Source organism: Corylus avellana, chromosome ca5 (genome assembly GCF_901000735.1).
Source record: "Corylus avellana chromosome ca5, CavTom2PMs-1.0".
NCBI lineage: Eukaryota > Viridiplantae > Streptophyta > Magnoliopsida > Fagales > Betulaceae > Corylus > Corylus avellana.
The window spans coordinates 4,092,609-4,208,774 of NC_081545.1; the positions used below are offsets into that span (position 1 = coordinate 4,092,609).

Sequence of the window (116,166 nt, forward strand, 5' to 3'; positions counted from 1 at the left end):
CAGAGTCAAGGTCTTGCAAAGGGTTGTAAGTGTTCCTAGTGTCTGTAATCTCTAGATAATCTTTTGATAGTGATTTCCTGGGTTTGGCTGCCCCAGAGAGGTTTTACTTTTAGAACATTTTCTAAAAGGTTTCCTCTTCGTAACCAAAATATCTGTGTCTGCTTTATTGCTTTATATATTTTGGGTGATTGAATTGTTTATTGCTTCATAATATTAATTCCGCATAAATTGTGATAAACAAGTTTTTGGAGTCGGTTAAGCGTTTTTCAATTGGTATCAGAGCGGGTTCACTCTGTTTGGATTAAATTCTTGAGTGAGATCTGTTGACTCCTGTTTGCTATGAATACTTCTCAAGGGGAATATGATCTTATAAATTCCTTCAACAATTTGTTGGAAAAATTCACTCTTTTGAGACATCAATACACAAATTGTTTGGGAGATTTTCAAGATCTTAAACATGTGAATGAATCTATTGTTAATGAATTGTCTGAATCACATGTCCTAATTGATTCTTTGAAATCTGATAAAGAATCTTTGGCGAATGATTTGTCTAAATCACATATCTTGATTGATTCTTTGAAATCTGAGATTTCTATGCTTGTTGAAAAGTCTTTATCACTTGAGAATGAATTGAATGTTTCTAAGGAACTCTCACGAAATTTCTCTAATGATAATTTGAAAAGTTTTCTTTGTACTAAAGAATTTGTTCCTAACAAGCCTAGTATGATTGTTGATAATGTTGGTGCATCTACTTCACATGTTTCTAATGAGTCCTTGAATGTTGAGCCTGTGAATGTTAAAGAAACCAAGACTAATTTTTCTAAGACTCCTTCAGTTAAACAAACTCAAGGTAAGTTTTTTCCTACATGCCATCATTGTGGGATTGTTGGTCACATTAGACCAAACTGTTGGAAATTCAAAGCTGCTCCAAAGAAAGAAAATCATACAGCTGTTCCGACTCTCCATGGTAAGAAAGGTAAGAAAATTTATGTTAAGCATCATGCATCTTACCCTAAGCTTAGAGTCATGCATCCTCATAGAAAATTACCTTCTAAAAGGTTTGTGCTCACTTGTCATCATTGTGGAAAGGTTGGTCATATTCGACCAAAGTGTTTTGATTTGAAATCCCATAAGCATAAAAGTGAAAATTCCTATTCTAGGAAAGAAAGTGAGGGTTTGGTCATAATGATTAGAGAAGTGTTATCTAGGCTAGATAAGTTTGAGCAAAGTCATAAGTCTAGACCTAAGATTTCTCAAGTGTGGGTTAGGAAGAATGATACCATTCACCCATTGAGGGGGAGTGGTAGTGATCTCACCTAAAGTTAGGTGAGTCAATAACATGCCTAGGATTGATTGTTTTGCTTATTTTGTAATATCCTAGAGCATGTTGTTTTTTTTTTTTTCATTGCATTTTTTTTTTTTTTTTTGCTTTATTGTTTATGCACTGCATTGTTTTTGTTGTTACACTTTCTGTATGAAGAGTATATACATGATTGTTTTGAGATTCATATTTTGAGGCATATTCATAAAGGATTTTTCAAGAAATTCATATATCATGATCTTTGAAAAGCTTATAGATGAGATGTTGTGTGCGGACCACCAAGATTTTTGTCTACTTGCTAATCAAATGTTCAGGAATGTGTAATGTCTTGTGAAGACCTAAAAGTAGTTATTAAACCAAATCATTATTTTGTAGTGGGACCTATAAGATGTGATGAAAGTTTAATGCTAAAGGACATTCATGTCTTGCCTGTTGTAATCTCAATTCAAGCATGTTGTTTTGTTTTGCATTGCATTTTTCTTTGTTTTGCATTTGTTTTCTTTTGTGTGCATTTCTTTTGTGAAAAATTTCAAAAAGACAAAAATATGTTACTTTGATTGTTTCCTTTTCTTTCTTTTGTCTTATGCACCTAGATAGTCCATTAATTTCTCATGTTGCTTTTTATGGATTTAATTCCTTACATCTTGGAATGTTCTTAATATGCATGAGATGAAAATTTGTGTCAATGGACTTGTTTTTGTGGTTACCTAAAGCCTGAGCTTATGTGGTACATTTTGCCTATACTTTATCTTTTGTGCACATTTAAGCTTAAATTGAGGCTTTGTTTCACTTTATTTATGAGGTCTGTTAGGTAACCATATGAGGTTTTTGACTAGTCATATTTTTCAAATTGACCATATGCTAGTTGAACCTAGGGCTTAAAAATTCATGCTTTCTCTGTTGTGATAAGCACCAAAAGTTTAATGACACTTTCTCAAAGAAAAAAATAAACAAAATAGTGAAACAAATAAAATCAAAAGATCATATTCCAAAAGGAATTTATTTCACTGTGTCAAACTTGTGCAAAATATTTTACAAAGAGAATTGTATAGGATGAGAGTGGCTAGGCCCTAGTATGATAAGGTTTGACTTTTGATTTGATATACTTGTCAAAACCTCATAGTGGTGAAACTTTCTCCTCATTTTGTAAATTGAAATTTTTTCTCTTTGGATGGCTTACCCACACACCACACAAGCATAGGTTGAATGAAACATTTTCTTGGCTTGGGTTAAGCAATATGAGTTTCTAGCCATTTCTAGTATCATGTATGTTTTGCATATTTTGAGTATGTTTGGGATATTCATTGTGCAATACATGAGTCATTAATGTGTTATCATTTGTGTTCATTTGACTTTTGAGGGGGAGAAACATGTTTCGCATTTTTTAGCTTCTTGTTGATTATTGAGTCATATGTTGAGGGGGAGTTTTTGGTGATGTGTGTTCATGATCTTGCATTCTACGTCACTTTTTTTGTGATCATGAGTTTTATTTCTGTATTCCTGTTCCACATATGCCTTAATATATTTTGTGAAGTGTTTCAGGAAATATGAAGACCTTTTGTCATTCTGTGACAAAAAGGGGGAGTAAATATGGGGAGATGATGGGATTGGCTCGGCATTTTGGTTTTGTCACTGAATTGCCAAAGGGGGGGTTTGTTAGTTCTTGTGTTGGCTTAATTCAGTTCCAAAATGCAGAGGCTACTGTTCACGAGCTCAAACACTGATATAGAATGCTCAGAATCCAATCTCCACCGTTCATAATGTAGATTCATGTGTTATGAACGTCCCTGCAAAATTTCAGCTTAATCGGACCACAAACGCCCATCGATCGGGGCTGTTGATCAAGACTGGACAGCATTTCCAGAATGCTGTTTCACCCATGTCCGGACATGCCTTCCCCGGGTCCGGACCTCATTTCCAGAAACTCAAATGTTGCTCCGCAAAGCCGTGTCCGGACAGCCCATTAACATGTCCGGACACCCCGTAAGTTTGAGGCCCAAAAACGTGATTTTAAGTGGTTTAAGTCTAGGGTTTTGTCGGGGGTATATATACATCATTATAGAAGATAGAAGTACGAATTTTTCACCCCCAGAGAGTTCGTCGGAGGCTGTGCTAAGAGAGATCATATGTGGTGAGCGTTAAAGTGAATCTCTTAGAGTTTTAATTATTCCCTTGATAAATCTACGGTTGAGAAGTCTATCGGAAGGGTCCGGTAAAGGAGAATCACGTTGAAGAAGATTGTGAGCGCGGAGACGAGTTGTAGGCTTGTCGATCTTACAGAGTCAAGGTCTTGCAAAGGGTTGTAAGTGTTCCTAGTGTCTGTAATCTCTAGATAATCTTTTGATAGTGATTTCCTGGGTTTGGCTGCCCCGGAGAGGTTTTACTTTTAAAACGTTTTCTAAAAGGTTTCCTCTTCGTAACCAAAATATATGTGTCTGCCTTTTTATTGCTTTATATATTTTGGGTGATTGAATTGTTTATTGCTTCATAATATTAATTCCGCATAAATTGTGATAAACAAGTTTTTGGAGTCGGCATAGCGTTTTTCAATTCAAATAAGCAGGAACTAGGCCTCTACGATGAGTTTGGACGAGGACATTTGTTCTGCAACTTCTAGTTTCTGATCATCTAAAATATCATCTAAAATAAGACATAAAAAATTATAAGAAAAATAATATCCAAGTCAACTGCTCTTACATGTAGTTAACTTGTTGATTCATTAATTAGAGTTGATCATGACTGGTTTTGAATTTTGATCTCATGTGAAGCTACGAATGAAAGCCCAAGCATAGAACTGAATTCCTTGCGAGTAGGTCCTGTTTCTTCTGATGCTGTTGACGAGGTAATTGAATATAATTTTCATCTATAATTAAATGTACTTACTTCAACGGAAGATATGGCAGTACGTATAGGTATGGCTGCGTTGACAAAGGCCTTTTGCTTTTTAAGTGTAGCAGAAATTAATTGATGTGAAAAAAATATATATATTTGGTATAAAAAAGTGAAAAAAAAAATGTTGTAATTTTGTTATTTAAATAGTAATAAAAAATTATTGATGTGATATAAAAATTAAGAATGTTAGGAAGTTGAATTTTTTAGGAAAAATTATACTTTACCCCCCTCAAAGTTTGTGGCGATTTTCAATTCGACTACCAGTGTTTCAATTTTTGCAATGTACCCCTCCAAACTTGCAAATTTTTGTTAATTCGACCAATTTCATCCAAAAATTTCCATATTGCCCCTAATTTTTTTACTTTTTTATTTTTAATAAAAAAAAAAATTGGGGGTTGCAAAAATGGCTAGATGGCCAAAGCGGTGGCTACGGCCACCCCGAATATTTTTTTTAAAATTTTTTTATAAATTTTTTTTATAAAAAATAAAAATAAATAAATTAGGGGCAATATGAGAATTTTTTGATGAAATTGGTCGAATTGAAAAAAATTTGCAAGTTTGGGGGTGCATTACAAAAATTGAAATATTGGTGGTCGAAATGAAAATCGCCCCAAACTTTGGCGGGGTAAAGTGTACTTTTCCCAATTTTTTAATACCAAGTATCAATGATGATTATTTTAGGAGATATATATGTTATTTAGTATACTCTCATGCTACTGCTATACAATTTATATGATGATGTAATAGTAAAAATCAGTCATTGATTTTTTCTTGTTATAAGCCCTTCGTTAATTCAAAGGCTGATTTTCATGGCAACATTATCATAGTTATATAAAATTAGTATAAGAGTTTATTAAATAACTTTATTCTTATTTTAGAGTTCGGTATTTTGATGAGAAATTCTTCAAAAAATTGTAGGCGAGAGGAATATTAGCAATAAGGCATGACTGCTCACTAGCTAATTGAGAATTTTGAGGGTATTAGCGACTAGTGTTTTTGGTTGCTAATATTAACTGATTTTTGTTTGATTGTTTCTATACAAAGAGTACTTGTTTCATAAATTGCCAATCCACCATTAACAGATAAACATTTGCTATGAAATCACACATGTCACTTTATTAGATGAGTTTGTATGAATTAGCTTTTAGTAAATTTTTTACCACCATTAGCAGTGTCATGTCAATATTGTGATATATAACATTTTTTCAATGAGAAATGGTTGAAAATTTTATCCATTTATCAATAAGACAGTATATCAAAACTTATAATAATTATAAAATAAATTTACATTACCGATAATTAATTCAATAAATCATGTTATTTTTGCATTGTTTTTCTTGGTGAAGTAGTCATTAACATTGTAATATTTTTCTGTAGGATAAGCCTAACCGAAATGCTTCAAATAAGAACAAGTTGATCAAGAAGGTAAGTCACATATTTTTCTGTAGTATGTCATGAATTTTAATTGTGGTTAAAATGATATCGAGGTACACTCAGATTAGGATGACGCTCAATTCCTTGTATAAATCACGCAAGAAGAAAGATGAATCTTTTGTCAGTACTCTCATTAATGAAGAAATTAACGAGGTAAGCAATTTATTCAATTTCTGCACAGCAATAATTTGTTAAATCGTTATTTACTTCTTGAATTTTACTATACAACTTATGCCACGAACTTTCACTTTATTTAATTGTGAAAATGAAGATCCAACGGCCTATACCTCATCCTATGCCTGAGAGTGACGATGATGCTGTGATTCCATCCTCATCCACTGGCGAGTTGGAGTATAAGCTGAAGTATGAGGAGGCAGAGAGAAAGCTCAACAGACAGGCAGAGAAAATAAGCTCATTGCGTAAAGAGATGCAGGAGGAAGTGAACTCCATGAAGAGACAACAAACACAGCAGCAGCAAGAGATGGAAGCCAAGCAGAGAGAGATGGAGCAGCAAATTGAGTTTCTCCGCTCGCAACTCCAACTCCATAGAGACGTCCCTTCTACGTAGTTATTTTTTCTTTAGTGAAAAAACATTTTGGGTTAACATATAAATTCAGTATTTCATGTAAAGCTAATTACCAATTTATTTTAATAATACACAAATTTATTATTTTGTTCAGTAAGATGCATTATACTGTTCAATAGAAAAAATAAAAACCCATTAGTTTATAAGAAAATTAGTAACACTTTTAGGAGCAAACTCTTGATCATCGCCATTAATCCAACTCTTTGAGTGAGAAAATTTCAACTCGTCCTCGCTAATAGTACTGTACGTACTGTTAACCATCGGAACAAGTTGTTGCTAATTAATAATAATGTACCAATTAATACTATAGAGAATATATTCTCAACCAGCTAGCCAAAATAATTTTTGGGTTATTTGGCTAGCTAGTCACAATTCTAAAATAGAATCAAAATGAACTGCATCTAGCTTAGCAAATTGGAAAAATATTTGGGGATTGAGCTCCGTTAACTCAACAAATGTATAAAAATTAAAAATTAAAACAAAAAATCTCTATCGTTCTCTCTTTTAAAGAGAAATATTATTTTATTTTTTTAAAAAATAATATTTAAATAGAATAGTAAAAATAGATAGCTAAAATAGAGAGCCTTAATTACGTAAGTACTTTAAAAAAAATAAGTTGCTCAAATAAAAAAAAGAAAAAGAAGTGATTTTTTAACTACAATAAAGAATAAATTTGTTGAGCCACGCTAGTGACCATCTAAATTCGTCCTACTAAACACTTTTAGTGACGAAAATACTTCATTATTAATGATGATACCAAAATATTCTTGTGCTATTTCCTATTAATTATTAAATATATTCGAATACATACGCATAGAAAATCTGGAAATGGATTGAATTAGCATTAATAATTTAATACACAATTATAAAAAACAGACTAGCTAGCTAGCACACAAGGGAAAGGAAGGCCGGGTCTAATGACACAAATTTTGCTACGTGGGTTGATGCCTATTTAACCAGACCTTCATCCTTACACAAGTGAGGTGGGATTTCATTGAGGGAGTCTTAAAGGTGGTTGGGTAATTAATTTTTAAATTGATATTTAAATACATGAATATTCTACTATATATAGTAGGTATTCAAGAACAGTACACGAAATATTAATGAATTTGAAAGAAACAATTAAGAATGCGGTTTTGCCTAAAAAAAATTTAGGAATCGTGGCTTGTCGTCTACCACTTTTGTCTCGATCAAACCGCGTGCATGCATGATGAAAAATCAGATCGTTATTTAAAGCATGCATGAAAAACCCCAGTCCTTAGTCAATTATGTAGAAATATTTAAGTATCTAAAGTTGGTAATTTCTTCTTTTAGATAATCATAAATAATAAAAATTATTCTCTTAATTATTTTTATATAGGTGAATGAGTGAATTTATTATTGAAGTTATGTGAGACCTAATGAATTCAAAAATTTAATAATAAATTTATTAAATAAAAAAAAAAATTGAGATAATGATATATAACATACCTCATAAACAAATAATTTGTTAGGTTTACGTGGTTTAAGATAGAACTCACATATTTAAAAACTACTAATATTTTTTGAAGCTAAAATAGAGCAGGTAATTAAATAAGAGTGTTGAAATGTTAAACTACTTTGGGACATGGTTCTGTAGTCTGTACCATGTAGTATATTAAATTCGTTGTTCCTGTTTGTATGCAGCTACAACGACTATTTTGTAGTCGATAAAACAAAATCTATTTGATCACAATATTGTCCTTTATAATCTACCTCCCTGCAACTGCTCCAGGTCTACCTCCCCAGTCCCCACCGGAAAGGAGTCATTTAGGCAAAAATGTGGAACAAGTCGAAACAATATTATTCCCATCTTTTAAGATAAGGACAATTATGTCTCACATTTTTCCTAAATGGCTCATCTCTATTTCATTTGAAATAGGGAGGATCCCTTTCCATCCCCACCAACCTTGCCCCTCATTCTTGTGCATCCGAATGTTTTCTCTCTCTAACTTTATTGAAAAAGGAAAATTTTCTCTAGTTTTCAGGGAGAAGTTGGAGGGAAACTAGAGGTTTAGGTTTTTTTTTTTTTTTGGGTTGACATGTCCGCATAAGAGAGGGAATGAGAATTTGAACTAGTGACCTCCGCTTTATTAAGCGTGGTCCCAACTAATTGAACTACCTCTTGGAGACAAGTAGAGGTTTAGTTGGTACTGGATACAAAGGGGACAAAAATGTGTGGTTAATTTCCTTAAATTATTAAAACTTGTCAACGTTCTCTAATGGCAAAAATATCCTCCACAAAAATAAAAAAAATAAAAAGAGGTTTCATTATTCCTTGGCTCGTGTAATTTAAGGCCATGGCACAAGCTAGTCGGACGTCTCCGACTCTTACAAAAGCGCAGCTAGCGTCATAGAGGCAGATCATGGTGGCAATGATATGATGAAAGAGCTTGGTGGAAGGTTGAATCAACTGCGGAGGCTAGTTATTGTAATTTGTAAAGCTCAGAAGATAAAATGGGGGCCTGCTCTTTGCGCTTCCATTAATATGATAAATGATGGGGAATTAGGTCCATATGTCCGTCTAATTAACAAATTTGGAAACCGAATATTTTCACTCTTCTAATTAATAATACGTGTGGATACTGCTTTTTGGAATACATCTTCTCCAGTTTAAATGAACTGGATAATATTCAGTTAGTTGTAGTGAAGGAGTATTTTTGTCTTTATCCAGTTTAAATAAAATGAAAGGAAGTTTCACGTACGGTGGGATGGAACAGGATTTTCTCCAGTTCAAATGAACTGGATAATATTCAGTTAGTTATAATTGAGGAGTATTTTTGTCTTTTCATTTTTGAGACAAAAATACCCCTCCATTAAAACTAACTAGATGTTACCCAATTCAAATGAAATAGAGAGAATCCTAATTCCGGTGGGACATCTAATTAGCACTAATCTGCATGTCATTAAGAGGAAAACACATACTAATTAAATTGTAAACATGCATTTACACAAACAATTAAGAATGCGCGTTTGCGCACAAAGACAGTAACATGTCCATGGACTTCGTGAGCTTGTCCTCTACAACTTGTGTCTCGATCAAACCGCGTGCATAACTAATACTCTACCACTCAGTCAATGTAGAAATATTCATTTTTTTTTTTTTTTATAAGTACATTGCAAGAAACCAAACAACAAAACAACAAACTACAAGAGACAAACAGAGAGGGGAGGATCCTTCCAACTAGCTCGAGGAGAAGAAATATTTAAGTATGTAATTAGATAAGGTTGAATGTTTGAATTCAACATTAGATTTTTCAATTCGAAAATGCACCAACACAAACCTAAAAGTCAGCCCACTACCTCACCGCCTCACCCTTCTCAATAAAAAGCCTCTTATATTAATTTTCAAGGCCTAAACGTTGCCATTTTACGCACTACGCAATGGTTTCCTCTAGGTTAGTTTTCTTCCTCTCTGCCATTTTCATATTCACTGCTCAAGCAGTCGCGCAGCCTGCCATTTTCATATTCACTACTCAGTCAGTCGCGCAGCCAGCCTTACTTTATCAGTTATGTTCAAACGACAAGGGAAACTACACTGCTGACAGTACCTATGAGGCAAACCTCAATCGCCTCCTCTCCTCTCTCTACACCAACACAGAAATTGACTACGGGTTCTACAATTCCTCTTATGGCCAAAACTCTGACCAAGCATATGCAATTGGACTTTGTAGAGGAGATATTAACCCAGATGTTTGCCGTGGTTGCCTCAATAACGCTACGTCTCTTCTCAGGCAGCGCTGTCCCAATCAGAAGGAGGCAATTGTATGGTACGACTACTGTATGTTACGCTACTCAAACCGCTCCATTTTGGGCGTCGAGGAAACTAGTCCAAGTTTATATATGTGGAACGTGAACAACGTATCGGCCAATTACGTGAATCAATTTAACGATGATCTTAGCAGCTTGTTGGAAAGCCTAAGAAGTCAAGCTGTAGCAGGTGATTCTCTTCGTAAGTTTGCAACAGGAGATGGAACCGCACCAGAATCTATAACATTATACGGACTTGTGCAGTGCACACCTGATTTGTGTTAAGGAACCAATAGAGTCTGTTTTATAGTTGTTCTTATCTTTTAGTATTATCCTTATAGTTGTTCTTATCTCTTCTCTTTAGTGTTCTAGTTGTATTTGTTTTACTTATTTGTATTGAATTAGGTCTCCTAGTTTGTATCAAGTTTGGGTTTGTCAAACTTGATTACAATTGTAACTCTTTGCCTATATATACAATGAGAACGAAGCTGAGACTTCATTCCGCCAAAAGCAATTTTCTTTGCTTTCTTTCATGGTATCAGAGCCTTACGGTTCATACCCCTCTCAATAAGATCCTTGACCCTCTCAAATTTTTGGGCCTTCTTCAACGGAATCAGCTTCTTCTCCAGGCAAATTCGCAGCTCTTCTTGCTGCCCTCAGATCACCTTTTCTCTTGCCGCACCTGCTGTACTGCACCAACATTGCCGCACTGCACCAGATTGCCGCACCTACTTTCTTTCTTCTTGCTGCACCAAATTACAGCCTCATTGCTGTTCTTCTCCTTGCCGCACCAGACCATAGCCGCATCTCCTTGCCGTGTCCTTGATACTGCACTCATGACGCAATCCAGCGACGCTGCTCTATCCTTCACAATGCCAAACATTGCGCATCTCTGTCAATCCAAGCTCGATGACAGCAACTATCTCGGATGGGTATTTCAATTTAAGCCCATCCTCAAAACTAACGGCTTGATGGGCATTGTTGATGGCTCTGAGCCATGCCCACCAAAGCTTATTCCATCTTCTCCGGACAAAACTACTCCTGATGTCCCAAATCCAGAATATATTCTCTGGGAAAAGAAAGACCAATGTATTCTCAGTTGGTTCATTGCAACCTTAACTGCTCCACTTGTGCCTACTATTTATGGGTGTAAAACCTCCAATCAAGTATGGAAAACCCTTGCCACTCGTTATGCTTCTCCATCAAGGTCTCACGTCACTCAATTGAGACGCCAACTTCAGACTCTCAGACAAGGTAATAATCCATGTGTTACCTTTATTCGAAGTGCAAAATCCTTGGCTGACCAGCTAGCTATCGCCGGCAGCCCCATCACCGATGATGACCTTGTATCCTACATCATTGGTGGATTAAGCTCCACCTACAATTCTTTTGTCATGACCTACTCCATGATAACAAAGAATACCACTATGTCTCTTGAAGAATTTCAGTCTGAATTACTTGGACACGAGCAACTCATTGAACATCAGGCTGCCATTGATGAACCACAATCCTTTGCCATGACTGCTCAGAAGCCAGGTTACAAACAAAGATTCAACAACCAAAGGAAACATTTCTCCAATTACAGAAATTCCTATCCCTCAAAGAAGACTTTCAACGGATCTCCTGGTATACTCCCAACCCCTGCTTTCTCCCAAGGAAAAACTATTACTGGAAGCACTAGCAACTACACTCCAAGAAGCAATTCTCCCAACAACTACACTCCAAGGAGAAATAACTACACTACAAGGAGAAATTCTCAACCTGGCATCCTCTCATCCAACAAACCTCTTTGTCAGATATGTGGCCGCTCCAATCATCAAGCATTGGACTGCTTTCATCGCATGGATTATTCATTCCAAGGACGACATCCACCATCTGAACTTGCTGCAATGGTTTCCCAATCCAACGATCTACAAGATGAAGATGAATGGCTTGCTGACAGTGGAGCCAATACTCACATCACTAATGACTTGGAAAATCTAACTCTGCAGCAACCATATCAGGGTAATGAGACAGTAGCAGTAGGTAATGGTAATGGACTTGGTATCTCCCACACTGGCTCTTCCTCTTTTCTTCGCTCAAATCAACTCCTACATCTTAAAAATATCTTACATTGTCCTGATGCTACAACAAATTTACTTTCAATAAATAAATTTTGTCGTGACAATAATTGCCATTTTAAACTAACTGATACCTATTTCTTGATTAAGGACAACCTCACAGGGAAGATCCTCCTACAAGGGGCAAGTGAAGATGGTCTCTACCCATTAAGGCTACAACACTTCACCAAAAATAAAGTCAGAGCATTTACTGCGCAAATTGGGATCAGGGTGTCTTCTTCAGTTTGGCACAACCGCTTAGGGCATCCAAGTCATCAAATCTTGCAGCATCTGCTTCACAACTACTACCTTCCTGTGTCTTCAGTTAAGTCGAGTCAATCTATTTGTGTTTCATGTCAATTAGGAAAGAGCAAAAAATTACCCTTTATTGAGTCAAGTCGTATTACCACTGCTCCATTGGAGCTTATTCATAGTGATGTATGGATTTCTCCTTTATCTTCAATCAATGGAAGCAAATGTTATGTTATCTTTATTGATGATTTCTCTAGATACACCTGGCTATTTCCTCTAAAACTCAAATCATATGTTTTTAAAACCTTTGTTAAATTCAAGTGTTTGATAGAAAATTTATTTTCCCTTAAAATTAAACAACTTCAAACAGATGGGGGTGGTGAATACACCTCTCATAACTTTACTAAGTTTTTGTCAACACATGGTGTTCTTCATCGAGTCACATGTCCACATACATCTCAACAAAATGGAGTTTCAGAAAGAAAACATAGGCATATCATTGAATCTGGTCTTAGTCTCCTAGCTCAATCCCACCTTTCTTCCAAATACTGGGTTGAAGCTGTCAGTACTGCTGTGTATCTCATTAATAGATTGCCTACCCCTACTCTAAAAAAATCAAGTCCTTTCACCAAACTCTACAATAAGGAGCCAGACTACACCTTTTTAAAAACTTTTGGTTGTGCTTGTTATCCTCTCTTAAGACCCTATGCCAAACACAAATTGGAATTCAGAAGCAAACAATGTATCTTCCTTGGATATTGTACCCACCAAAAGGGTTACAAGTGCCTTGATCCCATCTCCAATCGTGTATATGTCTCTAGACATGTTATTTTTGATGAATTGGTGTTCCCTGCACAGAATAAAGCAGCATCTTCATCCCCTAACGGATCAGATCCTTCCCCTATAGGTATTGTTCTTGATCCTTCTCATTTTTACTCTATGAATAATTCTAACTCTATTACTGTTCACACCTCAACCCCAATCACCTTGCCTTCCCCAGCACAAGTACCTATTCTAAACACTCCCCTGACTACCCCTAATGCCGAATTACTACCACCTACCCCTGATCCTATCCCCCACCTAGATCAATCCTTACTTCAGCTTTTGCCTGCACCTACTGAACCAGCCTCTCCTTTTATTGTCACAAGATCTATGACTGGAAACTCCAAACCTAAGTCTTTTCCCAACTATCAGCTATTCATATCCTTAAAATCAACCAAGCATCCACTAAAATCCTTTCATACTACACCCTTGCCTTCTATCCCTACCACATTTGCTCAGGCTGTTTGTAACCCTAAATGGTTTGCTACAATGGAAAGTGAACTTCAAGCTTTAGTTGACAATGGTACTTGGTCTCTCTGCCCTAGACCTTCACATTGAAACATCATAAAAAATAAGTGGGTTTTTTGGCTAAAGGAAAAATTACATGGCACTATTGAAAGATACAAGGCAAGACTAGTGGCTAAGGGTTTCCAGCAAAGAGATGGTATTGACTACACTGAAACCTTCAGTCCAGTTATCAAACCAGACACTATACGGATCCTGCTATCCTTAGCAATCCACTACAATTGGCCCCTCAAGCAATTGGATGTCTCTAATGCTTTCCTTCATGGTTACTTGAATGAAGAAGTCCTCATGGAGCAACCTATTGGTTTTGTTGATGCAGCTTTTCCAGATCATGTTTGTAAGCTCAAAAAGGCCCTCTATGGTCTAAAGCAAGCCCCACGAGCCTGGTTTCATAGATTGTCACAAGCTCTTCTCCATCTTGGTTTTGTTGGATCCTTAGTAGATACATCTCTTTTTATGCTTCATCAAGGCTCTGTTCATATTTACATAATGATATATGTTGATGATATTATAGTAACAGGTACAGATTCATCTATCATGGAGACTCTAATCCACGGCCTTCAAATGGAATTTAAGCTTAAAGATCTTGGTTGCCTTTCATACTTCCTAGGCATCCATGTCCTTCGTGACAAAAATGGCTTACATCTAAATCAAGGTAAATACATTATTGATTTACTTGATGATGTGCAAATGCTTGGAGCAAAGCCCTATGCTGCACCCTACACTTCGGGCAAGAAGCTCACCAAGCTTGATGGTAATACTCTACCAAATCCCACAACCGATCGTCATATCATTGGAGCTCTACAATACTGCACACTCACAAGACCTGACATAGCCTACACTGTCAATCAACTGTGTCAATTTCTCCATTGTCCAACTACAAAACATATGAAGGCTGCTAAAAGAGTTCTAAGGTATCTCAAAGGCACACCAGATCATGGCCTTCACTTCACTCTAGGTCCTCTTCAACTTCAGGCATACTGTGACTTTGACTGGGCAGGGGATCCTCTTGATCGCAGATCCACTATAGGGTACTGTGTTTTCTTCGGCTCCAACTTAGTATCTTGGCATGCCAAGAAGCAGCCTGTTGTCTCGAGATCTAGCACCGAGGCTGAATATCGTGCAATGGCCATTACAGCTGTTGAACTCTCATGGCTTCGAATGCTACTCAAAGAATTGCAAGTTTCTCTCCATGATCCTCTTGTACTCTGGTGTGATAACATAGGAGCTATTGCTTTAGCTTCTAATCCCATCTACCATGCTCGTACCAAGCATATAGAAGTTGACTATCACTTCATCCGTGAGAAAATTCTTCACAAAGATCTTTGTGCTAGCTACTTCCTAACTCAAGATCAATGTGCTGATATCTTTACAATGGGCCTTACCTCCTCTCGATTTCTTTTCCTCATAGACAAACTCATGGTCACTCCCCCTCCCATTCGTTTGAGGGGGGCTGTTAAGGAAGCAATAAAGTCTGTTTTATAGTTGTTCTTATCTTTTAGCGTTATCCTTATAATTGTTCTTATCTCTTCTCTTTAGTGTTCTAGTTGTATTTGTTCTACTTGTTTGTATTGAATTAGGTCTCCTAGTTTGTATCAAGTTTGGGTTTGTCAAACTTGATTACAATTGTAACTCTTTGCCTATATATACAATGAGCACGAAGCTGAGGCTTCACTAATTCCGTCAAAAGCAAGTTTCTTTGCTTTCTTTCAGGAACCACTTTCATGAACTAAAACAAGATCTTGATTTGTACGTGCAGCCTCAACACGGTCGGCCGGCCGTATAGCCAGATGAACGCCGTTTTACTAAAATTATATATATCTTGTAGCTCTAGCTAGGCAGGGCTCCCACAAAGTAAACTAAATTTTTTGGGATCCTTTTCTATTAGATTACAAGTGCTATTGCACAATTTTTATTTTTATTTTTTCTATTTTTATTATACCCATTTGGCGAAAAATCTAACAAAGGTCTCGATCGAATTCATGTCTTAAATTAATTTATCAAATTAAAAACTCATGTCCTAAACTCAAAATGATGAAAAAATAAAATAAAAAATTGAAGATTGGTGACTTGATTTCCCCTTTTCTTTCTCTGGGATGGCATTTTCTATGTCTTTATATATATATATATATATATATATATATATATATTATGTCAATCTTTCCTTAAATTTGAGTGTAATTAATTAATAGATAGCTTAGAGCATTGACAATATTGGAGGAGCCAAATTTTTATGCAAAATGACTCCTCAAAACTCACTTTTATCTAGTTTAGCTAATGAATTTTTAAATGCCTCTACATCCGATTAGTTAAATTTTTATCTATATCATTTAAATATTATTAAAAGTAAGAAAAGTTTTGGGAAAAAGAGAATATGTGAGGAAAAATGGAAAAATTTTGGGGAAAAAGAGAACATGCAGAGAAAAAGTAGGAAAAGATTTGGGAAAAAGAGAAAACAGGTGAGAAAAACAATGAAAAATAAAATAGTTCCCTTGAAAAGTGTTGCTACATTTAGCCATTTTTTTTAGCTTTTCCAATAAAATATCTATTTTACTTTTTCTTTTTTTTTTGGCTAATCCAATGTAGAGTTTTTTAAACATTTGAAGAGTCATTTTATATAAAAGTAATATTTAGCTCTTCCATTAGGAATGCTCTTATGTGTGAAAAGACCGTACTGTTTCATTTTCAAATTATTCAAGAATTAAATTGATTCTTTTATCCAAATCAATCCAAATTGAAGGGATCAAAGCTATATTTTAGCCAAAAATTTATCCTAATCCTAATTGGTTGAGTAAGCCATGATATCGTCAATGAACACAACTACGAACCAATCCAAGTAGTTACTAAATGGGGCATGTTAGGTGTTCTTCTAGTGTTGTACGTCTTAGTGTCATTCTCGTTCTAAGTAGATTATATTTTCTAAAAAAACAAAAATGAAAGTGGCCCTTATTTCGTAGGTGAATATTATTTTCTAAAAACTAAGTGAACGAAATAAGGGCCACTTTCATTTTTTTTTTTTAGAAAATATAATCTACTTAGAACAAGAATGACACTAAGACGTACAACACTAGAAGAACACCTAACATGCCCCATTTAGTAACTACTTGGATTGGTTCGTAGTTGTGTTCATTGACGATATCATGGCTTACTCAACCAACTAGGATTAGGATAAATTTTTGGCTAAAATATAGCTTTGATCCCTTCAATTTGGATTGATTTGGATAAAAGAATCAATTTAATTCTTGAATAATTTGAAAATGAAACGGCATGACTACGAACTCCTGGTGGCCGTACTAGGCACTTAAGGTGGTCTTATGCACGTCTTCACCTCTTATCTTCAGCTAATTAACGACCGTAGCCTAGTCAAATATCTATTTCAGAGGAACACGCTAGCTCCTTGCAGCTGATCAAATATGACTATCACTATCTTCAATTCCCAGTAATCTACATCCACATAATGCGCGCCATCATATCTCTCTTCCTCTCAGCAAATATCCAGGCAAGGCTTCGCAAAATACAAGCCAATTAAGTGGATAAGCTCTTACATGAAGAAAAGTTCAATGAAGAATCTATAAGAGGAAATTGCATTAGGTCAATTTTTCTTGGTAAATTGACAGAAAAGTTTTAAAGAAAACCCAAAAAACCAGTTCGTCAATTATTGTCCAAAATATTGACAGTAAGAAAAATGACAAAGAAAATTGGTGTGTTAAAATGTGGTGTAGAATGATTTAGTCCCTTCACATCCTTCTCTCTCATTCATAAATTTATGCTAACATGTTTAACATATTGTGGATCCCAATTTTCCATAATTTTTTTAAAATAATAGATTCTTAAATTACGTAATTTAGGTATCGAAACGTTTGAAAAATGCTACATATTAAAAAATTTTGGATCAAAGCTTTGTTTATCATAGTACAAAGTTTTGCAACATATTGTGAATTTAGGATGGAGATTTTTTAGCAATTTTGCTGCCATAATTATTAGTAATTCAGACAGTAAATGTGAGAGAATTTTTATGGGGTCCATTTAATTTGTCCAAATAAATCTCAGACAGTCCGTCGCTGTTCCGATAGATGAATCCTATAAAAATTCTCTCATATTTATTATTTGAATTGCTAAATAAGAGACCCTAATGTTGCCCACTTAATTACCCCAGCAGGTGTAGGAGCAAGTGAGTGTGAGTCCATCAAAAGCTCCTCACAATTGCAATTGAGCAGCCTACCATCCAAACAAAAAATTACAACCAATCCTAATCCATACAACAATAGGCAACCAAAAAGATTGCGATGTTGATTTGATTGGTGTCAAATCCATATATCTGAGAAAAATATTTTATAATTATAAGCAATGCTCAACAACAGGTCCTGCCTACAAAAAATTGTGTATTTATCATTTCTTTATATATATATATATATATATATATATATATGAGAGGGCATTTCTTTATTGTTTATATGAAATGAAATTTTATATTAAACTGCAGGTGGAAGAAGCTACCAAAAGGTTGAACAAGTGGCCGGGAGTAAAAGAAGGAACCACTTTCATGAACTGAAACAAGATCTTGATTTGTACGTGCAGCCTTGCTCAACACGGCCGGCCGGATAGCCTGATCATGATGAACGGCGTTTTACTAAAATTATAATAAAATAAAATAAAAAATTGCGCAGGCGTGCTAAGCACGCCGTGTGCTGTTTTACTTATTATACCCATGCCATTGGGCGAAAAATCTAACAAAGGTCTCGAATTCATGTCTTAAATTAATTTATCAAATTAGAAACTGAGGTCCTAAACTCAAAATGATGAATTTTTTTAAAAAAAAATAATAAAAAAAAAATTGAATATTTGGTGACTTGATTTTCCCTTTTCTTTCACTGGCCGGGATGGCGTTTTCTATTTCTTTATATATATATATATATATATATATGTTGGAATATTTTATATTTTCTAAATTATATTTATTAATATTTTTCTTAACAAGGTATTTCTCTTTATGATAGAATATTTTTATTCTCGATTATTATATTTCATTGTAAACTTTATTCTCTTCCTTAATTAGTTTAGGTCTATTTTAGGGTTTCTTGGTCACTTCTCATTTTCTCTCTATAAATAGAGAGTTAAGTAATATTATTTTATTTAGTAAAGATACAAGATGTAGCCCATACATTTCCCTCCGCTTTCGCTCTCTCTCTTCTTTCTCTTTCTTATTTAAGTATTTTTTATATTTTATAGATATTTCAACATGGTATCAGAACTACTTTCTTGTGGCCTTCAACGTCCTTGATGTTTCATCACGTTCCGTCTTACAATTTTGGTGATCAAGTCCTCCTCCATGCTCCACCAAGCTCTCTACCCACTCAGCCACGTGCCGCTAAAGTTTCCTGATCACGGAGGTGGACACACCATTCGATAGATTGGCCGCCGAACATCTCACATTCCACCTGTACATGCACCACACCGGATCGAAGCCATGAGGTCCTATTCTTCTCCTTTATGCACTCAGCCACAGCAAATCATGCCCTTCAGCCAAGCTCACAGACCTATAGTGGAGCTGCTCACACCAGATCCGGATCAGGAAAAAAAAAAACAAAAAAAAAGGTCCAAGTCGACCACATCACGCGCGCCACGCACAGATCAAGTTCGGTACGCCAATCTGATAAACGCCCAAGTTGGCTCATTTTCTTTTTATTTTTGGCTCATTGTTAACCTTGGCCCGTCGTCGGACCATTTTGAAGTTTGGCTCATTACGAGCCCTGGCCCGTTGTCAGCCCCTTTTTGGATTTTGGCCCGTCTTTGGAGTTTGGGCCCGTTGTCGGCCCTTTTGAATCTACATTCACCAGCCACCTGCCGCCGTCGCTGGCCACCCGCCAGCCTCTATCTCCTCCGGCAGTCGCCACCATCTACGGCTTGTTCCCGGCCTCTACCACCACCATCATCATTGTTTCAGATTTCAAACTCAAGGTTCCAAAATATTCCACCTTGAGTTTGAAGGGGATGTTAGAATATATGAAAAATATATTATTTTTTTTCTTATATTCCATAATTAGGTTAATATTGAAATATTCTTTATTTATGGGTTGATTGTAATCATATATTGGGATCGTAATCAAATCAAGAAGATTTGATTACTATACTTGTATTTAGACACTACCCTATAAATATGGACCTTTGTATTGTAGAAAAATCAAGTTAATGAGTACAATGTAGCCTTTAGGGGTATTCCGAGTGGTGGACGTAAGTGTCTAAAACCGAACCACCCGTAAAGTTATTTGTGTTTATTTTCTATATTGCTTCCGTTCAATATTCCCACATCATCATTATTTCAACATGGTATCAGAGCTACGTTTCTGTTTCTGTGGCTTTCAATAAAAGCCTTATGATGCTTCTGTGGTGTTATCTAGCATTCTCTTATGACGATCTCCCAAATTTGTTGTGATCCACGGCTTTCTTCATTGGCGAATCTTGGCACAATGTGGTTTGGCCCTTCACAAGATTTTTAACGACTAGTTTTCGTTCTCCAGCCTCATTGTCAGTTACGGCTTGGCCCTTCACCGGATTCTTTTAGCGGCTTGTCTCCATTCTCCGGTATTTCGCCGGCTGTCACTTTCAGCCTTTCTCATCTTTCTTGTCGGTGAATCTTGACACAATACGGTTTGGCCGTTCACAGGATTTTTAATGGCTAGTTTCTCTTCTTTAGCCTCATTGTCAGTTGCGGCTTGGCCTTTCACCGTATTCTTTTAGCGACTTGTCTCTGTTCTCCGGTATTTCTCCAACCGTCACTTTCAACCTTTCTCTCTGACATTGCCTTGATCCAACCATCGGTTTTGGATGCCTTTAATTTCTTCTATTTTCCAAACTCAAGCTTACACCTTGAGTTTGAGGGTGATGTTAGAATATTTTATATTTTCTAAATTAGGTTTATTAATATTTTCCTTAACAAGGTATTTCTCTTTATGTTAGAATATTTTTATTCTCGGTTATTATATTTCCCTGTAAGGTTTATTTTCTTCCTTAATTAGTTTAGGTCTATTTTAGGGTTTCTTAGTCACTACTCATTGTCTCTCTATAAATAGAAAGTTATGTAATATTGTTTTATATAGTGAAGATACAAGATGTAGCCCATACTTCTCCCTCCACTTCCACTCTCTCACTTCTTTCCCTTTCTTATTTTAGTATTTTTATATTTTATAGATATTTCAACAATATATATCATGCATGCCAATCTTTCCTTAATTTTGTGTGCAATTTAATTGATAGCTTATGGGTGAAAAGACTGTACTGTTTCATTTCAAATTATTCAAGAATTAAATTGAATCTTTTTTAAATTTTAAAGAAAAAAATATTGATCCAAATCAATCCAAATTGAAGGGATCAGAGCTATATTTTAGCCAAAAGTATATCCTAATCCTAGTTGGTCCTTTTGTTCCTGACAATTGGTTGAGTAAACCATGATGTCGCCAATGAACACAACTACGAGCTAATCCAAGTAGTTATGAGAAATCAATGTCCTTTTCGTTTTAAGTGAATATCATTTTCTAAAAAGCAAAAAAGAAAGTAGTCTTCATTTTTTTTACTTGATTTAAAAAAAATAATAATAATATCCACGTAAGATTATCCAATAGAGTACCTAACATTTTTCTTACGAAATACCTATAAAGACAATTGGTGCATTTAGTCAACTTAAACGGCACGATTACAAACTCGTAGTGGCCGTACTAGGCACTTATGGCCGTCTTCTAGACGTCTTCACCTCTTATCTTTGGCTAATGATCGTAGCCAAATCAAAGATCTATTTCGGAGAATACGCGGGCTCACCACGGTTGAAATAAATTGTTGACTATCACTATCTTTAATTCCCAGTAATCTATGCAACTCCACATATTGCCATCATATCGCTCTCTCAGCAAATAATCCTGGCAAGTCCTTGTAAAATACGTAAGGATATTCCCATATGTTCGGAAAATTCTAGCTGTGTGAATATCATATAAGCTCTTACATGTCAACTACACGTATTTAAACTTGAAGACCTTTGAGGCACATACTGTTGGCATTTGAAATCTTAAGAAATTATATATATTGACTGATTAAACTTCCTTCTTCAAAAAAACAAAAAACTGGTTAAGCTTCCACGCTAAGCAAGAGAACAAAACCCCACTAATGGCGAGAGATTTTGGCGTTCTAGTTGGTGCCCATGTCGATGATGCAGGTATTGCGTTGGAGAGCTCGGGTGGCCTACTTTTGCTCGGCATGATCATCATGTCCCTCTCAATTATATCGATGCTCATCTTTGCTTGTGGTGATGATAACTCTGGAAAACCTCCAAAAGGCGGCGGCGTTGGTACTTATGGCCATGGCGGCGGCAGCCACCACGGCCACCATGGCGGCAGGGCCGGCTCAGGCCCTAGGCGAGTTAGGCCCTCGCCTAGGGCCTCCAATTTAATAAGGCCTAAAAAAAATTTTTTGAGATAAAAAAAAAAAAAAAAAAAATTATTTTTGACCAAAAAAAAAATTGAAGGCCCAAATGTTATTTAATAGGGCCTAAAATTTTTTTTTATCCAAATTTAATGTCTCAATTTAATAAGACCCCAATTAATAAGCTCACTATAAATTTTAAAAATAATTCAAAAAATAAATTAAAAAAGGACAAAGCATTAAAGCCTTATACATCATTACGCCAATTCCCTAAAGCTCCTGACGCTACAGTACACGCCTGACACTACAGTACACGCCTACATCATTCATTCATCCTCTTGCCCTCTTTATAGAAATTTTTTGTTTTTGATGAGAAAATATAAACGTTAGAAATAAAATATTACCATTTATTTTCTATTTATTATTTAGCCATCTAGGGAAAGCCAAGAGCCAAAAATATAAACTGCTGTCAATCATGGGCATTTTAAATATCAGTCTCTATATTTGCCACTTTACTTCTTCTCTTTACTTGCTCTTTTTTGAGTTTTTCTTCTTTGCCTATCTCATCATTTTCTCTTCCTCTCCGACTCCGAGTGACTGAATCTCTTGTCCTATCTCCAAGAACTGCTTCATAATTTCTTTGCCAAATCAGGTTTTATTGTTCTATTTTTGTCATTTATTTTATTATAGTCATAATTTTTTTTTGATAAATCATGTTTGTTTAATTTGTTAGTATTTTTAATTAAACATGTCTACTAGAAAATATGCATCTAGATATGAAAAACTTAAAAAAAAAAAATAAGACAAATTGATTGAATCTAAAAAATGAGCTCTAAATAAATTTGTTATTAGCAATAAACAAAATATGGAGGATAATTTAGGTGAAAAACTCATAAATGAACAAGAAACTCATCAAAAAGAATTAGAAGATAATGAAAATGTTATATATATATATATATATATGTGTGTGTGTGTGTGTGTGTGTGTGTGTGTTACTTTAAAAAAGAAAAAATTGAATTAAAAATAAATAAATAAATAAAAAAATTTAGGCCCAATTTCAAAGTTTTGCCTAAGGCCCTAAAATATATTGAGCCGGCCTTGCATGGCGGTGGTGGCTGTGGTGGTGCCTGCGGAGGTGGTGGCTGCGGCGGTGGTTGAAAAAAATGAGATAACAGCGGCGATAGCGGTGGTGGTACCGATGGCGATGGTGGTGGTGGTTGTGACATCAGTGGTAGCTGCAACGGTGGTGGTGGTGGTGGTGGTGGTGGCAGCGGTAGCAGTGGTTGTTGAAAAAAATTAGATAATTCATTAGTATTCTCCATCCTTTGTGACGAACATTGTATAAGTTCTCCCACTGCTACTTGCTAGGAATGTCTGCTGAGTTTTATCTTTTTGGTTTTTTTTTATGAGCATGTTCTTTTGTATTTGCCATTTGTAGCATAAAAAATAAGGTTTTGAACTTTTGATGGTGCCATATGCTCATATCTCTGATATGGATCATGGTATGTGATACATGGAAGGAAACTTTGGACTTTGACATCTCTGTTCCCCTGCAATAAAATGTTGGCAAATTTTGACTTTTACTCGTTCGTATATATTCTGTCTAGACTATTCTTTCATCTAAATTTAAATTTAAAAAATAATTGATGAGATTTGATCATATCTGTATTATTTATTCTCATGTATACTTTTACCAATTTAATATTTATCACCTTGATATTTATTATGTTTTTTAATTTTTAATTTCATAAAATTTTATATGTCAAATGATTAATTGACCAATGTGATTGATAACATTCATTAATGATTCTTTAAAATTTAATAGTAATTTTAAAAGTCAAGTTACATTTAGGATGATACAAAAAAGACGCTAATTCTCTTTTTAACATTATTCAATGTAATATTATAAAACTCAAATGTATTGATTTCAAATACATGTGAATATGCATGTGATATCTCAAGATCTCACCTGAAGACTTATAAAGATGTGACCGCTAACCCTACAAAACAAAATTGTTGAGATTAAACCTATTAAGTTGAACTTTTACAACATTGACCCAGAAAAAGAGAAGTTTTTTTCTCTAGCAAGAACTTCTCTTGCAAGTCTTCTGCTTTAATTTCCTCCATTTGGGAGGAGGGAAGTCTCATCTCCTCTCTCATGAAGTCACTTTCTTTTGTTTTTATTTGTCTAGAGTTCTCTTTAGACCCTTCCGTCTCTCATGAGACTTTATTCATCAGCTTCAGTAATCTATTTCTAATCCTCCCAAAATCGTAGCCTTAATCCCTCTACCTTCGATTGACAGCCTCTTCTGGCCCACTACATCACCTCCGATCCTTCTCCTGGACCAGCCTTGGATTTCATATTTGATTAATTCAAAGCTCGATCTATCATCATCCATCAGCTTCACCCAAAAACGCATTCCACCACTGTCTTTATTGGCCTCCCTGCTCCTAGTTGCTTTCTCACGCTCCTCCGCCTGACCTTATCACACTAGCTTGTGCATAGTTTTCACACTACTGCGAGTCCCTACCATCTCCTCCGTTGGTGCTGCAAATTTATAGGTTTGGTATTTTATTTATGATTTTTTTTTTTTCTATTGTTGCTGTTTTCTCATATCTAAATCATATCTAAGTCTCTCCCGGCCTATTCGAATTTTGTTGGGCTTCAAACTCATTGTCCTTGAAGGAGATCTCGCATCTATTGTGTTCTCTTAATTGAGATGGTTTTATTCATTATTTTGGGCCACATCCTTCCCTCATTGCATTCCCATTAAGTTACATGGGCTTCTCTTACTTCCGAAAGTTGTATCCATCATATTGGGTCACATTCTTTCCTAATTGCATTCTCACTCAACTTTCATCTACTTGATTTCTCTTCGGCGTAGTGAGTTGCTAGTTGTTTTTCTAGATTAGGTGAAACGGTTGAGTTGCTTATATTTGGTTATGTTCTTTTTTTTCTTTTTTCTTCTTGTTGTTACTGTTTATAATTTCTTCTGTTGTACTAAAAAAAAAAAAACTTTTACAACATTGCATAGTACCAGTGGCTTTCATATAAAGTAAGAAGACTCTCTCATGTAGACCCTAAATTGAATTGAATCTTTTGTTTAAAAAAAAAAAAAATTAAAAAATCAGAAAAAATCGATCCTAACCCAAATTGAAGGGATCAAATTAAGCTATACTTTAGCCAAAAAAAATCCTCGAAACATTTAATTAAGAGGAAATTGCATTAGGTCAATTTTTCTTGGTATAATGTGCGTTGTATATATCTTCTTCTTTTTTTAATTAAAATTGTTATATTTTTTTGTAATAAATTGTTTATTTGTTTTGTTTATTAAAAACGCATACCCTTTATAAACTTCATTTACGTTAAGACAGAATAAGTAAGAATGATTTGGCATATGTGCTGGACGTACGAAAAACTACACTTTGGGATAGCCGGTAGATAAATATAATGACACCGTTTAAAATGAACTACTGACGCGTAAACAAATTTTATGGGTAAATTGGCGGAATTGTAGAAGAAGTCACCGCAGAGGAGCCACCCCCCGGTCACGCCCTTTGCACGCACCGAGCCTCTAAACGGTTTCACACGGTAGCGAGTGCCCAAAACTGCCTCTACACAGACCAAAACATACGCATACTTGCAGAGATTCACAAACGCGTCCAAACTAAGAGACGATATTCCCTCCCGCGACACGTGTCAACCCATATCACGGAGGTTTTCTTATTTCTACAGCCGTGCGAGTATCGTTGTTTATCCCTTCCCGCTAAAATACCAAATTCGAATCTGAATTTGACATTCATTTCATGTACATTTCCATTTCATTTCAACACCACTCGCTATAAATACCTTTCTCCTTGTTTTCACTCACACACCGTGAAAGTCTGTTTCAGTTTCCCAAAAAAGCACACCATGAGAGCTCCTAAAACTGCTGCGATTGCTCACAAGAAGCCTAACGCCGAGTTAGCTCTTAACTTCTTTCTCTGCTGCGTAACTCTACGTTATGGTTTAGCTCTCTGTGTTTTCGTTTCTGGATATCTTTGTAACTGTGTGTTTGCTGTGTTTCTATGATTTTTGGCTTTGTGAATTTCTTTTCGCCTTTGTAACTTCGTGAATTGCTCCGTTTTCCTTTTGAAATTCGTGTTGTGCTGTGTGTGTGTGTGTGTGTGTCTGTGTTTTTATGCTTCGAGAGAATGCGTTTTTGCTCCGATTATGCTTCGCTGCTGTGAATGTGCTTCTGCTTTGTATCTCTACGCTCCGATTAAGCTTTTTGTCTCAGTGTTTTCTCTTTAGATTTTAAATTCTCGCATTATGTTCGTCCGCTTCGTTGTTAGAATACTCATAAAACTCTGACTCTTCTCTGCTTCGTCAAATCGTTTTGTTTAAGCTTTTTGTGTTCGTGTTTAAATCTGCCTTTTCCATCAATTATTTTTGTTATGATTCAACCTTGTCTTTTCTTGTCATTTTCTTTGCGAATTGCGATTGCTCTCTCTGCTTTCTTATTATCATTGTGCTTCTATTTTGCTTTCTTAGTTTTCGATCTCACATTTGCTTTCTGTGCCTCGTGTACTTCTTAAGGATACTGAAGAAAGGCAAGGCTGAGACGAAGACGAAGAAGGACAAGGCGAGGAGTAAGAAGGACCCCGATGCTCCGAAGCGTCCCTCCAGTGCGTTCTTTATCTTCATGTGAGTTCGTTTTCTAAAACTTCTCATTTATTGTGCTTCATACAGCGACGTTTCTGCTATTTCACTGTTTTCATTGCTTTTTTGTTCTCTTCGTTTTTTGAAAAAGTTTCTGAGATGTGTGTTCTGGCTTTGAATGAATGACAGGGAGGATTTCAGAAAGTCCTTCAAGGAGAACAATCCGGATCAGAAGTCTTGTTCAGCTGTGAGACCAAAACTTCATTCGCTTACCTTCCTATAACTCTTTTTTTTTTTTTTTTTTTTTTAATTACAATATATTCTCTCCTTCTGTTTGGATCCTGAGAAAACGGAGGAAAATAGAAGGAAGACATCTATAATTACAAAGAATAAACTGGAAGCCTTGAAGTCAATCAGTTTGAGTTGAGCTGTTAGTTCTTTTAGTAGAAATTTGAATAACTAAGACTCAAAATTTTAATTTCTCTTCTTTTCCTTCAGTTTCCTAGCAACCAAACAGGAACTTACTGTTTCGTTATGGAAAAATTTTAATTCTGAGATATGCTAATGTGCAGGTTGGAAAAGCCGGAGGTGAGAAATGGAAATCAATGACTGATGCTGTAAGATCTCCAATCTCTTTGCCGAAAGTCCTATATAATTTCAAAGCAATTAGAAAAAAAGCGCGAATGGCATTAGATCTCTGAGATCATATTTTTTGACATTACTGTATATATCTCACTTTTTAAATTGCAACGGAAAGCATAAAATGTGGTTTGTCTAAGTTATTTAGGAAACCATTAAATCTATTTTTTCCTTTTGAAATCAGTGGCTGAGAAACTGCTTAGATTTAATTGTATTGTTGTATTTGTAATTTCTTCATAGGAGAAAGCTCCCTATGCTGAGAAAGCCGTGACGAGGAAGGTGGAATATGAAAAAGTCGTCCAAGCATATAAGATTAAGCTCGTAATTTTGCTTTCTCATTCAGATTTTTTCCTTTTCATTAACTGAATTTTAGAAATTATAAATTCCCAACTAGTTTCTTCTCTCTGTTGCTTACATTGATTCTCTCTCTTTTTCCGTTTTCCTTCTTATTTTTGGGATTGTCAGACTCAGAATAACCATGGATGCAATGAACTGCCAGAGGAATCTACGACATCGACTTCTGAGGTCCATGACGAGGCAGACCAGGAAGCCAGCTCTTAGGTATACTACACCTTTCCCAGCTAAAGCTATTTCTAGAGAAAGTGAACACAAGTTGAATGAGTGCTCTGAGTCATTGAATTGAAACTAGCGCCTGGTTTTTCATGTTTAATTACTACCATCTTCTAGACTTCTAGTTCAGATTTAAGTTATAGAAGTGAAATACTGGTTGAAAAGAGATTGACATTGATTGTTTGGTATAATCCTTGCAGAGAAATGGGAGCTGGGAATGTGTACAGAGCTGGGAAAAAGTTTGGAGGTTCTCGTTTGTTTCTTAGCTTTTATGTACTACCACTACTTTTACTACTACTTCAGAGTAGGAATTGGTAACCCCACCCTATTGGGTGCTGGATTGAGATCCCTGCCTTCCTTGGGTGCAATGCCTCATTGTCATTGAGTGTTATGTTCGTGGTTTTCTAAGTACCTATGGCCTTAGTTGTCAATAACCGATATAGCTTTTACGTTGCTTCTGTTCTCACTATTGCCTTTGTTTCTGTGGTGCTTTCTTTCTTTTTATCCTTTTTTGGTAATGAAGGAACTTAGGGACAACTTTAGTAAAAGAGATGCTAAAACTTTGGTGCACCGTTTTGGCTGAGGTGTTTTGAATTGAAGTGGCTTTCGGTGCCAATGTTGCTTGGGCTTTTTACAATTAAAGAGAGATAGGCTGGACCCTGGTGACCGCTATTGCGCTTAAGCCTTATCAATTTGAGATATAGTTCTCTCTAAAATTAGATGTGACGTGAACTGTTATGGTGATATTGGGCCTTATATGGCATTTATTCAAGGGATTGGGTATGACATGACTAGGAACTAAACTAAAACGTGTAACCTTTTAAAAGAGATTGCGCTTAAGCCTTATCAATTTGAAATATAGCTTCAGGTTTTTACATGTTCGAAAACTTAGTCAGAATTCTCTAGTTGAGATACTTGGCTTTAACTTGACAACCTGTAAAGCAAGTTTCAAGGCTACGTCTAAGTGTTGGACACGTCAATCTCTGTGATTGAAAGCGTGCAAAACATGGAACCTCAGAATCTTATCCACGCGGTTCCATCAACCTTGTCTCGAGTTTTCAATTTTTCATGGTCCGTTCAATTTGCTGAGGGCCGAAGAAGATTAGACACCCACTATGACCAGGATGGAATTTTTGGTTTTAAGTGCAGGGCGTTTAGCTTTACTTCCATTTATGGTAAAAGCCCACAGCATTTGAAGTTTGGAAAAGATGAAAAGGTCATGGCATCCAACGATTAAAACCTAGAGAGTATAGATGCTCTTTCTTTAATGGGCTTCCATAATAATGATGACCAAATTTTACACAAAATAGGAAAGGAGGAGAAAATTTACACAAATAGGAAATTTACACAAGCATTTTCCTTGTTAATGTAGCAAAAACTTGTTAATTGGAATGAATTGCTTTACTGTAACTACATCCACAATTGCCAAATGCACATTTGAAAAGAACAATGAGATAACAAGAAAGAAACAAACAAGTAAGCCAAAAACCTCTATTACTCTCACTTCTTCTTTCCTGCTTTCCCTTCCTTTCGTCTAACAATTTCATCAGCATATTTCACACCCTTACCTTTATACGGTTCCGGGGGTCTCCATCGCCTAACAGAAGCAGCAAACTGACCGATGGCGCATTTGTCGTATCCACTAACAGTAATTCTGGTGTTGTCATCCACCTTCACTTTTATGCCATCAGGGATTGCCATTCTAACTGGATGAGAGAACCCCAGGTTTAGTACCAAGTCTTTTCCTTCTACTGTTGCACGATACCCAACACCGATCAATTGAAGTTTCTTCTCAAAACCTTTAGATACTCCCACCACCATATTGTCGGTAAGTGTCCTAAGCAAATGTTTTGTTAAGAATCCAAAGATTAGAACAGTCATTCAACACAAAACATTTTCATAACTATTCCAAATATCATAACATATTTACTTTTTCCAAGAATGGTTTAACTGGTAATTTTTTATAACATTAACTTTTACCTCATAAATCCAGCAAATTCCATTTCCACATGCAAACATTGTGCCGATAGATGAGTAGATGTTAATAAGATAAGTGATTACAGTAGCTTTATGGTCAACAAGCCAAATCATAATTGGTACAATAAGCCTGTTTCCAAAGTGGAGAACTACACAAGCACTCGAGTGTAGCTGAGTGCATGTGTGCGTGTTTATGTGCGAATGTTTTAAAATCAAACGCTTTAAATATTTAATCTCGGGTCAAAATATATATGGTGAAATTTCCACAATGATTAACAGTAGAAGTAGAAGTGCTCAATGAGACTAAGAAAGTTAAGTACTAAAAACAACTCATAGAGATGATCTGCACCCAACCAAAGAGAGCATCAAATAATGGTTCTCAGTCATATGTTACAGCATCCCTTCTTCAAACATAACTTTAAACTTTTGATCATTCCCAAGAGTTTTTAAGCATTGAATGATGATCTTCAAATTCTCAAATTAAATGGTATTCTAGATGTCTATCCGTTAGGTTTTATGTTGTTGGCAGATTCCATGTCAAAACCAGTTGGAATGCAACTCTAGGCTTAGTGGTTGAGTTGGTTTTAAATTTGAGGTTCAAAACAGTGTTAAAATATAATGACAAAATGCTCCGATTGCAAGTCCGTTCAATAGCCATTCAAAAGCGTCCTTCAAGTACTTCAAGAATTGAGATCTAACAACTTCGATTGCAAGACGCTCGAACAAAGGTCTTCAAGCTTTTAAAATTCAAGCTCATGAGAGGCTCGATTGGAAGGGGGATCGCACAAAGTTCCGAAGCGGCTGAATCAAAGTGGTTTACAAGCTACCACCGAAAGCTCTGTTCGCAAGCACACCGAACGTAGGTGTTTCACAAGGAGCCAAAGAAGTCCAATCGCAAGTCTGTTCAAAGGAGATTCAAAAGTGAAGGCTTTCGAGCTAGATCCGAGACACCCAATTGCAACGATGTTTAAACACCAACGATAAAACTGTGAAACCCTAGCATGCGTCCAAACACGTCATTAACCCGTTCAAATGTCGTAGCCTCAGACAGAGCTTTTCTAAATCAACTTACACCTTAAATCCAAGTTTTCTCAAGGTCTATATAAGCATCATAACGTACAATTTTCAGAAAACTCTGAGGCTATGATTTTTTGTTTCTTGGAGAGAGCTGTTGTGTCCCTATGCCTTCATTCTCTAACCTTTCCTAGAGTTCGCTAAACCACACAAACCAAACCTTTGGCCACCAAAGTTCTGGATTGCTGAGAAAGCTTGATAGAAGATTAGTCAAAGTTCTAGAGCTACTATGATAGGAAACAAACGAGTTGTTTGTTGGGTACAATTCAGGTTTACTCCAAAGGTCTTGTAAGTATAATTGATTGTAATTTGAATCTTCTATAGTGGATAAGTTTCACGGGGTTGGCTGCCCCTGAAGTGTTTTACTTTTGAAAAATTCTTCAAAAGATTTCCACTTTGTCACCAAAATTCTTGTGTTTGCTTTATTTTATGCTTTGGTTAATTTTGGTGATATTGTTTATGGTTGTTAATTTTAAATTGATTGTGATTATTGAGATTGTTAAGAAACCACCTATTTGTCCCCTCTAGGTGTTATTTTGGGGTCATTGGACGAATTTCAAAATCCATATGATTTGATGGCAAAGAAGGAACACAATAAAGTAATCATCATGATCAAATACTTTTACCCCTGGCAAGAAGATAGCACCAAACAATCAAGTAGAAAGTAAAAAATAATTGCTAATGGTACAATTATAACCAAAATACTTTTGGAACACTTTTATTAATTTTTGTTCAGGCAAATTATCTTTCCTTCTCTCCCAACAAATACAGACACATTAAGAAAAAAGCCAAGAAAATATTAAAATATAAAAGTGAATAAGTATTCAAGGAAGGGATCAAATGAAATCATCTTAAGTTACTAAAAAATAAATTAATTAAAAAAAAAAAAAAAAGTGTTAGTGCCAAAGGATAGAAGAATTTACCTAAAAAGCCCATGCATTTGGTTGGCCCTTCTAGTTTCCATCGCCTTGCTGACCCTTAGAATGCCAGACTCATCCCTCTCAACCTTCACTTCTCGTGGATAGCTTTGTGAAAGTTCCCCAAGAGGACCCTTTACTTTTAAGCCTTGGCCGTCCAAAGTGATTGTCACATTGGATGGCACTTCAATTGGCTGTTTTCCTATCCGTGATTCCTTACACACCACAGTTTTCCTCAAGAAACCAACACGATCTGCATGAACACTGGAAATACAAATTCTATTTCTCTCGCCCAAAAATAGAGACCTCAAATTGCTGAAACATGAAAGGAAAGTTGTCTCAAAATATCAGACTATTCAGTGCTCAAGTAACAAGTTTACCATCAAGTCAAATAATGCCACTACTACAAAAATCATCTTCTTCTTTTTGTCCAGGATTACTAAAGATTCCCAAACACACCATTGTGCTCATACACGAATGCATAACTCTCTGTTTGGTTGCTGATAAAACGTAGGAAGGAAATGAATGTCAATTGAAATCTTGAATTGACAACAAGGAAAACCAATATCTTCACTCCGTTAAGTCTAAAGACTGCTATTTGGAGTAGTTGAATTGAGTTTCTCAATATGTTTTGGAAACAGAACAACAGAAACATAAGATTCACAGTTACCTTCTCCTTTTCCTACATTCTTTCCGCAAGGATCACAACAATGAAAGGGAAACAACTAGCAATCATACCCCTGAATCATATTAACTATACGTCTTCTAAAATCATGTAGACAGGAAAATTGTTACACATCCTCTTATTATTAATCCACTGACTTTTGGTCCAATAGCGTCACATTTTAGGAAAAAAAAAAAAAATCAAGAAGTAATACAGCTTGAGAAAGAGCAAAAAGTAGCCACTAGAGTTGGGGATACTGCATGAAACAAGATATCAAATCCAAAAGTTAAATAATTCAAGTTTTAGCATAAAATTCATAAAATTTGCTTGCAATGACTAATGCACATGAGGGTACTGTGGTTGAACCAGGAAAAAAACCCATGTAAGAAATCATACTACCTGAAGTTTAGAGCCACTATTAGTACTTTTGAAAGGGATAGTTCTCCTTAACACTTGCACACAAATCGCAAGGAATATGCTTCCAAAGAGAACCATAGCGATTCAACTATACAATTCCCAGATATAATGAGAGAAAAAAAAAAAAAAATCTATCATATCAAGCACTCAAATTTGAATCAAGAAGACCCATCTGAGACACCTAATATTCAAACTCAAATAATTCAAGTACATTATAAGAAGAAAAAAAAAATCGATGCAATCTTGAGGTAGCTGAAACCCATTTCATGATTAAAAAAAAAAAAAGATTATAATTTTACAATAAAATTCAAGCTACCCAGAAGCCTATAGTGGAATTTAAGCGTACCCACATATACTTTTATATATTTTAACTGCACCCACACACATATATATATCCCACAAATTTTATTTAAAAAAAAAAAAAAAAAAAACCCATTAAAGTACAAGTATATGATATAGAAAGAGACGCATTAGTGTTAAGAGTTAGGGTTCTGACCTTGTTTGAAAAGAGGAGGTGAGGGAGGAAGCCATTGTTAAGAGCTTGTGAGCATCAGCTTTTAGAATGTGAAAGCACTTCGGTGGATTTCATGAAGAGGAAGAAGAGGCCGTCCAAATAGACAAGGTTATCCACTGTGAGCAGTCGATTAAATGACGTAAATATCCCTTGTAAGAGAAGGAAACCTCGAAGTTACCCTTGCATTTAAGCCCAATAGAGGAGGACTAGGCCCGGCCAGTACCTCCCATAAGCCCAGTCAAAAGTAACCAAATAGAGAAAAAGGACCTGTGGTTTTGAAGCACATTTCTCACACAGTACAAAAGTAGCTATCTGCCTTATTCATTCTTATCCGCAAAGATGCTCCCCTATTGGACAAAAGGAATTGATGCTCGTTGGACCTGGATATGCTTTTTTAACTGTGTCGCGTTCATATATACCATGCTTTACATTATGACTCCATTGGCATTGGTGGTTTAGACTTTTTATCATGTATGAGTATGAAAAAAGACAACTTTTTTCTGTTTGTGTGCCATTAAGAGGTGTACCATGTGATATTGTCTTCTTCGAGCACCTTCTGGGTGGTTAAATTTCAGGCGGGACATATTTAATAACGCTAAAAATTACATTTTTATTTTATTATTGTATCACCGTGAAAGTGATGATTAGTTTCTATTTTTTATTTTTTAATAAGGCTAATTCAATAGTTTATTGGCATTGACAATTCAATTAGTAAAATAAATATGTGACTTTTAGCATTGCTTGGGTGTATTCTTGGGACAACTTAGCCTTGCTTTCAACAATTGTTTCATTTTTTGTGTTTTTTTTTTTTTTTTTTTTTTTGGCTTACAAGAATTTCTAAGAGCATTCTCAGCAGTCATTTTCCTTACATTTAAAGAATCCAAACTACGTTTTGTTTCCCTATGTGAAAATAAACCCCAATAACTTCCCTTAATTATTTCATATATCATTAAATATTTGTAATTTTAATTATATTATATATATATGAAGAGAATTGTGAGACATAAGAGGAGAGGGGAGAGAGAAGAGAGAAAATTATTTTTTATTTATTTTAATAATCATAAAGATTACAATAGTAAAACTCAAAATATTAGGTTTCACTGTAACAATCTTAATGTTTAAAGTTCATTTAAAGAGTATGCTATAGAATTTTTTTTACGATTTTTTAATATATTTTTTAAATTTAGGGACAAACTCTTTATAGGGAAACAGAATTAAAAAATAAATAAAAAGAAAAAGAAAAGGGGAAAATTGTTAAATTGGAAGTCAAAATGAGTTATTTCCAAATGATCATAAGGATGGGAAACCGTATTTTAAATTCTCACTTTTATTAAGATAAACGTGTGTAAAGACGGCGGGTTTTGGCATAAGAAGAACAGGAGGGAAGATAGGCTATTAGGCTCCATGTATTGTACGGTGGTCGCTCGTCTTGCCTGTCGCCATTGGTGCTCTTTGATTATAATTTAGAATAATGTGGTATATGGGCAACCTCATCAGAAGACGTCCAGTGCTGAAAAGTCGTCCGTCAACGGGACACCATCTAAGAACTCAGTGGATTGGTGGCACAGATGTCTTTCTTTCTCTTCAACTTTGCATTCGTGCAATGAAAGGCAAACTAGCAATTCCTTTTGAATACCCTTTGATTCCATCATAAATAATTCTATCTCTCCCCCAGAATGTGATTCACATTTTTTCTTTGTGGGACATGTCTCCACAGAAAATCAAATTCAACGTTACTATCCCTACTTGCTCTTCCCTTCATTTTCCTTACCAAACACATGCTCCAGAGTTTGTTTTCCCAGTCTTTTCCAGTCTTTTCCTTCTACTCCTTTTGGGTTTTTCCACTTGAGCTTATCAGACAAGAACTGGGTTGTTCTCTGACCATGAAGTAGGGGGTCAGGGACGTGCTCGTTAGTTTCTGGGGATACCCTTTCATTTCTAGGCCACCATATTTGTACTTAAACAGTTAAACCCATCTGGGTATCCGGATTTTTGAAGCCTGTGCAAGCTTAGTTTGAGAACAGTTTGAGTCTTTAATGTGAAGAATTGGTGCGGTGGCTTAGTTTTGTTTCAAGTATGAAACACTTTGTGGTTCTGCCACTTATAATTTTGATATGGGTATTCCGTACTGCTTCTGTGTGCTGCCAAACTCCTGCGGTTGTGAACATTGGTGCCGTTTTTACTTTCAATTCGGTTATTGGTAGAGCCGCCAGGGTGGCGATGGACGCAGCAGTCTCTGATGTCAATAGGGATCCAAGAATTCTCAACGGGACAAAGCTGAAGTTGATCGTCAAGGACTCAAATTGTAGTGTCTTCATGGGGTCCGTTGGAGGTACCATGGAATTGTCCATTTTATATTCTCTTTGAAATATAATATAGTTCCTTCTGTGATATAAGCAGTGTAGAGCTCTTGAATGGAATAGCAATCCCTTTATGGTTCACTGGGATTTTAATAAATGATTATGATGATGCAAAGGTTACATACTAAATTGTTTAGAATTCCTTTTTGAGTGTGCAAAGCAAAATTTACTAAATGGTTCACAGGGATTTTTTATTTTCATTTCGTCATAATTTTAAGTTGTGAATTGATCTTCCACCAAAATTTACACTTTTTTTTTTCTTAAACTGCTAAGGTTTGAGTTTCAGTATTCTCTTCTATTATAAGTTTTTGCTTTTTTGTTTTTTGCTTCTTCTTTTTTTAACCAATCTCCAGTTTTGATATGCAAAGATTTACATTTTCATTCCACATTTATCTGATAATGGAATTCCCCTCAATGTAAGCCCTTCATGAGCTCTTGTGTGTCTTTCCTGTCTATTCTGATTACAGCCCTTAAGTTCTAAACTCTGAAATAGAGTTCTTGATACCTAGTTCATCTTGATTTCAACTTTTTCTTGGGCAGCTTTTCAGGTACTTGAGGAAGGGGTAGTGGCCATAATTGGTCCACAGTCCTCTGCTATAGCTCGTATGATTTCTGAGATTGCTAATGGTCTCAAAGTGCCACTTATCTCATATGCTGCCACTGATCCAACTCTTTCTGCTCTCCAATTCCCATTCTTTTTTCGGACTGCGCAAAGTGAGTCCTATCAAATGGCTGCTATGGCTGATTTAATTGACTTTTATGGATGGACAGAGGTCATTGCCATCTATTTGGATGATGATTACGGGAGGAATGGGATAGCTGCTTTAGATGATGAACTTGATAAGAAAAAATTGAAGATTGCTTATAAATTTCCTTTGCCTAACCAGTTTGATCTAAACAACATCACTGATATGCTCAATAAATCTAAATTACTTGGTCCTCGTGTTTATGTTGTTCATGTTGATCCTGATCCCAAACTGAGAATATTCACCATAGCTCAGAAATTACAAATGATGACCAGCAACTTTGTGTGGCTTGCAACGGATTGGCTTTCTACTACCATAGATTCATTCTCTCTGATGAATCAAACTTCACTCCATATCCTCCAAGGGGTAGTTGCGCTTCGTCAACATACTCCAGAATCCAGTCGGAAGAGGGCTTTTGTATCACGATGGAGACAAATGCTAGAAAAGGGTTTAGTAAGTTCTGAGTTGAATACCTATGGACTCAATGCTTATGATACAGTATGGGCAGTAGCACGTTCAATTGATGAGTTTGTAAAAGAACACAGAAATATCACATTCTCTTTCAATGATAAGTTACTCCGAATGAAATCAGCTGAATTTCAACTGGGGAAGCTCAAAGTCTTTGATGGTGGACTTCTTCTGCTTGAGAAATTATCGCATACAAACTTCACTGGTTTAAGTGGTAAAATCCAATTTAATCAAGATCGGAACATTGTGAATGGTGGTTATGATGTCATCAATATTGACCAGATGGCTGTTCATCCAGTTGGTTATTGGTCTAACACTTCAGGCTTTTCAGTTTTACCCCCAGAAAATCTTAAAAGGGAAGAAGATAGCTATTCCCGCCTAGATCAGAAGCTTAACAGCATTACTTGGCCCGGCGGAAAGAAAGAAACGCCACGAGGTTGGGTGATTGCAGATGATGCGAGACCACTGAGGATTGGGGTGCCAAATAGAGCAAGTTTTGTTGAATTTGCCACTGAACTGCACAACAGCCATAAAATGCATGGGTACTGTATTGATGTCTTCCTTGAAGCAAGGAAGTTAGTCCCATATGATATTCCTTACAGATTTGAACCTTTTGGGAATGGCAGCTCTAATCCCAGTTACGACGGGCTTGTACAGATGGTTAAAGACGATGTAAGTAAATCATTTTGTTTTTCAAGTGCTAAGAACAAAAGAAATATAAAATTTAATCGTCTTTTTTGTTGGGTAAGTATGACCTATGAATACAAGGTAAACATGCTGATGCATCATCCTTACAGAGGCTTGCCTTGAAGATCCTAATTGCCAAATTTAAGTAATGAATTCAAAATGATGACATTAACCATTTCACTAATACCTTGTGAAATAGAGTAGGAAAGTATGACCAGTTACATGCTTATGATACTCGTTTTTCTTTTAGCTATTTACAGGCGAAATCCATATACTGGTGGTTCTCACTCAACCTTGCTTTATTGGAAGTTTGTTAGGCACGTCTAGTTTATTACTTTACTTTTGGTGTCAGGTGTTCGATGCTGCTGTAGGGGACATTGCAATTGTGACAAACAGGACAAAGATTGTGGATTTTTCACAGCCTTATGCTACTACCGGTCTTGTCATAGTGGCTCCAGTCCAGGATTCAAAATCAAGTGCTTGGGTGTTTCTTCAACCATTTACAGTAGAGATGTGGTGTGCTACTGGAGCTTCTTTTGTAATGATTGCAGTAGTTATTTGGATTCTTGAGCATCGAGTCAACAATGATTTCCGCGGTCCCCCTAAGAGGCAGCTTGTTACAATGTTTCTGTAAGCTTTTTTGATGTTTAAATGTAGTACATTACTAGTTTTCCCGCAAATTTGTCCTTTGAAGTGGTGGTATTATTACAGCATTTCTGTTTTTATACTTGTTTTTAGTAATGAATTTGATATTGCATTACACGAACCCATTATACACCTTAATACCTAAAATATTAGCCTCTACTCATTTAATTCTTTTATGTTGCAGGTTCAGTTTCTCGACATTGTTTAAGACAAATCGTAAGGAAACTGCTAGCTTTTACTTATTACTTTCTGTATTTTTCATTCTTTCTTAAAGCCACATATCTACCATTAAAAATGGTGGTGGGCTTAAGGGAACCTTTGTGCTTGATGCATCATGTTACTAAAGCCTTTAGCTGGAATTTTACCTCAATTAGATGAATATAGAAAAACCTTCTGGCATACGAAACAGTGAAGCATATCGACTTGTGCAGTTGCAATTGGAAGCTGTTATATTCCAAGCAAAGATCTGAACTCACTAGTAGTTTGTCCTCATTGTTACATGCTCTTGAATAATTCAGTAAAATTTTGTATGTTATCCGTTTCTAATAAATATTTCAAGAAATAAAAGAAACGAGCTCTTACTATGTTTGTTCTATTTTCACTTTGATTATGGAACTGAAACTTTGGCAAAATTGAGACAAACATAATATTTGAATTTGATTAGTTTTTTACTTTGTTATTAAATAACAGAGGAAAGTACAGTAAGCCCACTTGGACGGATGGTGATGGTTGTATGGCTTTTCCTGTTAATGGTGATCACAGCAAGCTATACAGCAAGCTTGACTTCAATCCTCACAGTTCAGCAGCTTTCATCACCCATCACAGGAATCGATAGCTTGATTAGAAGTAACTGGCCTATTGGATACCAAGAAGGTTCATTTGCTTATAGCTATCTGGCAGACGGTCTTTACATACCTAGGTCAAGACTCAAGTCTCTAGGCTCCCCAGAAGCGTACGAGAGAGCACTTCGACAAGGGCCGACTAATGGAGGGGTGGCAGCTATCATAGATGAGCTTACATATGTGGAGTTATTTCTGTCAAAGCGAACTGAATTTGGGATTATTGGGCAACCATTTACCAAGAGTGGATGGGGATTTGTGAGTAGAATTTGTCTACAAGAAATTGCATTCATTCATACATATGGACATCTGTGCATGACACATTCAAGACTGCTGGCAACTCAGCAGCAAACTGTGGATGAACATGCTGTTTTTTTTATGCCTTATGTTTTTTTCTTTCTTCATTTCCTTCTCAGATGTACAATCTGAAACATATCATTGTTCTAATGATCTTTATTTGTTCACTGCTATAATCTAGGCTTTCAAGAGAGGTTCCCCACTTGCAGTTGACATCTCAACGGCAATCTTGAAACTTTCTGAGAGTGGAAAGCTTCAGAAGATCCACGAGAGGTGGTTTTGTAAGATGGGTTGTCCTGGAGAGAACAAACAGAAAGATGAGCCTAACCGACTCCACTTGATCAGCTTTTGGGGTCTATATTTATTATGTGGAATCGTCACCCTTGGCTCCCTTCTGTTTTTTTTTCTACGAACGGTTCGCGATTTTGTGCATTACAAACGACAGCAGAGGAAGTCTTCTCATCCATCTTCAATTTCATCGGAGGCCCGCTGCTCTCACGTCATTTACAGCTTTTTTGACTTCATTGATGAGAAGGAAGAAGCGATTAAGAAGATATTTACTCCGAGTGACAATCCTCAAGGTCAGAATAGCTAATCGATATGTCTTTATGTTCTGAGAGGATTTCAAAAGCTACACACATTATTATTAGTTCAAGTTGAATGTTCTGATGTAGAAGAAGAACAAGTTTTTGTAGTCGATTCACTTACTACATTGCAACCAAACTTCATTAGAGCATGTATATATCACTTTCCCTTGTATAAGAATAAATATATGGTATTGATTTTGTAAATGCCTAAAATGGCACTATGAACAGTGTCTTGATTCAGTTGCATTGTCAATATGAAGTCTTGTTGAAGCAGTGGAAGGTTTAGGGTAACAAGGAACTATACACAATAACTCACAAGAGTTTGGAATCTCCCAGGGGGAATTGGAATCAACTAATAAGGTAGAAAAATTATCAAAAAAGGAAAACTGATATTTTATTGAGTAAACAATGATTGACAACAATGAAAACAAAGTACATAGCATGCTTATTTATAGGCTGCAAGCAAAAATGAAACCCTAGTACTAAATTATGACCAAAATACTCTTAAAAATATCCTAAACTGACTTAAAACTCGTAAAAAAGCGGTAAGTTCTTGTCCGCCACTACCGTTGGAGCTGAGAATCTTCCTGTTCGAATGAGCTACGCTTCTATTTTCCTGAATTGCAGGGGATTACTTGTTCTAGGCCGTTCGAACAGTACGGAAGTCCGTTTGAACGAGGTCATTGCTGAGTCAATTTCTCTTCTAAATTTTCCTCAATTGCAGGGTTTACTTGTTCTACAACATGTTTGTTTGGAAAGAAGATAGATTCTTGTTATTGTTCATGTTATTTGGTTGTTGCTGTTGTTTCTTCCGCCAAAAAAATGTCTATCCCAATTTCAAAGCATAACACTTAGAATTAAGATCATCTTCAGTTCATTTTAACTAGAGAATATACAGTTAGTTATAGTGGATGAGTATTTTTATCCTCTTAAAAAGCGAAAAGATAAAAATATCCCTCCACTATAACAAAATAAATATTTTTCGGTTCATTTAAACTGAAAAGAATCCTGTTTCTAAGGTTGGGCTAGGATCTCTGTGGCAAGTGTAGTTGTTTAGGATCCTTTGGACCCCCAAAAATCCAAAGGTCAAGAAATTGCAGCAATAATGATCATATGATTTGCTGCTATTTTGTGGTCATTACATGACAACTAAATTTCTTTTAAGCCTGATTGGTAAAAATATTAAATTTTTTCTTTTCTTTTTAAATACTAAAAACTATTTTCAAAATGGGTAAAGATGGACGCACGCCGCGTGCAAAAAAATTTTTTTTGCACTGTCGTGCGTGGGCGTGCCACGCACGACGCGTGCTGCTAATCATGACTCTTTGAAAATACTATACTATTTAACCAAATGGATTTTCAAATGTGATCCCACCATTGACATACTTTTCAAATGGGTACTGATTAGATGTATAACAAATTAAAAAAAAATAAAAAGAAAAAAAAAACGTTTAGCAGTGTTGTGGCCACCAGACAGATCTAGCGGCTCAGCGATGGCCACGGTGGGGCCTGGCACTTTTTTCTTTTTAAAAAAAAAGAAGACTTGAAATTAAGCTGACCAACAGGAAGTTAAGAAGGGGAGATGGTTGAATCCTATACCATTCTTCGTTGAAGTGTACACTGCTTCCGTCTTCTTCGACGGCTGTCATGGTCCACAGGCATTTAAGACCATCTGCATCTCCCGTACCATCTGACACTGAAATAATTGATATATATATATATATATATATATATATATATATATATAGTTTTATTATTTAAAAAAAAAATTAAAAAAAATTAATTGTTATAATATGATATAAAAATAAAAATAATTTTAAGTATTTTATAAATGTTTTGTGTTTAAAATTTGTGTACATAAATTATTGCTGACATGTCTGAGGTTATGCGAGGCCTGATTTTGATTTTCGACTCCATTAGCTCTTGTTTGATGTTGAAAGTGAAAAACGTATAAAGACTTTAAAAACTTGTTTATCATAGTTTATGCGAAATTAATAATATAAAGTAATAAATAATTCAAGCATCAAAATATGTGAAGTAATAAAGCAGGCAGATATAAATATTTTGATAATGAAGATAAAACTTTTTGGAAACTAATTTAAAAGTAAAATCTTTTCGAGACAGTGAAACTCAAAAAATTTCTTTCACTCAAAAAAATCACTATAAAAAAATATTCCAAAAATTACAAATACAGCAAACATTTACAACCTTTTATAAGTCTTTGGCTTTGTAAGAAATATATATAATAAATAAAAAATAGCAATAAAATTTAATAGGTAAGAAGGTAAAGGGGACAGAAGAAGTGGGACCAAGTAAAATATCTACCTCATATCATACAGGGAAGGACTAAGGACTTTGGATCATGGAAAAAAAAAAAAATCAATGCACAAGGACAAAAAACAGACCCACCAGAGTCCTGAATCTCAACATGACAACAACAATCAATCTTAGAAAAGAGACGTAAACCTATCACCTTTTGCTTTAAATTGCTTTGGCGTGTGTTTCTGGTTCTGGGCCATGTCATGTGGTCTCAAGAATCTTTGAGACTGCTGCAGAAGAAGATGCCATCAAAGAGTGTCATTTCTGGTGAAGATTGTGGTTGTAAACATGAAAACATCATGGGTGGCCAACAACCACGTAAAGTAATTAAACCAAAGCAAACGCATGAATCTGGTTCTGTGGTCATATGGATTCTCATGTTCCACACAAATGTTATATATTATTATTCTTCTGCTTTCAATATTCTGTTTTCACACAAAAGTAGCATTTTATTTAATAATAATAATTCTCATAGCATTCACACTCCGCTAGTTAAAGATTATTTGAACTATGTGAAATGTAAATTTGGATGAAAATGTAACTACAATCGGCTAGCTATTTGAACTCAAAACTTGGTGAGCTGCTATAGTACTACTGTTCATCATTTTTGGTGAGCAGGTATTATCTTCAACTTCGGCTCTTTAAAGATTATTCTAACTATCTAAAATTTATAAATTTGAATGAAAATGTAACTACATCTTTGGCTAGCATAATACATAATTAAAATGTTAGTTTACACATATATACTAACATAATAATATCTATACATATTTATATGTATGTATACTGATAATATACCACTTTATTAACATATACATATACACAATTAAAATGTGCTAGCTGTGTGTGTGTATATACAAACTAACGGTGTTTTTGTAATTGTTAATGATATAAATCATTTAGAATAAATGTTGATTTTGTATTTCTTAAAGCAATGGATTTAGATAATATTTGTTAACCCTGATTTTAAGGGATATGTTTGTATTTGAAATATTTCAAATTTCATGTAAAACTCTATAAATAGAGTTGTGTACTCAGATTATACAATCAAAGAAATATGTAGCATATTGAGGCTTTATTGTGTAGATGTAGGTTATATGCCGAACCAGTGTCTTTCTCTCTTTCCCTTATTCCATATTATTCCGCTTTATATTTATCTTGTTATATGTGTTTTTATAGTAATTCTTTTCCATCTAGCCCCTTTCCGGTGCGATCCAAAAAGGAGGAAGGATGGTCTCTCTTCCCCTTTTTTCCTTGTTTTTATTTTAGATTTTGTTTAGACTCTAGTAACAACGCCCAGCCTCCTCTACCGCTTCGGCCGTCTACTCCACCTCACCATTCATTTTCCTCCCAAATCTTTTGGCTTTGTCGGTTTTTGCAAGGGATTTTAGATCGACTTTTTTTGAAGTAGATCTACGTTTTTGCCACAGGTCTAAGTCCTATACGTGTCATTACACCTTCTTCCCCGGCGCCAACAAGTCATGTAGACAACAAACATTTCCCTTCGGTCGGCACGCAACAATTGTGGTTCGAACGCATTAGAGCGTGGATCGCGTGAATCTCACTCGCTTTTGTGTGAACCTGCAGTTGTTGTTTGTGGTTTTTTTGTTTTTGTTTGTTTATGTTGTTCTGGCTTTCGAGTTGAGGATGGATAATTTTCGGTGTGAGGACTAATCTCTCACGGCCGATTAAATAAAAACTTTTACTGTAGGGATATGATCTACTCATATCTTAGATCTAATCTACTATGAGCAGATCTATGCCATAAAATGAAGTTTGTACATGGATGAGATCGGAGGTCATGGATACAATTTGATTGTTAGATTTTTCGATGCATCTACAACTTTGTAATCACATAGCTTCTGCCTATGTTTTTAAGAACTTTATGCTCTAAATCTTTTATAGAATGAGAAAAGATTTACCTATCATATATATATATATAAACTAACATATGTATTAACATATAACATTGTAACATATATGTTAGTAGATGCACACTAAGATATTTTAGTTGTACATATGTATATCTATGTGTTCGTATTATGTTATTATGTTAGCATAAAATTGACTAATTAAGCTGATTTAGTTTGGATTGATCTTATAATCAGAGAAATTTTGTTTTTTGTATTTTTGTTTTTATGACTTTACTATATGTTGAGTAGGTACAGTACAAATTCAATTCCCAACACACACAAAAACAAAAACAAAAAAACAAAAACAAAAAGGAAAAGAAAAGAAAGAAATGAATCAAGCTAACATAACAAGCCTTTGTCATAATCACTTTCAAAGATGCCCTAAGTAGTGCCTCTTTTTTTTTTCCCCTATTTCTTTGTCAAAATCGTTACAATCTTGTCAATTCTATTATCCATAACTTTATTCAATGTACATCCAATAATGTTTTCTTTCCATTTCAATGTCTTCCGTCCTCCTAAACACTGTTTTGGTTGGTGGACTCACTATAGTTATATATATATATATATAACCAAAATGTTGTTTTTTTTTTTTTGTTATTAGGAAAACTTTATTTACTATTTCTAATCTTTCATCATTTTTTTGTAATTATATCCTTAAATTTATCAAAGTGTAAATTTAAGGTTACGATTTTTTAGAAATTTGCATTGTCAACCCTTCCATCCAAATTCAACGTTAAATTTTAATGGAATAAGTGAAATTTACAAAACACAATCTCTAAATTCAATGTATTTTTGTAATTTTATAAACATTTTAAGAGTATTTTGGAGATGTTACATTGTTACTCATCGAGCTTAATTTTGACGAGATGGTCGACATTGCAAACTTCTGAAATATGGTAACCTTAAATTGACACTTTTTAAAGTTTCAGTAAGTGAAGTTTTCCCTTTTTTATTAGTGAAAATTTCCTGCTTTTATAAAACCAATAAAAAATAATGAAATCTTTATATAAGAGATTAAATACACTATTCATTAAGGATACCAAAACAATTTTTTTAAATAAAAAAACAAAAAATATTCTGGAAACACATAAACAAACCGAACCTATATATGTCTTATTTTGAATGAATATACAAGGGAAATAATAGGTAGGTGCTCTCCCGAGTTTATCAGTAATAGTTCCCTTTCAAACGATGTAGGAGCTCTATTCCCTTATCTTTGGAGCAAATTGAAAGTGGCAAATAACAAAACCGCTCTCTCCACTGGTTTAGAATACGATGATGCCCCACCTTTTTTTATTTCTTTGTGTCAACATCAGCGTAATATTAAAGTTACAAGAAATTATATATATATATATATATATATATATATATATATATATATATCGAGTAACTCTAAAAGTTAATCTTGTGTTTATCTAAAAATGATATGCCTCTTAAAATTATTTTTGAAATTATAATCAATTATTATTAAATTTTGATTAAATTGTGATTTCAAAAGTTATCACTTTTTTAGAGGGACGCAAGAATGCTACAAGATGGACTTACTCGTTTAGTGTAGTAGTTACTTTAACATTTCTTATAATGTGAACAAGTAATTTTTGTGCTTATTCACTATTCACACTACAATTTTTTTTTTTTTTTCTTCTTAAATGAATATGGGATCAGATCATTTAAGGGAAGAAATTTGAAAAAACCCCCCTTTTTTTTTTTATTTCTCTAATTTTTTTTTTCTTTCACACTCTATTATGAGAAATAATCGGTATCAATAATTTGTCCATGTTTTTTTTTTTTTTTTTTTTTTTCATATTCTCCTACAAATTCAATAAAGTAACTATTAGATTTGTGAGGTCTACGTAAGTCTACAAATATAATGATTGATTTGTAAAATGATATGAGTAAAATATTAATACCAATCATTTATCTCCCTCCTGCGTAAAAAAAAAAAAAAAAAAAGTAGGTAAAATAGAAATTTGTTTTATTTTTTATTTTTTAATAACTATTTTGACTAAGAGATGGTATTGGTCCTCTTGAAATTTTAAAGTCAACCTTTATTTATTTATGAACGTGTTTCACGCTTAACAGGTATGGCCAAATACTTGGGACACACTTCTTGAGGTGTGGGCTTATTTGTTTATTAATTGATTTGTCATAAAAGCTGTGGACCCCATTTGATGAGATGAGCTGGCCAATCACCAGGTTTCTCACCTGTCTGGCTGACTTGGATTAGACATGACTCATGGGCCACGGCCAATGTTCAAAATGTACCTATATCAATTAATGAAATGTTAGAGTCACAACCTAGTGTTCCAATTTAAGTCTAATTTTTGTCTTATTTTTTTATTTTAAAAAAAAATTAAATAGCAAATGAAAAAAATGTGTTAATGAATAATACCTATTTTTTATCTTTCTTTTATTTGGTATTTTTTAAAAAATACAAAATTATATTTTTCTTCATAAAAATGTCATTTTTATTACAAAATTATATTTTTATAAAAAAAAAATAATTTTGTATTTTTTTTTAAATACCAAATAAAAGAATGACAAAAAATAAATATTATTCATTCTCACATTTTTTTTCATTTGCTATTTAGTTTTTTTAAATAAAAAAATAAGACACTTAAGTTGAGCCTCAATCAATTTTGTCAATATTGGAGATTCTTTTGATATGCTAGATTTTATTATAATTAATGCCTTTCTCAACCATCAATTTTGTCAATATTGATTTTCAAAAAAAAAAAAATTGTCAATATTGGAGATTCTTTTGATATGCTAGATTTTATTATAATTAATGCCTTTCTCAACCATCAATTTTGTCAATATTGATTTTCAAAAAAAAAAAAAAATTGTCAATATTGGAGATTCTTTTGATATGCTAGATTTTATTATAATTAATGCCTTTCTCAAGTATCAATTTTGTCAATATTCTCCACAAGTTACTTAAACATGTCAATATCTCTTAGAGACTAATAAAAAAATAAAAATGATATTATAATTTTTTTTTAATAAGACAACAATATTCTTATAAATTCAAAAAAAAAAAAAAAAAAAGTTCAAGGGGTACATTGACTTAATTGGTAGTTTGGGAGTAGAGGGAGACATTGATGATGGGGTATTAGTTTGAGGGAGATATATGTATTTTTTTTTCCATTTTTTTTACAAACTGAATTATTTTATTTTGAGAATGTTGTACAAACCATTAAATTTACTCTTTAAAATGCTTATTTCTTGACGTGATAGTAAAATTAATAATTGAATCCAAAATTCAATAGTGATCCATTCAAATTTTAATGATAATTTTCATTGTCATATCAAGAGTAAGCATTTAAAAGTTTGTGTAACATTTCTCTATTTTTTTTTAATATAAATTGAGGTAATAGTTTAATTTAAATGTATGATTGCTAAATCAAATATGAATTGATTTAATTTTTATTTAATCATTTAATTAATTGATTATCACAAATAGTAGCATTTAATGTAAGGTTGGGTAAAATACCTAATTAAAAAGTGCAATTTTCTCATTTTAAATAATCATATTTTAATACACACCCTAGGAAATTATCTTTCATTTCATTCCTTTATTCGCGGCGACAAAATAAACACCAAACAAGCAACGGTCGAGCGTGCTAGTGCGAAATCTAATCTATTCTATTATCTTCTAAAAAGAAAAAAAAAAAATTTGAATTTTTTATTATATTTTTGCTAACACTCGTATTTTTAAGATCGAGAAACGTTATTTAATAGATTGATGAACAATTATCATACAATTATAATGACTTGACAGTAAAAAATTAGCTATTATTTTTTTCTTTTTTACAAGTTATTGTTGATTCAATAGCTGATTCTCATTATCACATTATTCCAATTGTATGATAATCATATAGCAATTTGCTAAATAATGTTATTATATTTCCAAACATTCATCTTTAAATGTTCATAATTTTTTTTCCAAATAGTCTTTTATTTATTTATTTTTTTATCAACGGTCATATTTTGAGCTGCGGATGATTTTGCTAATTAAAGTGTTGTTGAGAAAAGAAACAATCAAATAACCAAAGACAAATGTTGATGAGAAATTGAGAATGAATAAAATAAAGAAACATTTTGTTAGATTTATTGCTCAAAGATTATTAATCAATGTAACAAAACATGTATTGTACAAAAGCTTTTTAGATAAGTTGCTGGACCTAATTTTTGTCTCGTATTAATCAAATAAGTAATGTTTTTCTTGTCATCTCAAAATCGATGTACTTTTTAAAATTAACACTAAATTTGTCATAAATTACTATTAAATTTTGATCAAATGGTGATTTTAAAAGTGAAACATGACCCTCTTCAATTCAAATGAATTGAATAATATCTAGTTAGTTAGAATAATGTTAGGGACCATCTTTTTATTCTTCTAAAGCTGATGTAGCTTTTAAAATCACTATTAAATTTTAGATGAATCATCCTTGAATTTTGACGCAATAGTGATTTTAAAAGCCACATCAGCTTTAAGAGGATAAAAAGAAAATAAAAATATGGTCCCTAGCATTACTTAATTAGTTATAATAGAGGGGTATTTTTGTCATTTTACTTTTTGAAGGGACAAAAATACCCGTAAATAATAAGATATTATCCAGTTCAAAGAAAATGGAGATGATCTTAATTCTAAGACCCAAGAAAGACACGGATATTCATTTTAGCATTAGTTAATACTATATACTTATATTTTATCCCACTTCTATATTAGTGGGCCGACCATTGAGATAATTGCTATTAATCAAAAGACTGGTGAATATGCTAGTACCTAAAATTACTCTATTTAAATTTACATGGTATATCTTACAAAAAATAAAAATAAAAATAAAAATTACATGGTATGGGAGATATATAAGCAACTGCAAACGTAACTATCCTGTAGGCTTTAACTAAAACAAGAAAAAACTGATAAACTACAGCTTGATTAATTTTATCCTTTTGTAAAACAGCAGTCGTACAGTAAGATCTAGCTACTCCTATATCTAAAAAGAAAGAAAAAGAAATAACTTCACCTTTTATTCTGGAAAGGAAGGTTAGACAAATAAATGTACAGTAGATACTAATAAAAAATAAAAGAGAGAATAATTCTTTGCTTGAGCTTGCTGGACTGTTAGGAGCTTTGAGGTTGAGTTTCCCTTTGCGTTTTTGGTTCTGTTCTGTGTCCTTGACCATACACGTTTATATGGAGTTTGGCGTACCCAAATATAGAGTTCAGGTAATCTGGAAATGGTAAATCTTTCCACCCAACTTCTTCTTGATATCTCTCTTTCAATATTAATATTGCTTTCTGTTCATGCATGTGGGTTCAATTCAGTACACTCAAGTATTGGTTCCCAAACCTGTTTATATAACATGATTATATTCTTTCAAAGTTTTCTGTTTTTATTTTTTTTTTTTTTTTGGGTTTGGCAATGATAGTACACTAATGGGCATATAATATAGGCAGTGTTGAATATATCCATTTTTAATATTGTTTTTTTTTTTTTTGTTCTTTAATGCTGGTTTCTCATGTGGGTATCAATTTTTAGTATCCAAGTTGGTGTAGCGGGCTGCTTAAGAAACAGGATTTTGATTCTGTTAGCTGGTGCTGAATTTACATGGTGGAGATAGGGTGACGAGCCATCTTGGGTGCTGAAAAATTTTGAACCTTTTGTGGTGGGGAATGGAAAAAAATTATATTAGAATATATGTTAAATGAATAAATTATTATTATTTTTATCAGTTTAATTTTTATGTTAGTGGGTGATTTAAGATGTTAATAGGGAAAATGTCTGCTTTTTGGCTTTTTGGATAACTGGTATTTAAGACTGAGATTTTGTTTCTTCAAACTCTTTGTTCACTGGCTCTCTGTGGGGTTTCTTATTCACACTGAAAATGGGTGACAGGTGCTTGAAGTAATGCTGGCCTGAGCTTCAGAACAAGAGCCAATCTAATAGTTGCAATTTGCAAAGCTTTATTAGATATGGAGAACCTCTTGACTCCTAGGCCTGATCATATTCTCATGAGAAGAACGCTGCTTTTAGTGATTTTTTGTATGTGGGTTCCAATGGGTGTGATGGGTATCTCTGGGAGTGCCAATGTTTCTTCTTCAAATCAGAGTGTCGTGAATATTGGAGCTCTGTTTACTTTTGATTCGGTTATTGGAAGGTCAGCAAAACCAGGAATTCTAGCTGCAATTGATGATGTCAATTCTGATTCGAGTGTTCTTCCAGGAACAAAATTGAACCTCATAAAACACGACACTAATTGCAGCGGATTTCTTGGAACTGTGGAAGGTATTTCGTGAAGCTCAACACTTTTAGAGTAGATGTAGAACTATTCCTTTCTTGGGTTGCCGAATTTTTCATTGATCTATTTAGATGAGGGGAATCTTTTGCCTTTGAATTCAGGGACTCTCTTATTTATCATATATTAGTTTCCATTTCCTTGTTCAAATTTGCTTTTGTATTTATTGCTTTGATGGGAAGGGACTATAATCTTGATAGCCTTACATGATAGTTTGGATGTTTTTTTTTTTTTTTTTTTTTTTTTTTTTTTTTTTTTTTTTTCTCTAGCTTAACTGCTAACAACACAAATGGCTATGAAATTATTTGTTAAGTATACAAAAAGAAAAACTTGGTGAAGGAGAAGTCACATGATGTCTAACTTTCCCCCCCAATCTTCCTGCTTTGAGAGTTAATAGTCACATGTTCTCATTTTATGGCAAAAAAAATTGTTAATAGTATTGCCAGTGAGTTCCAGCTTAAATGGCACTTCTTCCTCTCCTCTTAAGAAGGGTGTAGAGGGTAAAGTTGTGACTGTAAGACTACTGGACGCGTGTGTGACTTATCAATAAAAGAAATCGTTATGATATCAAAATGAGGTAGAGCAGATTTGAAGTTTATCCTTTTAGTAGAGTCATCCAATGGATATAACAATTATTTGATGTCAACTTCTTGTTGCTATTTAACAACCATCTGTGATCATCAGCACTTTTCTAAAATGGAGTCTTAAGCAAGCTAAGCATTAACTAGGACTATATGTATCATGTATGATAATTATTTTGCTGTGTGCCTCTCCTGAAGGAGGGGGGAAAAATAACTAAAGTTTGATGGGTGTCCTTAACAATGTAGCTTTGCAGCTGATGGATGATGATGTAGTTGTCGCAATCGGCCCACAATCATCTGGCATAGCTCATGTCATCTCCCACGTTGTTAATGAACTCCATGTGCCACTTCTGTCATTTGGAGCAACAGACCCAACTCTTGCTGCACTGCAATACCCATATTTTGTCCGCACTACACATAGTGATTATTTCCAAATGTATGCAATAGCTGATTTGGTTGAATATTGTAATTGGAGGGAGGTGATTGCCATCTTTGTAGACGATGATTATGGCAGAGGTGGAATTTCTGTATTGGGTGATGCCCTGGCAAAGAAACGTGCCAAGATCTCTTACAAAGCCGCCTTTCCTCCTCACGCCCCTGACAGTAAAATCAATGACTTGCTGGTTGGAGTAAACCTCATGGAATCTCGGGTGTATGTCGTGCATGTAAATCCTGACTCTGGTTTGAAAATTTTCTCTATTGCTAAGTCTCTTGGGATGATGGCCGGTGGGTATGTTTGGATTGCAACAGATTGGCTTCCTTCCTTCCTAGATTCATCAAAAACAGCTGACCCTGACATAATGAATCTCTTACAAGGGGTCATTGCACTTCGCCATCACACCCCAGATACTGATCTCAAAAAGAATTTTAATTCTAGGTGGAACAGCCTAAAACACAATGAGAGTGTAAGCTTCAATTCATATGCGCTCTATGCATATGATTCTGTTTGGTTAGCAGCCCGTGCACTTGATGTTTTTTTGAAAGAAGGTGGAAATATATCTTTCTCTGATGACCCAAGGCTGCGAGAAACAAATGGAAGCAACCTGCGGTTAACATCACTCCGTATTTTTGATGGAGGCCAACAATATCTCCAGACAATTCTAAGGATGAACTTTGCAGGTGTAAGCGGTCAGATTCAATTTGATTCAGATAAAAATTTACTTCATCCAGCATATGATATTCTGAACATTGGTGGGACTGGGTCTCGTAGGGTTGGCTATTGGTCAAATTATTCTCAGCTCTCAATCATTTCTCCAGAGCTCTTATATACTAAGCCTCCTAATACTTCATCCAGTAATCAACGTCTTTACAGTGTAATATGGCCTGGTGAAACTATAACAAAACCTCGGGGATGGGTATTCCCAAACAATGGTAAGCCACTGCAAATAGCAGTGCCAAACCGAGCAGAGTACAAAGAATTTATGGCTAAAGACAAGGACCCTCCGGGGGTAAAAGGTTACTGTATCGATGTCTTTGAAGCTGCCATAGCCTTGTTGCCTTATCCTGTTCCCCATACATATATCTTATATGGAGATGGTAAAAGAAATCCTTCTTACAACAATCTTGTGAATGCGGTTGCAGAAAATGTGAGTGTTTGGGTTTCATTTGTAACTTTAATTTTTTGGTGAATTTTCTGAATATTTAAGTTTTGTTAGCTATAATATGGATGTCAACTTGTGCATGTGTACTTTTCTTATTACTCCTTTTGAGGACTTTCTGAACTAGAGATTATCTGATAATTTGATGAAATGTGGTGTTTGAATCATAATAGTCATTTTGACCTACTTCCTTCTTCAGAAGTATGATGCAGCTGTTGGGGACATTACAATTGTTACAAATAGGACAAGGATTGTGGATTTCACACAGCCTTACATGGAATCAGGACTTGTTGTTGTTGCTCCTGTCAAACAGCAAAAGTCAAGTCCTTGGGCTTTCCTCAAGCCATTTACCATTGAAATGTGGTGCGTCACTGGCGCCTTCTTTCTTTTAGTTGGAGCTGTTGTTTGGATTCTTGAGCACCGGATTAATCAGGAGTTCCGTGGTCCACCGAGCCAACAACTTATGACAATTTTTTGGTCAGTATGTTACTAACTCATTTAATGTCATTTTCATTTTTGCCAGAGATGGAAGCCCTCTAATTTGTATAAAACTACATGATATGTCTCTAGAAAATGATGTCAAAGCCCCTTGCCAATGGACTTTTCTATTGCCTGGGTGTCAATGAAATAATTTGGTTATGCATGAGACATAAAGTACAAAAATATTGCAGACTCTGAAGATCATGACTGCAACATATGCCTGTTATTGCATGTTAGAGCTGAAGTTGTCATGAGGGTATATAATGATTGTCTATTCGAGTATGGTAATAGACTATGATAAAAGTAAAAATATCAGTTCTACCTTTTCCCATGAAAATATTTCCATCATATGCACTTACTATATGTATGCCTTGTTGGAAATAATTTTGGATGGTGCACAAAATTCTTATAGAAATAAAATAATACAAATTTGAAAATTAACAATAAAATAAATAAAATACAAGAGATGAAAAGTAGAGTATGGAAATATCTCACAATGCTATAGAATCACACAAGAGCGTTGTTCTTAAAGGTTGATTCGTGCCTCCCGGAGTATATAACTCGATGCGATCGGATCCTTTGACACGCAAGTTCCCAAGATTAGACTATAGCGTCTATCTTTATTAAGAACGCACTTTTAATAACGAAGTTTAATAGAACAACCATTTTGATCAACGTGAATTATAAAATGCAACAGCAAAAAATCGTTGCTAGTGGGGCAAAAACAGAGAAACAAAACAAGGCTCAAAACCAAATGTATGTAGCCAATATATCAAATCATTTGAACCAAAATAAGTAATTATATAAAATACTCCTTTGATGATATATATAAACAAACGTGATGTGGTTCTCTTAAAAGTCATCAATAAGACAAAATAATGACCATATCAATTAAAGAATCAAAAGCCATAAAATAGCGTAAAAGTCCTGCCTAAGCAGGGTTCTGCCATGGTCTAGATGCTTGCTATTAGATCTGCTTACCATGCTTGCTTTGCTTCATTATATCTTAGAAAATATCTACTGATTGAAATTGCTTCTCACCTTGCAGGTTTAGTTTCTCAACAATGTTTTTCTCGCATAGTACGTATTTCAAGCCTAATCTCTTGTGCTTTTGACAATAACTCTATGACATAATCCTTCTAGTGTTGATGGGGAGTCCATATTTGAAACTCCTAATATCCTTTGCTGCTTGGATCTGGCACAGGAGAAAACACTGTGGGCACTCTTGGACGGTTGGTACTGATCGTATGGCTATTTGTAGTGCTAATTATAAATTCAAGCTACACGGCTAGTTTGACGTCAATCCTCACAGTGCAGCAGTTAACGTCACGGATTGAAGGAATTGACACCTTGATAGCAAGTACTGAGCCAATTGGGATTCAAGACGGGTCATTTGCATGGAATTATCTAATTGATGAGCTCAACATAGCAGAATCTAGGCTCGTTAAGTTGAAAACCCAGGAAGAGTATGTTGATCTTCTTCTGCGTGGACCAAGAAATGGTGGTGTAGCTGCCATTGTTGATGAGCTTCCTTACATTGAACGCTTCTTGTCCAGCACCAATTGCGAATTCAGGACTGTTGGGCCAGAGTTTACAAAAAGCGGATGGGGTTTTGTAAGTATTTGTTTTCCTGCCATAAGTTAATTAACTGGCTTACGCCAAATGTGATCTTGATCTTAAATCGCATGTAGGGAGTTGGAAATTGAAATTTCCAGCTCCAGGCTTTTAAGTGAATTGCGGCAGAATTTCCAACTCCTTACAGAAGAAGTATATATATATCATTCTATATCTAGATAAATGCCTTAATATGCTAGATATTGCACATAATAGTAGCCTCCTCTGTTAGACCTTTTATATTCCATCTTCTGTATCAATAAGCTACATGTTTTATGTAAAATATTCCTAGTAATGTTAATATTCTGATATATAAATAAATCATCAGATGACTCTTTTTTCTTTATATTTATTTATGCTCTTTCTATATATTCTTTTTGTTTCTAAGTTCAAGTATTGTTAATTACTTTCTGTTGTATTTAAAACATATCAAGGAATTTAAATTATTGGGGAAAATACACTTTGCCCCCCTGAACTATCCACCCATTTGCACTTTTAACCTCAATGTTTAAAAAGTGACACTTTATTCATCCAAAGCATCTGACATTGACACTTAATCCCATAAAGTATACTTTACCCTCTGAAGTATTTTGAATTGACACTTACTCAATTCAAAATACTTTTGGGGGGTAAAGTTTACTTCATGGGGTCAAGTGTCAATGTCAGATACTTTTTTGGGGGGGTAAAGTGTCACTTTTTAAATATTGGGGTTAAAAGTGCAAATGAGTGGATAGTTCAGGGGGTAAAGTGTATTTTCTCCTAAATTATTTTATAATATTATACTTAAGTTTAGATGCCAAAAAAGGGACAAAAAATATCGATAGATTTACACCTGATTCCCTTTGTAAAACAGTCTAGGCCCCTCATGGTCTCCTGTTCTAAACTTAATGAAAACTCTAGTTTACCCAAATGATTTCAGAATCTCTTTCTTAAGATAGGAATTCATGAGACGTGCACAATGGTCCAATATCTTTCTAATTATTCAATTTTTCCTTTGTCTCAGGCATTCCAAAGGGACTCTCCTCTTGCAGTTGACTTGTCAACTGCCATTCTTCAGCTCTCAGAGAATGGTGATCTTCAAAAGATCCATAATAAATGGCTGACACATTCCGAGTGCACTATGCAAATTAACGAAGTTGATTCAACCCAACTATCTCTGAAGAGCTTCTGGGGCCTGTTCCTTATCTGTGGCATTGCATGCTTCATTGCTCTTATTTTCTTCTCTTGTAAGGTCTTATGTCAATACCGCAGGTTTATCCCCGAGGCTGAGGAAGGGGATGTGGAGGAGATTGAACCGACAACACGGTCCGGACGCTCAATCCGAACAACTAGCTTCAAAAACTTGATTGATTTTGTAGATAGGAAAGAAGTAGAGATCAAGGAGATTCTTAGGCGAAAGAGTAGCGATAGCAAACGACAAGCCAGCCATAGCTCAGATGGGCAGTCCAATTCACCCCCTTAAGGAAAATTTGTTCTTTGGCTGGTGGAGCTTCTAATGCTTCTCTTTGGCAACAAAACAGATCAATACATTTTCATCTATACTTCAGATATCTGCTTCTCCCTCTTAACACTTAAGGTTAGGCAAGCTATATATATATATAGAAAGCATTGAGAAAATCTTTCATAGTTATAGACCACTTTGTACCTGTTTTTTCAATGAAGCAATGAAGCTATATTCAAGATGTAGATTGTTTTTACCATGCATGGTTTGAATGGAGAAAAAAGAGTACTTGTTCTTTAGAATTATAAGAAATGTTCTCTGTTGATCTTTTGTCTTATCCAAAATAGAACGATATGCTGTAATCATGTTGGCTCCCATTCGGCTTCATTTTCAGAGAACAAGAAAAATTGGCCATTTTTAGAATGTTCTTCTTCGTGGCAAAATCTGAAGGGATCCCATTTCTTTTCCATTCCTAAAGATATCTTTAAGAGCTTATGCCATGCCAGAAACATTATAAATTCCCCTCTGCGACCTAACCTGCAATATCCACATGTTCAGCAAATTCCGTTGAACTTGACAACTTTGTGTAACATACCATTGGCTTTGTTTGATATCACATTTTTCTTTTAAAAAAATATTAATAAATAATAATAAAATATATATAATTCTCATAGAATATTCAAAACTATTTTTACTTTTATGTTATATCAGAACATTTTTTTCAATTTACAAAAAAAAAAAAAAAAAGTACCATCTAAAAAGCATTAATAAACAGAGCAATTGTCTTGAGGCTTGTAGATAGACTTGGTTAATCGAATGTCTACTACATGCCCAATGATATGTGCTCCTTTGTACACAAGTTATCCGATTCATTTTTAATTATTTTAGAAATTTGTGGGTAAGGATTTTTTATTTTTATTTTTTATTATTTTTTTTAAAAAAATTTTAATTTTTTTTTTAATAAAATTGGGAAATGGTTACAAGTGATCAAAATACCGAAAATAGGTGGGCTCCCCTACAATAGACCTAAACACAGAAATAAACAATACAAATAACCAGAACAAAGTAAGAAATGGGCCAAACAGTTAGCCATGTCCTCTCTAAGGGACCGAATAAAGCGGTTTTAAAAGCAAAAGAAGTGTAGGAAGAGTCATAAACCTCATGAAGTTTACAAACCCTAATTACAGGTGTAAGAACCCCATGAGGTCCAAACCCATCTGCACTCTTAGCAAAGAACAACATCGACCACCCGGAGGAAGCCAATATAGGGAAGGAGTTTAAGCGCACACTTACGTGGACCTTTTTTTTTTTTTTTTTTTTTTTTCAAACTAGCTTGATTCAACCCAATTTATAAAACCGACATCTATCCTTAAAGTATTTGATTTTTTTTAAATGCATTTTTAATAGAATTAACAATATGAACGTGAGAATTGCATATTCTAAGAATAGATGTCAGTTTAATAAACTAAATTGAAAGAACCCGACCGTCATAAGAGATGGAGTTTGAGGGCACAATTTAATTGATGCAAGCAATAGAAGAATCAAAACCCTAGGGCCTAGCCCGTTTAATTAAGGCTAAAGGACCAAACATCTTTTTCTTAATTAACATATGGTTAATTTGATTATCTATAACTTCTTGCCACATAATTCAAATCTACTTCATTTATTTATATATATGTATTTATTTTAAAACCTTCATCATCATGAGTCATGAGGGCACGTCACTCCGATATTCCTTTTATTAATTAAACATTATTTAGTTTGTATTTTTCCCTAAGAACACCCGTTTAACGTTGATAGGAGTCGTAGAATTTTGTAAGAATTAAAGTTAATCATATGACCCATGAGGTTGGTGACATGTTATTATATTAAAATATTACGTGCAGTAATGGGATTAATCCACGTTAATTTTTTTTTGGTTCGGTAAGAGACCGACCTTTGTGGTGCTGCATCAAGGTCACTATTGGAATTTTGTTTTTTTAAAAGTAGATTGCATTAATAAAAGAAAAGAGTTTACAAAAGGTTGAGATAATATTTGTTTGCCCGTCATAAATTAAATAATTTAATTAATACTTTAATATTTTTCCTCACATGTAATTTCAAAATTGTTCTGATTAAATGAGGCCTAATGTGTAAAATATTTAATTAAAATGAAAGGTAGATAATGAAACCATTAATTTTTTTTTTTTTTTTTGACATGTTCACACAAGGGAAGGGGGAGGGGGGATTCGAACTAGTGACCTTCGCTTCATTAGGCGTGGTCCACAGCCAATTGAGCTACTCCTTGGAGACATGAAATCATTAATTTTAATACCACGTTAAATTACCAGTTCTCCACCCGTAAGAAACAGTGTAAAGTCTTTGAAAAGAAATGGAGCATTTGAACAAAATATTTCAATACAACATCACAGTACAAGATGAAGCAGTTCAACACATAAGTTGTCCCAACAAAAAAACTATTGTTTTTTTTTTCCTTATCACTATTGAATTTTGACTCATTGTTAAAGTGGGTATACCATTTTTTTCCCGCCATTTTGTATGGTTGAGATGTCGAGCTTTCTCGCATCATCCCAATCAAGATTCCATATTTTATATATATATATATATTAGTTAGATCACTTTATACTTTTGATCTAGGAATGTACACATCACCAGATTGCCAGTAGGTAAGCCCCATTAAATAAGCTGACGAATAAATAGAAGCATCATAGATACCACTTGTATCACAATTATATATCAATTTATATATGTAAGAGAAAGAGATAAGAAAGATGCTTGTTATTCAATTATAGTTCTATTGTTTAAGTGTTTTTTTTTTTAAAAAAAAAGGTAAAACTGACCACATTTCATGAGGGGCGGAAGTATAATTTGAGAAATGATAAAAATTATTCTCTATCTCATCTTTCACCAATCTCCTTATAGTGAGCGGGTAAATCCATCGTTGAATTTATGTAAGATACACATGAATTTACAAATTCAATAATAGATTCATTAGATTTGCAAAAAGAGATAGTTGAAAGAATGATGTGTAATATGTTTCGTATAATTATTTTACGTGATGAACAAAACTGAAAGAAACTTTTTTTTTTGAAAGCATCCCTTTTAACTTATGGTAAATCTATGTGTTTATCTATATTCTCTTTCTTTCGCAGGCATATTCTTGATTGGAGGTCAATAGTAGTGTGATTTACAACATCATCAATATTAATGTTATTTACTTTCCTCTATGATTTTGTTGATTTTTTGTTCCTAAAACTTTTTTAAATCATGTTTAGAGTTAGTTTGACCTCTTGAACATTACACAATTCCTTCAAAATTAATATTGATGGAATTAGTAAAAATATCAAAATATATGGGAGACACAATTAAGCTTATACATTTGAGTTAAGATTATATTATATCAAAATTAGTTCATCCTTTTAACTTTATGACTGTGGAAGAGAAATTGTAGAAATTATATTTTTATTTTATAACTATTAATCTCACAATGTGGATTTGACAATCCCAACTAATCATTTGATCATTTCGTTGTTAAAAAATAAAAATTAAGAATTGATTGACACTGCCATGTCAACATCATGAAATAGTTATGAGATAAAAATGTTGTTTATAGTATTATTTAAAAAGAATTATAACAAAAGTAACTTTAATGTCTCTAATTAACACCAAAGCCCTAAACAAATAAATACAATATTGTCTTCAAGAGATAGCTTAATCAGCTGTGGACCACGCCTAATGAAGCGGAATTCACTAGTTCGAATCTCCTCTCCCCCTTTCCTTGTATGAACATGTCAAAATAAATAAATAAATACAATACAATACTATACTTAATAAAAACTAAAACAAATAACTGAAAATTGGTCATAAAATAACCCAATCCATCGTTTCTTCGACTGAATGCCAAAAAAGAGCCGCCTTGAATAACAATATATTTTTTTCACTCAATTATGGAGTACACATAATCTCTTTACTTTTGTTAATTTTTGTAACTATATATAATTTTTAATTGACTAAGAGTACGTTTGAAATTGCGATTTCAGTGACAAAAACTGGAATTTTTAAATCAAATCACAAAAAGTGTATCATCTAGGAACGTGTTTTTTAAAAATTGTAATTTAAAAATGTAAAAAAATCTACGTTTTCAAATCGCAGGTAATAAGGTGCAATGTTAAAAATGCACAATTTTAAAAGACTAAATTATGATTTTACCAAACGCTTAACTATGTTTTCATCCCTATTCTTAAATAGTGTTTTTTTTTAAAAAAAAAATTGCAAACCCAAACGAATCATATATAGTACGAGAAACTCTAGCAAAAAAAGAAGAAGTGAGTAATGCTATTTAGTAAATTTTTATGATTGCCATAGAACTTGATGATATAGCCGTGAAAATTAGCCCTTAGATAAGCACTTAAAAAGAATGAGTGGGTAATGTTATTTAGTAGACTTGCACGATTGTCTTACAACTTGATGATATAACTGTAAAAATTAACCATTAGATAAGCACTATATCATTTCAATTCTGTAAGATATTTTTTAAAAAAATATCTTATCTTCCCATTTTTGTCGTATATCGGTCTACGAAAAAACATTAAAACAAAAATTGTCCTGATTGCTATCTAAAAGGTTTACACAAAAATGGGAAGAAAATATATTTTTTAAACTAAAGAGATATAGGTTTCGGGAAATTAAATGTACAATCTAAGAAAGTCAATGATCCAAAATAGTTTCTCACCTTTTATAGTTAATATTGAATATAATAAATAGAGAGTAAGTGTGTTCATTAATTATTATTTTTTCGATTATTAGGATATAAATAAGTAGGTTGGAGAAATTTTCTTCAATTTATTGTATTATTATTATTTCTTTTGAAAGAAAATCATAGACTCTTCTATTGATCAATCAAAGTGAAATCGAGAGGACAATCATGACAAAAGCATCCGTCCAGCAAACTCTAATTTTTCCCTAATGGCCTTGACGGACAACAAGTAGCGCCACCTCAAAGGCTACACCCCCCATTGTCCCCATTAGTTTCTGCGAAATCAGAGCGGGACAGGCTTCTCAGTGTGAATTATTGAAAATCAAGCATATAGAGCAGATTGCTCCAGACAAATCAAATTAGAGATTGACTAGTAATGCTATATATATCATCCTTTTATTTACTGAAAGTTAATATGACTTTTAAAATTACCATTAAATTAAAGATGAATCATTATAGAATTTTATAATGATTAAATTAACATCTCTCTTTAAAACATGTAATTCTCCTCTCTAAGTTGTGCAGAATGCGCTCCTCCTCCTCCTAGCCACGTTAAAGCTAACTATAATGTGGACTTTAGAAAGTCCTCAACTGCGGCTATCACTGTTCTCAACCATGATCAGAGAGTAATTCTAGCAAATTCAATAGATGTGCCAATTTTAGAGCACACGCTTAATAACCAAATGGACCACTTCTCATTATCAACTCATTGCCCGTTTTCTCCATTCGAATCAATAGGAGCAAAGACTTACCGGCCACCGCTCCCTTAGCCCTTTCCTCCTTTCTATTGATTAGGAATAACAAAATCAAATAATTTCTTTCGACTTAATTTATAGAAAAACTTTATTTCCATTAAAAAAAAAAAAAAAACCTAAATGTAAAGGAAAATTTACAGAAGAAAAGCCCGACCAACCGACTTAAAAATATTAGACAGAAGCCGGCAATCGGAAGTATTAAAATCATTAGATCTTGTCCATATTACCGGTCAACCGTCCCGTAAAAGCAGTCACATTGATCGCAAAAGGTCGTTGTAACTGAACAGAAAAATTAAAAAAAAAAAACACCCAATAAAAGCATATACTAAAAATAACCAGAGACGACCCTTTTGAGATCTCTCTTATGAGAGCCATTACAATCTCATCAGCTTCCATTCCCTCAAGGAGAAGAGAGAGAGACTCAGTCCCCAGCCTGCCATCATCCATATCCATCCAACCTTCTTCCCCCATAAACCTCTCAAATGACTGAACTTTGTCGAAAAGTTGTTCAGCTCAGCCTGCGGAGGAGATTTCGTCGTCGCATGTTGATCCTCCGCCGATGGTTCCGGCGGCTGTTGGACCGGCTTCTCTTGTGCTCCCTAGGGAAACCTATCCGGTACCGCATGTTGCCGCATACCATGGTGCCGTCTCCGTCGCCTCTAGGCACTCCCGAGGCCGCCGAGTTCGCGGCGGAGGAGCATGTTGACACACCCGTGTTTCATAACCACGACGTCGACAGCTCCGACTTGGTTGCCTTGAAGATCACTCTCTTGGGTGATCGTCAAATTGGAAAGACAAGTTTTCTGGTTTGTGTTTTGTGTTTTAAGTTGTTTGTTAATGTTTTCATTTAGAGAAAAAAAAAAAAAAAAAACAAAAAAACAAAAAAATGCTTTCTGGGTGTTATAGATTTTCATCAACATAATGGGTGTGTATTTTTCTTTGGGATTTTATCTCCGCTGCCATTGATGACTCATAAGGTTTCTGGTGATCATCTTGTTAATGGTTGAAGGAGAAGTATGTAGGGAAGCATGAAGAACAGAGAGCCCAGCAGAAGAAAGAATTGAATATAGTGGATAAGACATTATTGGTTGGAGGTGCACGTATTTCTTATTGTATTTGGGAAGTAGGAGGTATGCTGGATTTCTTTCTTTCTTTCTTTTATTTTTTTATTTTCTCAACGTGAATCCATGTCTATGTGTTTCTTTTAGGCATCATTTGTTTATATATATATATAATATATCATGATTGTATATATATTCTTGCAGGTGATAAAAAAGCTTGGGATCACGTTCCTGCTGCTTGTAAGGATTCTGTTGCCATTTTGCTCATGTTTGATCTAACAAGTCGGTGTACTCTAAATAGGTGAGCCTTTTAAGTTTGGTTCTGTTTAACCGTTTTAAAACGTGCGGTTTAAAAAAATAGTAATCGGTAAAATTACGGTTCGATCTTTAAAATCATGCCTTTTTAAAAAGACAATCAAACCGTCGATACTTTCTAATGCACTCTGATTTTGTTTTAAAACCCATTTGGCTTACAAAATCGAGGGATAAATGCAATCTAAATCATCAATTTTTTACTTGTTTGCATTGATTATGAATTTGAAGGAATTTAGGGGTAAATGGATATGGTTTTCTTAAACTTGATTTTGATGAGTTTAATTTCCTTGATTGCAGCGTCATAAGGTGGCATCATCAAGAAGTGAGAAAATGGAATCAAGTATGCATATTTTTAATTTTTTTTCACAAATTCTTTGTTAGATATTTTTTGTTTGCTGATGCTCATCATGTATGTGATATTTCTTGTATGCATGATTTTTATAGACGGCAATTCTTGTTTTAATCGGAACAAAATTTGATGACTTCATCCAACTCCCCATAGATTTGCAGTGGACGATCGGAAGTCAGGTAAAAATTATAATTTGAGTTAAAAAATTCTTTCAATTCAGTCTATTAAATTAATGTCTGTGTGATAATTGCATGGTCTGAAAACAAATATAAATTTAATAAATTGATCGGAGGAATTTTCCCCTGCCCATTTTAGAGAAAAAACTTTATCCTTATTATTATTATTATTGTTTTTGTTGTTGTATTCATGGGATAATGAATTGAAATAAAGATTATAAAATTAAGAGAAGAATGGGAAGATGGTTCAGTTTGATAAGCCTTCAAATAGTTCATGATTTCTTAATTATCATCCCACTGTTCTCTTATAATTTTAAGCAATCAAATCAGTATTATTTCACCTAATATTCTCGAATACTCATTTAGATGTTAATTGTCAAGATTATGAATTATTATAGGCATTTTCTAGGGTAGAATATGAGCTAGACTAGATTTGTCAATCTTGGAGAATAGACAGACATGGATAAGGATTGAGAAGACTGCGCATTCTCATGAGTTATGAATGGATAAGGACGTTGCATCCTCCTCACGCCTAAGCAAAAAAATCACCTAGAATTGTTAGAAATTGCATTTTTATCTTATAACTATTTCACGACCCTGACTGATCTGTCAGTCTCATGAGTTGGTTAGAATTGACACATTAATATTGTGAGATAACAATGTTATTTTTAGCTGAAATGATTTGAATAATGTTAAAATTTACTTTTTATCTCACAATGCTGACATGACAGTCTCAACTAATTCTTGAATCAGTCATTATTAAAAAAAGAAAAAGAAAAAAAATTTAGGGTTTGTTGAGATTGACAGATCAGCATTATGAGATAGTGATGTGATAAAAATGCGGTTTCTAACGTTTCTCAAATGATTTTTCTGCCATGCAAACAGTGACCACTCATTTTAAGGATAGTTTTGGTTTCATAAAACTAACCAACAACTCACTTTAAGGAGACACCCAATTCAAGGAACAATGGGGCATACTGTCACCCTATTTTAAGGAGACACCATCAATCCAACCACTATTTTCAGTGATGGTAGAGGCTCTCTAACTACCTCCTTTAAGGACAACAGGGGCTCACAAACTAACCAAGTTAACCATTTTGAAGCTCATATGATCTGCATAATGTGATATGATGATTTCTAATTAATCTTATTTCTTGGCAGGCAAGAGCATTAGCAAAGGCCCTGAATGCGACCCTATTCTTTTCAAGTGCAACCTACAACATCAATGTCAATAAGATCTTCAAATTCATCACTGCAAAGCTCTTTGACCTGCCATGGACTGTGGAGAGGAATCTGACTGTGGGAGAGCCCATGATTGATTTTTAGAAGATTAATCTGTAGATATAGCAAAAAAATAAAAGAAAAGAAAAAAAAAAATCTGTCTAAATCCCAAGAAAATGACCTGGAGTCAGCATGTCACTGGATTTTTCATGGTTGTCAATCCACCTCCTGCAGCTTTGAATGTCATGGAGAAAGGCAGAGGCGGGAAGAGCCCGCATCTCCAACTATGAATAACATCTGTGTTGTTCATGTTCAGCAATTGTAGAAAGACTTCAAAGCAGAAAGAGAGAAAAAAAAAAATAGCAGAGATTTTGCATCGCTGTTTACAGAGATAGTCCATTTCTAACAGTCAACCACCTCCCTCTACCAACACAAATGTCGGAAAATACTTGTTTGATTTTTTTCTTATCAAATTTATGCCTTTAATATGTAATTACCCATGATACTCTTGTCATCAATTAAACAGCACTCAAGGAGAAACCATATTTCAATCAAGACAGATCACATCTTTCTTAGAATCATATGTTCAAAAAAAAAAAAACACGTTTAAGCATAAGACATTCAAGCAGCAGTAATCTTTTTTATTCTAAATTGTGGCCTGTGATATTTTAGATTAGCAAAAGGTTTCTTAAAGCCTGAAATTCCCACATTTGAGTTACAGGAACATTTGAAAATTGATCAATGGCAAATCTTTCATTGTTTGGCAAGGGACATTTTGTGATGCAGTATAAGCAACCAAGTAGCAATACATAAGATAAAAAAGGACAAACAGTTATGCCTGACAGATGGTATAAATTATGATCACTTTGGTAAATTTTGGGGTGCACGTAACATCTTTATTATCAAATAGAAAGCCAAAATCTTAGTGTCACTCCAACTTCATGTAAGGCTTATATTTGATAGACAAGAAAACTGGAAGTTTGGAAATTATAAAACTGCACCTAAAACTAAAATTGTCTTGAAGGCTTTCTGCATAAGTAGCTTCACTCAAGTTTCACCTGTCTTCGGGGGATCCAACTGCAAATAGGTATATGGCTCCGTCGGCTCCTCCCTGCACCACCACAAACACTGTTCACATAATCGTGGCATTAACATAAATCTAAAGATTTTGCTGAATGCACTTCCACAAACATAACAATAACCTTCAGATCAATGTGCCACCATAACAGGCCTCAACTTGTGGAGTGCTGAAAATAGAAAATCGTGGCCACAAGAGCAGCTCTAAAGAGCCATCTTTCTTTTTTCTTTTTTAGCCATCTTTCATCAACTAAATTGAGGGCATTTATGAGATATGTTTAGCATTTAATGGTTCGTATTTAAATGTGAATAGATTCCATGGATCTATTCATACATAGTTGAGTATACATTTAAAAGAATAGATTGGAACTGCATACTAAACATCAACCATACCCAGGTTTAGAACGCATGCATTGCCAGAAGAGCTTGAAGGGTCCTGGAACTGTCTTAAATGGGTTTCCCTCAAAACATGCCTACAAAACAAACCAATGTTAATTGAACCCAAGACGAGTAAAGGCAAATCTCCCATTTCTTAAACCACGCATGAAAGGAAACTGGAAGAAAGAAACAGTCAACAACCCTTTTTACATGACTTTTCCATTAGCTGCACATTGCAGGGGGACAAGGAGAGATTCTAATTAACTAAAAACAATAAATAAGATTGATTCTTTTCCTCCATACAAACATCAACCCAGAAAAATCAACTATGCACTTAAAAAAAAAATACAATATGCATGTCCTACCAAATCTCCATTACAATTGAAAATTTCACCTAAATCAACTCAAAGATGATCATTTTCTGAAGAAATCAATTATGCTACTGAGTGAAACGCAAATGACCTGTAAAACCACAAATTCAAGATAAATCCTCTGACCAAAAAGCTTATGTTTCACCACCCTCTCGCAATTCATCCTCTAAAATCCCTTGCCCTCTACCAGCGCAATGGATTCTCCATGTTAAAATGTAATGGCCACTTATTACATGTTCCATGCTATATTTGCTCTTAATGTTATTTTCTATTTAAGTTTTTCTTCTTCTTCTTTTGGTTGCTTGAGTAAAGAGTGTTCATTTTTGCTTCTAAATTAAAAAGAGCGGCACTTCACAATATAGTTTGGCAGGTAAGAATACCGAAGCAAGTTCAATTTCAAAATGTTGATAGGTAATGAAAGGGTTCTCAACTAAAAAAAAAAAGGCATTCCCATCCATTCTCACTCCCACACCAAAAAATTCCAACTTAAATCAAGCACAAACATGAAACCTTGATGTGATAGAAGTGGATTGAAGAAAGGTACAAGGACATCAAAGGAAGACGAAAAGCTAATAGCTTCTGTTACTATGTATGGCAGGTAAGATATTCAGTGGAAAGGCCTGTTTTTAGCTCTTGAAATGGTGGATTGGAACAATCTTTAATTTGGTTTTCTTAATCTATCTCCAACATTAGTTCTTGACTTATTTGCTTCTGTCTCATAAAGCTACTAGTGCCTCTGTTGCTGTTCGCCCAAATATAAAATTTTCTTCAATGAAGGACGGTTTTCATTTTCTTATTGTTGTCATTGCTGTTGCATATGTTATCATCATTCTTCATCTTCTTCCCTGTCAAAATTCTTCAACAATTTCTGTAACAGTCAAAATTGAATGACCTCCTTTGTTCTTTAACTCCAGTATTATCACCTATTATTTCACTCCTCATTACACTTCCAAGTTCACAATATATTCTCATTGGTGAAAATATACATGTATCTTCATCTTCTTCCCTGTCAAAATTCTTCTTCAATTTCTATAACAGTCAAAATTGAATGACCGCCTTTGTTCTTTAGCTCCAGTATTATTACCTATTATTTCACTCCTCCTCATTGCACTTCCGAGTCCATAATATGTTCTCATTGGTGCAAATATATATAACCTCTCTTCTAAATCCAACAACTACCCAAGTAATTGATAGCTCACAATCATCCACACGACCATCCTCAATTGAGTTCTCCTCCGTCACCAAAGATATTGAAATGGCAACTAGGACAACTATTGTTGTGGACGCTAGTGTTACATCCTTAGAAGCATGTAAAGAAACCAATGGGAATTTTTGGACAGAGCCCCTATGAGTAGTGATATAAGGAGGACTAGAGTTCTCCTAGAATCTTCCTAAATATAATGTGGCTTTTAAAATTACCAACAGATAGAAATTCAATAATGACCATCTCAAATTCAATGGTGATTTTAAAAGCAACATTATATTTGGTAGGACTCTAGTCTTCTTTATATCATTACTCGAGCCCCAATGAAAAAAGCAGACCAAAGAGACCAAAGAAGGACAAATAGTTCTCCTCTAAATCCAAACCCACAAGCCAGTGTTTTATACTGTTTATGTCTTTCTTTTTCTTTATTTGGCCGGGGGGTAAAGAGAGCTTATTTTAGCTCCTAAACCAAAAAAAAAAAAAAAAAAAAAAAAGGATGGCACTTCATTATACTAATTTGGCAGGCTAGAATCCAAAAGTGAGTTCAATTTCATTGATTTGATAGGTAAGCAAAGAGTTTTCAACTAAAACAAATAACCAAAAGGGCCATCCCCTCTATCATACACACAAATTCCCACTAAAATAAGCACAAACATAAGCCCCAATTAAAACCCACAAACCCTCAACTTCCCAAGAGTACCCAACACCCCCATTCACACACCAGATCCCTATAAATGTATAATCAAATTAACCAAGACAAACCCAAGTAAAAGACTGAACTTTAAAGATTACTATCACCAGAACCAGATAATATAAATACAAGCACTTATAAGGTGTAGCATTTTAGCAGATCAGTAAGTGAATAGCTGAAAAAATTGACAAAAGTGTACGCAATGGGAGGGTTTTGGTTTAAGAGTATGAGGATTACTTGGATGACATCCTCGGCTCTGTCATTGCATCTATGGGCCTTTGGCTGACGGTGCGCCTCCTCTGGCGTCCCCCATGGGCTCTCTCTCCTCGGCACCGGCCTTGTCTCGCCCATTTCTCTTCCTCTCTCTGATCCTCCAAAAGAGTCACAGAGAGGGAATTGGCAACAGTTTTTGTCTTTCGAGCCTTTCTCCAAGACGACACCGCTTTTGGCTTTACACGTGTTTTCTTGCCCTTTTCAAGTTATTTTATTTTACCAGATAGATTTCCTTCATTTCTAGTCATCATTTTTATTTTTTAATCTGAGTATTTTATATTTTATTATTTCTTACAAATTCTTAATTTGTAACAAATATAAAATTAATAAATATAATAATTATGGAGTCAATAACTATGATAAATACTAAAATTATAAAATAGGACTAATTTAATTTAAAAGCAATAATTAAATGATAAGATACTCTATACATTATAAATATTATATAACTTATTTACTGTTCAGCAACATTAAATCGTTGGGTTCACAGAGAAATTAGTTTAATCTTGATTCTTAGATATTATCTTAAAAATTAAAGCAATACTACAAGCTTAACTCTTATTCAATATTTATTAAAAAAATAGTTATAAATCCAATGGTTTATGGGTACTCCACATTAGTCCAACTGTATAGAAGTTATATGAGAGTTAAACTTTTAGATTTATTCTAGAAATAAAAGTGATGTATCTAGATATACCATTTACTAGAGGCTCTCTTGAGTCCTGCAAGACTTACTTAAGCTAGCAAGGCTTAGTTTAGCCTAATAAAGCCCGTTACTTCTTGGATTATGATCGACGAATCATTCCTTCATCGAGGGAGTTATTAATCGATGATCACCTATTTGATAGACATGTAGTGAGAGGACATAAAAAGAAAGATATCCAATCATTTATGATTTTGCATATTTAAACTCAATTGAAGCATCTCTTGGAAAAAAAAAACAATTTATGAGTAAATGCCGCCTTTCTATCGGTCCATTTACCTTTGGCCATTGCCAGTCAAATTACCATGTCCATATTGGTTGAAGTCCTATAAATGAAGGTAATGGTCCCTACGTTGAGGTATGCTTATCTTTTTCCTATACTCTCTTATCATTAGGTTTTCTTTAGAATACTTCATTGAGTTAAGCGTTCTAGTGTTTTATACTCACACTTTCGACAAGTCATCTTTGCCTACTTTGTTGTCTTAATAAGTCTCATTAAGTAGACTACCGATGTGCCATCAACTATAAAAACAATATCTATAATTTTATGCTTATCTCTTTCCTATACTCTCTTATCATTGGGTTTTATTTAGAATACTTTATTGAGTTAAGCGTTCAAGTGTTTTCTGCTTGCACTTCCGACAAGTCATCTTTGCCTAGTTTGTTGTCTTAATAAGTCTCATTAACTAGACTACCGATGTGCCATCAACTATAAAAAAACAGTATCTATAATTTTTATATTACAATAATGATATGTTCATATTTTTAAAAGATACTAGACAAGGCAAATTCGATTCAAGAAGTTGATTCCATAAATACAACCCTTTGATCAGCTAATGGAGCCAAATTGTCATGATATAAAATTTAAGGGTTAAATATGAATTTGATTCATATTGTTTTATCACTTTATCAAAAAGTTTTTTTTTTATTTTCAAAAACACCTTTATTAAAATGAGTTTTCTGCCTATGATCACTTTGGCAAAAATTTTAAAAATTTTATATTTGGTGACAAATGGACGGATGGATAGTGATAATCATAACATCGGTATAAGGTGTATTATAATATTATTATATTATTAAAAAAAATTTTGAACAATAATTTTATAAAATATACTACCGTGAGTGACTATTCACTCATGCCGATGTTATGATTATCACTGTTCTAAATTTGCCACTCTTAAAATTTTAAGTAGTTCTTTAATATAATAATAATAATAAACAACCCAAATTGGCCGGTGAATTCCACTTTTCCTTCCTATTCTTCTTCTTCTTGTAGCCTACTCGGAGCCCATATAAATATCAGTCCCCGTTGAATTTTCAACGTTCCAGATCCCCATTTTGCTCTCTCTCTCTCTCTCTCTCTCTCTCTCTCAGACAAGCACAAACACAAGCAATCTCCAGAACAAAATCATCAAAATGGGAGCTTTACTGAAGCTCACAGACGCCGTGCTCTTTCTCTTCTTTCTGGTGATCGCACTCGCAGCGCCGCTGATAGACGCGCAGACGTGTCTTCCTCTCAGCTTGTTCCCGCAAGTGATCGTCGACCTCAAGAACTGGTACTCCCACGAGTACGGCGACTATCTTGTGGCGGAGAAGCCCCATTTCTTCGTGGGGATTGTGTGGCTCGAGCTTCTCTTTCAGTGGCCACTCGCGTTGCTCAATTTGTATGGGATTCTCGGTGGGAAGCCTTGGTTTGATACCACGTGCCTGCTCTATGGGGCCTCTTGCTTCACCTCCATGGTAATCCCCACCCCCCCCCCCCCTCTCTCTCTCTCTCTTATGCTTTGTTGGGTTCCATCCATTCCATAGTAAAATCAATTTTTTTACCATTATGATTGGTTTTAGGTCCCAGATTCAGCTGATGATAATTCTTTTTGGTATTGGTGAAATGGGTTTGTTGCAAATTTTCCAATAAATCAGCCTGTCTAAAACAATCTGCGAAACTCGTAATCTTGCTAGTTTTATCTGATATAAGCTGTCGACTAAATCCTACCAAAATGGTGAACTAGCTTGAAAAAACACAGATCTGATGCATTGAGCAACGGCGGCTGCATAGTTGGATCCCATCCATCCATCATATGATGATAATTTGTCTTGGTTAGTTGCACTTAAGTTCTTAACCCATCAACTTTACATCTGCCAAAAAAACCCCTCCTGTTTGGTCTAAAAAACGCACGTGCATGACACATGATCAAGATTCTATCTGATTTAAAGAGCTGGCCTAAAGGAAGTTTTTTTTTTTTTTTCATAAATGATAGTTTAAGGCAGATGGTAGTTCGTGCTAAGAAAAATGTATAAATGAGTGATAGTTGAAGGGGTTAAGTTTAATTAACTTTTTGTGTACTTATAATTTATCATTTTAAGGGTTCATTCAGGATGAAAACTAGATTAGTGAAGCTGCAAGTATTGTGGTCAGTAGCAGAGTAGGATATGTCGCATAAACTCCTAAACTTTCTTGCCTAACCTTTCTATAAATTGTAATGGGAATTGTTTGTTTGGTAAATGTGTAGGTCTGCTGGCTTCCACACCAAAGTAGACTTTGTCACATTGGTAGAAATCCACTTTAGATTATTGATCTCTTTCTTCTGTGCATTTGTCTAAATTTCAGGTTACAATATTATCAGAACTAATGGGGTCTGGAAAGGCATCTGATAAGCTGTTGATGATGTACTTCCCTTTCTTGGGTCTAGGTGTTTTAGCCATTCTGCGTGGGCTGCTGCCACACTCTGGCAAGACCACTTCTTCAGCCATTGGCAAGAGACCTCTGTTGGGCAGGAAAAAGAGGGTTTGAGATACAACTAAGCTGCTCAAATTTTGTAACTTTGAGTGGGTTTGAAATCATTTTGGTGACTTCCTGATTTAGTCTTGATGTGTTTTGAAGGTTTTGATGTAGTGGTGGAACCCCTAACCAAGATATGGTGTTATTTTTAACTGGTTTGATTGTCATCCATTTTCGATTAATGAGTAAAAGGAATTTGTATGGTTGGACTTAGAGATGGTTTCTCTTAAGCTTGACCCTGGAGCTTATTGCTGTTATTCTCCCAAATTGTTTGTGTAAATTTCGTGTCTACCTTATTAGAAATGGTATTTGGATTCTCTGTGCAATGTATCCCTTCACCACTCTGTTAATTTCATTGAAGATGAAAGATCCCTTAATTACAGAAAGGCAGGCTTTACTTTATATGAAGAAAAGAACAAAAGGATCATGTGATTGTTAAAGCAGATGGCTAGCATGACTGGCAGAGTCTCAAAGCATGTGGCTTTCTATAGATTGTTGGTATCAGTGGATTTGTGTGAGAGATTAAGATATTTAATTGGCCACTGGGGGAACACAGGACCTTAATTCTTGAAGGTGCATGGAAAAGCTAGACTTCCCCATTATATTAGAAGATCGGGCAAACGGTTGTGTGAAGTTTTACAGGTCTTACCATTGTTCTCTTGGCATGCATGTATAGCAGCTCTGTTCCAAGATATCTTTTTGGCATTATACTTCCAAAGATTCATCAGGTACAACTAGGGATGTAATTGAGCCAAGTATTGACCATTTGAATTGAGCTTGGTAAAACCGTGTAGATGATTGAACTTGGCTCGGCAGAACCTATCGCGTACTACTGACTACAGTTTAGAAAGGTTGAGTATACACGTGTAAGTGTAGACATGTTTTGAGTCTTACATTGGAAATATGTCATGAGTGTGAGTGATTAATAATAAAGCATAGTTGAGTTTAAACGTTTATGCATTTGGGTTGAGTGGTATTTCAGCATGCTTTTATAATGGTCGTATTAAAAGACTTCTAAGACATCAACCTCGGTAACAAGTGGTTCATACAATGCTTAAAAAGTGGTTCATATAATGATGCGGCATGAGTAATGCTAGATGTGAAGTAGTTTTTAAATACTGTAATAGATTAAAATTTAATAATAATTATCTCAAATTTAATAGTGTTTTTAAAAGTTATATCACATTTGAGAAGATACAAGGAGGATTCCTCTTTTTAGCATTACTCGATTTGACATAATGTATATTGTTATACGCAATAAAACGAAATCTAAACGATAAAATGAGTGAAATGAATAAGCATTCCATTTGGGACAAAAAGCCATTATTTGCGAAAAGAGAAAAGCTTGGATCCATACTATTTATTTGTCTATTTATGGTAGTGTTTTAATGTACCAACCATCATCCAAAATCAACACTCTTGTACAAAATAAATCAGATTTCTTTCCTAATTTTTCTCAATGGGTGCCTCTCACCAACCTCTAATAAACACAATTATCAGGTCCTAAGTCCTATTAAAGACCAAAAAACGGATACCCAACAAAGCACCAAATTTTCTGTCTTTTGCTAATCACGTTGTTTGTCTCCCTCTCTCTCTCTCTGTTTTTCTCAACATGGCCATTTCCACATACCATGCTACGTCTCTTCCCAAAACCTGTCTCCCTTCCTTCACCACCCTCAAAGTCCCATCAAAACCCAAGAATCTCCATCTGGGTTGCCCCGAATCCAAGCGCTCATCCATCTCTTGCAGTTCTACCGTATGTAACATCAATAGCAGAGAAAACGATTTTACAACTTTGCAGAGACCGGACTCCGTCGGTCGGTTCGGACAATTTGGCGGAAAGTACGTCCCTGAAACCCTCTTACCCGCTCTTACCGAGCTTGAGAAAGCTTTCCATTCCCTCGCAGACGATGAAGATTTCCAGGTTCGTTATAATTAAATTTTAGCAATGAATTTTGTTTGGGTGTTTCTGAATATATGGAAAACGTTCTGTTACGTATGTGTGTGGTGGGAATCAATTTTGCTGAGCGGCTTGATTACATGAATATTGCATGTAATATGTGTGTGGGTTTAAAGCTGTCAATTCCATTATCATTGTTCTTGTTGTTCATATATTTTTCATAATTTTCATTTATGTAAATTTTTTGGTCATTGTAGAAAGAACTGGATGGAATTTTGAAAGACTATGTTGGACGTGAAAGCCCTCTTTATTTTGCTGAGCGGCTTACAGAGCATTATAGACGTCCAAATGGAGAGGGTCCTCATTTATATCTGAAGAGGGAAGATCTTAACCACACTGGATCTCACAAAATTAACAATGCTATTGGTCAAGCATTGCTCGCCAAGCGTTTGGGGAAAAAGCGCATAATTGCTGAGACAGGAGCTGGTCAGCATGGAGTTGCAACTGCTACTGTATGTGCTCGATTTGGTTTGCAGTGTGTTGTCTACATGGGTGCCCAAGACATGGAAAGGCAAGCCCTTAATGTGTTTAGAATGCGGCTTCTGGGTGCTGAGGTTTGATTCTTTTCTTGTCCTCAGAAGAATTTGTTTAGTTTTCCTTCATAAATACTGGGAAAAATTGAACACAAGTGTTCATATTTCATTTATTTTCTCACAAAACTTGTCAGATTTTGTTACTACTAGTTGAGGTGAGGGGATAGATAACATAGAGAAGAATTTTAGCAATTTGACTAGCAAGACTACATGAATGCATTTTGTAGGTTCCCTTTATGAAGAAAGGTCAATTGGTTCACAAACCCTGTACTGAACTCTATAACTTGCTTTAGCAAACTCAATTTAGAATACCATTGAGGGCATATATTGGAATCAAAAGTATTCATTCATCATATCAGAAATTGAGGGCTTTTGATTGGTTCTTTTTTGGGTCAACCCCAACAAACTTCACCCACTAAGCAAGCTTAGTGAGAGCATGATCAACGGATATGACACTAGTGCCTTCTTATTTTTTTTTTTCAGTTGTATCTCTCATCATCTCATTTACATTAGGTTCCCTCGGTTTAGGGTTTTTGTAAAATTCGTAACTTGTTAACTAACCTAAGACATGCTGATTTAGGTGGAAACACATATGGCTGATGTTTTGAATAAGAATTTTTAACTCTTGTTCTGATGCAGGTTAGAGGAGTCCACTCCGGGACAGCAACTCTTAAGGATGCTACATCAGAGGCTATAAGAGATTGGGTATCTAATGTAGAGTCAACACACTATATCTTGGGTTCTGTTGCAGGGCCACATCCATATCCCATGATGGTCAGAGAATTCCATGCAATAATTGGGAAAGAAACAAGAAGACAGGCATTGGAGAAATGGGGTGGGAAGCCAGATGTGCTCGTTGCCTGTGTTGGTGGAGGTTCTAATGCCATGGGACTCTTCCATGAGTTTGTCAGAGATTCAGATGTCAGGTTGGTTGGCGTCGAGGCTGCAGGTCATGGATTAAACAGCGGCAAGCACGCCGCGACCTTGACGTTAGGGGAAGTTGGAGTATTGCATGGGGCCATGAGCTATTTGTTGCAGGATGATGAAGGACAAATAATTGAGCCTCATTCGATTAGTGCAGGGTAAGAAACAAGCCCAAAATCCTCCTTTCTTATTGTCATGCACTGTAATTGCCTCTTTACTATCTTGTTTACTCAAATTGATTTTCTTCATCATGATCAAATATAGCTTGGATTATCCTGGCGTTGGACCAGAGCATAGTTTTCTAAAAGAGAGAGGGCGTGCTGAATACCATAGCGCCACCGATGAGGAGGCTCTAGAAGGTAAGGTCTTTGACATTGTTGCTACTCATAGTGTGCTTGCATACCTGCTGGCATAGTTAAATCTGTTCATTGAAGAATGAATATGCTCAATTTGAGGCTTTTCAAACTTGGATCATAGAAATTATAAATGATTCATTCACCAAATCAAAGGATCTCCCTGGTTATATGCTCTTTAGGCCTGTTATGAATGTAATTTGGCATGTAATCCTACTGGTTCAGTGAAGTTGGCAGGCAATGAGTTTTCCTGTTTGTTTGCAATATTCAGTGACATTTGTATCATTTCTGATGCAGCCTTCAAGAGAGTGTCTAGATTGGAGGGCATAATTCCAGCTCTAGAGACATCACATGCACTGGCTTACCTAGAGAAGCTTTGCCCTTCTTTACCAGACAAAACAAAGGTTGTCGTTAGCTGCAGTGGCAGGGGTGACAAGGATGTTCACACAGCCATTCAACATTTGCAAGTTTAAAATTACCTCTTTTGTTCTGCGATTTCTGGAGAGATGGGTTAATGAAGTTTGGTTTATTTTGATGTCTCCCTTCATATCACCAGGAAAAAGCAGTGTGCTAATGAAGAAGCCTTCTTGAACCTTTCTTTACTTGTCTTGAATTGAAAAAAACTGTCACCTATTCATTTCACCTCATGGTTTTTAGGAAATCTGAGCAAATATAAACCACATTTAAGCTCTATCTAGTCGATCTTCCCTTTTTTTTTTTTTTTTTCTAATCAAATGCGGGAAAAGGTTATAAGGGATAGTCGATCTTCCCTTGATTCTTAAGTAATAGGTTTTGAAGTTTTCCATACTCTCTGAAAGTTGTTCATCTCCACATGTACTAAATTTGAGAACCGAAAGTTTGAGATTGAATAGCTAAATATGTCTATAATTTTGCATATATGATCGTGAGTTGGAGGGCCATGATTTGTAAAGAGCCAGAGTGCTACATTTGATAGGGTTGATAAATTTTTACATAATCGGCAAATTTGACACAAATAATGTTATACCCATTAGGAGTTGATAATTTTTTATATGATCGACAAATTTGACATGAATTATGTCATTCCCATCTTGAATTTTTGCATGATTAGCGAATTTGACATGAATTATGTCATTCCCATCACGAATTTTTGCATGATTGGCGAATTTGACACGAATTATGTCATACCCATCAGAAATAGTACAAATAAGAGCATTCTCCTCAATAGAAATAACATCCTTCACTAAATCCGGCAAACTATCATTCAAAGGAGGATGAGAAGTGGAAATTTTTTTGATGAAATGGTCCACTAGAAAAGCACCAATATTATCTCTACAACAAATAAAAAAACCATCTGAAGATTTTAAACTTGAAATGAAATTGTAGCTACGACGATACGCAGTAGAAGCATGGAAAAATTTGGTGTTGAGATTGATACAAGTGAGCCATAACTCTCTTGACTTTTGCTTTCACATCTCTTTCTCTCTAAGTAGTTGCTCTTGTAAATCCGTTTGAAGAACAACCTTTCTATCCGCATTGATACAGGAATGGGGGCAGCATTGAATATCACTGATTTCAACCATTAATCAGTGATATTTTATACCACATTAGTAACTTTTTATTACTATTCCAACAAAACATTTGCAACAAAAGTACCAAATCTTTCGAAACAGTTTGTTAAAAAAAGGGTAAAGTTTACATATCTCCTCAAACTACCACCCAATTGACAATGTCCGTATATCCGTGTAAGTGTAAATAAAATCTTCATATCTCCCTTAAATTTTCAATTGTGACAAGGTTCCCCCCCCTCCCTAACCCACAAAACTACTAAAACAGTGTCAATGTTCCCTCCAATGACGAAACTACCCTTAGTAAAAAAAATAAAAAACTAAAACATCTAGAAAAAACCTAAAACTAAAAAAATATATATATTAAAAATCTGGCCAATTTTTTTGTTTTTTTTTAAAATTTCTTTTTATAAGAAAAGAAATTAAAAATTTTTGATTTATTTTTTTATAAAAATAGAAAATTTTGTTTTGTTTTGTTTTGTTTTGTTTTTTATATAAAGTCCACCCCCTCAACTACCACCCAATTGACAATATCTCCAAAACTTTCAATTGTGACAATGTCTCCTCCCAAACAACCAAAACATTGTCAATGTCCTCCCAAGGTTAACAAAAGATAAAAATGCCCATATATATTTCTTAATAAGACAAAAATACCATTATAAATTAAAAAATAAATAAAATGAAAAATTTTAATTTTAAAATAACGATTTTCGAAATGAAAATTTTAAATTTTCTTTTAAACGAATTTTTTTAAACTGAAATTTTTATTTTAAAAAAAGAATTTGTTAAGTTTTGCTTTACAAAACGAAAATTTTTATTTTCTTAAACGGAAATTTTTATTTAAAAAAGTTATAAAACAAGAAAAAAAATCGAAATTCTTTTCTTATAAAAATGACTTTTTTTAAAAAAAACTTTTTTGCCACATTTTTTTTTTTTTTTAGATTTTTTTAGAAGTTTTAGTATTTTTTGTTTTTATTTTACTAAGGATAGTTTCGTCATTGGGAGAAACATTGATAAGTTTTGGTAGTTTGGGGGCACATTGTCACAATTGAAAGTTTTGGGGAAACATTGTCAATTGGGTGGTAGTTTGAAGGGGATATGTTGATTTTTTCATAATTTTTTTTTAAATAGAAATTTCTGTTTTTAAAAAATTAAAATATTGTTTTTAAAACATAATTTTAAAAAAGAAATATATATTTTTTAAAATAAAACATCCTTTTTATAATCAATTTTTTTTTTTTTCTAAAAAAAAAAACTAATTTTTATTTTATTTGAATTTATAAAAGTATTTTTATCTTATTGAGAAATATATATGGGCATTTTTAATTTTTTGGTCTTCTTTCTTCTTGGATATATATAATCTTTAGATAAACAAATCCAAATACGATTAGGATTCTAAAATCCAATTAGTATATATATATATTTACTCTCATTAATTCATAATTAGCTTCTTCTTCTTCTTCTTCTCCGATGGAAAGTAGCAACGTGACGATGCCGTTATCTGAGGGTGAGATGTGTGTGACCTTTGGGTTCGAACCAGAGTACCCAGAAGAGGGAGACATCATCCCCGTCCATGTGCCGGTGCAGCGCAGCCTATTGTCGTCGGAGGAATCCGCAAAATCCATAATACCACTACTGCGCTCCCGCATGGCCCTCCCGTCGTTCTTTCGGCGCCATATTCTTGACGAATTCATCAAGGATTTGTGGGAGTATGTTTGTTCGTTGCCTAGTGACATGCACCACGTGCACGTCTACGGCTACGTTTTCCGGGATGTCTTCGACCCAGACGAGGGTTTTTGTTGGTACTATTTTTGGACAGAGGATTTGATTAGCACCACCGACGGGCCGGTTATGACGTCACCCCGGTGGTCAGAATCCGCAGTACAGGCGGTGAAGCTTGAAGAAGCTTTGGATTGTGCGATTTGCTTACAGGAGCTTCCGGTTGCGTTTGAAGCTGCCAAGCTGCCATGCTCACATGTCTACCATCGTCGCTGTATTGTTAAGTGGTTTGATCGGAGTAACCAGTGTCCCCTCTGTCGTTCCCCCGCCGTCTAATTCAATTATGTAAAGCATTTACATTGATTTACTTATATTTTTATGCAAAATAGTTAATAAAAACTCTTTTTTATTTTATTTGATTTATATCATTTAAATTTAATTTAATTTTATAAGGATTATATTTTTTAGTGTTTAATGCTTAATTTCATTAAAAAGTTCATATTTTGGCCATTTTAATCGTAAGTGGCATGATCCATTTTAAAATTAATAAATTCTAAACAATAAATTAATAGATTTCTGAAAAATTGTCATGCCATCTAAGATTAAGATGATTAAAATATGGACTTTTAATGAAGCTAAGCATTTCTCTTTGCTTATCTATTTTATATAAAATTAAGTAAGAAATGACTAAGCTAATGTAAGTGCTCTAACATGTTTGATGAGTTAGGATTAACCGCAATTCGAGCACCGAAACTTGTCTAACACCTAATCGGATAAGTGAACCTCATTTATTTATTTATTATTTTTTCTATTCAATGCGGGAGAGGGGGAAGAGGGGGATAAGTATATATATATAGCAAATCAACTCTACTGTCATATAGGCTGATTTAAATTCATTAATAAACGACCCTTAACTTCAAAAGAAAAGAACGAAAATTGCTTCATTCAATAAAGGGAAAGGAGAAAAAGAAACATTAATATTTCTCGAAATTGTAATTCTATTTTTCTTCATATATAAAAACAAAGCTAGCGAGATTTCCTATCTGTAACAATTTGCAGCTAGGAATATTTGGAAGTTTAAAAGTGGTTTTGTTAGGGCCGGCAAAGCAGGTTAGCGGGTCGGATTTACTCGACAACCTGATAAGGATAGACCTGAACTTGACTCATTTTTGTTAAATGGGTCAGACCCTTAAACGAACACTACCTACAAGTGATCCACCACAATTTGCTTGACCCGTTTAATAAATGAACCACAAACAAGTCAACTGGTTTGACCCATTTTAGACCTGAATGTGATCTGTTTAACCCGTTTGACCTAATTGGACACAACCCATTTTACCTATTTAACATATATTTACTATATAAAAAATATATAATTTGATAAATGGGTCAAGCATGTTAACTTAAAAAATTGTCGGCCCTAGTTTTGTATAATGTCAAATGTCTGGAAGATGGGTTATTGAAGTTTGGTTTCTTTTGTTCAAAACAAAAAAGTCCTCTACTTAAAGAATGTTTGAAATTGTGTTTGATAAATAGAGTTTTTAAGTTAAAAAGTATTTTTTGGCAAAAACTTCATTTTTAAACTTTTACTAAAAGTGCGTTTTGACTATTTTTGGATTTTTTAGACCCTTAAAAACGCTTTTAATATTTTTTACTAAACATGTATTTTTGTCTTCAAACATACTTTTTGAGTGTTAAACATATTTTTAGGTCTCTCAAACGCACACCCAAACATGACATTAATTTGGCATATAAGGAGGAAGCTATGTTGTGTGGGAACAGTCATTTGCTAGGCTGAGGATGTATGATCATAGCTAGTACTTATCCTAGTAATCATTAGTTAATGAGAAGTTTGTTTCAATGGCCCAAGGAAATTTTCAAGTGGTTAGGGCATGTATTAGGGCGTGAGTTCGAATCTCTGTATATGCCTGATTAATATTAGCTGCCTTAAATTCCCATTGATGTCTTGGTGAGGCTAGGTCAACCTATGGTTCAATTGGACTTGAGGAAGCGCCTGCGATTCCTACCGTCTAGGCCCCTCATGTGGGGCTCCCAGCGGGTAGGTGCTACTATGGTCACGCCTAAGTAGGATAGCAACAATTGGTTTCCTTGGCCTGTCCTTTGCTTAGAAAAAATAAAAAATAAAAAATAAATAATAATACAGTTTCTGGTTTGGTGAACCCAAAGGAAAATTCGTAATTCTTTTGGTGTTGCTCATTCTCCAATTTGCAAGATAAAAAAGGAGGTTAAGAGAATACGTCGGGGATGTTTATGGCGAATCCTCCTCCAGTGATAAAGTTAGTCTTCTCTTTGGTGTGATTATAGCATAGGGGAAAATATCGCGTAGCTCTCTTCTTCGGCGTGTGGAGCTATTTACAGAGTAGATGGTTTGATGTTCACAATGGCAACTGGGCAGAGAATCCGGGATTTAGGAGTAACCGACGAAGGAGTTAATGGTCCAATCTTCTGGCTGTTACAAGTTAAGAGTAACGCCTCAATACTTTAATGGATTCATGTAACGGTTCCGACCGTCAATGTACATCTTATGAATGGGGCTTGTAACCATTCTCATGATTAGTGCGTATCTCGTAAACGGCATTCCACATTCTGTGAGTAATAAGTGTGTTGCTCCTGACTGTATAGGCTTGGTTCTCAACACAGGTTTGGTATGAGACTTATTTCGAGCTGTCGTTTTGTGCTCCTTAGTAGTTGTTCTTGTAAACTTTATTTATTTTATACCACATTAATTACTCCTTATTACTATTCAAACAAACCACTCGCCGACTTTGGAAAACACTAACTTTGAAAGAAAACCAAATACGATTAGGCTTGAATAGAATAAAATAAATATAAAAGATGCACCGACTATAAGTGGATATTGAATCTCACCCTTGCAACAAATATTTTGGTCTTCTTTCTTCTTGCATTGCAAAAAAAATCAATTTCTGACGTGGTAGTTTCACATGTCAGGAAACTACCACGTCAAATGTTGGCACGTCACTAAAAAAATGAGCGGGATATTCAACTTTTTTCCTCTTGTTATTATTTATTCTTTTCCTCTTCTTTTATTTCCCCACACTCTCTCTCTCTACTCTCTCAATCTCCCTCTTCTCTCTGCACCGCCAACTCCCTCTAGAGCGAAGAAGAAAAATAAAAGGAGAAGAGAAAAAGAAGAGATGCAGCAGAAGAAGAAGAAAAAGAAAAGGAGAAGAGAAGAAGAAGAGAAGCAAAAAAAAAAAAAAAAAAAGGAGAAGAGAAGATTAGAAGATTTTTTGGGTTTGAGGTTTGAGTTTTTGATTTTTCACGTTATTTTTTGATTTGGGTTTTTGAAAATGGAGAAAAGAGAGGGAGAGCTGAGGAAACAAAATAGGAAAAAAGAAGAGAGAGAGAGAGTGAGAAAATAGAGAAAAGAAGAGAGGGAGAGCTGGAGAAAAGAAGAGAGAGAGTGTGAGAAAATTGAGAAAAGAAGAGAAGGAGAGCTGGAGAAACGAAAATGGAGAAAAGAAAAGAGAGAGTGAGAAAATTGAGAAAAGAAGAGAGGGAGAGCTGGAGAAACGAAATTGGAGAAAAGAAGAATAATTTTAATCGAAAAATAATTTAAATTAATAAATTTTTTAATTAAAAAAAATTTCAAAAAAAATAAAAAATTATTATTTTTAATAATTTTGACGTGTCAAACAATAACACGTCAGTAAAAAAAAATTGACTGACTCTTAATATTTTCGACTTTCAATACATGTTAGAAATGCCACGTCAGAAAAGTTTTCTAACATGTCAGACACCATGATAGATCAGAAAACTCTGGTCAGGAAATAAATGATTTTTTGTAGTGAATTATATATTTAAGTTGTCTTTTTTTTTTCTTTCTTTTTTTTTGATATGATCCCACCGCCTTAAGTTAGAAACTTGGTACACTAATTAACATTGAAACAAATCCAAATACGATTGGGATTCTGAAATCCAATTAGTATATATATTTACTCTCATTAATTCATAATTAGCTTCTTCTATCTTCTCCGATGGAAAGTAACCACGTGACGACGCCGTTATCCGAGGGTGAGATGTGGGTGAACTTTGTGTTCGAACCAGAGGACCCAGAAGACGGAGCCATCATCCCCGTCCATGTGCCGGTGCAGCGCAGCCTATTGTCGACCGAGGAATCCGCAAAATCCATAATACCCCTTCTGCTTTCCCGCACGACCGTCCCGGAGTTCTTTCAGCGAAATTGTCTTGATGAATTCATCAGGGAGTTGTCGGAGCATGTTTGTTCGTCGCCAAGTGACATGCACCACGTGTACGTCTACGGCCATGTCGTTTTCGATTGCTCCGACCCAACTGAGAGATTTTGTTGGTACTATTTGGGGACAGAATCCAATGTACAGTCGGTGAAGCTTGAAGAAGCTTTGGATTGTGCGATTTGCTTACAGCAGCTTCCGGTTGGGTTTGAAGCTGCTAAGCTGCCATGCTCGCACGTCTACCATCATGGCTGCATTGTTAAGTGGTTTGATAGGAGTATCCAGTGTCCCCTGTGTCGTTCCCCGCTGTCTAATTCAATTATGTATCATGTTTGATGTGTCTGGATTGGCCCCTAACTTATGTGACACCTATTTGGATAAGTGAGTCCCACTCGTCCACCGTATTAGTATATAACCTTGACATTAGATTAGGAGAAATGCTAGATGTTCTTCAACTATTTTTTTGGTGTCCTCCTAATTGTGATGCGACTTTTAAAATTATCGTTGAATTTGAGATTATCATTATTGACTTTTAATTTATTGGTGATTTTCAAAGCTACATCATAGTTGAGAGGATACCAGGAGAACACTAGAGAAACACCTAGCATTTCCCTTATATTAGGGGAAGGATTTTCTTTGGTCAGCTTATTCATGTTGAAATTTAGATTTAATGCTTGTTTTGTTGAATGTAATGTTCGGATGAAAATCATCAACTCTATTGTCATAGGCTCATTTAAATTCAATGGCACTAACTATATATAATTCCATTTTGAATAGCAAATCAACTCTATTGTCATAGGCTCATTTAAATTCCATAATAAACCATTGACTTCAAAAGAAAAAACGAAAACTGCTTCATACGGTAAAGGAGAAAGAGAACATTAAAATATTTCTTGAAATTGTAATTCTATTTTTCATCATATATAAGCTTTCCTATGTATAAGAATTTGCAGCTAAGAATATTTGGAAGTTTAAAAGTGATTTTGTTAGGCCAGCAAAACAAGTTAGCGGTTCGGGTTGACTCGATATATATATATATATATAGGGAAAACTTCACTTACCCCCCTCAAACTTTCGCGCTTTTTGTAGACACCTTCCATTGTTCAAAAACTCTTACTTTGATGTATCCAACTTTCGTTTCCTTGCACTTTTCCCATTTCGTTAGAATTTTATGTGAAATCCTAACTGAGGAGTGTAAAATTCCAATCTTGCCCTTATTTTTTATTAAAAATATATATATTTTTTAATCTTGACCTGTGGGTTTACCCGTGGATCTAACCCACTTGTATTGTGACCCACGGGTCATATTATTATTATTATTATTATATCTTATAAATTTTTTTTTTTTAAAAATAAAATAAAAAATAAAATAAAATAAAAAATAAAAATAGTGACGGTGTGTGACCCGGGGGTCACAAGTGATCCCTGGTGGGTCTTGTGACCCCGTTGGGTCAAAAGTGACTCCCCACCGGCGGGTCACAAAGTGAACCCTGGTGGGTTAGTTCTTTATTTATATATTTTTTTTATTATTTTTAATATAACAATTATAATAATAATTTTTTATTTATAAATAAGGGTAAATTCGAAATTTTAAAAAAATTTAGGGGTATAAAGGACTTTTACTCATTTGACAGTTCGATTTAACTACAAAATCCTAACGGAAGGGGCAAAGTGAAAAAAAATAAAAATTTGATACATCAAAGTGAGAGTTTTTGAACAATAAAAGGTGTCTGCAAAAACCGCGAAAGTTAAGGGGGGTAAGTCAAGTTTCCCCATATATATATATATAATTTGATAAATGAGTCAAGCGGGTCAACTTGTAGGTCAACCCATTTATGACCCAAACCAGTTTATGGTGCTAGTTTTGTATTTCTTTTAGGGTTAAATGCATTTTCAGTACCTGAGCTTTGAGCCAGAATCAAATAGCACATTGGTTTTAAAAAATGTCACAAATGGTACGCAAGCAAATAAACTCACTTGGTACTTTCGTCATTATTTTGTTAGTTTTTTTGACGGAGTGCCACGTACCCCCTACACGTGACCTGGTACCTATAGTTTAAAGGCGACACTTGGCGTGCTACTTGTGTTTTTGGGTGCCACATCAGAATAAAAAATATTTTAAAAAAAAAACCATGGAAAAACCTAATAAAAAACCAAAAAAACCCAAAAAACTAGAACAGTCCTTTAGCAGTTTATCTTGAACATGAATAGCCTAGGTTTTTTAAGGACCCAAAACAATGCCCATCTTCCACTTCCAAAAATAATAATAAAATATTATTTTAGATTAAAAAAAATAATAAAATAAGGGGTGGCTGGCCACCCCATCTTGGCCATAGGGGGTGGCCGGACCACCCCATTTTAGCTGGGGGTGGCTTGAGCCGGCCATGGGTGGTGATGTAGGAGAAAATTGACAAAACTATTATTTTAATTATGCATGTGTATTTTAATTTTCCTTTTTAATAAGGACTAGGTTTTCCTTTCCTATTAGCATTTGTTTTCCTTTTCCTATTATGATTTGTTTTCCTTTTCCTTTTTAATTTAGGGTATGCTTAGCCTATATAAAGGCATCTAGTCTTTGTTATATTTGAATTCAGTTTATATTATCAATTAAATTTATTCAAAGTTATTTCTCCGTTTGGTTATTTAGGGCACTTAAAGACTTTCTCTTCCATATTTGTTATTTTCTCTCTTCTTGAATTCCCTTTTGAATCTTCAATTCTTAGTTTCTGCTGCTGTTATATGCTGTCAGAACAATCTTAATTCTGTCCGACATCAGTTGATATCAGAGCTTAGCGTCTTCTTGGGATGAAATTTGTTAATTAGTTTTTCATGACTAATGGTCGTGGTCGACATGGACAGGTTCCAAATGAGTAAGTCCCTTACCATGAGCGTAGTATATAAGACATGATGATTGAAGATTTGCAGATGCAGGTTGCAGAGTTAACTCAGCGTCTGGTGCAAAACTTGGAGATGTATTGTGATATTAACGGTCGCAATTCAGACTTCAATTTCGAGAACTCATATCACAAGCCTGTTCTGGTTCGGGAACAACGTGTTTGAGATGAGTGGCATGAAGACTTAGGCTTCAGAGTTGAGCTTCCAGAAATTTATGGTACATTGGTACTCTCACATCCTTAACTATTCTTAGCAAGTCTCAAGCCCATCTACCAAATCCATCTCACGTGGAGAAGGAAGATAAATTTATTGAGGAAAATTTTTCTGTAGATTGGGTATTTCCACTGATCTATGACATCTAGCATGACGAAAATGATTTATTGAAAGAGCTAAGTTTTGTGCTTAATACTGAAAATTTTATTGAAGAAAATAATAACTATGATGTGTTTGATAAAAGCCCTAAATTTGAAAAGTTTAATTTGGAGGTTGAAGAAATCGATTTAATGGATTTTATTGGGGTATACAATATTTTATCAAATTCTCTTGATGATGGTGGTTTTGATCACTTTTATGTGGTAGATGAGAATATTATGTTGAAAACAGAAGAGATTGTTGATCCCTTTTGGGAGATCTTCATGGCACGTGAAATAGAGAAAATAAGTGGAGTGCGTGTGAAGATTGCATTATCTCAACTTGTTGTAAAGAATTCTCAAGATTATACTCACATTCTTGTGGTAATTAAGGGATTGTTACTTATATTGGGATGTTACATTATTTTACTTTTGAAGAGAAATGATGGAAGGGATTGATTAGTCATCCGAAGGATCGAGGCAAGAACCATCATAATGCGAGGACAAATTATCTCCAACCCCGCAAAGATGACTTGAATTTGGGGACAAATTCTTTTCCAACCCGGAGAAAATCGACAAAACTATTATTTTAATTATGCATGTGTGTTTTAATTTTCCTTTTTAATAAGGACTAAGTTTTCCTTTTTCCCATTATGATTATATTTTCCTTTTTCTAATAAGGATTGGGGTTTTCATTTCCTATTAGGATTTGCTTTCCTTTTCCTATTATGATTTGTTTTCCTTTTCCTTGTTAATTTAGGAGATGCCTAACCAATATAAATGCATCTAGTCTTTATTATATTTGAATTCAATTTATATTATCAATTAAATTTAAGTTTTTCAGAGTTATTTCTCTGTTTGCTTATTTGGGGCACTTAGGGACTTTCTCTTCCCTATTTGTTATTTTATCTCTTCTTGAATTCCCTTTTCAATTTTCAATCATTAGTTTCTACTGCTATTATACGCTGTCAGAACAATCTTACTTTTACCTGGTGTCAGGTGTCCGGACCACCTCATGGCCATTGGGAGTGGTCTGGCCAACCCCATGGCCAAACGATCCTTTTTTTTCGTTTGGCCCTTGGGGGTGGCTCGACCACCCCTGTTGGACCTGAGGGTGGCTTCAGCCACAGGCCACCATAGACTAGCCACCCCCAGGGTCAACGGGGGTGGTCCGGCCACCCCCAAAGGCCAAATGGAAAAAAAAAAAATAATAATAAAATAAATAAATCGTTTGGCCCTTGAGGGTGGCCGGATCATTCCCAAGGGCCATGACTGTGGTCCAACCACCCCTGGTCGGCCATTGGGGGTGGCTCTCAAGCCACCCCCAGCTAAAATGGGGTGGTCCGGGCACCCGCTATGGCCAAGATAGGGTAGCCAGCCACCCTTTATTTTTTTATTAATTTATTATTACTTTTTTAATCTTAAATAATATTTTATTATTATTATTTGTTAGTGGGACAAGTGTCCCATTTGTAGCTTTAAGATTTCTAAGAAGAAATTCTTGCCATGAACTAGATATTCTCTAGTCTATTTTGGACTGGAGAGGATCTTATTCCGTTACTTTTGTTCAAAACAAAAAAAGTTCCCTACTTAATTGGGCATAGAGCATTCACAATGCAAAAGTTAAATATTACTTTTATCTAAAATAGTAATCAAATTTGTAAAAAATAGTAGCATCACTTTTCAAGGGAGTCATTTTATTTTTTATTATTTCTTTCACATGTTTTCTCTTTTTCCCAAAACTTTTCCCACTTTTTCCCAATAACTTTTCCCAAAACTTTATCCCAATAAAGAGTAAGCAAATATATTGATAAAAGTATAACTAATCGAATGTATGAGACCTTTAAAAATTTATTAGCTAAACTAGATAAATTGAGTTTTGAGGAGCCATTTTGCATAAAAATTTGGCTGCTCCATTGTGAATGCTCTAAGGAGGAATATCTATGTTGTAAGGGAACCGTCATTTGCCAGGCTGAGGACCTATGATCCTAGTACTTATCCTAGTAATCATTAGTTAATGGGAATTTTGTTATGCTTACAAAAAACTACACAACTAAAAATTAGGGGTGTTCAAGCAGTTATAACCGGTGGTTATTGGCTATAACCGCTAACCGCAACTGTCTTGGACGGTTAACGCTTTTTAATAACCGCAACCGCTTAAGCGGTTAGCGGTTATTCAATCCAATAACTGGCGGTTTTACAACCGTTTTTTTTTATATGAGCTTTTAGACTTTTTAAGTGTTTTGGGCATTTAATTGACTTATTTTAAACGTTTTGGGCCAAAATTTTCTTCCAAAACTACGTCGTTTTGAATGTTATATTATAATTATTATTAATATAAAATATATATTTATATTATTATATATAAGGGTAGGCGATTAGTGGTTGGTGGGGCAGTTATAATCGCCTCGTTTGAACACCCCTATTGAAGATGAAATATAATAATAATAATAATAATAATAATAATAAGTATGAATATTTACGGTTGGACCTACTTTTTTTTTTTTTTTTTTTCCAAATTGGATTGAAGAAAATTACTTTCAAAACTAATCTATTAAATTGGATTAATGTTAGAGGAAGAACTAGAGTTCTCGTGCGTCATCATTTTAAAATTACCATTAAATTTTTGAGATGTTATTATTAAATTTTGATTTATCGGTGATTTTAAAAGTCATATCACATTATTCCATTCAATTTGAAAGGAATTAAATACATAACTTTTCTTCAAAAATAAAGAGGATCACATTACATTTGAGAGAACACAAAGAGGAATCTAGTCCTCTTATTAGCATTTCTCATTAACTTGATATATGTCCTTAGACTATATAATGGTTTTGAAGTTATCCATATTCTTTGTGAAATTTATTCATCTCCACGTATATCAAATTTGTGAACCAAAAGGGAAAGCAAATAAATTAAGTTTGAGATTAAATAGCTAAATATATCTCTATATTTCTACACATATGATTGTGAGTTGGGGGCTTTGGCTTGCAAAAAGGCAAAGTGATGCCTTTTGAACTCTATTATCACCTTATTGTTTTAGACAACTGTTCACTTTACTGCAATGATAATTTAACATAGTATGAGAGAAGAAGTATTAAGTTCTACAATTTGAGCATATATATATAATCATAATTGTTAGGAAATTAATCCTATTTCCGAGACCCGTGAGATGCGAAAAATAAGAAGAATGCGCAATAACAAAGATAAGCAATCACACACAACACAAAGATTTGAGTGGTTCGGCTTAACAAGCCTACATCCATTGGTAGAGACGACTCGGAGAAAATCCACTATCAAAAGAAGGAGTACAAAAATAGTAGAGAGAAAATCACTTAAATCCCAAAGCCTCAAAACACCAAAATCTTACTATCACACAAGAGAGATTATTCCCAAAATAGAATACAAAAGACAGATGTACAAACTCTTCTTTTGTTGGAATAGATGGTGGCTGATCTTTATTTTCTTCTCTCACTCTTCAGCACCTTTTTCTTCTAATCACTTGTTTTTGGCTCCTCCAAAAACCACCAAGAAGAAAACACTGTGGCAGCCCTTGTACCTCCTTCTCTCAAATTCTCTCTTTTTCTCCTCCCTTTGGTGCTCACATATATTCACGTTTGGCACACACAAATTCACCTTGTGCTTTGTTCCTTATATAGAAGCTTAACTCTCCTTTTATATGTTGGCCTAGGACTGGAGTCCAAGTACACATAGGAGAAGGACTCCAAAACCCACAAGTAAATGAGCAAACCGATTGAACCAAGAACCTCTCCTACTTGAAGAAGGAGACAAACCATTAGGTCCCACCATGACTTTTAATTCAAGTCATACTTAACAATCTCCACCTTGACTTGAATCCCATCAAGTCTACCAAAACGTGTCTCCTCTGAATGTCTCCGCCTCAGCCTCTAAGGGCAATCATACCCCACGAGTGTCACTCAAGTCCAAGCGCCTCTTGAACTTGAGCATAAGATCTAATTTAGACATTACACCATGCCTCCTTATCTGCCCCGTCGACCATACAACTTTCTCCAATGACTCTTTCTTCCTGTAGGCCCATCTGCACACTTTAGCCTTCTTTCCCTTGGGTAATTCTGCCAAATCTCAAGCTTTACCACTTCGTCGTGACTCCACCTCTTTCAACATACCATCCTGAACAGACAATGGATCTCCACTACTAACTGTCTGAGCAAAAGAAACCATATCTTCGAAGCCATACCTCTTTGTTGCTTTTCGATCACGTTTCTCTTTGCCTTTTGCTAAAGAATAAGACTCTTCCCGATGCTGTAAATCTCTTGAAGATTTTCTGTCACCAAATTCATTCATGAGTGAACACTGTTCATCAAGCACCACCTTCACGAATTGTTTCTCTTTCTGCACTGTACTTTTAGAAAGATCATCTAAGTTGACAAACTTAGACTTCTTCAGTTCCTGCTCTGTAACATCAGGCTCTGCATTTAATCTATCCTTGTACATAGCATGCTCATTAAAAGTCACATTCTGACTTCTAATGATCTTCTGATTTTGATCATTCCAAAATCGATAACCGAAGGCCTCATCTCCATATCCAATGAAGAAACACTTACTAGATTTACCATCTAGTTTACTCATAGCATCAGACTTAACATGGACATACCAAGCACAACAAAAAACTTTCAGATATGAAAGATTTACCTCTTTTTCACTCCAGACTTCTTCCGGTAGTCTATGGCTCAAGGGAACGGAAGACTCCCTATTTATCAGGTATGCAGTAGTGCTCACTGCATCAGCCCAAAAAGTCTTTAGTAACACAGCATACAATCTTATACGCCTAGCACATTCATTGAGAGTCTTGTTCATGCACTCAGCCACGCCATTCTTCTACGGCGTTCCTGAGATAGTTTTCTCCATTCTAATCCCATTCACTGAGTAAAACTGTTTAAAGCTCTTGTCTTCGTATTCTCCTCCATTGTTAGATCTTAAACGCTTTAGCTTCAAGCTTGTTTCAATCTCAACCATGGCCTTCAATTTCTTAAAAGTCTCAAATACATCAAATTTACTTTTCAAGAAATAAACACATACCTTCTTGCTTGAGTCATTAATAAATGTGATGTAATACTGTGAGCCTCCAAGAGATGCCACTGGTGCGGGACCATACAAATCCATGTGTACTAGCTCTAGCTTTCTAAGCTTAGGTGCTTTGCCAAATTCCGCGATACTCACCTTCTTCTGCTTCCCTAGGATGCAGCCTTCACACAAATCAGACTCAACTGACTTCAACTCCGATAGTTTCCTTTTTGACATAAGTACCTTCATCTTTTTCTCGCTCATGTGCCCAAGCCTTAGGTACCATAATTTTGAGTCAGCACCCATATCTGCAACAGCAACTGTATCCTTACTATTCGTAGTCATATAGAGAGTACCCGTCTTATGACCACGAGCCAAAATCCTAGCTCCATTGCTGACCTTCCACTTTCCACCGTGGAAATGAATTGAATGCCCTTCCCCATCAAGCTGTCCTATTAAAATCAGATTCTTCTTCAGCTTTAGAACATGTCTGACCTTCTGTAGCTTCCATACCGAGTCACTGTGAACTCTAATGCAAACATCGCTTAGGCCCACAACATTCAGCACCGTTCCGTCAGCCAAATACATCTTCCTAAAATCTCCACCAACATAGTTCTCGAGAATTTCATGGATCGTTGTCATATGAAAAGATACTCATGAGTTTAAGACCCAAGAATCAAGGGGACTGTCAACAGGGAGAAGTAGGGCATCATATACTTCTTCTGTCATTACGTTTGCATAATCATTCTCAGTTTCCTTTCGTACTTCCCTATAATTCTTCTTGTAGTAGCCAGTCTTGCCACAGTTCCAACACTTAGGTTGTTGGCCGAATCAGAATTTGCTTCTCCCTTTTCTGAAATTTGATCTGCCTTGACCAGAGTTTTTGTCTTGTCCTCTGCCCCGAGTCTTGAGGTTTGAAGTAGGACCAGAACAAGAGGCTTCACCCACATCTCTTCTGCGAACCTCTTCACTGAGAATCAAATCCCTAGCGTTTTCATAGCTCAATTTACTCTTTCCTACAGAGTTACTCGCAGCCATCCTCACTGCTTCCCAGCTATTTGGAAAAGAGGCCAAGACGATCAACACGCGAACCTCATTATCAAAATCAATTTTCACCGAGGATAATTGATATGTGATAGTGTTGAACTCATTGAGATGATGTGCCACCGAAGCCCCTTCTGCCATCTTTAGGTTGAACAATTTCTTCATCAAATATGCACCTTGTTGTTAGCCGACAGTTTTTCATACATACTTGATAAAAGTCGCCATTATACTTGCTGTAGTCTTCTTCTTTACAACGTTGTGTGCAACTGATTTTGACAATGATAACCTAATAACTGCTAGGGCTTTACGATCAAGCATAGCCCACTTGCTATCATCCATGTCGTCGGGTTGTTCTTCTTAAAGAGGTTGATGAAGATCCTTCCCATAAAGAATATCTTCAATTTGTACCTTCCAATATCCAAAATCTTTGCCATCGAATTTCTCGATTCCCATCTTTCCTTTTTCACCTACCATCGCTCCCACTGGAACCAAAAGCTCTGATAACAGTTGTTAGGAAATTAATCTTATTTCCAAGACCCCTAAGATGCGAAAAATAAGAAGAATAATATTGTTAAAGTCGTTAGCTTAGGTTAGCTTAGGTTGTCCCTCGAAAAGATATGCTATTTCGGATCATGCTTGTTAAGATTGAGCTCTCCAAGAGCCTTTCATATGAAAGCCCTTCACCAAAGGGAAATTTGTGTTTGAAGAATTTTCATTACCAATTATTCCCCGTCATCTTAAAAAGCTTATATGCGATAAATTATATATGGAGATTCAAACTCAAGACCGCTAATTTAATACCATGCTAAATCATCGAGATTAAATACCACTTAAATCAAAAGCCCAAACTAGTGTTGTTAGAGTTAGAGCCTGTTTGAGATTGCGTTTGAGAAATAGAGATTTTAAGTTAAAAAATGTTTTTTGGGGCAAAAGCTTTATTTTTAAGCTTTTACCAAATGTGCGTTTTGGTCATTTTTAAGCTTTTTTGGACTCTTAAAAGCACTTTTAATTCTTTTACCAAACAAATATTTTTTTCTTCAAATCCACTTTTTGAGTGTTAAATGCACTTTTGAGCACCGTGCTTGAATAAAATAAAAATAAAAGATCGATCACTACAAGAAATCTACTCATCAAGGGCGACTCATTAGCGGCGATTGTAAAGTCAACGCTAATGATCACCTATTAGCGTCGACTTTTGAAAGTCGACGCTAATAGGTGAGTATTGTTAATAGTTGACCCAAAAGATAAGTATTAAGTGGACGGTAATAAGTCGATGCTAATATACTCGTGGGAATAGGGAAAACTATTAGGGGCGACAAAATAACTATTAGTGTCGACAAACGATGCACCGACATTAATTCGATGAATCTCACCAATATAACAAATAATTTAGTCTCCTTTCTTCTTGCATATTATCTTTAGGAGAGTGACTTCTATAAAAAGGTGGTGTAAACCCACCCCATTGTGCCCACCACTCATTAAGTGACACCTCAGCATTTTAGAATAAACCTAAGTTTAAGGAAAAAAATACTACCACACCAGATTATTCCACCTAAACCCTAAAAAATCAAAATTTTTTTTTTATTTTTTTTTTAAAAAATTGATGTGGTGGCAGGGTAGCCACGCCATCCCCCACTTGGAGTGGCCGGCGAGCCACCCCATGGGCTCAGGTGGCCGCGCGGGCCACCCCCAGGCCATGGGGTGGCCGGCGAGCCACCCTCAACCTTGCAAATATTCTTGAAAAAAAAAAAAAAAATAAAAATTGAATAAACCTAAATAATTTGGTGTTTTTGTTCTTATTTGGATTTGTACAATAATCCTAAGTGGCAGCTTCTTATTGGTGGGCATAAAGAAGGTAGTTTACACCACTAGCTTCCTTATAGAAGTTATACTCTATCTTTAGATAGGTCTTAATTCCTAAGTGTTTTTTTTTTTTTTTTGTAATACTATATATTCCACCGCCTTAATTTAGAAACTTCACAGTAACTTTGAAACAAATCCAAATACGATTCTTCTAAAAAAAATAAATAAAATCCAAATACGATTAGCATTCGGAAATCCAATTAGTATATATATTTACTCTCAAATATTCATAATTAGCTTCTTCTTCTTCACCATGGAAATTAGTAACAACGAGATGATGCCGTTATCCGAGGGCGAGATGTGGGTGAACTTTGTGTTCCATCCAGATGGCCCAGAAGAGGAAGCGATCGTCCCCGTCCGTCTGCCGGTGCAGCGCAGCCTATTGTCGTCGGAGGAAACCGCAAAATCCATAATACCCCCGCTGCTTTCCCGCACGACCCTGCCGGAGTTGTTTCACCACAGTCCAGAATTCATCAGATATTTGTCGGCGAGCGTTTGTTCGTTGCCCAGCGACGTGCACCATCTGTATGTCCACGGCCACGTGGCTTGGGATGACGGAGACCCAACTCTGAGTCTCTGGTTTTACTATTTGTCGACGGGGGATTCGAGCAGCAGCACCGACGTGATCAAGGTTATGATTTCACACCCGGAGCCAGAATCCGCAGTTCAGGCGGTGGAGCTTGAAGAAGCTTCGCAGTGTGTGATTTGCATAGAGGACCTTCTGGTTGGGGTTGAAGCTGCCAAGCTGGCATGCTCACACGTGTACCATCGTGGCTGCATTGCCAAGTGGCTTGATAGTAGTAACCAGTGTCCCTTGTGTCGGTCCCAGGTTGTCTAATCGCAGGATCGGGATTGGCTGAAATTTCTACACAGAATTGTTTATAAATTGTAATTTGCGAAAAATAGATTTCATTATTGTTATTATTTTAATCCAGATTTCATTATTATTGAAAGCATTAATTAATTAGTCAAATTATTTGGCTTTACTCGCGTTACGTTCTAATTAATGTTCCAGTTACGATAAACTTCAATTTGACATCAAATCCAGCCAACAGCACTAATTAACTAAAATTTGATTTGATTGATGTGGTCAAATGGGAAATGCTAGGTGTTCTTCTAGTGTTTTCCTGGTGTCCTTCCAATTGTGATATGATTTTTAAAATCACAAATAGATTAAAAGTCAATAATGATAATCTCAAATTCAACGATAATTTTAAAAGCCACATCACAATTGAGAGAACACCAAGATAACACTAGAAAAACACCTAACATTTCCCGTGGTCAAAATCTTGTTCTAACAATTATATGTTCTTACAAGACTCGTTAACATTTGATTCTATGTACATGTACACTGTGCGGACTCCATATGTTGCACATATTATTGCTGATAATCATGATTTTTAACACATTAAAAATTAAATTTTCAATGTATTTACTAATGGTAAGTTTTCTCCAATCTTGTAAATCATTGAGGATTAACTTTTGGACAAATTGGATATCCACCTTGCAATGTTCAGAAAATCCCACTAAATAAAATCAAATATCATCTTAGGATCTCAACATTGGTAATATATATAGGTATTATCACTTTAAGCTTTATCTACTTGTATGATCTATAAAGTTTTAAGGTTGCATTACGCTCTTATTTCTCTAAGTAAGTTTACAATACAAGATTCTCCTAGGAGAATGATATTGAATACGTACAAATAGATTTCTACTCTAATTAGGTTAGTTAGATGATAGTTTTTAACTATAGCTAAAATTCAATTATAACTTAGTGATTTTCTTCAAATTCAGTGATAACTGTAAGTTAGTAGTAATAATCCTCAACTTGGACTATTATTCTAAACTCCATGATATACTCTATCAGAATAACCACGGCCTGGTCCCCCTCTCCTAATCTCTTTTATTAAAAAAAAAAAAAAAACCAAATATGATTAGGATTTGGAAATCCAATTAGTAGTGTATATATATATAGAGAGAGAGTCTGAATTCATGAGCTTCAATTCTTCTTGACCATGGAAAGTAACAACTTGACGATGCCTTTATCTGAGGGTGAATTGTGGGTGAGCTTTATGTTGGAACCAGCAGAGGACTCAGACGAGGAAGACATCATTCCCTTCCGTGTGCCGGTGCAGCGCAGCCTATTGTCGTCGGAGGAATCCGCAAAATCCATAATACCCCTTCTGCTTTCCCGCACGACCCTGCCGGAGTGGTTTTACTACTGTCCGGAATTCATCAGAGGTTTGTCGGAGTATGTTTGTTCGTTGCCTACCGAGATGCAGGATGTGTATGTCCACAGCCAACTGGCTTGGAATGCCATAGACCCAAGAAATAGTCTTTGGTCTTACCGTTTCTCGACAAAGGATTCGACCACTATCGGCGACATGTGGACCATTATTTGGTCATACCCGCGGTCTGGATCGGAAGTGCTGGCAGTGAAGGATGTGAAGCTTGAAGAAGCTTCGGAGTGTGCAATTTGCTTACAGGATCTTGTGGTTGGGTTTGAAGCTGCTAAGCTGCCATGCTCACACGTCTACCATCGTGGCTGCATTGCTAAGTGGCTTGATACCAGTAACAAGTGTCCCTTGTGTCGTTCTCAGGTTGTCTAATTCAAATATTGTGTTTTCCCAGTAACTTCCTCATCATTTTTCGTACATTTAAGGATCCAAACTACTTGTTGCTTCTCTATATCAAAATACACCCCAATAGCTTCCCTTAATCATTCGCTATATTATTAATTTGATGTGTTACACTAGGATCTAGATTTGCTGCAATTCCTACAAAGAATTGTCTATACATTGTAATTTGAGAACTTATAAGTTTAAGCATTCTTAATCCATAAAATAAGACTGATCCGTTGATGGGTTTTTTTTTTTCCGTCATTGGTGTTTATGTTTTTGCATTCTATATGTTTTATGAAATTTCCATGAGAAAGAGCTTCTAAACTGATATGATCAATTCAACTATTTTTTTCATCTTAATTTATGAAAATTCTGTCATCTTAATTTATTTCACAAATAGTTGAATTGATCATTTGAGTTTATATTTTGTCCCCAAGAAATTTCTATATTTTATTTAGCAAGTTTTTTGCGTTGTATTTTGAGATAATTGAGTGATATTAGCAGATTAAAAAAATAAAAAATAAAAAATAAAAAGAAGAAGAAGAAGAGTGATATTAGCCAACTTTCTCTCTTTCTTGGACTTGGACTCCATAGGAAGGATGATTCAATGGAACACAACCTTCCAATGATGGGCGAATTCAGAATGTGCTCAAAGTACAAAAAAATGAATATTATATCTCCTAACAAGAAGAGGAAATCAGTTCTCAATGACAATGATTATGTTTGCTTTTTTGTACAAACAGTAATAGGAGTTGATTGGTTGCATTTTATAATTTATGGACCTTATTGTGTTGAAGATGCGTTTTGGTCTTGCACGTTGATCTATTTTGTATAGAACGATTATGAATGTTGGTGGCATTTCATTGGCTTTTATACATGCTTGTAAGAAATATTGAATATGTAAATAAAATTCTCTGATATGAACTTTTCAAATGTGTATGAAATTTTTCTTTCTCCTACTTGTAAATGACTCATTGATTACAAACATCAAATACTAAACAAATAAGAAGAGCCTATCTATAGTTACACGAGATAACAAAAAATAGTTATCATGTAAGATCTTGTATTGTGGTAAAAGATTATGGTATCTTATTCACAAAGGAGTACATGATATTTATACACGAAGGGATGTGTAGTGTGTTGTCAATTACAGATTTTACAAACACAGAATTATAGTCTAATTTCCTTGTAGAGTGTGAGTTGCCTTCCTTGTTTGTGTCACAATCCTTTGCTGCAATGTTTCCTTCTTAGTATTGGATCTTTCCTTGCAAGGCTGATTTAATTTGGATGTGATCCTTGGGTGGCAACATCGTATCTTCAGGATCCTTGGGTTGCAAATGACCATGCAAAATTATAGTAAATTGCACCTGAAAATTGATAAGCTCTTTCTCGTGAAAATTTCATCAAACATATAGAATGCAAAAACATGAATACCAATGACGAAAAATAAAATAAAAAATAAAAAATTCGAGAATGTTAACAAACAAAACCAGCCACAAACAAAACATAAACATCGTTTGTCCTGCTAATTGAAGAGCAATAATCTTTATGATCTATTTAATTAATTGCAAGAATGACACAGGAAGAATAATAGAATTACAAAAAGTTGTCACTGGTTGGTGTGGAGCGACACCCTCAACCTTTTAAGCATCGGAGCTATAAGTTAGGTTAGGGCTGCATCAAGCCAGAATATGAAGCCACAAGAAAAGGAGATGAAATTAATCAATCACCAATAACATCAACTTAAAACAACATTATCAGCACTAACTAAACTTTGAAGCAACAAGAATCCAAAAGGAAAACAAAAAGGCCCTCAGCATCATTCCTTAACAATGTCTTGCTTAATGGTGTTCATAAGACATTTTGCTCAAGCTCTCTCCTAACATAGCTCTCATAGATGGCAAAATGAACTCAATAGAGCCTGATTGCAGGTCCCATGGTGCTCTTCAAATGCAAGCACCTCACCTATTTTCACACCAAATGCACAAAATCAATTACCATTGAACAATCAGAAGATACTGCACAAATAATATATGTAATGAACTCACATTTTGCCAATTTTTCTTCTATGATGAAACAAGGAAGTTGACACTCATTTGCACCAGTGCCGGAAACTTGCATGCATTCACATCCTTGATGTTATAAGAAAGATACAGAAGAATCTAGCAGCCAAACTAAATTCTATCCTATTGTAAATACTAATTATAATGATATAGCGATAATCACAAGAAGCAAGTCTCTAAGTCGGGGGTCATCAAAATATAAAATCCTACAAAATGCGAACCAGATCAAAATTCTGTAAACACCTGAGCTTCCAAACTTTCATAATACCAATCACAGGACTGAATTACATATTCTACATATAAAAAGTTTCAGCGTGCAAATTATTAAAAAATTATTTTGAGACCTAAGACTTCTAAATTACAATAATGCATGAAACACCGCAGGACGACAAACATATCTCATTGTCAAAAAGGGTTATAATTTTACGCTGATTTTTCTAATTTGCATAACTATTCAGGAAATCAAACCAAAAATCATGATTTTTAATTGACCAAACACCAAGCGATTAAAATCCAGACAAAATTTTCTATTCTTTTTATTTCTATTGAGAAAATGAAATTAAAACAAAAGGTTTCTATTGAGAAAATGAAACTAAAACCAAAGGTTTCTATTACCTCAAATTCAGTTTCTAATTCATAAAACTAAAGCATCAAAAGCCCTAAATTCCTTCCATCATCATTATCAAAATCAGATAATAAGATAAACCCATTATCAGACAACGAATTTACAGCTTTGCCATAGCAAACGGCAACACGAAGAAGAAGAATCGCGAGAAACAAAAAGAAGATTATACAAACGAAGCATCGAAGAGAGAGAGAGAGAGAGAGAAAGCGACTATACTTACTGCCGGTGGAGGAGAGAGAGAGCCTTCTTCAACGCTGGTGCCTAGTGGAGGAGAGAAAGAGTACTTGCCGGTGGAGTAAAACCCGTTCTTAGGGAGGGAGGTAATTCGTCGGTGGCCGGAACCCTTGTCCGAGTAAGAGAGAGGCTTAGCGAGGAAGGGAGAGCGGGAGTGGCCGGGAGGGGATTTTGTGGTTTTCTGATTTTCAAAATTTTCAGATGCTTCGTTTGTATATTAGGTTTCAATTTTTTTTTTTTTTTTTTCAAAAAAAAAGTGCCACGTAGGATAGGAGTTGGGTCACTGTTGGTTTTTTTTTTTTTTTAATTTTTAGGGTTTGATATCATAGGAGGTCTTTGTGGTTTTGATAATAGACCAAATTAGTCTTTCCGTCAGCTGATCGTTACTTGACTTAACAGAAGTTCACGTGGATCAATCAAATGTTGACATGTGGTACTTACTTAATTTTTTTTTATTTTTAAATTTTTTCAAAAAAAATCTATTTTTTTTTTTAAAAAAAAAAATGAAAAAAAAATTGGGGGTGGCCACCCACATTTGGCCGGATGGGGGTGGCCGAAACCACCCCTAGTGGGTACTGGGGTTGGTTTCGGCCACCCCCATGGAGTGAGCCACCTCCAGTACCCACTGGGGGTGGTTTCAGCCACCCCCGTGGTGCCCAAGGAGGTGGCTCGGCCACCCTCAAATGGCCAATGAGCCACCCCAATTTTTTTCCTTTTAAAAAAAAAAAACATTTAAATTTTTTTTTAAAAAAAATTTAATTATGTGTCATGTGTCAACATTTAATTGGTCTACGTGGACTTCCGTTAAGTCAACTAACGGTCAATTGACGGAATGACTAATTTGGTCTATTATTAAAACCACATGGACCTTCTATGATAAAAATCAAACCCTAGGAAAAAAAAAATAAAATAAAATAAAGAAACGAAACCTCAGGGGGTATTTGGTATTTAACCCTTTATTTTGATACTATCCCACCAACTTTAAAAACTGAGATATGCTAAAATATAATAAAAACTCCATATTTTGTCATAAAAGTTCACATGGCAAGATGTCACATCATATATATATATGGAAAATGTTTTAGTGCAATAAAAAGATCATTTTTTGCCCATAAAAGTCTTAGGCGGCAAGATGTCATAAGCTACATCCGTAGTGGTCTCATCCACTGATTGGCCTATGACCTCTTAGTATCTAAGACTTGACCTCTCCAAGTACTTGCCTCGAATTTGATCAAACACAAAGAATTTTATTATGTTCAGGTTAACCTCCCAGTCATTTGGAAGATCTTTGGTATCTGCTATTTCCAAGTATAAAGAGATGTGACCTTTCCCATTCCTATTCTTTCTCCCATTTGGGTAGAGTACCAATCTCCTAGACATGGATACGAAAATGCTCATATTTCTCTATTCGAATAAAAAATAAATTAGAAAAAGAAAGCAACAACTGAAAGGAGAAGGAGAATCCAGAAGATGCAATACCATTGATAACCTTCAACTTCAAACTGACCGGAGTGACATTTTTCCTCCTTCATCCCTAATAGTAATGAAAAATTCTTGATTTGAGATGTATAATTGTTAAGGAGTCCGCGCCCGATCGCATACTTTAGAACAATCGAGCGTAGTATCAAAAAGGTCCGAAGTGCAAAATCATCCCGAGTGCGATCGAGTGCACTCACTAGGGTGCTCGATCGCAGTACCCGAGAGTACCAGTTCAAATCCATCCTGAGTGCGATCGAACGCACTCACTAGGGCACCGCCATAAAACTTTTGTCTTTTCCATCTTTCTACTAGGACTCTTACTTATCTCTTGTAAGAGTGTTCTGTTTATATCACTTCTCTTTTGATTAATTGTAATCCTTTGTATTATCTCTTATTCTTTGTTTAAATATAATTATCTTCTTATCACATCAAAGCTTATCTTGTTAGCTTGATGTGATCAAATACAAGTGTAACTCTTTTCTATTTAAGTTCAATAAGAAAGCTGTAGAATGCATCTTGGCCAAAATCTCTTCTCTTGATATTATTTTACTATAATGAGGTGCTGGGAGATCTCTAGTTGATCGTATCATTCTTGAGGGGAAAAAAAAAAGAAGAATTATAAAAGTATAAAGTTCGAAATCTATCATGTGAAACATTTGGGTAATTTATTCAGCATAATTAATAACAATTAACAAACTACTTGCGATACCATTTTAACAATTAATACTAAATAAAATAAAGGAAGTCACCAAAAATCAGAGAGCGAGCAAGAGAGAGAGAGAGAGAGAAGACCGGTTGCATCATTGTGAGCAGGGAGAGGATGCCAAGTTTTATTTTCCATGTCTTTCTTTTGAATTCTTCTTTCTCTTGACAGTTCTAAGTAACGTAAGGATCGAGTTTTTGGCAATTAAGGAAGGAGTTCCAATGGCCGTTTGCTCCTCCTGCCTGGGAACAATTGGTTTGATTTATTTATACAAAACCCAACTTTCTTTCTTTTTTTCTGTAAAGCCTCGTCAATCTTCACCTTCCTCAACTTTCATTCTTTTTTTTTTTTTTTTTTTGCTTTGTTGTGTTTGTGAATGAGTGGGCTTGATGGTAATTGCCCGTACGAGTGATACGAATTTCTTTTACTTTAATTTTGTTATGTTTGTAAATTTGATGAGCTATTAAGTTCTTGTGGATTAGACTTTTGCACCATAATTTCAAATTTAGAATCTGATTAAATCCCATATATTGCAAGAAAAAACAATGGGGATGATGGCAAACAGACAATAACTCGGGGCATATATCTTTGACGGTAAAGGGCATTAACACTGAAAAGTGAAAACAATGGGGATGATGGCAGGAATCTTACTAGTAATGCATGTATTTTAAAGTTAATTTCTCTTTTTTATTTTGCGAGCAATTCATAAAATCTTTACTATAACCCTCTCAGAAAACCCTGCAAAAATGATGAAACGCATTCTTTAACAAAAAACTTGTCCATATACTTTTCAATTATCAATTAATTAACTTCCTGCTTTTTATAACTTCGCTTGACGCTAGCTGGATAGTGTATATTGGATAGTAATAACTAATAACTAATAAGTGCTAGGGAATTTTGGATACTTTTGACAATTATTTAACAAGTAACCAACAATGAGAGAGAGAGAGAGAGTACCATTTGCATCAATGTGCGGAGGAAAAGTTTGATCTCCCATGTCTTTCTTTTGAACTCTTCTTTCTCCCATGTCTTTCAAAGCAGAACTGCTGTTGAGGAAGCTGAAATGAGAATGTATATATGCATTATTAAGGAAGGAGTTTCAATAATATATATGGGTGTACTCGATGGCCGTACTCCGTTCCAATATTTAGTGTGTATATATATATATATATATATAGATTGAAGTATTTATTTCTCTTAAAAACTTAGATACTTATATAACTTTGAAACAAATCCAAATAGGATTAGGATTCGGAAATCCAATTAGTGTATATATATATATATACTGTCATTAATTCATTCTTCGATCTTCACCATGGAAATTAGTAACAACGAGACAAAGTCGTTATCCGAGGGTGAGTTGTGGGTGAACTTTATGTTGGAACACCTAAAAGAGGGAGACATCATCCCTTCCGTGTGCCGGTGCAGCGCAGCCTATTGTCGTCGGAGGAATCCGCAAAATCCCTAATACCCCTTCTGCTTTCCCGCACAACCCTGCCGGAGTTGTTTTACTACCGTCCGGAATTCATCAGATGTTTGTCGGAGTATGCTTGTTCGTTGCCTACCGACACGCACGATGTGTATGTCCACAGCCAACTGGCATGGAATGCCATACACCCAAGAGATAGTCTTTGGTCTTACCGTTTCTCGACAAAGGATTCGACCACTATCGGCGACGTGTGGACCGTTATTTGGTCATACCCGCGGTCTGGATCCGAAGTGCAGGCAGTGAAGGAGATGAAGCTTGAAGAAGCTTCGGAGTGTGCAATTTGCTTGCAGAATCTTCTCGTTGGGGAAGCTGCTAAGCTGCCATGCTCACACGTCTACCATCGTGGCTGCATTGCTAAGTGGCTTGATACCTGCAGTAACAAGTGTCCCTTGTGTCGTTCCCAGGCTGTCTAATTCAAATATACATTGTGTAACATGTTTGATGAGTTTACAATATTATTGCTAGGAATAGGATCTAGCTAGATTGGCTGCAATTCCTACAAAACATGTTCGGATAAGTGGACCTTATCGGTTTATCATTAAAAAAAATTCTGATTCGTACTAATGTATGTATAATTTTCTTTATGGAATATGACCAATGCATGTATATCGACGTACATTTAATTTTTATGGCAACAAAAATAGAAAAAATGTCAAAATAATATTAGAGCGACGTTATTTCATCAGAATGAAAGTATGAGTAAATTATATGAGAGATATGATTGTTAAGTATACGTGTGAGTGAAAAATAATTAAATCTCAAGTTAAAAATATATCGTAAGAATTAGTTGTTAATATAAATCAATTGATCGAGCCCAAATCTACAAATAGGCTCCTGATGATGATGCGTGGACAGTTGGTAAAAAAATCTTCCGTTTATAATTAAGGAGAAGTGCAGTCAATGTGACCATTGATTCATGCTTAAGGAAGAATTAATAAACCAGAATAAATTTAAACATTTAAATTAATTTTCTAATTAACACTTATTTGTATACCCTATATATCAAGAAAAATTCACTTTTGTCTTCAAGGAGTAGCTTAATCGGCTAGAAAACATATCTTATAAAGCGGAGGTCATTAATTTGAATCTCCTTCTCATTTTTTTCCTCATCTTGTGTGGACATGTAAAAAAAAAAAAAAAAAATCACTTATGAAGGGATGGACAATGGTGCAAATTCAATTTCAATGCTATCGATGGGAATATGAGATAACTCTTTTCGAGATTTAATAAAAAAAATAAAATTTAAATTGTCCAACCACCTTTGGACAGATAGGTTCTATATGTAGTCTCTCATAATTATTGTTCAAATTACCCGCAATTTAAACAATAAATTACTCGTGACCTCAATAGGGACAGGACATGACAGGAGATATATATATACACGCAATCAAACAACCCTTAATCTCAAAATCCCAATTAATGGATACTTTTTGTTATTATTAAGTTTTTTTTTTTTTCCTCGAATAGAACATAGCTTTAATCCAGAGTTTCATATTAGCCAAGGAAAAAATAAATGGATTAATGTTCTTATTTTTTTATTTTTTATTTTTTGACATGTCCACACAAGGGAATGAGAAGGATTCGAACTAGTAACTTCCGTTTAATTAGGCGTAGTCCACAACCAACTGAGCTACCCATTGGAGACTTATTGTTCTTAATTAAGACTGCTTCAAAAACACCACACCCTACCAAACAAAATAAATCTTAATCCATCTTGATCTTGTCCGTCCGATATGCTGTGGTACATTAAAAGAACTCTTGCATATATTTTTTTCGTAAGTTAATACATAAATATTTGGAACATGAACCTCTCGCCTCATCTGACCGTCTTAGCTTACACCAAAAGTCAGTACATTCTTCTATTCAATCATTTCCATTTTAAGTTCCAAAATATAAAATAAGGTAAATATATCATAAGTTTCTGCGTCAACCCACCAAAACTGAAAAATTCGTAGGTTTTTTTTTTTTTTAGACTTTTTAATTCCTGGGTTAATCGAAATGCCAAATAAATCTCACCATTAAATTTTTGTTACGCCCATTAATCCCAATCAAAACGCACCATTTTACCATATCAATATAATCATTTTTTTATTAATTTAGTTTTAAATTTTTTTTTTTTAAAAAAAAAAAACGGTGGGGCTGCCACCCCTAGCCATCCCCAACAACTATGGGGTGGGCAAGGGGTGGTTTGCCCACCCCGGCCACTCCATGGGTGGTTTGGGGTGGCCCACAGGCCACCCCTAAACCCTAGGGGTGGCTCGCGGCCACCCCAGGGGTGGGCAAACCACCCCTTGCCCACCACTAGGGTGGCCAAGGGTGGCAGCCCCACCGCTGGTCACCCCTTCATTTCTTTTTTAATTTTTTTATATTTAATTTAAAAATTAAATTAATAAAAAATATTATGCTGATGTAGCAAAACTGTGTGTTTTGCTTGGGACTAAAGGGCGTTATAAAAATTTAACGATGGAGATTTATTTGACATTTCGATTAACCCAAGGAGTAAAAAATCTAAAAAAAAAAACTTAGGGATTTTTTAGTTTTGACGGATTGACTCAAGGACTTATGATATATTTATCCTATAAAATACAAAAGGCTTGTCAAGAGTAGTTTTTTTTTTTTTTTTTTTTTTTTTTGGGTGCGGAGCAAATTTTTTGTGTTTTTAGTACAATACAAACCCAACATGACAACTTTTAGTACAAAATTCATGTTCGCGTGTTGGGTCAAAGCATGGATATTAGACTATATAGATTAACCATATCCTGACTATTACGTGAATGATTTTTTGCAAACACAAACACGCAAAGGGAATAGATGTTAGGTTCTGAGGGAACCTAGACCTTTTAAATTTTAAGAAAACTTAAAACCCTTTTTTAAACTCAAAGTTTGGGATTAATTCTACTTAATTTATTAATGAGCTTGATGTCTTTAAATAGACAATTACAATGCATAGTGAAAATAAAAGACTAAGCATTATAAATTACTATAATGATAATACTTATATCTAATATTTAAATTCTAATCCCTACCTCTAATGTTATTTATAAAGATAACATATTATTCTGAGGTATTTTAATCCTAAAATACCTCTATAATTAGACTCCTAACACCGACTCATTTAATTCAATATATCAAACTCATCAACCATAACCTTTTAATTTTATATTGAATTTGTATTGGGTTCGTGGATTACGTCAAAAAATTTCAATCATTATGTCACGTTTTAGGTTTGAGTTGTGCAGAGGCATGTGCATAAGACTATTTAGGTCAAACTTTAACTTTAATCCTTTAATTTTATGCTGAGTTTGCATCGGATTCGCAGGTGACATAATAAAATATGGACACAAAAATTTGACAGATCAATTTTATTGTTTAGTAAGTAATGTTAAAAAAATTAATACCCTGTGACCCACAAACCAAGAGTTGTGTCTCGTACTTAATAGACGCTGGGTTGTTGGCCTTTAGTTATAAGAACAATCCCATTCCCAAATCGGGCCCAATAGCCCAATTTACCCACCGCCTTTGAAACCAAACCAAATACGATTAGGATTGGGAAATCCAATTACACTATAAATATACTCTCAATTCCTTTGAAAAAACAATAAAAACAATCTCAGTGATTCCGTTGACCATTTTCTTCTCCTTTGAATTAGATGGCAAGCAACGACGAGATCACGGCGCCGGTGGAATATTACGAGATGGAACCCTCCAGCGATTCCCCGTTATTGGAGGATGAGGTGTGGGTAACCTTCCGTTTGGTGAAACCAGCGCCCCAAGAAGAGGAAGAGATCATCCCAATCCGTGTGGAGCGCAGCCTCTTGTCATCCGAGGAATCCGCAGAAGCCATAATACCCATCATGCTTTCCAGCACCACCCTGCCGGAGCGCTTTCACCATTGTCCTTTTTTCATCGGATATGTGTCGGAGTATTTTCGTCATTCATTGCCGAGTGACACGCACCATGTGTATGTCTATAGCTATGTGGTTTGCGATGTCATGTTTTTCTCTTTGTCGACAGTGGAATTGAGTAGAACAGTGCTCATTGACAGGCTAGTTATTAAGTCACACCGGCGCCTGTGTGAAATGAACGACGAATTAATTGCGTTGTTAACATCTGCAGTGCAAGCCATGAAGGAGGTGAAGCTTGAAGAAGCTGAGTGTGCGATTTGCTTACAGGACCTTGGGGTTGAAGCTACAGCCAAGCTGGCATGCTCACACGTGTACCATCGTCGCTGCATTGCTAAGTGGCTTGGTAGGAGTAATAAGTGTCCCTTATGTCGTTCCATTGTGTCTAATTCAATTGTGCAACATGTTTTATGAGTTGCAATATGATAGAGATAAGATTAATTAGTTTAGATAGGTTTAAGGGTTAGTAGTTGAATTGGAATTCCAATTCATTAGGATTATATTATTTAAAATTAGAATTAGATTAGAATTATTATTAATTAGAGTTCTTATCAGTTTATCATTCTATTGTACTCTATTTAAAGAGCATATTGTTCTTAATCGAGAGGAATGAAGAATTATTAAGTAAATGTTTGTTTGTGGTTTGTTTCCAATCATTCAATTGTGATCTCTCCTACCCAATAGAAATCATTATTATTAATATATTTCTATTATTAGTTGTGGGGTTACATCACAATACTCATTAGATCGGTATCGACTGCAATTAGTATCCGATTTTTTTTATTAGGGTTTTGATGAAATTTATCTATTCGGACAGGTGCTCAAACTGCCCTTCACCTACTTGTCATGTAACTATATGTAAATATGTTCAAATTTACATGAAGGTTTGTTTTGTGGAATGTATTGTTGAGATGAAAAGTTCTTATATATGAAACCATATTTTTCAAACCAAATTAATATTGAAAGCATTAGTCAAATTATTGAGCTTTATTTACGGTCTAATCCGGCCAGTCATATATTATATACGTTTTAAACTTCAATTTGTCATCAAGTCGAACCAATAGCGCCAACTATATGTAATTCCAATTTGAATAGCAGTCAACTCCATTTTCATACGCTCATTTAAATTCATTAAAAAGAGAAAAAAAAAAAAAAACATTAATATTTCAATCAAAACGTTAAATTGAATATTAAGTGAGATACATCAAATATTGTCCTTGCTTTTAGAATTCAGTTGAGACGATTCTTATCTACGTTACTGTCTCCGGGCTTTTTATTGGTTTAATCTTTTAGCGGAGACTTTTGTTACTGAATTTGTGTTGGGGCCTCTCTCTCCTATAGTTTCGGATTCGAACTCTAACAGTGCTTCTATCATTTCAGCCTCCTTTCGATGGAACGATACAGTTAGTTTTTCTCATGGAGTACTTTCTAGCAAATAAACCACTATGATTTAACAATATTTCTTATTTTTATCTGGGTTATGCTTGTTTTGTCTTATTTAGCCGTTTTATGTCTTGATTCTTGCTGATTTGCATAAATAGTCATCAAATATTGACAGCTTTGTCTACAAACTATGTTGTCTGGTTTAGTCAAAATTGAGTAGATGCATATTTAGCCCTGATTACTACATTGGAATGTGTTTCTTCCATATTCAGGGGAGTTTTCTTTTCTTTTCTTTTTTTTCTTTTTTTCTTTTAAATTTTTTTTTATTGATTGGTTTGAAGCAATGTGCCTGGAATAAAATATGTAGCATGTAGGCTCCATTTCAGTCGTCCCAGAAATTATGAGTGAAAGGAAAACCATCTTATTGCTTGGTGAGAAATGAGTTTCCTTTCATAAGCATTTTAACAATTTTTCTTTCCTTTCCATCATTTTTGCTGTATTCTAAACAGAATCTGAGACTTTGGAGTTTCTTTCTTCTAGGACTTTTGGGATTAATATGCTCTACTCTTATGTTGTTCATAGGCATATTGAATAAGATTTTTGATCAGTATCATGCATCATAGGACTAAAACAAATTTGGCGACGGACAGTTGGAATTTCATTTATTGTTTACTTTCTCATACTGTTTGTCGCTTTGTCTAGCTATAGTTGATTTTTTGAAAGAAATACATTCCAATTTCATTGATAATAATCACGAGCATAAAGCTCTTACATCGCAGGAGCACAAAGCTCTGAAAATGTAAATTATAGCCGAAGCTATAAGGATACAACATTACGTAAAACCTCTGCTAACGTATGACTAGTTTTCAATTGAAATAACAAATTTGCATAAGACAGACGCAATCCAATGCATAGGTAGCGCAAATTCCTCCTTGACCCAAAAGCCAGGATGAAGTTCACGTCCACAACTCGAATGTTTGGACTAAAATTCACATCCACGACCTAAAAGATCTAGACCAAAGTTCTGTTCATATTTAAGTAGGCAGATCGAGTGGCCAAGCCTTATTACAAAAAAGAAGCAAGAAAACCGAAATAAAACGTGAGCGAACCAAAGAGGCAGGGCCTTATTACAAGCAAATAACAGGAATGAAATGCATACAGGGAAAAAACATGAACAAAGACAATACAAAGAAAATAAAACAAACGGGAACAAGCACACGCAGCGTGGATGCCGATTGTGCACTCACCGGAAACCGACACCGGAAGGGAACGATGGAAGCTTGACGCGGTGGGGACGTGGAAAAAGCCCAAAACAGTGGACGGAGGGTGGCGAAACCGATCGCCAGCTAGTCGGAAAACCATCGCAGCAGGGGACGTTGAAGCTCATCACTGGAGGGGCACGAGGAAAGACCTAGCATCGGACGGTGGGCGAAGGAGATCAGCAGCGAACACAAAACAAAACTGGGGAGAGTTTGAAAGAAACCCCCAAAATCAGCACCCACACCGAATGGCACACAAGCAAGGCTACAAGAACATCACACCAAAAACATAGCAAAAAAAACAGAAAGGAAAGGAGTAGAAAACAACCAGAGAGCCCCGCCAAGGACAAAAGCTGAACAAAGAGGAAGGGGTGGCAGAGAAAGGGTAGGGAGGAGGTAACTTGGGCCAGGGACATCAAGTAAACTACTAGCACCCGATGCAAGGGCAGGCGAGGGGGATGAGGGAGGCAACAAATGGCCCTCCCTCCTCCTCTCACCATGGGGGAGGGGGCTTACCTGAGGCTGCGGCGCTAGAGAGAAAGTGAGAAAACCCTAAGGCTAGTTGAGAAACAAAGTTTTTGGTTTTCTTGATAATTTTGTTCTTATATTTTAATCTTGTCTTATGGGCTATAGTTGTTAATAAAGTGGGAAAAACTGCATTTTTAGCTTACTAAATAAGCCCTTGACTTTCAATCATTTGAAAAGGTCCCCTGGAGTTGGCATCAACAGGTCTTTCTATGTCAATTTTCAACATCATTTCGAAGCTTTTCAATATTCCCCTCCTCATAGTTGCAACATCATTTGTGGCTGAAGACATAGCAACGAATGGAAACAAGGGATCTAATTCAGGTGAAACTACAATAGATGCTTGAACGGCTTCTAATGAACTTCAGAGCATGCCATATCGAGATCCTTACTTCAGTGAAAGAATAAAAAATAAGATAAATGACCCTGAATATTGAATTTGTATTCTAAACCTGAAATAATCGGTGAGATTCTGATCAACGTGGTTTATCTTATTTTCAGTTATTTTTAATATATTTTTCATTATTCTCCTTCCGTCCTCCATCACTCACTGGTCAACAACCGGGTTTTGGTAGAGTCTCACCACCAAGAAGAAGAGAGTAATCATGCCTCCAAGAAAACATCTCTTTTCATTAATCATGATCTACTCTCCATAAAGTACACATAGCATTTAAATAGACATTGTAAAATAAACCCTAACCCTAATTTAACTGACTTTGGGCTGAGCCCAGTATCTAATTATAATAACCCTATTTTGATTGACTATGGACCAAACTCATTATTAAATTGCAAAATACAAACTCTTAAAATATAAAACCTAAATACAACTGCTAAGACCTCTATTAAGAAACCCTAGCTCTCTCCCTTGAACGCCACACAGGTAGGTTTCCCCTGGTTTGGGGAGGAGGGATGGCCGTTTGGCTGCCTCCCTCCTCCCCGCACTCTCTCCCCTTGGTGAGCTAGCTTATTTACATGATGTCCCTAGCTCTCCTCTGTCGCCCCTTTCTCTCTTTGTCCTATTCTATGGCGTTTCTCCACCGTCCCGCTATGCCCGCCTTGCCTCTCTCCACTGTGCCGCCTTTTCCCATTGCCACTAGCCTCTGCCACATCTCCTCTGGGTTGGGCTTGGCTGTAGATCGATTTCTTTCTGCTCGATCTCCCATCCTCCGTTTGATCCACCTCATCACGTGCCCTGCCGTCCTGCCCTCCGGAGCTGTCCATGTCCATCCCACCTTTTGCTCCGGATCCGTCGCTCCGTCTTTGGTTTGACTCTGTTCTGTTTTGTGTTTTTTCCTTTCTTGTTTTGCCTGTTTTTGTCGTGTTTCTTTCTTGGTGTGTTTGTGTTTTCTGTTGTTTTTGCTTGTTTGGCAAACTGTATAGGTGTCGTTCAAGGGGATTCACTCAAACTCTCCCCCCGGTTCTTTGAATCCACAGCCAATCTCCTCCGCACCCGCTTGCCGGCCACCGTCTGCTGCTAGGTCTTTTCACGCGTCCCCTCTACGATGAGCTTCCAAAGCCACCTTCCGCGTCGGTTTCCAGCCAGCACGCGATTAGCTTCCTTCCGGCTTCCATCATTTCCATAGTGTGTTTTTTTTCTTCCATTTTCCCTATTTTGTTGGCTTCTTTTGTTGTATTTCTTTTTATCCCTGTATTTGTTTTTTTCCATTTTTCCAGGTACATTTTTTCCTATTTTTTGCTTGTAATAAGGCTCTGTTCTCTCTCTTTGATTTGCCTGTTTGTATCTTGATGCTATGTGGGGTATTTGCTCTTAGTCCAGACCTTTGGGTTGTAGATGTGAACGATGTCCTAACTTTCGGGTCAAAAAGGATATCCTAACTCTCTCTCCCTCCACTTTAGTGACGTGCCAACATTTGACATGTCACAATATATATATATTTTTTCATATTGTTAGTTTAATTTTCTCGCGCTCGGAAACTTTATTTATGATTTTTTTAATTGGTGATGTGTTAAAAAACAATTTCCTGTAGACGCGTTACTAAAACAACAATTTTTTGTAGTGCCATCCTAAGTAGTTCCTTGTAGGCAGGTGCTACCATAATCACATTTAAGTAGAATAACCATAGGGATAAGGTTATGATTAGATAGGATAATAGTTGAATTGGAATGCAATTCCAATTCATTAGGATTAGATTATTTAAATTAGTATTAGTTTATTTAATGTTAGGATTATGTTATTAAAATTAGAGTTTATTTGAATTTGAATATTAGAACTTTAGGTGTTATCACTTTAAGCTTATCTACTTGTATTTCTATTTAAAGACTAATGACTATTAATGAGAAGGATAATGAATTAGAGGGGCTCCGGTGTATAGAGGGGACCTCGCTGTTAAAAAAGTAACCATAGAAACGATAGAACCCACGATTTTTTTATCCATTTAGATTTACTACTTTTTGTTTTATTTATTTATTTATTTATTTATTTATTTAATATGCTTTTTTTAATATCTAGTATCACTATCAATACAATTTCTTATTTCGCAGTGAAATGCCCAAAAAAAAAAAAAAAGAAGAAGAAAAAATTGTGGTCGGGAAGGTTATAGTAGCAAAAGCCATTAGAGTTTTTAGTTTATACATTGGAAGAATCCATTTTGTTATTAATAAACTAGGAAAGGGAAAAGGAATAACAGAAAGAAAGGAAATCAATTAGTTATTCATCGAAGTTTCATTTATTCAATGACCAGAATTAAACGAGGATATATAGCTCGGAGACGTAGAACAAAAATTCGTTTATTTGCATCAAGCTTTCGAGGGGCTCATTCAAGACTTACTAGAACTATTACTCAACAGAAAATAAGAGCTTTGTTTTTGGCTTAGAATTATTCTTCGAAACATTCACAAGAGTTGTCTTATAGCAATTAGATTACATACATCTAGTTCGGCTTCTCCTCCCCTAACCAATCTATATATATTTTTTTAATTTAACTTTTGTTTTTTGTAAATTTTTATTTTTTCTTTTATTATTTGACCACATGGGTACAATCAATCTACATGTACAAATTTATTAGATCGAATCATTGCATCGAAATATCAGTATTTGATTGAGAGAAACCCCATCCCTCTCTTTCCTTTTTTACGTCCCCATGTCCCCCCGTGTGGCGACATGGGGGCGAAAAAAGGAGATCCTATCAACTTGTTCCGACCTAGGAAAATAAGCTCATGAGCTTAGTCTTACTTCACCGTCAAGAAACGAAAGAAGACTTCCATCTCCAAGTTTAACCCAGACGTAGCTCGCTTCTTTTTGGGTGTGAAGCAGTGTCAAACCAAAATACCCAACAAGCGTTAGCTCTCCCTGAAAAGGAGGTGATCCAGCCGCACTTTCCAGTATGGCTACCTTGTTACGACTTCACTCTAGTCACTAGCCTTGCCTTCGGCATCCCCTTCCTTGTGGTTAAGGTAACAACTTCGGGCATGTCCAGCTCCCATAGTGTGACGGACGGTGTGTACAAGGCCCGGGAACGAATTCACCATTGTATGGTTGACTGAAATCCTTGTGGTTTGTATCCAGCCCCAAATTCACTTGTGGTTTGTCTCTAGCCCTAATTAGAGTTCATGAGTTCATTATCAATACTATTTCTAGTCTCATTTCCATATTCATCCACTATTCATCCCTTTCATTTGAAATTACCTGTCAATTTGTATCAGAGCAACCGAATTCCCCATTCAAAATTGCCCAAAACCACCATCAACCTTTCACTGCAAAGCCAACAATGTCTGTCAAAGTCCTCTTGAGTGTAGATCAGCTAGAAGCAATTCGGGAAGCACTTCTTGAGCTTAAGGATCGGATGATCGAGCAAGTGAGTGAGTGTTTCAAGCAATTCCGGCTTGACAACATTTCAGCACTTGCCGTCCCACTCGCCCAACCCAAGACCCGCAAACAGCCCCAAGTTATCCAAAAAGAAAGGATGGAAGTCTAATTTCCTTTTTAATTCTTTTCTTTAGGTGGGACTTTGAGTCATGTATAAATTTTTTTTAGTGGTATTAGTTTAAATTTCTAATTCTATTTAGTCGGACCTTGAGGACAAGGTCCTTTTAAGGGGTAGGAATGATAGGGATAAAGCTATGATTAGATAGGATAATAGTTGAATTGGAATGCAATTCCAATTCATTAGGATTATATTATTTAAATTAGTATTAGTTTATTTAATATTAGGATTATGTTTTTTTTGACATGTCCACACAAGGAAAGGGGGAGGGGGGATTCGAACTAGTGATCTCCGCTTCATTAGGCGTGGTCCACAGCCGATTGAGCTACCCCTTGGGGACAATATTAGGATTATGTTATTAGAATTATAGTGGATTTGTATTTCTATTTAAAGACCATTTGGCTTTTAATGAGAAGGAGATCGAATTAAACGTATGTCCCCAATTGGATTCATTTGTGTGGTTTGTCTCGAGCCCTAATTGGATTCACTTGTGGTTTGTCTCCAGCCTTAATTGTAGTTCATCATCAATACCATTTTTCTACATTCATCCACTATTCATCCCTTTCATTGGAAATACTCTATCAGAAACATCATTCTTTCATAAATATCAAGATAAAACTTCTTATTCAACAATTTTTGTAACAATCCTAAGTCCCTTTAGAGTATTTTTAGTTGACTTGTAGATTTTTTTTTTAAAAAAAGGGTTGGCTTAGGTTAACAATGAGAATGGACGAATTAAAAATATATAATAATAATACATAATAATAATAGTAATAATAATAATAATAATAATAATAATAATAATAAGTAAATAAAATAAAAGAGTTAAATATAATAATAGTAATAATATATATATATATATTGAAGCCCGGCCCTAGGCGCCGACTACCAAAAGAAAAAAAAAAACCTAAGCTCCTTGAAAACCTATTTCCTCTGATCTTCTACTCGGCCTATT

The 116,166-nt window shown here is 35.1% G+C and overlaps 14 protein-coding genes across 19 annotated transcripts; 12 read left to right on the forward strand and 2 right to left on the reverse strand.

The window, feature by feature from the left end:
* The first annotated feature begins 9,635 nt into the window (after nt 1-9,635).
* LOC132181576 (cysteine-rich repeat secretory protein 38-like) lies at nt 9,636-10,286 on the forward strand. The gene has a single exon (XM_059594826.1). The coding sequence runs from the start codon at nt 9,636-9,638 to the stop codon at nt 10,284-10,286; it is 651 nt and encodes a 216-aa protein (XP_059450809.1).
* Nucleotides 10,287-25,997: 15,711 nt separating this feature from the next.
* Nucleotides 25,998-28,401, forward strand: LOC132183080 (high mobility group B protein 3-like). Of its 2 annotated transcripts, none has more exons than XM_059596475.1 (7): nt 25,998-26,071; nt 26,688-26,795; nt 26,940-26,997; nt 27,323-27,367; nt 27,630-27,710; nt 27,855-27,950; nt 28,160-28,401. In XM_059596475.1, exons 1-6 carry the CDS (start codon nt 26,022-26,024, stop codon nt 27,948-27,950), a joined length of 438 nt encoding a protein of 145 aa, XP_059452458.1. In that variant the 5' UTR covers nt 25,998-26,021; the 3' UTR covers nt 28,160-28,401. The 2 variants fall into 2 exon arrangements, with proteins under 2 accessions (XP_059452458.1, XP_059452459.1); XM_059596476.1 differs by having other exon boundaries at nt 27,861-27,950.
* A 925-nt stretch (nt 28,402-29,326) lies between these two features.
* LOC132183129 (large ribosomal subunit protein uL6c) lies at nt 29,327-33,645 on the reverse strand. Its single transcript, XM_059596525.1, has 3 exons — nt 33,505-33,645; nt 31,934-32,242; nt 29,327-29,796 (listed from the first exon to the last, which is right to left on the reverse strand). Exons 1-3 carry the CDS (start codon nt 33,537-33,539, stop codon nt 29,460-29,462), a joined length of 681 nt encoding a protein of 226 aa, XP_059452508.1. The 5' UTR covers nt 33,540-33,645; the 3' UTR covers nt 29,327-29,459.
* Nucleotides 33,646-34,935: 1,290 nt separating this feature from the next.
* Nucleotides 34,936-40,391, forward strand: LOC132180854 (glutamate receptor 3.7). 2 transcript variants are annotated; one of them, XM_059593831.1, is made up of 6 exons: nt 34,936-35,854; nt 36,423-37,768; nt 38,136-38,413; nt 38,613-38,644; nt 39,119-39,525; nt 39,746-40,391. In XM_059593831.1, the coding sequence occupies exons 1-6, from the start codon at nt 35,599-35,601 to the stop codon at nt 40,157-40,159; spliced, it is 2,733 nt and encodes a 910-aa protein (XP_059449814.1). In that variant the 5' UTR covers nt 34,936-35,598; the 3' UTR covers nt 40,160-40,391. The 2 variants fall into 2 exon arrangements, with proteins under 2 accessions (XP_059449814.1, XP_059449815.1); XM_059593832.1 differs by having other exon boundaries at nt 35,768-35,854; nt 36,431-37,768.
* A 9,007-nt stretch (nt 40,392-49,398) lies between these two features.
* On the forward strand, nt 49,399-56,670 carry LOC132180603 (glutamate receptor 3.4). 4 transcript variants are annotated; one of them, XM_059593490.1, is made up of 7 exons: nt 49,399-49,633; nt 50,290-50,679; nt 51,517-52,856; nt 53,068-53,345; nt 54,397-54,428; nt 54,553-54,962; nt 55,966-56,670. In XM_059593490.1, exons 2-7 carry the CDS (start codon nt 50,367-50,369, stop codon nt 56,422-56,424), a joined length of 2,832 nt encoding a protein of 943 aa, XP_059449473.1. In that variant the 5' UTR covers nt 49,399-49,633; nt 50,290-50,366; the 3' UTR covers nt 56,425-56,670. The 4 variants fall into 4 exon arrangements, with proteins under 4 accessions (XP_059449473.1, XP_059449472.1, XP_059449474.1 ...); XM_059593489.1 differs by having other exon boundaries at nt 49,399-49,619; XM_059593491.1 differs by lacking the exon at nt 49,399-49,633 and adding an exon at nt 49,938-50,059.
* Nucleotides 56,671-62,297: 5,627 nt separating this feature from the next.
* LOC132180957 (septum-promoting GTP-binding protein 1-like) lies at nt 62,298-65,595 on the forward strand. Its single transcript, XM_059593972.1, has 6 exons — nt 62,298-62,720; nt 62,924-63,044; nt 63,180-63,276; nt 63,588-63,630; nt 63,735-63,818; nt 64,977-65,595. The coding sequence occupies exons 1-6, from the start codon at nt 62,397-62,399 to the stop codon at nt 65,139-65,141; spliced, it is 834 nt and encodes a 277-aa protein (XP_059449955.1). The 5' UTR covers nt 62,298-62,396; the 3' UTR covers nt 65,142-65,595.
* A 263-nt stretch (nt 65,596-65,858) lies between these two features.
* On the reverse strand, nt 65,859-69,192 carry LOC132180959 (uncharacterized). Its single transcript, XM_059593974.1, has 3 exons — nt 68,995-69,192; nt 66,507-66,586; nt 65,859-66,147 (listed from the first exon to the last, which is right to left on the reverse strand). Exons 1-3 carry the CDS (start codon nt 69,106-69,108, stop codon nt 66,084-66,086), a joined length of 258 nt encoding a protein of 85 aa, XP_059449957.1. The 5' UTR covers nt 69,109-69,192; the 3' UTR covers nt 65,859-66,083.
* A 1,792-nt stretch (nt 69,193-70,984) lies between these two features.
* Nucleotides 70,985-73,468, forward strand: LOC132180958 (uncharacterized). Its single transcript, XM_059593973.1, has 2 exons — nt 70,985-71,473; nt 72,342-73,468. The coding sequence occupies exons 1-2, from the start codon at nt 71,150-71,152 to the stop codon at nt 72,522-72,524; spliced, it is 507 nt and encodes a 168-aa protein (XP_059449956.1). The 5' UTR covers nt 70,985-71,149; the 3' UTR covers nt 72,525-73,468.
* Nucleotides 73,469-74,088: 620 nt separating this feature from the next.
* LOC132182902 (tryptophan synthase beta chain 1-like) lies at nt 74,089-76,884 on the forward strand. The gene is made up of 5 exons (XM_059596269.1): nt 74,089-74,436; nt 74,670-75,026; nt 75,645-76,087; nt 76,194-76,288; nt 76,580-76,884. The coding sequence occupies exons 1-5, from the start codon at nt 74,125-74,127 to the stop codon at nt 76,753-76,755; spliced, it is 1,383 nt and encodes a 460-aa protein (XP_059452252.1). The 5' UTR covers nt 74,089-74,124; the 3' UTR covers nt 76,756-76,884.
* A 2,436-nt stretch (nt 76,885-79,320) lies between these two features.
* Nucleotides 79,321-79,884, forward strand: LOC132181577 (E3 ubiquitin-protein ligase RHA1B-like). The gene has a single exon (XM_059594827.1). The coding sequence runs from the start codon at nt 79,321-79,323 to the stop codon at nt 79,882-79,884; it is 564 nt and encodes a 187-aa protein (XP_059450810.1).
* Nucleotides 79,885-83,567: 3,683 nt separating this feature from the next.
* Nucleotides 83,568-84,119, forward strand: LOC132181578 (E3 ubiquitin-protein ligase ATL15-like). Its single transcript, XM_059594828.1, has one exon. The coding sequence runs from the start codon at nt 83,568-83,570 to the stop codon at nt 84,117-84,119; it is 552 nt and encodes a 183-aa protein (XP_059450811.1).
* Nucleotides 84,120-95,234: 11,115 nt separating this feature from the next.
* Nucleotides 95,235-95,819, forward strand: LOC132181579 (E3 ubiquitin-protein ligase At4g11680-like). Its single transcript, XM_059594829.1, has one exon. The coding sequence runs from the start codon at nt 95,235-95,237 to the stop codon at nt 95,817-95,819; it is 585 nt and encodes a 194-aa protein (XP_059450812.1).
* A 1,180-nt stretch (nt 95,820-96,999) lies between these two features.
* Nucleotides 97,000-97,593, forward strand: LOC132181580 (putative RING-H2 finger protein ATL50). The gene has a single exon (XM_059594830.1). It carries the CDS (start codon nt 97,000-97,002, stop codon nt 97,591-97,593), a length of 594 nt encoding a protein of 197 aa, XP_059450813.1.
* A 6,431-nt stretch (nt 97,594-104,024) lies between these two features.
* On the forward strand, nt 104,025-104,611 carry LOC132181582 (uncharacterized). The gene is made up of 2 exons (XM_059594831.1): nt 104,025-104,064; nt 104,106-104,611. Exons 1-2 carry the CDS (start codon nt 104,025-104,027, stop codon nt 104,609-104,611), a joined length of 546 nt encoding a protein of 181 aa, XP_059450814.1.
* Nucleotides 104,612-116,166: the final 11,555 nt, after the last annotated feature.

What these genes read in the sequence shown, in the direction of transcription:
- LOC132181579 (XM_059594829.1), top strand. Translation starts at nt 95,235, where the DNA reads ATGGAAATTAGTAACAACGAGATGATGCCGTTATCCGAGGGCGAGATG.
- LOC132180959 (XM_059593974.1), bottom strand. Translation starts at nt 69,108, where the DNA reads ATGGGCGAGACAAGGCCGGTGCCGAGGAGAGAGAGCCCATGGGGGACG. An exon ending in GAGCCGAGGATGTCATCCAA is followed by an intron (nt 66,587 to 68,994) that starts GTAATCCTCATA and finishes TTTGTTTTGTAG; the next exon opens with GCATGTTTTGAGGGAAACCC. An exon ending in TGCATGCGTTCTAAACCTGG is followed by an intron (nt 66,148 to 66,506) that starts GTATGGTTGATG and finishes GTGGTGGTGCAG; the next exon opens with GGAGGAGCCGACGGAGCCAT.
- LOC132181578 (XM_059594828.1), top strand. Translation starts at nt 83,568, where the DNA reads ATGGAAAGTAACCACGTGACGACGCCGTTATCCGAGGGTGAGATGTGG.
- LOC132182902 (XM_059596269.1), top strand. Translation starts at nt 74,125, where the DNA reads ATGGCCATTTCCACATACCATGCTACGTCTCTTCCCAAAACCTGTCTC. An exon ending in TGCGGCTTCTGGGTGCTGAG is followed by an intron (nt 75,027 to 75,644) that starts GTTTGATTCTTT and finishes GTTCTGATGCAG; the next exon opens with GTTAGAGGAGTCCACTCCGG. An exon ending in CCTCATTCGATTAGTGCAGG is followed by an intron (nt 76,088 to 76,193) that starts GTAAGAAACAAG and finishes GATCAAATATAG; the next exon opens with CTTGGATTATCCTGGCGTTG.
- LOC132181582 (XM_059594831.1), top strand. Translation starts at nt 104,025, where the DNA reads ATGGAAATTAGTAACAACGAGACAAAGTCGTTATCCGAGG. An exon ending in GACAAAGTCGTTATCCGAGG is followed by an intron (nt 104,065 to 104,105) that starts GTGAGTTGTGGG and finishes CACCTAAAAGAG; the next exon opens with GGAGACATCATCCCTTCCGT.
- LOC132180957 (XM_059593972.1), top strand. Translation starts at nt 62,397, where the DNA reads ATGACTGAACTTTGTCGAAAAGTTGTTCAGCTCAGCCTGCGGAGGAGA. An exon ending in TTGGAAAGACAAGTTTTCTG is followed by an intron (nt 62,721 to 62,923) that starts GTTTGTGTTTTG and finishes TAATGGTTGAAG; the next exon opens with GAGAAGTATGTAGGGAAGCA. An exon ending in AAGTGAGAAAATGGAATCAA is followed by an intron (nt 63,631 to 63,734) that starts GTATGCATATTT and finishes TGATTTTTATAG; the next exon opens with ACGGCAATTCTTGTTTTAAT.
- LOC132181580 (XM_059594830.1), top strand. Translation starts at nt 97,000, where the DNA reads ATGGAAAGTAACAACTTGACGATGCCTTTATCTGAGGGTGAATTGTGG.
- LOC132183129 (XM_059596525.1), bottom strand. Translation starts at nt 33,539, where the DNA reads ATGGCTTCCTCCCTCACCTCCTCTTTTCAAACAAG. An exon ending in ACCTCCTCTTTTCAAACAAG is followed by an intron (nt 32,243 to 33,504) that starts GTCAGAACCCTA and finishes TTCATGTTTCAG; the next exon opens with CAATTTGAGGTCTCTATTTT. An exon ending in CAAATGCATGGGCTTTTTAG is followed by an intron (nt 29,797 to 31,933) that starts GTAAATTCTTCT and finishes ACATTTGCTTAG; the next exon opens with GACACTTACCGACAATATGG.
- LOC132183080 (XM_059596475.1), top strand. Translation starts at nt 26,022, where the DNA reads ATGAGAGCTCCTAAAACTGCTGCGATTGCTCACAAGAAGCCTAACGCC. An exon ending in AGTGCGTTCTTTATCTTCAT is followed by an intron (nt 26,796 to 26,939) that starts GTGAGTTCGTTT and finishes AATGAATGACAG; the next exon opens with GGAGGATTTCAGAAAGTCCT. An exon ending in AAGCATATAAGATTAAGCTC is followed by an intron (nt 27,711 to 27,854) that starts GTAATTTTGCTT and finishes TGGGATTGTCAG; the next exon opens with ACTCAGAATAACCATGGATG.
- LOC132181576 (XM_059594826.1), top strand. Translation starts at nt 9,636, where the DNA reads ATGGTTTCCTCTAGGTTAGTTTTCTTCCTCTCTGCCATTTTCATATTC.
- LOC132181577 (XM_059594827.1), top strand. Translation starts at nt 79,321, where the DNA reads ATGCCGTTATCTGAGGGTGAGATGTGTGTGACCTTTGGGTTCGAACCA.
- LOC132180854 (XM_059593831.1), top strand. Translation starts at nt 35,599, where the DNA reads ATGAAACACTTTGTGGTTCTGCCACTTATAATTTTGATATGGGTATTC. An exon ending in GACATTGTTTAAGACAAATC is followed by an intron (nt 38,645 to 39,118) that starts GTAAGGAAACTG and finishes ATTAAATAACAG; the next exon opens with AGGAAAGTACAGTAAGCCCA. An exon ending in CCAAGAGTGGATGGGGATTT is followed by an intron (nt 39,526 to 39,745) that starts GTGAGTAGAATT and finishes GCTATAATCTAG; the next exon opens with GCTTTCAAGAGAGGTTCCCC.
- LOC132180603 (XM_059593490.1), top strand. Translation starts at nt 50,367, where the DNA reads ATGGAGAACCTCTTGACTCCTAGGCCTGATCATATTCTCATGAGAAGA. An exon ending in ATTTCTTGGAACTGTGGAAG is followed by an intron (nt 50,680 to 51,516) that starts GTATTTCGTGAA and finishes TTAACAATGTAG; the next exon opens with CTTTGCAGCTGATGGATGAT. An exon ending in TGAATGCGGTTGCAGAAAAT is followed by an intron (nt 52,857 to 53,067) that starts GTGAGTGTTTGG and finishes TTCCTTCTTCAG; the next exon opens with AAGTATGATGCAGCTGTTGG.
- LOC132180958 (XM_059593973.1), top strand. Translation starts at nt 71,150, where the DNA reads ATGGGAGCTTTACTGAAGCTCACAGACGCCGTGCTCTTTCTCTTCTTT. An exon ending in CCTCTTGCTTCACCTCCATG is followed by an intron (nt 71,474 to 72,341) that starts GTAATCCCCACC and finishes TCTAAATTTCAG; the next exon opens with GTTACAATATTATCAGAACT.